This window comes from Equus caballus, chromosome X, assembly GCF_041296265.1.
Source record: "Equus caballus isolate H_3958 breed thoroughbred chromosome X, TB-T2T, whole genome shotgun sequence".
NCBI classification, from domain to species: Eukaryota; Metazoa; Chordata; class Mammalia; order Perissodactyla; family Equidae; genus Equus; species Equus caballus.
The window spans coordinates 137,080,773-137,224,319 of record NC_091715.1 but is presented as its reverse complement, the minus strand read 5'-3'; the positions used below and the strand labels follow the sequence as shown (position 1 = coordinate 137,224,319).

The 143,547-nt window shown below is 39.1% G+C and overlaps 1 long non-coding RNA gene and 29 other non-coding genes across 30 annotated transcripts; all 30 read left to right on the top strand.

Annotated features, from left to right (window-relative positions):
* Positions 1-43,353: 43,353 nt before the first annotated feature.
* Positions 43,354-43,474, top strand: MIR9142 (microRNA mir-9142). Its single transcript, NR_128177.1, has one exon. It is a non-coding gene; the product is annotated as a microRNA mir-9142 (primary transcript).
* A 5,940-nt stretch (positions 43,475-49,414) lies between these two features.
* On the top strand, positions 49,415-49,559 carry MIR8908H (microRNA mir-8908h). The gene has a single exon (NR_128198.1). It is a non-coding gene; the product is annotated as a microRNA mir-8908h (primary transcript).
* Positions 49,560-51,459: 1,900 nt separating this feature from the next.
* On the top strand, positions 51,460-51,550 carry MIR8908B-1 (microRNA mir-8908b-1). The gene has a single exon (NR_128179.1). It is a non-coding gene; the product is annotated as a microRNA mir-8908b-1 (primary transcript).
* Positions 51,551-52,442: 892 nt separating this feature from the next.
* Positions 52,443-52,587, top strand: MIR8908I (microRNA mir-8908i). Its single transcript, NR_128215.1, has one exon. It is a non-coding gene; the product is annotated as a microRNA mir-8908i (primary transcript).
* A 731-nt stretch (positions 52,588-53,318) lies between these two features.
* MIR8908B-2 (microRNA mir-8908b-2) lies at positions 53,319-53,410 on the top strand. Its single transcript, NR_128185.2, has one exon. It is a non-coding gene; the product is annotated as a microRNA mir-8908b-2 (primary transcript).
* A 915-nt stretch (positions 53,411-54,325) lies between these two features.
* Positions 54,326-54,470, top strand: MIR8908E (microRNA mir-8908e). Its single transcript, NR_128186.1, has one exon. It is a non-coding gene; the product is annotated as a microRNA mir-8908e (primary transcript).
* A 1,205-nt stretch (positions 54,471-55,675) lies between these two features.
* MIR8908C-3 (microRNA mir-8908c-3) lies at positions 55,676-55,820 on the top strand. The gene has a single exon (NR_128210.1). It is a non-coding gene; the product is annotated as a microRNA mir-8908c-3 (primary transcript).
* Positions 55,821-57,656: 1,836 nt separating this feature from the next.
* On the top strand, positions 57,657-57,801 carry MIR8908L-1 (microRNA mir-8908l-1). The gene has a single exon (NR_128201.2). It is a non-coding gene; the product is annotated as a microRNA mir-8908l-1 (primary transcript).
* On the top strand, positions 57,657-57,801 carry MIR8908L-2 (microRNA mir-8908l-2). Its single transcript, NR_128205.3, has one exon. It is a non-coding gene; the product is annotated as a microRNA mir-8908l-2 (primary transcript).
* A 368-nt stretch (positions 57,802-58,169) lies between these two features.
* Positions 58,170-58,310, top strand: MIR8908B-4 (microRNA mir-8908b-4). Its single transcript, NR_128199.1, has one exon. It is a non-coding gene; the product is annotated as a microRNA mir-8908b-4 (primary transcript).
* Positions 58,311-59,195: 885 nt separating this feature from the next.
* MIR8908G-2 (microRNA mir-8908g-2) lies at positions 59,196-59,338 on the top strand. The gene is given in 1 exon segment (NR_128196.1): positions 59,196-59,338. It is a non-coding gene; the product is annotated as a microRNA mir-8908g-2 (primary transcript).
* MIR8908G-1 (microRNA mir-8908g-1) lies at positions 59,226-59,307 on the top strand. The gene has a single exon (NR_128203.2). It is a non-coding gene; the product is annotated as a microRNA mir-8908g-1 (primary transcript).
* A 1,252-nt stretch (positions 59,339-60,590) lies between the features above and the next one.
* On the top strand, positions 60,591-60,689 carry MIR8908F-4 (microRNA mir-8908f-4). Its single transcript, NR_128212.1, is given in 1 exon segment — positions 60,591-60,689. It is a non-coding gene; the product is annotated as a microRNA mir-8908f-4 (primary transcript).
* Positions 60,690-61,095: 406 nt separating this feature from the next.
* On the top strand, positions 61,096-61,214 carry MIR8908D-1 (microRNA mir-8908d-1). Its single transcript, NR_128180.2, is given in 1 exon segment — positions 61,096-61,214. It is a non-coding gene; the product is annotated as a microRNA mir-8908d-1 (primary transcript).
* A 753-nt stretch (positions 61,215-61,967) lies between these two features.
* On the top strand, positions 61,968-62,062 carry MIR8908J (microRNA mir-8908j). Its single transcript, NR_128200.1, is given in 1 exon segment — positions 61,968-62,062. It is a non-coding gene; the product is annotated as a microRNA mir-8908j (primary transcript).
* A 392-nt stretch (positions 62,063-62,454) lies between these two features.
* Positions 62,455-62,595, top strand: MIR8908F-2 (microRNA mir-8908f-2). Its single transcript, NR_128184.3, is given in 1 exon segment — positions 62,455-62,595. It is a non-coding gene; the product is annotated as a microRNA mir-8908f-2 (primary transcript).
* Positions 62,596-62,971: 376 nt separating this feature from the next.
* Positions 62,972-63,108, top strand: MIR8908A-2 (microRNA mir-8908a-2). The gene has a single exon (NR_128211.1). It is a non-coding gene; the product is annotated as a microRNA mir-8908a-2 (primary transcript).
* Positions 63,109-63,815: 707 nt separating this feature from the next.
* Positions 63,816-63,950, top strand: MIR8908K-1 (microRNA mir-8908k-1). Its single transcript, NR_128176.2, has one exon. It is a non-coding gene; the product is annotated as a microRNA mir-8908k-1 (primary transcript).
* A 364-nt stretch (positions 63,951-64,314) lies between these two features.
* On the top strand, positions 64,315-64,459 carry MIR8908C-2 (microRNA mir-8908c-2). The gene has a single exon (NR_128213.1). It is a non-coding gene; the product is annotated as a microRNA mir-8908c-2 (primary transcript).
* A 1,839-nt stretch (positions 64,460-66,298) lies between these two features.
* MIR8908M (microRNA mir-8908m) lies at positions 66,299-66,443 on the top strand. Its single transcript, NR_128209.1, has one exon. It is a non-coding gene; the product is annotated as a microRNA mir-8908m (primary transcript).
* A 367-nt stretch (positions 66,444-66,810) lies between these two features.
* MIR8908B-5 (microRNA mir-8908b-5) lies at positions 66,811-66,951 on the top strand. Its single transcript, NR_128182.1, is given in 1 exon segment — positions 66,811-66,951. It is a non-coding gene; the product is annotated as a microRNA mir-8908b-5 (primary transcript).
* Positions 66,952-69,207: 2,256 nt separating this feature from the next.
* On the top strand, positions 69,208-69,348 carry MIR8908F-3 (microRNA mir-8908f-3). Its single transcript, NR_128188.3, is given in 1 exon segment — positions 69,208-69,348. It is a non-coding gene; the product is annotated as a microRNA mir-8908f-3 (primary transcript).
* Positions 69,349-69,724: 376 nt separating this feature from the next.
* Positions 69,725-69,861, top strand: MIR8908A-1 (microRNA mir-8908a-1). Its single transcript, NR_128202.1, has one exon. It is a non-coding gene; the product is annotated as a microRNA mir-8908a-1 (primary transcript).
* Positions 69,862-70,586: 725 nt separating this feature from the next.
* Positions 70,587-70,680, top strand: MIR8908K-2 (microRNA mir-8908k-2). The gene is given in 1 exon segment (NR_128194.2): positions 70,587-70,680. It is a non-coding gene; the product is annotated as a microRNA mir-8908k-2 (primary transcript).
* Positions 70,681-71,064: 384 nt separating this feature from the next.
* Positions 71,065-71,209, top strand: MIR8908C-1 (microRNA mir-8908c-1). Its single transcript, NR_128178.1, has one exon. It is a non-coding gene; the product is annotated as a microRNA mir-8908c-1 (primary transcript).
* A 2,423-nt stretch (positions 71,210-73,632) lies between these two features.
* Positions 73,633-73,773, top strand: MIR8908B-3 (microRNA mir-8908b-3). Its single transcript, NR_128187.1, has one exon. It is a non-coding gene; the product is annotated as a microRNA mir-8908b-3 (primary transcript).
* A 368-nt stretch (positions 73,774-74,141) lies between these two features.
* MIR8908F-1 (microRNA mir-8908f-1) lies at positions 74,142-74,281 on the top strand. The gene has a single exon (NR_128206.2). It is a non-coding gene; the product is annotated as a microRNA mir-8908f-1 (primary transcript).
* A 367-nt stretch (positions 74,282-74,648) lies between these two features.
* MIR8908D-2 (microRNA mir-8908d-2) lies at positions 74,649-74,787 on the top strand. Its single transcript, NR_128190.1, has one exon. It is a non-coding gene; the product is annotated as a microRNA mir-8908d-2 (primary transcript).
* Positions 74,788-74,935: 148 nt separating this feature from the next.
* LOC111771641 (uncharacterized) lies at positions 74,936-128,877 on the top strand. The gene is made up of 11 exons (XR_002805559.2): positions 74,936-75,149; positions 80,130-80,253; positions 81,180-81,290; positions 84,806-84,847; positions 85,777-85,862; positions 101,581-101,714; positions 104,972-105,186; positions 105,816-105,919; positions 112,477-112,609; positions 113,853-114,084; positions 128,705-128,877. It is a non-coding gene; the product is annotated as an uncharacterized lncRNA (long non-coding RNA).
* Positions 125,653-125,773, top strand: MIR9143 (microRNA mir-9143). The gene has a single exon (NR_128208.2). It is a non-coding gene; the product is annotated as a microRNA mir-9143 (primary transcript).
* Positions 128,878-143,547: the final 14,670 nt, after the last annotated feature.

Here is a 143,547-nt window from a genome sequence, read left to right as displayed (position 1 = left end):
GAGAGAGAGAAAGAAATCTAGCCATCTGGAAAAGAAGTGGGGATATGGCTATTGGCACATAGAACTGACTGGAATGCAGTTGATAAGAAGCCAACTAAAGATTTTGAAAAAAAAATTTGTGCTGCCAAAAAGACCATCAACCTGGACTAAACAGTTTGTGACTAAGGCTTAAAATGATATTTGGGACCTCAGCCTCTTTTGGATGAGAAGCAGTCTACAAAAGCTGCTGGATTTCCAAGGAAGGCAGTTTCCCCATGCCAACTTCATACAGGATCTAGAAGCATAATTGAAAAGGAAGAATCTCCTGGATGGTGGAGTCAAGAGCCATAGGCAAACAATGGACAGAGAAGCTACTTGAAGGAAGAGCAGCCAGAGCCTATTCCCAGGGTAATTCTCTAAGCCTAGGGCAAGGGTCCCTCCACGCATCTGCCCGATGAGATTTCATTGTTGCTGTCGGCCAGTGGCTGCCAGATGTTTCCCATTCTTTCTTTTTCTGAATGAGAGAGTTTAATGTAGTTATCCTATGCCTATTTCACTGTGGTATACTGGGCATGCAGATCTCTTATGTAGAGACTATCATATATCACCCTGTGCTTTGAGATTCTTAACTTTGAGCTCGAAGAAATGATTGGATGGTAGTTAAGGTTATTTCCCGTGGAGAAGGGGAAAATGGGAAGAGAGGGAATCAGTATTTGTTAACCAGAAGGTTAGCCTGCGTCAGGCCTTTATTATTCCCCAGTGTGAAGTTCGCCTTCTTCCTGGAGGATCATATTCCCCAGCCCTTTTGAATGGGACATGACCATGTGACCTGATTTAGCCAATGAAATGTGAGCAAAAGTAACATATATCCCTTCTGGGGAGAAGGATTATGAGTCAGTGCATACTTCACCAAATTCTATATTCCGTTGGCCATGATAGCCATCAGTGTTGTGGCTAGTAAATAGTGACGACTTCATCAGCTTGGGTCCTGGAGTGAAAATAAGGGGCCTCTGACCTGTGGTGAACATGTAGTGTAAGTGAGAAACTAACGTTTGTTTTTATAGGCTACTGAGATTTGTGAGGTGGTTGTATAGCAAAACCTAGCCTATCTTAACTGATAGCTATAAATAAGCAATTGGGATAAGATTTAAGTACAAATGACTAGTGAACATATGAAAACCTGAATAGCTGAGTAGTCGACATGCCCAGCAAAGCAGTACATATAACTTGGGACCTGTTCTAGAGTACATTTAAGAGACTCCCAGAATTTAATTTTGGAACTGGGGAGACTGTCAGGAGAGAGGAGTTTCTGTTTGATCAGATGGGAGCCACAGGGTTACAGTTAGGAAGCAATTGCTGATTATATGTAGGTCTCACTTGTGCAACTTCACCAAGTATGGCTGAATGATTGGATGAGTCATATTCACTCTGACATTTAGCATTGTCTTTGTGAGTCTTTCTTTTAGTCTTCAAACTGGTTCATTTATCTTTCTACTCATAGAAGGCATTCCCCCACTTCCTAAGGGATTCAGCCCTAAATTCTAGCTACTCACTGTCTCTAGCTCAAAGTCTAAACTCTCAGGCTGATATATAGTGTTCTCTATCTGGTTCAGATGTGGTCTCTTTTTGTCTGGAAACCTATGGGTTAAAAGATAGGTCACCTGCCCACACTCACTCATGCCCAATATACAAATAAGTGCAATAAACATTCTGGTGGTAGATTGTAATTGGTGTTCACATTTTCTCTTTCTTTCCAATTGTTAACAATAGTTCCCTATGGACAGAGAGTATTTCCCCATCCCGCTGATTTTGGTTTTAGCATATGCCTTGCTTTGGCTAGTGGAATGTGAGCAGATACAACTTATGCCATGTTGGACTGGAGGCTTTAAACATGCTTGTGAGCCTTAGCTTTCACTCTTGTGCTCTGTTCCTGCCCTATGATGAGGGCACGCTCCTTGTAACTGCTCCTTCTTCACCCTGGGTCCCAGAGTTAGACATGTTGAGTAGACCAGAATGTAACCCGGCCCCTGGAGCTGAACCCCACCGAGCCACAGCTGACCTGCAAGCCTATGAGTGAGAACGAAATGCTTGTTGTTTTAAACTACTAATATATACAGGTTTTTTAAACCACAGCAAAAGTCAGCACAATTCCCGTTTAGAAAGGGTAAGAATGGGAGGCACAGAGTAATCAGCAGGCTGTGATAATTTTGAAATTCCCCTGGGAAGATGCTGTGAAGGTCTCCTGCTCTCGGGGTAGGAAAGTTCCTTCATTAGACTCAGATTCTGCGTTCTGAGAGAACTGCCTTGTTCAGTGACCTCTACGGCTCTGAGACCTACCTTCTGGAGGGCTGTTTCTTGTTCAGTATTCTCCTTGGCCAGGTCATAAATGTGTTTTGGGGAAAAAGTTCTCTTTATGGACTGCAGAGCCTTTGAAGTCTGCCTCTTTATCATGGAAGGTTGGAGGACCCGGGTTTGTTTTATATCTAGATAAATAGTCCAGAGCACTTCAGCCTAGGCTTATGGTTTCTTTAACAGTACAATTACCTCCAAATTTTGTAATCTCTTTGGTATCTAGTTAGTTCTGTGTGCCAGAAACTATAATCAACGTATTTTTCTTGATATAATTCTCAAATATTCCTTATTTCTTTCCTTCTTTACCCCCAGACCTCTCTCAATTTATGGCTAATAATATTTAGAACAACACATGGAAAGGCTACTCCCTTAATTTGATCTCTGTCTGGGGTCACTTTGAGAAGTTTTACTGGGCATTTGAGTTTTTAAGCCAGTTTTGTACTGTCTCTTACTATTTGTGTTACACAAGCAACTGGCTCTTCCAACTCGTAAGCCCCCAGTTTTCCAGATCCTCCTTTATTCTCAGAAACCAACCACTTCTTTCTCATATAATATCTTGCCAGACAGAGTCAATAGAGCCTAATACGTGCTACTAACATTTTGTTTTTCATCTTCTTACATTACAATACCAATTATGTAACCTCACTATCTGTAATTAAGTTAATGTACTGACAGTACCAAGTGTTTTGCCACTGGATTAAATAGATCTCTAGTCATCCGGCCTGTTCGTGTCTCCTTGCCATCAAGCTGCCTGGACCACTAAGGTGATATTTTTGTTATGGTTTCATCCCACTTCTGGTACCAATTTCTATATTAGGTGAAGTTAGGCTTTAAAGAGAACACCTTAGCAGCTATGAGCACAAAAGTATTTGAAGAGACTGAAGTGAGAGGAACCATTTAGGAGAATAATACTTGTATCCAGGTGAAAGTTATCTAGGTCCTACTTAAGGATATGTTGAAAAAAACATAAAACAGATTTCCCAATCGTTTTCAGTCATTTCTATCCATAAAATAGTGAGCTCTTGATCTCAGCTGATAACTAAGATGAGCAAGAAACTGGATAATGAATCATACTGTTTGGACAGCCTGTTATTTCTGTCATCACAACAAACCAAATAGATTGTTTATGATTGACCAGAATATCAAGTGAAAATTTAATGAATCTACTGCAGCCTTGTCACTTCAATCAAATAGTGTAAAGGCAGTCAGTGGATTTATCATTCTTGCTTTGTTCCAGTGTAAGGAATTCAGCAGTCAGCATGAGCTTCTCTGGTTAGAAATGCAGACAGAGGACCCTTGGGGCAAAGGCTTGCTCACTTGCTGTCAGAATCCCCCTCAGGACCAATTTCAAGCCCAGTGAAGTATATGATTTGGAAATTAATAGAAAATATATATTAACAAACACTCAGGTCAAGGAGACCTATGAAATGCTACTTAATTTTGAGAACAGAAACATACAAATGTATTATGAAAAACGAATGTTTTCAATGACAAGGACTTTTTCTCAGTGTTTGTAAAGAGCCCAATAGGGGGACCATGCTTCCAAATAGTAGAATACAGTCTCTCAGGGCTATGACTCCAATTTAAGGCATTCAGTTGCAAATAAGGAATTCATCGTGTATCCAAAGAGAAAAATCACTCCAGATTTGTGTCATGTGGCTTTAATTCCAGGCACTACTGTTTGGAACAAGTTAATCCTTCTAAAATAATTTAGGAAACATTATTATTCCTTTAGCACAAAGAATGTGTTCAACTGTGTGTGTTTACTATGTGGTATTTTACTTAAAGGTAAAATACTCCTATATAAGTACGTGTGACCAAAAATAAAAGAAAAGAAAAGAAGCAGAAGGGAAAATGAAAGAATTGCCCCGAGCTTCCACAAAAAGGTCTAGTTGCTGTCCTAGTTTGGGTTCCCTGGAAGGTAAACTCTGAGGTGGAGAATAACATGCAGGAAGTTTATTGTTGAGTGTTCTCAGGATCAACACCTGTGGAGATGTGAAGACAGGAGGGTTGAGCAGAAGTTATACTTGGTGCAGTCAAAACAAAGGCCTCAACCCAACACCTCAGAGAATCCTGGAGCTGAAATATTCCTGCAAGACTGCCCCATACTGGGTTAAGAGTTTGGAGCATAACTCCCCCTCCCACAACTTCCTTCCAATCACGCCACTTACCTCCCCAAGTCCCTCCCCTAACCTGACCAGTTGTTGGACACAGGCTGCCCAAGAGAAGGAGATGTGATTTTTTGGGAGAGGTGTCTCTCCAGTTGTGAGAAGTCCCTGTAACTTGACTCAGCTGAGAAAAATCAGGCCCCAGACTCCCAACAGCTGAGGAAATGAGTGCTTCAGTCCTGGAAGTAGGTAAGCTGGGCGGTGCATCACAGTGTCCACTACAGTTCTCCATCTGGCGAATAAACTACTAACAGCAATATGATTTATTGTGAATGTGTCTGTGGGTGATTGAGGAGTGGGAAAGGTAATGAAGAGGGAGGCTGATGGGGAAGGATTGGGGTCAAATTAATGACTTTTTCCTCCTGTGGCATCAAATAATATCAGTCTCCTTATTGTTCAGCTTCTTTAGCAGCACATGAAACCATAAATGAGATTTGATTTAAAAATATCTAACAAGATTCCTTGGACTTCAAAGCTAGGAGGAACCTTGAAGATATTCCAGTAAAAAGTCCCAGAGGTTTTAAATGCCCCAAATCAGAAGTCAGACTCGGACTTCATGTGCGTTCTTGATGGCTAAGTCATGACAGATGCCATGTTACTGATACTGAAACATTGTCATCTCAGTAGCCATCTTCCCTTTCTTTTATTCTAAAAGAACTCCTGAGTTTGTTCAAATATTGGGAGGAGGCAGTATGCTGGGCAGGGCTGGGACTAGGTAAAGCAACTGAAGCACTTAGGGCACAAAACCTAAAGAGGTACTCATTCTCAAGGTCGTACAGGGTGCGCACAGTTTCAGAAGGCATTCAAAGGGTTGTTTCAAGTGCATGGCACTGAGAGTGAGTGCCTCCTTAAGTTTTGCACCCTAGGTTCCTCACTTGCCTCACCCTATTGCTGGCCCTTGGGCTGAGAGGATGAGCCTTTCTCCTTCTGAATGGTTGAATCCCATTCTCCTTAATCAGAGATTGGTTTGGGGCAAACAAAGCCTATAACCCAGTAGTGGTGAATGAGCTGTAAGAGGACATCAGCTGTAGAACTCCCAGGAAAGGTTTTCCTTCCTGATAAAAAGGAGAAACTGAAAGAGAAACTTCACTGTCTGTGTTTGGACAGAGTTATGTGAAGATGTGATGCCAAAGCTGTTGCAGCCATCTTGTAGCCGTGAGGGGATAAACCAACTGTGACTACCAGATGATGCAGAGGAAAGCCTAGTTCCTTTCTGTAATTCTGCTGTAGAACCGATCCTGGAACTGCCTGCCTCAGGACTTCTGGAAAGGTGAGATAATAAATTTCTACTGTTTAAGTCATTTTCAGTCAAATGTTCTGTTACTCAGTTGCCAAATTAACCAAAATATTATGGGGGGTCATTTTCTAGCCCTTAAACATGGAGCTTTGTCCCACCTCCTTGTAAGGACTTTGATCCCTATGACCACGATTCTCTTTCTCCATCAGAACTCTCCCTTATACTAACAAATACGTTAGCCTGGAAAGTGTTGGAATTTGGGGATATCCTGAGTTGGTATCCCTATTCCTCCACTTACTAGCTATGAGACCTGGGACTAGTGACTTCACTACTCTGGGCTTTATCTTTCTCATCTGTAAGATTTAGATAATACTAGCACTTAAACTTAGAGGCTGGTTGTGAGGCCAATTGAGATAATACGTGTAAGTGCTTAACATAGTGCCTGGTAAATGGTAAGGATTCAGTAGATGTTATGAATTGCTAGCCTTTAAAAGCTATTAATCCCCTCTCTGGGGATTATTTATTTATTAGAGACATATAGAGGACCTTTGTTATCTTTTGGCCACCAGGCATCCATTTATCTTATCAGGAAATAGCCATTTGAGACTCAATCCTTCCTCCATTCTTGGCCTCTTTGGCTCAAGTGGCACCCCACTCTACAACTCAGTTGAGAAAGCATGCAACCCACGACTAAACCATCAACCATACCTCATTTGACCCATATGACCATGGCCGTAGTGATTATTCAGATTCAGGCATGCAATGAAATAAAACCCAATGAGATATAATGCCTGGGACATCTTGGGAAGATAGACTCTTTCCAACTGGTCTTGAACCTAAGAAGATGAAGAATTTGGAGCACTTGCCATCATGTTGCTAACATGTTGCTCCAGTGGTTGAAACTAATAAAGCGGAAGGCAGAACCAAGAAGCTGGGTCCTGCTGATATCATTCAAACCCTGAATCCAGCCATGCTCTAAGCCTGCCCTGTTTCTGGACTCTGCAGGTATGTGAACTACTAAATTTTGCTTTTGTTTAACTCAGTTTGTTAGTTTTCTTTCATTTGTGATGAAAAGAACCCAAACTCATACAAAAGTGAAGTTTTGTCCTAACTTAAAATATCCGGGGCCGGCCCAGTGGCGCAGCGCTTAAGTTCGCACATTCCGCTTCTCAGCGGCCCGGGGTTCGCCGGTTCAGATCCCGGGTGCAGACATGGCACTGCTTGGCACGCCATGCTGTGGTAGGCGTCCCACATATAAAGTAGAGGAAGATGGGCACGATGTTAGCTCAGGGCCAGGCTTCCTCAGCAAAAAGAGGAGGACTGGCAGAAGTTAGCTCAGGGCTAATCTTCCTCAAAATAAATAAATAAATAAATAAAATAAAATAAAAATAAAATAAATTAAAAAATAAACTTAAAATATCCTAAATGTCACTTCTGAGTGGGTCCTGATAAAAAGACCATCTTGCATAAGTGTAAAAAGGTATCCTACCCTCTACTTCCTGCTCCCTACTTGCTGCAATGGCCAGTACACACTTGTACTATAAAGAAAGTGCTATAGAAGCTGGAGGGACTAACACATCTTGGAGGACTTCATCAAGTTTCTTAACCTGTGATTTACTTGTTTCATTTGTAGTATGTGGTATAACCTTCGTAGAGATGTTGTCAGTTTAAATGAAATCATACATGTAAAGTACTATATGTACCTTTGTCGTCTTTACTCCTGTATCTCAGGATGCTCCAAGGCATTCCAGGCCAGGGAGCGCAGATTTTATCCTTTGGAGCAGCCTAGTTTCAAGGGACGAGGTCCTCATTTATTTGAGGCTCTTGCTGTTGAGCACACCTGGCAGGAGGAGTGGGAACATGGTTTGTCTTCCAGGCAACTCTTCTAGAGCATAAAGAGCCAAACAGCAGGGGCACAGGTGTGGATGAATAAAAAGGTACCTGATCTAAACCTGGGAGGGTAAAGGGATGGTCTGGAGGGGCTGTGAGATAGAGGAGGCCGTGGGGTCAGGGGAAACTGAGAGCATGTGGTAGAATGGCAGAGGGAAGGAAGCAAGGAGGCCAACCTGAGAGGCAGAAGGTCAAGAGGACTGGAATGAGACAGGAAAGAAGAGTCTATATGAGGGAGAGAGCACAGAGCCGAGGGTACCACTCCCTTAGCTTGTTACAACAATGCGGTGATTTGCCGCAGTTACCAGTGACTTGAGGTTTGGTGGAAGAGGGAAGAAGGAACTGCCAGAGGGCACACAACTGGGCCTGATAAGAAATTAGTGTAAAAATTTTTAATATCATGATAAGTAGTAGTTCCTTTGTTTCTGTAACATTTTTCTGTTGATTATGCACTTTCACATAGATTGAATCATTGAGTCCTTACCACATCCCTGTGAAGGAAGGAGGATAGGGATTAAGATTTCTGTTTTGCAAGTAAGGGAAGAGAGGTTAACCTTTTCCAAGGTTAACATTTTCCAGGGTAACCCAGCTAGTATATGGTGCTTTTGAATCTTAGGTCATCTTTCCTTCAGGTTTAAGGAACAGCCCTTCATTAAACGTTGCCTTAGTTTCAGTTATTTCCTAAGTGGTGTACCTGACATCAGTCTCATCCTCTCTCCAGTGAATCCTCTTCCTGTGACCCAAGGTATCTTTCTAATCGTGCCATTCTTTTGCTCAAAAGTATCGATGGTTTCCCATTGCCTACAGAGTAAAGTCTAAACTGCAATACAGAACTCCGTCTTTACCATTTGCAGCCCATTGACCTTTCCAGGTGATTTCTTACAGACCTTGAAAGCTGTGTTGCCTCCCCTCCCCAGCCCTACACTCTAGCCATGAGGGAGTATTTGCCAGTTCTTGAACACACCATAGCCTTTGGAACTTACATACCTTGGATATGTTGTTCTCATTGCCAGAAACATCACTCACCCTCTTCTTTGTCTGGCAAAAACCCTACTCACCCAGAAACAAATGTTTGCCTCAACTGGAAATTTCCCAAATGTCACAGGCTAGTCACACAGGGTCGTCATGAAGAACAACTTGCCTCAGCCCTTATAGGGACCAGATCTAAGAGACTCTGGTATCCAAGGTTTATAAAACCAGGTGGCTTCCCCATTGAAAGAGATGGGGAAATATGACCCACCTATACCCACACACTACCAGAGTAATTATCTGAGGGAAAATCTGAGAAATTGCTGTGTGTGGGTAGAGGACATGAATTGGAGACCAGTTCCCCAAAACTCCTTAGAGTCCTTTTCTCAGGAATCACTGAAAGAAGAAAGAGCCCAGAGGGCAGAAGTTTGGTGCTTCCCTCAAGGCTGTGAAGAGGAAAGTGATATGGTCTCAGAGCCAGTGACATGATTTTACCCAGTAACTTTGTCAGCAATAAATCCAACACAGTTGAAGCTTTAATATGAAGATTGGCATGTTAGGCAGAAAGCCAGCTCCACCCGCCTTATTTCCCCTGCCAAGTTGGTTGGCAGCTTGGATGGGCTGCTACCCAAGGTAGGAGAAGGGGGAAAGCAGTGAGGCCATCCCACCCAGACTGGCAGTCACAGGATCTGGTCCAACTGGGAGGGGATTTGTACCTAAACCAGTCTAGCCAGGAGCACAACCTGAATCCTAGATGAAGAGGCACCAGGGAGACTGTGCCAGACATCTAGTCTGAAGTATAGTCAAAAGAGGGAGTGACAGCAAGAGAAGTTTGGAAATCATGTGAGTTAAAGCATGCCAAGTAGTTCAGAACTAAGGCTGTGGACAGTGAGGGAATGCTGGAGTTCCCTTTCCTGTAATGACTAGTGCTGTTATGAAGACCAGGAACAAACATCGTCATGCATCGTTTGCCAGTTTTGATGCTATAGCCTTTTTGTTAGAAAATGACACTTAGCCCCAAGACAAAGGGTCTGAAATTTCATTGCTTTGGCCATTTCTTCCATTTGAAAAATGTCTGCCTTCCAAGTATTGTTGGGTCCAGCTCAGCATGATTTTGACCAGTTTGTAGTTTAATTCAGAAATCACTGGTGATTACTTTGAACTTAGAGGATCCTGCCTCCTGGGCTGTGCTGGTCTTTGTGGTTGGTCAATCGGAAGGCAGAAGCATCCAGAATACCAGGCCAGTGATGTTCACTTTAATGTAATTGACAAAATTCATAACAAGAAATTAGAGTTTCATTATAATGTTTTTCAGAATAACTGACAATCCGCAGGAGCTTTCACACTTCTTTCATAACATGCAATCTTTGTCAGAAGAAGCAGGTGGCATGCAGTTTAATACAAGCAACTTAGCAAACATTCCTTCTTAGCAAACACTTTCCCCTCTGCTGGGAGTAATTCAGAGTTCAATTTAGCCTGACCACACCTGACACAAGCTGGCATGATGGTTTTTGATCAGAACATTTGTTTTTGCCCCCAGCACATAGGAAATTTGAGTTATATGCATTTTATTTTGCAGTCCTAAGTTATCTTCCTCTGCTTTTATTTATGTGTTCCTACTGCCATGTTCAGGTCTCAGAAAATCACAGTGTGGCAAGTTAAGAGAAAAAGAAGCCTTCAAATAAATCATAAAATATAATGATCAGCAGTACAGTTAAGATGATATTACCACATTCAGAGTGAGTTGTTTATCTCTGCTTTTACACTGAGGACTGTCTCCGCTGCATTTAAATTTTTTTTGTTTTCTGTGCTATTTTTGAATTTTCTTATTTTTTTTCCACTTAGATAAATTCAAAGAATTGAGGCATCAGTCTTATTTCCTTTGTCATTTTTATGTCGTCTTCGGAAAGGATGCTTCTCTCTGCAGGCTGATTGGCTGAGGGGCTCACTCTGGGCGTCTTTGGATTGAGATAGTTTTAATTTCAGTGTTCACTCATGGTCTTCACAGCAGCCGCTCTCCCTTTTCCTGGTACTCACAGACTTCTGCCATCCAGAACAGTCCTTTAAAGGGGGCATGGCATAGTTGAACCTCTCTGAATCTTAGTTTCCATATCTGAAAATAAGAGGATTAGATGGAAAAGCTCCAAGTTCCTGGGTCACTGACACCACCTCTGGTCCCTCTTAGCCAGACACCACCTTGTACTCCCTTTATGCATCACAGCGGTTTCCTTGCAGAAGTAATTGGAGATCTGTGGTACTTAATCACTGTATTTGTCAGAGTATTATGGCAAGTTACTTCCTAAAACAGCCAAGACCCCCTTTAAAAGCTCTGGCATCTAGGCTCGGGTGTATGTGTACCAACGTGCACAGCTTCCCTCTGCAGCTGCTCCAGGGAAACACGTTTTCTCCTCAACGATTGCTTGTTCTCTGTGCCTTTGTGTCTTTCCAAGCTGCATTTCACTTCTTACTTTGGCTTTTGCTGACCTGACTCCTTGAATCTATCGCTATGTCTTTGTTCTCTTCCTTGGGAATTTGCCCAGCGTTCACTTTGGGTTCTTTCCCCCTTTGATTACCAGGGCCTTATGCTGAGTTTGTTGTTACTGTTAGAGCTGGGGGGGAAAAGTAGGCGAGTTGCTGAGTGATACAGCTGCTGACTGTTGTTATTCCCAGAACAGTTTGTCTTTAATAATCTCCATTTATGACTAGTCCATGATGATGGCTCAGGTGCTGAGTAGTGGCCTGTGATGCGCTGCCAAATTCTCTTCATGTTAGCTCCATTATGTCGTTTTTAAGTCACTTTCTTGCTTTCTATTTATATGACCATAGATTTTTGTGTCCAGTACTCTCTACTGTACTGTATTTTTCTACCAAGAATTTTTTCCCATTCGCATTTTATTTCCACTTTGAACCATTCTGTGAGCTTCTCATAGAGACCTGGATTTGAGACCTGGCTGTTGTTCTCTTAACATTACGCAAGTCTCTTTACCTTCCTGAGCCTGTTTCTCTCTGCATGAAATGTAGATGATAATACTTTTGTTATATTGTTAATGTGAGGATTAAATGAGATGATATCTGTGCAAGTGCGTCGCACACTATGTGACACACAGTGGGGCTCAGTACATCTACATTCTTTCCCTCTCCCTTCCATCTCCTCCTCCTCTTTATTTTACACTGCATGAATGAGCACAATGTGTTATTTTGTGATTCCACAAAACAGCTCTCTCCATTGGGCCAGGAAGCTTTTCCTCAATGGGTTTTTCTGGCATATTTGGAAAGGCTTCTAAAGCCACTCAAGTGAAACTAGATTCCATTCCCAGAGTTCAGTTCATGTTGCTGGTTGCTGTGGATACCCATGGGTCACACTGTATTACCTGGTTCTCAGCAGCTTCCCTAAGCTTGATAAACTTCCATGAAATGATTATTTGCCTCCAATTCTTCTCAGATACTTTTAATTCTTCTTCTTTACTCCTTATATCGTGAAGTAAACAGTCATTGTTTCTCCTTCCTCTCACGCTTTCTCAAGCAAACACCATCTGTCATAGTGCTTGCACTGCCAACCACCCTCTCCAAATTTGGATGTGGGCACCTGGACCATTCATCAACTCTAGATCACAGTATTTCAGAGACATTGCAAAGTCTTGCATATTCATTTCTCCATTCCCTTTCCCTCCAGAGTCAGTTTCAGCTTCTGAGGAATCCTCTTTGCCTTCATCTGCTAGCCTTCCAAATCTTTGGCTCCAGTCGTCACTTACTGGGTTATTTTCAGCCATAACCACTTCTGCCAGGCATGTAGAATTGTCCACATTTCTCATTATCTTTGTGCACTCGGGGTGCCTCTTTTCTACCTAGTAAAAGCCAAAACTAATGCACTGTTGTGTTGTTTTTTTGTGTGTGAGAAAGATTGGCCCTGAGCTAACATTTGTGCCAATCTTCCCCTTTTTGCTGGAGGAAGATTGACCCTGAGCTAATGTCTGTGTCAGTCTTTCTCTATTTTGTATGTGGGATGCCACCACAACATGGTCCAATGAGTGGTGCATAGGTCCATGCTGGGGATCCGAACCCGTGAACCCTGGGCCGCTGAAGTGGAGTATGTGAACTAAACCACCATGCCACGGGGCCGGCCCTGTCTGTGTTCTGAATATAGGGAGTTCAACTCTTTATAATTCTCTGATTATCTTACCTATCCCTCATTCAAGAGACTCTATGTTTCTAAGGACACAATTGCTAAAATGATTCTAGCCCTATCTTTACGCTGCCCACTGTTTTTTGGTGTTTCATTTTCCATGCAGTTATATAAATTTTACATTATGAAAGTCCCCATACATCATAGAAGACAGTACTCAGACACCTACTATGCAGGTCTGATAGGAATACGAAGACTCAAAACCAGAAATTCCCTTTGAAATTTTCCAAGCCTTATCCTCTCTAAAATAATAATCTCATTTTTATAAAGTGGCTATCTGACCTCTAGAGATTTTGGTCATTATCTCATGAGGATACTTTTGGCTTGTTCTAACTAGTGTAGATTTTATGACTAATGGGCAAAAATGTACTTTCCTTACAATTTTCATCAGGTGAGCTAAGGTCCTGGTTTGTTCCTCTTGAACCACAAATTCTTTTCTGCATGATAGTCCTTCAGACAGTTGAAGACATTAATATTGCCCCTGCTAATTTATTTCTTTTCCAGACAACCTCAGTTCTTCCATTGTCAAGGCTTCCAGACTCTTTACCATCCTAACCATTCACCTCTAAATGTAATCTAGCATGTCAACATTATCTCAAAATGTGGAATTTAAAGACTAAGTCAGAACATTAGGTAAGGCCTGGTCCTCACAGAATACAGACTATCAACTCGCTTGTTGTACATGTTATGCTGCCTCTGGTATAACGTAAGATCATACTCACTACTCAGCAACTTTATCACATTGTTGACTCATTCTGAGCTTGCAGAAAATGTTAAACCCCTTTTTATAACACAGCTGTTGGTTAGTCATATCTCTTTAATCCTGTACTTAGGCATTGCTTCTGCTTGTTTTATTTCATTTTGGTCCAGATACTGAGTTCACATTCTAGCTGCATTAAATTTCACCTTGCAAAATTTACTGTTCTGTCATTTCAGCCCATTGAGATCATTTTCGATCCTGTCTCTGTCTTCTGCTTTTGTGTGAATTTAAAAAGAGGACCTTCAAAACTGTTTTTCATTTTCTGAAACAAATACTTTTTTCCTATTTTTTATTTACATCATTATATTCTGCTCGCAGTATGTTGCCATCTGTCATACTTTATTTAACTGGGGAAAGTCTGTTTAAAGACTGCTTACAGACCTATGGAGATTTGAGTTTGTTTTGAAAGCCCAATGCTTAATTCTGAAAGCAAAGTCAGTCCTCCACTTATAAACGACCTACCACTATACCCCAAACATATGAGAAGAGAGAGAGGAGATAGCATTCATAAAATCAGAATAAATTTCTTTTCACAAAGCAGATAAACATGTCACCCAAGGAGCTAAGGTACAAAGGAAGGATTTCAGATTTTGGCACCAGACCCAATTAGTTTGAATCCCAGCTTCCTCGCTCCCTTGATAGGTCACATTGGGCTATTTGATTATCCTCTTTGTGTCACCTCATCTAAAACGTGTGGCCTAACAGGTTTGTAGAGGGGATTCTGTGAGATAATAACTCTAGAAGAGCCTGGCCCCAGAATACCTAGCATATAGTTGGTACTCAGTGTGTGTTGTAGTGAAATGAACAGACTTTCTCTTTTCAAATTCATGATTTCACTATCACTTCCATCAAGCCTTGGATTCCGCTTTGTGTAGGTGATATTTAAATTCCATTACCACATTCCGATTATTTTCTTAAACACAATGATGAACACATTCCCTGAAAGTCTGTCTCATTTACTCCCTATGTCCTGGACTGCATAGTTTCATTTGAACTAAATAGAACAATACTCGATGAAAGCAGATGCTGGTGTAGAGTGCATTTCCAACCTACAGAGTTCTAGCATATGGAGAGCCGATGTGAAAGTGAAGGCTGATCTGATCTGAAGGGAAGGCGAGAGGGAATCCTGGTGGGCTTTGGCTTGAGACTCTCCTAATCCATTTCTCATCTCCCCAGTACACTTCACAAAGGTGCCTTTGGAAAGGAAGTGGGAAAAGGGTTTGCTCGGGTCAATGTCATTTGAAAAATGTTCCCATCCCTTGTGACTTACTTGTGAGTTTATCTGCTTTCAGCTGATAGCACCTGCTCTAAGCCTGGGCAATTACCCATGAACCTCACAGCATCTTGACTTCCTAGTTGAATGTACAGTCATCAAGCTGTGTGACCCCTGTGCTTCTTAACCACAGCACTTTAGTGGGAAATCAGTGTAGCGTGTAGGTAAGCCTTAAGGCCCTGAAATCAAAAACAAAGTGATCTGGATTTAAACATAGGTTGTCTTACCTCTGAGCTTCCATTTCTTCATCTGTAAAATGGGGAAAATCATTGTACCCACCTTTAAGGGTTATTGTGATAATAGAACTGATAATACAGTGTCTGGTACAAAATAAGTGCTCATTAAATGTAGGCTCTCATTGTTGTTTTACATAATAATCTTGTTCCAAACGACTTACAGTTTTACTCCTTAAATAAGATATATGAGCCACAGTGGGGAGATTGGTTAGCATGTTCTTCACTTATCTTTTGAAAACAATATTACTAATTCTTGCTCCCCCATGAAAAAAATGAGGTCCAAAAATAAATTAATGAATGTATTTAATTAAGGAAGACTAAATTGGCAACAGTGCATGAGGTAGAGAGGACTGGAGAGAGGCTGAAAATAGGGAGAGTATGAGAACAGTCTTGTTTTTGTTTCTGTTGATAGAGACAGTGGGGATGGAGAGAGAGGTGAGGATGAATATAAGAGTTATTGAGTAGGTGGGACTGGGATAACTGATTGAATTCAGGGGGTGATAGATCCCAAATGAATGCAAGTTTGAGCTCTGGTGGACATGCTAGTAAGAGATATGGTAAGCACCAGAAAAGTAGTCGTTTCAGAGTTGATGCATTTTGTGTTGAATTTGATGACCAGTACACACAGACTACCCAAAGCCTGAGCCTGAGCTGAGGCTGTGTGAGTGCAGAGACATCATCTAGGACAGTGTGGAGAAAGGAATGCAAAGTACGTAGGACTGAACCTTGGATGGGCTGAGGGTGCAGGTCTGGCTTGAGCTAGTAAATTTACCAAAGAAATGAGAGGGTCCCAGAGGGTTCTGTGTCATGGTATCTAAGGGACGTTCATGTAAAAGAAGAATGTCATATACTGCACAGATATCAAGGGACTTGTGGACTAGGAAAGGAAAAGATGATTAGATTTAGTTGGTGTGACGTCATTGGTGATGGCACAGAGAGAGGATTGAGAAACTGGCAATTGTCCAACCATGCACTGAATGAAAGGGGTACACATTTTGCTGTAAGGAGAACTTGGCTCAGAACCTGGCTGGGACCAGTACCTTCTTAGCCTCGAGTGCTATATCTATAAGAAGCAGATAATAATAGTACCTGTTCTACGTGATGGTTGTGTAGACTGAAGGAGATAGTCGTGTAAAGCACATAAAAAGGCCCTTTGTTTTCTGTAGGCTCTCAAATTGTTGGCATTATTTTTTTTGAAGAGATGGGGCATATATTTGAGTTGACTGGCTGTGGCTTTCAAATGTCAAGCTGTAAAATGGACACTAGTGATCCAGGAAAAGATCCTTTGTGGCATGTGACATGGGAAACCCTTTCTACACTAGGTGAGAAAGAATCCATGTAAGTGACACTGTCAAACAGATACCTGCGTGGCTATTTTCTAGACTCGCAGAACTTTCATAAGGTTCTGTTGACCCAGTCCAGTCACTTCTCCATTTGGTGACTGAAAAACTTAAATATCAGAATAAAATAATAAATTCTCCTTGTTCAGGCTGTTCAAGTAGATTTCCTCTGTTGGGGTTATGACAGAGAGGTATACCTATTTTTAATAAAACATTTATAATTCACATTCATCTCAGTGTTGCTCTTCCTTCTAGGATCAACTTTCCATTAAAGAAAAAAGCAAAGATTCAAATGGAACCTAAATTTTGAGGAAGTTGGTAAGTTTTGACTTAGTATTTGATTGTTGATGCAATAAACATTTAAAACGAAGGTGCATGCCGTATCCTACTCAGTATGGAATGCATCAGCAGCAATATGTATAGATTTATAATTTATAGAATCTTTTCGAACATGTTGCCTCATTTGTTGCTCCCAACAAATCCTTGAGATAATATAACAATGAACTCCTCATGACCCGTCATCACACACCTGGCAGTGTTCCCAGTGGCTCACGGATATCAACCTACTTAATCCTCACAACAGTTCTGTGAGGTAGGTGCAGGTACTTTATTGTAGTATTTTACAAATGAAGAAACTGAGGCACAGAGACGTCAGGCGTCTTGCCTAATGTCACTCAGCTAATGAGCGGTGGAGCCAGGATTTGGGGCTCAACTGTTTAGCTTCAGAGTCTGTGCTGCACCATTTTGCTATATGGCCTCCCTGAAGTAATGACACTGTGTCTTTGTAGGATTGCTGTCAGAATAAATGACATTGGCACTGGAGACAGCATCTTCCTCATGAACATGAACTTGATATATGTTTAATGTGAGTACGTTTTCTGTCATTACTGGTAAAAGCAGGTAGGGTCTCCTTTTTGCAAATGTGAGAACTTGAGGCTTGGGGAGGTTCATGCCTTATTTCAGTGGCCTGAATTATTTATCATTAAAAAAATCTCTATGGAAGGGCTGGCCCGGTGGTGCAGCGGTTAAATTTGCACGTTCTGCTTCAGCCGTCCGGGGTTCACCGGTTCGCATCCTGGGTGCAGACATGGCACCACTTGGCAAGCCACGCAGTGGCAGGGGTACCACATATAAAGTAGAGGAAGATGGGCACGGATGTTCGCTCAGGGCCAACCTTCCTCAGCACACGTCTTGCTGTACACTTCTTGTTCAAGCAAAATACTGATGCACAGTGAATGTGTAAACATCTGCAGGGTTGGAAGGAGGCTTGATGTCATTGACTGGAATGGCAAAGGGACCAGTAAATGTAGACTCCTCTTCAACTTGCTGGTCTAATTTAACAAAAGCTTATGGAAAATGTTTTGGGTCAATAGATGGTTCTGGTTACATATCTTAAAATGTGGTTCTTGAATTCCTTTTGAATGCATTGTGAGGTCTATGTGAAGACAAGCTTCCTGCCCGAATGAAACCCCACATAGCGTGGGAAACTTGTGGTCATGGTGAATGCCAGTACTGCCCGAAGCAGGCCTCAAATCACAAGTATCAGAGACAGGTCATTTCCTGCACTCACACACCAGAAGGTAAGTAGATTTTGGATAGCAAAGAAGCATGTTATCAGTAAAAATGAGCTGTAGAATTGGAATAATGTCTTGGTAATGTAACCCCATAGCATGTTGGTTGATGTGTAGTTTAGCAAAGTGTTTTCAAGTAGGTTCACTCTTGACCTGTGTGACCACTCTGCTAAGGAGATGTAATGATTACATCTGCCGCATGGACTGTGGTGAAGATCCCAGGAGAGAATCCTTGGATGTCAGGGCACAGTGCCTGACAGAAAGCACTCAATAAATCCTCGCTATTGCCACCCTTCTCTGTAGCAGATAGCATTTTCTTCCCGACTGTGTGAAAAACTGAAGTTGGGGATGTTAGGGGAGTAGAGCAAATAAGAGACACACACTTCCCTGCAGTTTTAGGATTAAATTACTTTGATTAGAGGAGTTACCCATGCTCACATACCTAGAGAAAGAGTACAGCTCAACCCATGTTGAGACACTTCCGTCTATACCAGCGCGCAGGTAGTCTACAAGAATTACTTCATTTTAAAAACAGGTATCATGCCCTGTACTTTTTTCTAGGTTTTTTAACTGAAAATATGCCATGAAAGTCCTTCCAGATCAGTAGATGTATCTTGTATTACATTTTAAAATTCAAACTTCCAACCAGGGAAAATGTATTGAGTGTAAATTGGGAAGTGCTGATTTAATAGTTTAATTTTTCCACAAATATCTAATTTTCCCAACAGCATTTGGTCTTAGTACTTTTTTCCAACTCTGTCAATTCTTGGTCCAAAACTGTACAGTTTTAATTTGGTAGTTTTATAATTCCATTTTAGTATCCAGTGTGAGAACTCTATCTCATTACTCTTTAATTTCATTTTTTGAATGAATTCTCCAAAGCTGAGCTAACACAGGTGACTGTTTAAATTTGAATTGCTTTTAAACCAAATAAAATCTCATTCCATCTCCAGTGCTTAAAAGCCACATCTGGTGAGTGGCTGTAGTATTGGGCAGCTTGGATATAGAACATTTCTATTGCAAAAGTTCTCTTGGACAGCGCTGCCCCCAGGGTCACTCACTTTGGGATTTTTAATGTAGTTACCGTCAGTTTCAAGTGAGATACAAATCAACATTTTATTTTATTTTATTTTGCTAAGGAAGATTTACCCTGAGCTAACATCCACTGCCAATCCTCCTCTTTTTGTATGTGAGCCACCACCACATCATGGCCCCTGACTGACCAGTGGTGTAGGTCTGTGCCCAGGAACCCAATCTGGGCCACCCCAGTGGAGTGCCCTGAACTTAACCACTAGGCCACCAGGGCTGGCCTGAGCTAGAAATCAACATTTTAAATACACAATCTTGCCGTATAGAAATGTGGCTATATCCATTGCTCCAAGGTTTTGTTAAATCTCTCAGTAACATTTATAGCTTTATTTATATAGCTTCTTGGTATTTTATTATTGTTATTCAAAGAGCCGGTGTTAGCTGATTTTCAGAGATGGGAGAATTTGAGACCTAGAGAAATGGAGAGACTTGGTAAGAACATGCAAATGAGTTCACATATATTTTGCTGTGTATTTTCATTGATATTTTACTTACAAAAGTATCGCTTGCTCATCCTAATGTGTGAAATGCTGCAAAGTACAAGCAGAAATCTAGTGATCTTCCCTGACCCAACCCTTCCTCCACCGCTGCCCCCTCACACCCCGACAAACCAAATTTGAGTTTTTGATGCTCTGGCCTGGCCTTCCCAGCTCCGCAGCTTCAGCGGCTCTGTACTCTCTGACCACACCCAGCTTCCCAGACAAATCCAAGACCTGATTTCTCCCCCTCTCCTTTGGGAGTCCTCGTCTGCAGGTTGTTCTAAACTTGTCTGATCAGTGAGGAGAACCCGATGGACATCCCTCCAGGGGGACGGTTTTATGCTTAATATTTTAAAGAGCAACTCCTGATCCTGTGCAGAACTTTTCAGAGTTTTATCAGAAAAACTTTTTGGATTTCTTTTTTGAGGCTTTTGGTGAGATATAAGGATTAACTTGCTTCCCCCTAGCATGAACAAACGTCCAGTTTGTCCGCTGTCGAATAAGCTCTTGATTCTGATCCACTGGTCCGTGTCACCATCCAGGTCTCCCTGGTAGCATTTTAGATACCTTGAATTTACAGCACAATTTGCTGTGGCAAGTGTCCCTCATTGTTCTGCTTTTGTGGGTAATTTCATGAATTTTCTCACCAATTTATTGTCGCGGGTTAGCTTTAATATTGTTTGGTGCAATGATTGGTTGAAATGTAATGACTCCAAGGGTAGATTTTCAGCTGAGTGCAGTGGACACCTTCCCACAGTGGACTGAAGCCAGGCAGGGCCACGTGCATTTGTTCACTCCTTTCAAGCCCTTGTGCAAGTTCTGAGGGTTTCTTCATTCGTGTTCTGGGCAAATCTTAACTGGTTTCTTACTAGAATGTTTACATTTTTTCTTTCTGTTGAGAAGGGCGATTTTCAATGCTCATTGCTCAGACAGTGCTCATCTGTGTCTTTTTTTTCCCGTCTGCCTGCCTTGCTGAACTGTCTTTTGAGTTCTCAGAGATTTTCAGTTGACATTCTTGAGTTTTCAGGGAGGTAATTTTATCCTCTATGTGGGATACATTGCAAGCCTTCAGCCTGGAGACAAGCCCTCTCTTCACAAACAGGAGGGGCTATACAGGGCCAACAGTGAGCCAGACAGCAGCCTTGCTCTGGGGGAGTCCCCAGCTCCCACCACTTCACCCCTCTCTATGGACTTGGGTTTGCAGCCCTGTGGTTGACGTGATAGAGACCTTCACCCACAGGATTGGCACTGGGAGGGGCTCTGCTGCTGGCAACCCCGGGGTTTTCCGGGTAGCGGTGTGAGACTCACAGGCACTAGTCACATGTTGGTAAAAAGAATTGTCATTAAACCCTGGGTGAAATCCAGCCTCTAAGAGGCTTATCCCTGGTGCTCACAGCCTGGTAGGTGAGTTCTTAGTAAGAAAATGTGCATGTTCGGTGTTTAGTAAGACCTAGAAACAAGGCCATAATCCTCTATCATCTTTTTATGCCAGTTCCCAATTTACAAAACTATTTTCACATTTGTTGGCTCACTTTGTCCACACAATGAATATAAAAGAAGTAATAATAGAATACAGTTATACATGTATACAGTATATTTATATCATGCATGGTATATAAATGTCTACAATAAGTAACCAATATATGAGATCATCCTTGTCTTAGCACTTAATGCAAGGTCTGGTAACTCAGCAAATAGTTGATAAATGCTTAATATTATTCTTATTTCTCCTCCCCTTCTCCGCAAGCCCCCCCCCCCCCCCCCCGCTCCTAACTCCTCCTCCTCCTCCCTTCTATCCTCTCCTCCTCTCCCCTTTTCTCCATCCCTCCTTCCCTTCCTCTCTTCCTTCTTTGCTCCTTCCTTCCTTCCTTCTTTCCTCCCTTCCTTCCCTCTCCTCTCCCCATCCCTTACCTCCCTTCTCTCCTCCCCTCGCTTTTCCTCTCCCTCTCTTCTCCTCCCTTCTCCCCTCGCCTCTCTTCTCTACTCCCCTCTCCTTTCCAGCTCCTCCACAGCTCCCTCCTTGCCATCTCTCCTGTTGCCTTTCCTCTCCTCACTCCCTTCCTTTCCCCTCTCCTCCCTTCATTTCTTCTCTCTCCTTTTCTCTCTCCTTTCCTCCCCTCCCTCCTGTCTGCTCTCCTAATCTCTCCACTCCTCTCCCCTTTTTTCCTTACCTTCTCCTCTCTCCTTCTCTTCTCCTCCCTCCCTCTCTCCTTTCCTTCTCTCTCCTCCTCTCATGCCTTCTCCCTTCCCCTCCTCTCCTCTCCCCTTCTATCAGACTCCCTTTCTTCTTCTTTTTGTTTCCTTTCTTTTTCTCTCCTCGCCTTTCCTCTCTTGCTCTCCCCTTCTTCCCCCACAACTCTCCTCCCCTCTTCTCTCTTTTTTCCTGTTCCTTCACCTTCCCCTCCCCTCTCCTCCCCACTTCTCTTCCCTCCTCTCCTCTCCTCTTTCTCTGTTCTTTCCCTTCTTTCCCTCCCCATCCCCATTCTCTCTCCCCTCTCTGCTTTCCTTTGCCCTCTCCTTCTTCCCTTGTGCCCCTCTTCCCTCAGCTCCGCCTCTCCTCCTCTTCTCCATGTCTTTCCTCTTCTCTTGTTCCCTCTTTCCCTTCCTCACTCCGTCCCTCCTTCCTTTCAAATCAACTAGCCTTGGTGTGTGTGTCACAAGTTAACTTGTATTAAAATATTTTTCGGTATTTGAAATATCTATGTAGCGCTTATTTATCCCAAATATAAGACAAACAAAGATATATGGGTATATATATATGGGGTAACAGTAATCCCTCCCACTTCTCTGCATCAATCCCCCTCTATATTGCATATGCAGTATTTATAGTTTTGTGCCTCTACTTCTGCATAACTCTTCACACTCCATGAAATATACACTATCAAATATACACTAGGCATACTTTTGGGTTGTTTTATGGAAAACATTTTATTCTTTACTTGAATTCAAGTTTTTTAGCTTATGAAGGATGCAGTTGTTTCGAGCAGAGAATCTGTGTGTGCTTTTTCCCTTCAAATATATAACTTTCCCCTTATCATCTGAAACCTCCATTTCCTTCCCGTGAACTCTCAATTCTTGAGCCCTTAACCACTCTCTAGTCTATTCTTTATTGTAGTTTCCAGTGCCATTTCACATGACAAATATCCCTTCTTAGTCTTTATTTTTGTGATTTCAAAAAGCATGTCCAGTGCTCCATACTTTCAGATAAACTTTAACTTCACTTAGTCAATTTCCCTCTCGAATCACATTGAGATTTTTAGTACAATAACTGTAAATGATGAATTAATTGGAGAAAATTTATTTACAATGTTGACTCTCCCCGTCCAGCTTCAGGTGTATATATCGATTCAATTAATCCATCTTTTAGAACCTTTGTAAAATAGTTCTGGTTGTCTTCATATAGGTCCTCAACAGTCCGTGTTAAGATTCTAACCAAGGAATTTATTTTATACATTCTTTTCTTTACCCTAGTGTATGGTTCTATTAGCACATTGTTTCTTCTAATTATCATTGCTGTGTAGAGAACTCACTATTAATTCTTAAATATTTGTGTGTGTATGTGTTTGCCCACTTTACTGAAATATCTTCTCAGTTCTTAAAACTTTGCAGTTGACTCTCTTGGTATTTGTGGTTTGCTAGTAATAGATTTATGGAGTGTGATCAACTGCAAAATCAAAACCAGACAAACAGTGTTTCATAATATTGGTAGGACTGTAGAGTGGCATGCTGGCAAAGCCAGGCAGAATTCTTGCTTTCTGGAGGAGGATCACCTCTAGATCCTCTGCACAGAGACAGCACGTGGACTTTCAGGGAAACAATTCATGGAACTTGGATGCTGCGGATCAAACACTGTTCTGGTAGCCACGTGAAACACAAATTCTCTAGGGCTCTTTAGGTAAGAAGAATAGCAATTAACATTTGCAGTTGAACTCAGCTGGTAAGCCTCACACTTACTTCCTGCCAGAAAGGCATGTAGGCTGTCACTAGGAAAGAGACATGGTATATGAAGATGTTTAGTGTTACATTAAAAAAATCAAATGTGATGATGATTAACCTCAAAGTTTCTGTGCTGTCTTGCAATTAAGATTATTTTCAAGTATTGCATCTCTTTTGTTCCTCATTTCGAATCTGTGTGATAGGAGTAACAATTTTATATATGACAGTGTTTGTTGGGGGGGGTTAAGATTTAATAATCAGTATAAAGCGCTCAGCACTCTGACATCTACATAAGCATTCCCTAAGTGTTAATTGCTAATTAGTGTATGCCTTAATGTCTCCTTTTTTAGAAATAGGGAATTTAGAGGATTGCAGAGGATAAGGGGTGTGTTTAAAGTCATATAATGAGTTTCTTGGTTTGCTTTCAATTTTTTCTTGATTTTTTTCCTGTAAATATTTGCTTATCAAGTGTAGGATGCAAGACACATCAGGGAAAAAGTTGCCTCTCACCCCTGTCCTTACTGAATTCTAACATACCCTATATAAACAGGGTAACCACTCAGGAACCTTTCTGCAACTTTTCCCAGGCTGAAGCAAATGGTTGCCCAAAGACATGCAGGTGTATCACTTCCTCTATATCTAGTTCTGTTTCTTTATATATGTATTGTTGCCCATTCTTCCTACATAAATGTGATTATGCTGCATATATTATTCTGCAGCAATGATGTCCTCAGTAATAATACATCATTGCCATACCTTTTAATCAAGTTTTAATAGAATTATATTATAAAATTCAACTTCTGAATTCATTTTGAATGGATTTTGGTACATGGAATATGAAGATTTAACTATATTCATAATCTGTAAAAATCCAGTTTATCCAACATCATTGGATTTTTCAAATCTCTAGTGAGCTGTCATTTAACCCTTTAATGGTAGGACATTATTACCTTTTGCTAGTTAAATCAACAAATATTTTTAAGCACCTGTGTGCCAGGCCCTGACTTTGGGGAATAAAGAAAAAGAGGAGCCTTGCAACAGTTGTTAGCTTGGGGCCAATCTTCCTCACCACAAAAGAAAAGTCTATTGATATTTCACAAACAAGAGCAGTAGCATGATCTCAGCCTAACAGGTGACACTGGGTAAAGATAGTTAACAAAAATTAGTCATCTCCATATATTTTTCAGTCTACCCTTTTTTGCCTGGACCATAACATTCAAGAATATTCTCATGCTCAAACGTGCATACATTAATGCATATACAAATATATTGAGGACTTCTATTTTGGCGACTTGGTATGAGGTTGTATATATTGTTTATGTTGATTTCTCACTTAATACTACGCCTTGGTTACTCCCCTTGGACAATAGATTTTCATATTTTAAAATACAACTTATTAACCTGTGTAGAATGTGTTTGAGTATGTGAAAACATGTATTTAATTGTACTTTTTCCCTCAGCAAATCTAGAATTTGCCCTATTTTGTTGCAACTACCAGCTCTATTCCACAATGATAGGTCTGAATTCTTGAGCCAGTACCCAAACAAACTTAAGTAGCTTGATAAGGAATTTCATGCCTGGTAATGAAGATGCCCATCTATTGATTCAAGACTTCTTTTATATTTTTTGTAAATTTTTAAAATTTCCTCAATATGGGTATTGAAATTTTAATGAAGATTTCTGTTGTGGGCTTTCCCCTCGTATATTCTATTTCATTATTGCTGGTTTATAAGGAAACTATTGTTATCAGTGTATATTACTCATATTTCTGCTCCGTTTTCTCCTGTGAAAATGATATATGAGCTATTTTTCAGTTTTTTATGAATACTTTTGAATATTTTATGCCTATAGTATTATCTGCATATTGTTTACATTCCAATAGTATAGCCATGCAAAGTAGCTTCAGGATACCACATCCACTTAAGTAAATGCTATCTCTAAATTATCAAACAAAACACATTTTGAAGGCTCCTTGCTTTTTGTTCTATGTCCCATTTCCCTTCCCCAAACATTTACTTTAGTCTAGATTTTTTCTCCTCTTTTTTTTTTTTTCTCCTTTTCTTCTGAAAAGGGCCCTCAGGTAAATGTTTTGCGGGGACTGGGATTCCAGCTGATCAAGGGATGCCCTAGCAGCCACATGAGAACCAAACTCACTGGAAGCAGTTTGATATAAAGCATTACTGTCTAATAGAAACAGAATGTGAGCTATGTATGTAACTTTAAATTTCCTAATAGTCACATTAAAGCAGTAAAAAGAAACAGAATTAATGTGAATAATATATTTAATTTTGATATATCCCAAATTTTATCATTTCATTATGTAATCAATATAGAAAAAATTAGATAATTTACATTCTTTTTTCTGCTAAGTTTGAAATATGGTATATATTTTACTCTTTTAATGCAACGTAATTTAAGCAGCCACATTTCATCTGCTCAATAACTCCATGTGGCTAGTTGTTAATGGCGATCATATTGGACAATGCAAATCTAAATAGTTAGAAAAGAGAATTAAAAAAAGGAACTCCATGATTTTTACCAAGATAACTGGAAGGATGGAATTGCCATCACCTGAGATGGGGAAGTCTCTGTTTTGTAAGGCCTGTGAGCTAAAACTGGTTTTTGCAGATGATCATTTGCAATCAAATGGATAGAGACCACTAATTTTGAACATCAATTAAGCAAAGTTGTATCCCCCCAAAATAGTGCCATTTTTCTCATTAGTCAATGTGTATTACAAAGAAATTTACTCAATTATTATTATGCTTTGAATTTCATTAATTAAAATTGTGGGGAGAAAAAGAAGGCTGGAGGGGGCTGGTTAGGAGATCAGTTAAATTTGAGTTGACTGTTAGCGTGCAAATGAAGATGTTAGGTAGACTCTTGTGTTCTTTACAGGTCAAGAGGGAAGCCTCGGCTGGAAATATAAAATTGAATATCAAAAGCAGACAGATGGTACTTAAAGTCATGGGACCAGAAGGTTCATCTAGGGAGTGAGTGTAGATACAGGAAAGAGAAGGAGTTCCGGGATGGAACACAGGAGCACTCCAACATTCAGAAGATGGAGAAGAGAGGAATCCAGCTAAGAAGACTGAGGAGGAACAGTATGTGATAGAGGAGGAAAAACAGTTGTAAATAGGAAGTGAACATGTCATAAGCAATTTGGGTGGGAAGATGGAATATTATGTTGTGATAATATAATAGCTTTGCTTCTTTGTTGCTTTTCAAGTTGTGGTGAGGGTCAAATGAGAAAATCTACATAAAAGCCCCAAGTACATTGCCTGCTGTGCAAGTAAGGATTGAGAAAGTGTAACTTCTTCCCATTATTCTTTTTCTATTGCTTCCTCTTTTGGTTCTTATTTATAGTGTTATAATTAGTAATATTAATACCAAATCCAACTACCATTCCTGCTAGTAATTTTACTCTGACTCATTTCATTTTTCAGCCTGGGAGCAGGTTAATAATTACCTTGTAGCATAAGCGATCCCTGGACACGTAGAGGTTAAATCTCTTGCTTTTTAATGATCTAATTTTCTGAGGTAATTCTCATTGATTCTACTGGGGAAAGGGAATGTATGAGGGGAGAATTCAAAATTGAGGAGAAGAAATTAATTTGCCCTACTTGGGTGATTTTGCTGCCATTTGATGGGGTAGAACTTGGCAGCCACCTGGACAACAGACAGTGTGTTGAGACTTTTAAGCTCCAAATATGGGCAGCGGGCAAATATGGGTTAATCCCAACTAATAGGAAAGGGGTTTAAAAAAGAGATTGCTCTCACTGTGGTGTAGTAAGCAATAGATTATGAAATTCAGCTTTTGTATTATTCTCCAAGGAAAGTATGCAGCCTTCCTCATAGATGTCTGGAAAGTATGCGATGAATTTATGTTTTGTTATTTTTACTTTTTTTTTACTGTTTCATTCTGTTCTATTTTTTTTTTCTGGGAAAGATCTGTTGCCAGTATTCCTCTCCCCAAAGCCCTAGTACATAGTTGCATATTATAATTGTAAGTCCTTCTAGTTCTTCTATGTGAGCCAACATCACTACATGGTTACTGACAGATGAGTGGTGTGCTTCCATGCCCGGGAACCGAACCTGGGCCACCAAAGCAGAGCACGCTGAACTTTATCCACTAGACCATGAGGGCTGGCTCTCGTTTCGTTCTTATTTTTATTGTCATGACTGACTGATTATTGCTTGTGGACAAGAAACATACAGATTTAGGCATATTTACTTTTTGCCATACCACCTTATCTCTTGACCTTTCTCATTTTTAAGAGCATTCAGAATGTGTGATGATACCTACAGGTTTCTGAAACAATTTTCTTTTTTTTTTTAATACGTTTAGGTGAGGATGATTAACCCTGTGCTAACATCTGTTGCCAATCTTCTTCTTCTTTTTTTCCTCCCCAAAGCTCCAGTACATAGCTGTATATCCTAGTTGTAAGTCGTTCTAGTTCTTCTATGTGGGATGCCACCACAGTATGGTTTGATGAGCAGTGTGTAGGTCCGCGCCCAGGATCTGAACCAGGGAACCCTGGGCTGCTGAAGCGGAGCACCCAAACTTAACCACTAGCCATGAGGCTGGCTCCCTGAAGCAGTTTTCAATAGATTGACATACTGTGTAATCCCTCTATTAAGTGCTTTAAATTGTAATACAAAAAATAATTTTATGGATTGTACCTTATCAGGCTTCAACTCTTTCTCAGGGGTTCATTTTATTCAGAGAACTGGATAGTCTGATACACACACACACATATATATCCATCGAATAAACCACAGGGAATGCATTGGAGATTTCCTGGTTGCAACTGAGAGTCTTTTGAGGATTGTATATCCAGTGTTGGAATTTACATAACAGTTTTTTTTATCTTGTGTTTGTTCCCTTGAACTTGTCATTCCTGTCTTAAACAGCATCATACACTAATACTTTTATTATAGAATGATCACATATTTTAATGCATTGTATTGCCAGTGCTTCTTATTTGTCACTTTTGTTGAGGACAAACTAGATTGGTATCTCTAGGTTGGCACTGCATGCACGTATTAATCTAAGGTGTCAGGTAACAAAACATTGGTTTGCGGTGACCACAATCACTTTGTTTCCAGTTGATGGAGTTGGGTCTTGGCAGTCACCCATACACAGTAAAATTGGAGAGCCCCAATTTCTAAACATGGACGGCATCATCATCGTCTGTAAGCAGCAAGGGGACACTTCTAATCTGAGAAGAGTGCTGTCCTGCCATGAATTTGGAGGGATTGATTTCTGGTCGATAGTTAAGTGGAATATAAATAGGAGATGAACATGTCATAAGTACCTTTTTCCTTTCTACGTATGCCAAATTATGTTGTGGTAATATGATGCCTTTGCTTTTATCTGTTGCTTTTCAGATTCTGAAGATGTCTTCATATTTTCTTATTAATCCTCACGAAAAATCTGTGTTAGTGAAAGATTCAGTGACATGTGTTTGTCGTGAGGTTAAATGAGAAAATCTACATAGACGCCCCAAGTGCATTGCCTACTGTCTTAATAAGGAGCAAGGAAATGTTACTTCTTTCTGTTGTTCTTTTTCTAGTACTTCGTTTTCTCTTCCTCTCTTCCTGCTCTTTATTTCTCTTTACTTTCCCTTACCCCTCCTCCTATGCCTCCGCTAATTCCTCTTCATCTTCCTCTGGCTAGTCTTCCTTTTCTATTTCTTTTTCTTCTTTTCAGTATTCAGACTACTAAGTCCTACTACTATCACTTTGAGTGGATTTATGACTCCTAATAACAGGAGTAGAAGCAAATAATTAACATTTTGTGTTGATATCCTGAGATGTTCAAGGATAAATGGCTTCCTTATTATTAATCTGCTTTTTTGAGTAATTTATGTTGATTCTAATGAAGATTGGATGTATAAGAGGTTTAATTAAATATTATCAAAAAGAAATCCATTTTTAATACAGAGGCAGTGTAACTGCCACTAGAATTGTGATAGTCTCATTGACCTGTGACCTCAGTTGTCCTTGAGACCTTTAGACCCTAACTATGACCTATAGGACAGTGAGAGTTAATCCCAACAATTAGGAAGACTCCTCAAAATAGATCTAGCTCATCCCTTGATATAGGCTCCTAATAGGTTATGCAGTCCAGCCTTTGGGTTCTGCTGGAAAGATTTGCTATTTTCTTCATAAATGTCTAGAAAGAATATGATATGTTTATGCCTAGCAATTTTATACACGGTTTTCTGTTTTGCTTCTGTTCTTATTTTCATTGTCTTTTCTGACTGATTATTGTTTGTGGACAAGAAAACTACTGATGTTTGAATATTTCCTTTTTTCCCCATTACGTTACCTTTTGACACTACTCTCTTTTCAGACTATGCTAGTTTTATAGTTACACCTATGGAGTTCTGAAATAATTTTCAATAAAGCATCATGCAACTTAACACATTGGTTAAGTGCTTTAAGTCGTTAACAGTTTTCAACTCTCCTCTTGTAAGTGTTCATATTATTCAGAGAACTGAGCCCTAAAATCATAGCTCGGAAGGGCTTTTCCTCCTTCTCATCCAAACTTGCTGAGTATCTTCCTAAAACCCTAACATATAAAGAACTTCGGGTGTGGAAAAACCCAAACATTTTAGCTCCCATTAAAAGAGAACAGATTAGTGGTTACCAGAGTGGAAGGGGGTTGGGGGTGAGTGAAAGGGGTAAAGGGGCACATATGTATGGTGAAGCATAAAAATTAAGACTATTGGTGGCGAGCACGATGCAGTCTTTACAGAAACAGGTAAATAATAATGTACATCTGAAATTACACAATGATATAAACCATTATGACCTCAATAAAATAATTGAAAAAAATTGAGTGAACTTACTTCTTGATAGGGAAGAAAGTTAAAAGTGATTTACCCTTCGTTTTTAAGTGGTGTTTGGTCAGTATGGAAGTTTATTTTTCACAGGTGATTGCTTTCGCATTTTTGTGAATGTTCCCTTTCCCAGTGTTCTTCCTGAATGTTTTCTCAATCATTTGTGTCAAGATAAACTTGTTTGGTCTTCCTAGGTTACACAGCCTGCAGGTATTAACTCAAGGCATCAAGGTAGCAAAACATTGGTTTTCAGGTAGTGGAGCCACTTTGCTTCCAGTTGAAGAAGTGGAGTCTTGGCAGTCACCTGCACACAGACAAAACTGGAGAACTTGAATGCCTAAACCTGGACATTGTCATAGTAGGTAAGTAGCAAAGGAACAACTTCTGTTCTCAGGATTCAGTCACACAGTCAATTTGGAAGGAATTTGCTGGCAGCCGTGTTGGGTTGTCCTATAATGTATCTGAAACAGCAAAATACTGAGACTATTTGGTTTAGAAAAATACAATTGAGTAGCGATTGTGAATTATAACTAATAGAATTACTGAAAATATTACATCTGGTAGATAGGTAAATAAATTATAAATAAGAAATGTGTCAAGTACTTTTTCATTTTTAGATAGGCTAAATTGTGTTGTGGTAATATGATACTTTTGCTTATCTGTTGCTTTTTAGGTTCTAAAATTGTCTTCACATGTTTCCCCCTTAATCCCCACGACAAATCTACGTCAGCGAGTTAGTAGAAGATTCAGTGACATGGGTTTGTCAATGATAGGGGTTCATAGTGAGGATAAATAGGAAAATCTACGTAGAAGCACCAAGTCCATTTCCTGCTGTGTAAGTAAGAAGTAAGGAATGTAACTTTTTCTTGCTATTTTTCTATTCTTTTTTTCCCATTTTTCCCTTCTTTCTGTTCTGCATCCTCCTCCTTCTCTGGGTAGTTTTATGACTCCCTGTAATATATTTCTTGGCAGTCTACTTTTTGGAGATTATTTTTGTCAACTCTAACGAAAATAGGAATGCATCTGGGCTTAATTAAATATTGTCAACAAGAAAGCCATTTGCAAACCTGAGGCGATATTGCTGCCATTTGAACCTTGGTATCGACATGAACCTCAGTCCTTCTGGCCCTAACTATGACCAATGGGACAATGGGGGCTAATCTCAACCATTAGAAAGGGCTGCTCAAAGAAACTCTAACTCACCCTTGATACAGCTTCTCAATAGGTTATGCAATTCAGATTTCTGTGCTTTGATTTGATACTTCAAAATTCCTCTTTGTAGTAATGCACGGTAGAGGTTTTTGGATTTGTATCTTTAGGTGAGATTTTAAATTGATTTTTTCCTCAGGAAATAGAAAAATTTCATAAGCCATTTCAGCTTCCAATTTTGTTGTATGAAGTTTTCTTTGGCTTTGTAAACCAGGATCATTTTGTGTTAACTACTCTATCCTTTGGTAATGCCATTTTGAATCTGATGTGGCCAATTCCCCACACTTCTATTCCTATCTGTGCTTTTCTTGATTAATATCATCCATTTATATTAAGAGGTAAACATTTCAGGTACTTTCTCAAATTTTATTTAAAATAATATCGACATTGTTGATTACAGATGGGTAATGAGTAAATTAAAAAAAAGTCAGTAATGTTACAATGTAAGTGTTCCTCATACCTGTCACAGTTAAATTAGCAGCTGCACAATAGTGTTTTTATTTGTTATTTTCTAGAATTTTTTTACTGTGCAGATGACAGAAAAACACAAGGTAAGTTTATTTTTTAAGAATTTTAAACTTCTTAAATGTTTTGCATGCATTCTCATTTCAGTAGTCTTTGGTCAGTAATTCTTGACTTCATTGGGGGCAGTACTTTTTTTTTAATAAGAATTCATCATATTATGTAAATAATGTTTGATAAATTTTTGTTGTGCTAATATCATTGCTTTTAATTTTCTGTTGATTTTTCAATTTCCGAATGTATTTTCTCTGTTTCCTTGAATACTCATGATATATCTGTTATAGTATTATTAAGAATTTCATTAATACATATTTGTTTTAACTGTTAAATGATAAAATCCATGTAGACGTGCCCAGCATAGTTTGTGTCAGGTAAGTAATCATTCAGCAAATGTTACCTAGTACTGCTGTTGTTACTATTACTACTTCTACAAGTACTACTACTGCTAGAATGTTTACTAGTAACACAAAGAGCACTTTTACTTACCACTTTCTCAGTCATTTCTCAGTCAATTCTAACAGCAGTTCTAGAATAGAATGCTAATAACAATTTCCTGTGATGAGAAATGTGAGTGAATTCGAACACGCTGGAATTTAATCTAAGAACCCATAATGGCAAGTAAGTATCATTAAGTCATTGTTCATAATCAGTATTAATGGTTAATAATTGTAATTTTTACTAACATCAAAAATTTTTATTGTTTTCGTGCACATAGAAACTTTTTGTTAAAGTGGCTTTTTTAGGATGCCAGGAAAGAGAGTGTTGTAAATTCATTTTCTTTTTTTTCTGTTGGTTTTTAATGATATGTACACTTACCTCACAGTAACTAGTGAATCTAAGATACACATGCACACACACACACACACACTCTTACATAACTTTTGCATACCTATTTTCTTTTATTTTTATTTTTTCATTTTTTTCAAGGAATGATTTGCCCTGAGCTAACATCTGTTGCCTATCTTCATCTTTTTTTTTTCCTTCCCAAAGCCCCAGTTCGTGGTTGTATATCCTAGTTGTAAGTCGTTCTAGTTCTTCTAAATGAGCTGCTCCCACAGCATGGCAAGTGACAGGTGGGTGGTGTGGTTACACAACTGGGAACTGAACCCGAAGCGGTAAACACTGAACTTTGACCACTAGGCCATCAGAACTGGCTCCCTATTTCCTTTTAAGAATGTAAACTCCATGGTAACTTAATGTTGAAATGCGTTTTCTGTGTTTAAACAAACATACACTCTGTCCCTATAATGGACACCAGCGTCTGCATTTCTTTGAGTGTGTCTTGTGCCTGTCATTTTGCAAAACATTTCATCACACTCTGAGTTTTGTGTAATATAGTCAATCTGTGAATGTGAAAAAGATTTTTACCCTTCTAGATCAAAAGCATTTTCTGTTTTAAAATTCAGCTCTGGAATTAAAGTGGTATACGTTTGGGTTACTGATACAAACTGAGGGTGTAAGAAATTTTCCAACATATACATGTTTTCCTACATACCACAACATCTTGCCTTCTCTTCTAGCAAAGTCTCTGAATTATTTGGGCAATAACCCCATGTGTTAAATATTTAACTTTTGACAATACCATTGAGGATCTGATGTGGAAAATGTAAGAAGTCTTTCTGAGGATTTTTTGAATAATGTTAATATTCATATTTAGATGTTAAAAATATTATCACTTTGTAAAGTTTTCCTGAACATCTGTATTTTCAGTGTGCTTTGCTACTGATGGATTTGGGCAAAATCAATATCATTGCAAAGTAAACTTTGCTCACCTGCTGATTTTGGTAGATTCTATACAGTTTTGTTTTCCTCAGGAAAGCCATGCAGTACTCTTCATGAATATCTAGAAAAGGTACGCTAAAAGCATTCTTAGCAATTTTTTTAGACTGATTATATTCTTATCCCCATTGTCTTTACTGACTCTTACTATTGGACAGATATGTGACTAGTTTTTCCAACCCAACTTACTTCTCTGTGAATTTTCCTTATATTTTAGATCATTCTAGTTAGATTATTACAGTTTTACTTTTTATGAATTAATTGAAATAAAGCCTTATATAATCAATTATTATCTGGTTTAGAATGAAATGCTAAACAAGTTTTGGAAGACAAGGGATCTAATCTTGTGGTGAGAAAATTGCTTTTTCTTCTGTGTTTCTTTTCAGGTTCCAAATGTACTTTGTGCTCTCGGTATGTAATCATTCACTGACTGACGCCTATTACTATCACAACTACTAATATGAACCATAACTACTACTATGATGACTAATTTTACAAGTATTTCTAAGACAAAACTCAATTTTTATCTTTTAAAGTGTGGGAAGTCCTTGGATATTTAAAGGCTAAACAACTTGCTAATGTGCCACTCTAAGTAGACTTTTAAAAAATACATGTTCTAGTGATTTTTAATGAAAATTTCCAATTCTCAGTGTAACACAGTGGGAACATGTCGTTTAATGATTAATGTATTACTTTTTATAAATATCCTACATATCTCTTTTTATCCATGCGTAACTACCTGGAGCTTAACAAAGAACAGTGTTTGTCACGTGCCACCTGGACCCCCGGCAACTGTGAAGACTTTAGTTATTAAAGACAAGCAATAGGATAGTGAAGGGAAGTCCTCACTAACAAGAAGGACTTTGCCTAGGTTCACATCATGTGGGTTTGTATGGTAAGTCTGAGGAGGAAATAACTATGTCATTGACATATGTGCCTTTGATGGAAATGGATGCTGTGATGATTTGACAGTTATGGATCGCTGTCACATTTTAGATTATAAGTTTATTTTACACCTTTCTTCATTCAAAACTCAAAACAATCCTATGATGTAAATAAAAAAAGTTTGATAATTAAATTCAATAGTCCAAAAATTTGATCTAAATACTCCATATGAAAGGTAAATAAAATCAAGTCAATGTAAATATTAGGTACTGTTTTTATTATTACTCTTTTAATATCAAAATTTTAATCATTATTTTAATGATGAGAAATACTGATGAATGTGGAATCTAGTGAATTGTTCATGGCCCCTAATATAATGAGTGATATAAATTCACATTTATTGTTTGAAAGAATGAAATGTCTTTAGTGATTTTTTTCTAATAATCGATGTAGTGTGATTTCAGTAAGTAGTAAACCTGAGCAGAAACTTTTTATATTTCTTAGAAGTGTTTTAACTGATATGAACTTTATGGTATATTAGTATTCAAAAGCTTTACATGTTTGAATGAGAATGTAGTACTCTGGTATGAAAAGAACTATAATGTATGTGGGGGTGCCCACGATTTTACTAGAATGGGATCCTGTATGTGCATTCTGTTATCTGATTGATTAATCCGTGAACATAAGACTATGGATATCGATCCACATTGTAAATCATATATCGTATTTGTATTTTAAAATTCAACTCTTTAATCCATGTGGGATATGTTTGGTTTTGTAATATCACACGACTATGTAAATTTTAAAAATATTTGTTGAATCACATACAGGTTCTCAATTCCATTCAAATCCCATCTGTATGAGTTGTTAAGCCATTCCTGAAATTTAGTAATCACTGTAACCTTTGATGGTCCTATTTAGGAAAAGGGGAAGCAAATTACATGCCTTACTCATTTTATCTGTCTAATTCTTGAACAGTCACAACTATTTATATTCGGTAGTTATTATTAACATCATTTTTTTAAGTTCCCTTTAGTAAGCGACCTTGAGTTTTGATTATAGGATGCAAATTTAGGAATTTGTGGAACATAAACATCTTTAAAAAGTTCTGTTCATTCATCCTCTGGTATGAGAACATGATCAGTTACACAACCCAGCCATTTTCAACTCAAGAAAATTATGCTGCTTCCTTCATGAAAGTCTGCACATTATGTGATAGGTTTATTCTTAGCAGATGTATATTTTCCTTCTGTTTTGAATGAAATCTTATTTCCAAGATCTTTATGGACTTTATGGTCCTTTTGGTGGTACGTGGTACCCAAGAAAGTTACTAACTTCATTTTACAAGGATTCATTTGTATGCTGAGAACCAGTTCCTACCAAGTTCAGAAGGATTTTGCTTTCACCTCATCCATGTTTGCCCTGGCTTACTTTCCTTGTTTTTTTTTTTTTGAGGAAGATTAGCCCTGAGTCAACATCCACCGCCAATCCTTCTCATTTTGCTGAGGAAGACTGGCCCTGAGCTAACATCTGTGCCCGTCTTCGTCTACTTTATATGTGGGAGGCCTGCGACAGCATGGCTTGACAAGCAGTGCGTAGGTCTACACCCGGGATCTAAACCAGCGAACCCCAGGCTGCTGAAGCAGAGCTCTCAAACCTAACCACTGCACCACCAGATCAGCTCTCTGGCTTTCTTTTTTATGGAAAAAATTTTGAGAGAGATTAAATTTGATAAGTAGAATTCCTGCATAATTTATTTCTCCACAAGTGTCAAATGGAAGTATCAGCCTGGAGTCCCAAGTACATTGTTTGCTGATACTTAAATTATTACTAGTACTATTGTTAGTGCTTCTGTTACTATCACTGCTGCTACTGCTTCTGTTACTACTAATACTATGACTACTTCTGTATTCTTTGGTAGCATTAACAGCAGGTTCCATTATCACCTTTTATCAGGTAAGAAATTCACGATTTGTAGAGGATTATAGCTCTGCTAATGTCTCAAAAATGAGTCGACAAAATTGTTTTATTAATTTGTTAGGATCTAGTAATTTTTACATGACTGTTTTACATGAGTAAGGAAACAATTGATAATGAGATGTGTAATAATCTCCCATGAAAAATTACTTCCCCACCACATCTCACTTTTAACCAGTAATATACTTGGTGGATATCTTTCAATAATATTTTCCATGTTAAATCGTAATGCCAGTGGTGTAGGGGTTGGTTTATATTTCATATAAAACTGTAGAACATTCATGGCCTATAATTATGTTTTTGTTTACTTTCCAAAAAATTCCATGGATACCCACACCAAAAGAAATACATTTTTATTTATATTCAAACTTGAAATTGCAAAGAATGCATTGGCATGTGGATTAATGGGTACAATTGACAACCTTGCTAAATTGTTTCATTGAATTCTTCACAGTTCTAGCCAAAACCACCGTGTTTTAATAGTATTACAGATTGTGTGTGTGTGTGTGTGTTGTGTGCTATTGCCAATGTTCCTTATGACTTACCTCTTTTGAGTTTGTTCTAGGTATTGGTTTAGGCCCACATGTGAGTCTCAAATCAAAATTATTCAGGTAGAAAAAAGATGATTGCAGTAACCAGAGCAACATTGCTGCTTGTTGATACCATGGGGCCTTGGCAACCCACTTAGACCCCAGAAAATGGAGAAACCCATAGAACCTAAACATCGGCAGTGGAATAGTGGGATTTTACCTTCAGTAATAATAGCAGCATTTCCAAGGTTAAGATCTTGTGTGTTTATAACTAGTCTCTAAATTGGGACTGGCTGTCACGTTAAGACTGAGTCTTGATAGCTGCAGCAAGGAACATTGTGACATACTACTCAGTGATTTACCTTTGTCATATTTTAGGTTACTGAAGTGTTTTATACAGGTTGCCCCATTCAAACCTGACAGCAAACCTGTGATATAAAATGAATAATGGTTTTAGTATGACGCGAGTGTTACCTCAAGCAAATTAAATGATCTCCAAATATATATTAAGCACTCTACTTGGCTGGTGAGTAAGCATTGAGCAAATGTTAATTATATTTATTATTGTATTTGTTAATAAAATTGAGCAATTATCATAATTCATTTACAGAAGGAAATTATTGGTGACTGGAAAGATTGTACAAGGTGCCACAGGAAAGAAATGGTATAAATTTACTTTTTTACAAAATGAATTTGTCTTAATTTTTCATATTAATGTATTGCTTCACCATGATTAGGGAACCTGGGCAAACATACTCAATATTGAAATAAACGAATTCTCTACTTCTTTCTTCACTACTGGTAACTTCCTGTCCTTAAGAAAAGTACTTTTCTTAGCCAAACAAAATTATGGTGTATCCAATAAAAGGAACTAAATAATTTTGTATGTCTGCACGTATGAAAATTTGTTCCTCCTAATAATTTACATTTTATTTTTCTTTTGAATGTATTCTTATTTTCCTTATTGTTGTTTTTTGCTTACTGCTGGAAAAAAAAGACAATAATTGATTTTTGTGTCTTTCCGTATTGCCTCATTTGCTTAGCTGTCAACCACCTTTCTATTTTTTAGACAATTCCAGAAGGGTAACAACCTTCCTCTGTACAATGAATTGCAGTACTCAATAAATCCATGTCCCACTTCGTCAGAGTCGCTTAGTCACCAAGGATCACATCTGTTCTTAGAACTGACCTCTCATGTCATGAGTTTGGATGAACTGTCAGTTCCTTCCGGTTTGTTCAATCATCAGCTTCATTTAACATGTTATATCTGTTAGCAGTTTTTTCTGGGAATCTCTCTTTGACTTTTGTAAGCCATGATTTCCTTGCTGCGATTACTCTAACCATTAATAACACCGTTTAGGATCTCATGTGGGAGATTTCCGCACATTTCTCTTCTCTGTAGAACTGTTTATTAGTATCTTCCATTTATATTTGGAGGTAAACGTTAGAAGAGCTTATTCAAAATTATTTTTAAAGAATATGAAGACTGTTAATTATGGACAGGCAATGAATGAATTTGAGAGAAATGAACAACATAGGATTTGCTCATAACTAATGTGGTTAAATCCCAAGTTACAGGATCCCTTCAGTTTTGCCTGTATGTGTATTTTAGGAACATTATCCTGTTAACTTCATAGATGTCTACAAATATTTGTATATTTTTAGAGAATTTCACCTTATCTTTCTTTTCTGTTGAATTCTTATTTCCTACTTTTTTCTAAGTGATTGTTACTGATTGTTTGGGGGGTGGTTCTCATTTTTTAAACTTGTCTTTTTTTTCCTTCTAGCTTTAACTATCTACAGGTTGTAATATTCTACATGTTTCTGGGTGGAGAATAATACCCTATATATTTAGAATTGTTTTTAGTAAATGTAGACCCATTCTACATCATATCAGTGATTTGCAAAATCCATTAAATTCTGAAATGTCCACATTCCCATAATGGGTTGGTAGAGCTTTGCTGCCAGCCTGTTCAAGGTTTTCCAATGCTCCAACTGAAGAACCTATACATAGAGACCTTTTGCTTTAAAGAATAGTAATTTAATGGTGACAGTGAATTATCATTAATAGAACTGGAAAAGAAAATATAGTTTTTCTTTTTGATAGTTAAGTAGATTGTGAATAGGAAATTAGCATGTCATAATTTGTTTTTGGTATGACATGTTGCATAGTTAAGATTACTTTGTTTTCTCTGTTGCTTTGCAGGTTCCAGAAATATCTACCCATGTTTCTTCATCCATCCTCACAACCAACCCATGTCAGTGAGGTAGTAAAAGGTTCAGTGACACAAATTGGATGTGGGGATCAAATGAGATAATCTACCTAAAAGCTTCATGGACATTGCATGCCAGGTAAGTCACAGTTATGAAATAGAACTCCTCCTCCTCCTGTTTTTAATAGTGTTTGTAGTAGTAGTAGTATAAAATGGATTAGTACTACTACTTTGGTAAAAATAAGAGCATGTTTAATAATCACTTGTTATTGGGTCAAGGATCCGGGAACATGTAGAGGCAAAATGACTTCCTCCTTAGTGTTCTCATTTTCTCAAATTAATCTGGATGGGTTCCGCAAGGTTAATGCTGCATGTGGTTCTTAACTCACTGTTGTCCAGGCAGCAAACCATCGATTATCAGCAACTGAACAACTTAGCTTCTAGTTGATACAGTGGGCCTTGTCAGCCACCTGGACCCCAGACCAATCAGAGATATGAGGCACTGAACATGGGTGATAGAAGAGTGAGTGTTAATCTCCACTAGTAAGAAGTTTTCAAAGACTAACACATTGTGTGTTGTTATGTACTTTCGGAAGAGAACATCACTGTCACTAACGCATTTGAGTTGAGGGTACAAATGGATGTGGCAATAATATAAACACTTATGTGTCTCTGTCACATTTTAGCTCACAAATATATATATATGTGTGTTTTTTTTTGAGGAAGATTAGCCCTGAGATAACGTCTGCCACCAATACTCCTGTTTTTGTTGAGGAAGATTGGCCTTGAGCTAACATCTGTGCCCATCTTCCTCTACTTTATATGTAGGATGCTTGCCACAGCGTGGTTTGATAAGCGGTGCATAAGTCTGCACCCGGGACCTGAACCCACAACCCCTAGGCTGCCGAAGTGGAGCATGCAAACTTAACCGCTATGCCACCAGGCTGGCCCCTCATAAATATATTTTAAACATATCACTTCATTCAAACAGAAAACAACCCTGTGTTGAAAAATGCTTAATTTTACATGAGAATGGCCTATGAGGATTTAATCAATCTACAAATCTGTATTAAGGCCCCAGCCTCATAAATCTTGCTCGTTCCCTGATATAGGTACATAATAAGTTAGATAATCTAGCTTTTCTGTTCTTTAGGAAAACCATGCTGCCTTTGCATAGATGTGTGGAAAGGATATGATGAGGATATGTGTAGCAGTTGTCTGTTTTTTTCTATTTTTATAGTCTTCTTATTTTCATCATAAATACTAGCTAGTTTTTGAGTCTGGACAAGATACATACTGATTTTTGTATATTACCTTTTGCCCCACCACCTTGCCTTTTCATTACTTTTCAGATGATGCTATTTAGATGAGCAAACTTAACAGGGTTCCTGAAGTGGACTTTAAAAAATCATCTTATCATGTAATCCCGCCAGTAAATGCTATCAGTTGTGATATTAAAAGGCAAAGCAGCACCTTCCTTTTTGAGCCGTGCCGTTCTTAGCATCCTCAATTCTTGCCTTGCAAGAGTTCATTTTATTCTGAGACTGAGCTCTAAAATCATGATTTTGGAGGACTTTGTATACTTTCAATAGGTTTGTCATAGGGTCTCCCTGAAGCACTACTACCTATAGAACTTTGGGTATGAGTACATAAAGGCGACTTTTAGCTCATATTCAGAATTTCTGAATGAATTTAATTCTTGACAGTTAAGTATGTAGGTTGCAAATAGGAATTCTGTCTCTCATATTTAAATGGTATTTAGAATTTGTTATTGTGATACAATGATTACTTTGCGTTTCTGTGGCTTTTGAGGTTCTGCATTTATATTCTACACATTTCTTAATTAATCCTCATGACAAATCAAAGCTTCAAAATTATTAACTGTTCCTCTGGTACAGATTTGTTGTGGGCGTCAACTGTGGAAAAACATATGAAAGTCTAAAGTTCATATCTGCCAAGTATGTAATCGTTTTGCAAATTTTTGTTTTTATAACTATTACTGTTATAAAAAGGCTATCAGTCATGTTAACCCTATTACTTTTATTAGTAATAAGAGTATCATCAGTTATCACTCATAGAGTGTAGTGGGTGGTTTGTTCTTTATATACATATTGGAATTTATTCTGATTACTATTCAATTTACATACTTTCTGGAACACTCTGGTGATCCATGCTGATAGAGATCATTTATTTACAATGCAAACACATATGGGGGGAAGTTAATAGTTGCAAATGACAAACTGTCTTGATTTTGTCCATCTAAGATTTCAAGTTATAAAAGTTTTATCACCTTATTTCATTACCTTGAACTCAGTATTATTGTTGCATAGAAATGGTGAGTGCGGACATCTTTGCCCCATTCCTCATCTCAGGAGTCAAGCATTAAATTTTTCACAGTTAAGTCTTATATTAACTGCAGACTTTTGTAGATGCTCTTCAACAGATTGAGGATATACTCTGCTTTGCCTAATTCGCTGATACTGTTTTTCAGATAATGATGAAATATTTAGTCAAATATTTGTCTGCATCTGTTGAGATGATCATTTTTTCCATTTCAGTCTGTTAATGTGGGAAATCACTAGGCTTTGCCAGGGTCCCTCCCACCCCTTCCAGCACTAGAGTCTTGATTCTCTTTCTGAGCAGTTGGCTTGGTCAAGGGATGAGCTGTCTTCATTTGTTTCTCTCTCACACAGATTGCTGCTGTGAGTTGGCCAATATATAGTGTCTGAAAATTTTTTTTTCTCCTATATATTTCTTACAGTTTTTGACAGCAGATAAATTTGGTCCCTGTTCCTCTATCTAATCTGGAAACAGTAATCTCAAGTTACCAAATGTTAGGAGACTGGAAATGCTGAGATATGTAAAGGCTAAAATATTCTGTAATGTCTCATTGCAAGTGAATGTTTAAAATAAAATACATTGCTGTATTGATTATTAGTAAAATTAGTAGTTATTCAATTGTAAAATAAGGCAGTGATCTATAATGAGGTATTTAATAGTCTCTCACTACATATTAACTGTTATCTTCCTAGTTTCATTTTAAATATATACACATCCAGCATATTATGTGATGTGCCTGGAACCATGTAGATCTTTGTTCAGGTTCTAGTAATTTTGGTTATGTACCTTTTTTTCGATTATTGGAATTCTTTCTGCCCATTATTGTACTACTTGTATATTTTTCAGAATATTTCATGGATATCCATGCTGAGATGTGTGTGTGTGTGTGTACGTGTCCATACGTATCCATATACCCATACACAGGAAATGTGTTGGAGGCTTCCTGGTTGCAAACAATAAACTCTCCAGATTTTATACTTCTCATTTGTGTCTTAAACAGTATCACACACTATTACTTTTATTATAGAATGATCACATATTTTAATGCATTATATTGCCAGTGCTTCCTATTTGTCACTTTTGTTGAGGATAAACTAGATCGGTATCTCTGGGTTGGCACTGCATGCACTTATTAATGCAAGGTGTCAAGTAGCAAAACATTGGTATGCGGTAACTGCAGCCACTTTGTTTCCAGTTGATGGAGTTGGGTCTTGGCAGTCACCCACACACAGTAAAATTGAAGAGCGCCAATCTCTAAACATGGATGGCATCGTCATCTGTAAGTGGCAAGGGGACACTTCTCTTCTGAGAAGAGTGCTGTCCTACCATGAATTTGGAAGGATTTTCCTGTTAGCCCCTGGGTTGTCCTTTCATATATCTAAAACAGCAGAATCTTGGGAGCATTTGGTTTAAATAAATATAATTGAATAGTGGTGGTGAATTATAACTAATAGAATTATTAAAAATCTCATATCTGGTAGATAGAGTATAATTAGGAAATGAAGATGCTGTAAATAATTTTTTTCAGATGTGCCATATTACGTTATGATAATATAATACCTTTGCTTCTCTGTTGCTTTTCAGGATCCAAAGTATCTTCATTTGTCTTCTTGCTGATCCTCAGGACAAATCTATGTTGATGAATTAGTAAGGGATTCAGTAACACGGATTTGTCATGAGGGTAAATGAGAAAATCTACATAGAAGCCCCCAGTAAAATATATGCTATATAAATAAGGAGCAGAGTATCGTGTCGTATTTAAATGATACTTGGTAAGTATGGGATTTTTTGTTTTGATACAGGGGCCCCTAAGGCCACGCTCAGGCATGCTGCTTCACTAAAAAGATTCACAAAGGCTCAGAGGTGGTTATACTCATGGTTATGGTTTATCACTATGAAAAGATACAGATTAAAATTGGTAAAGGGGAAAGAGACATTGCTTAATTCCAGGAGAAACCAGGCATAAGCTTCCAGTTGCCCCTTCCAGTGGAGTCACAAGGAATGTGCTTAATTCTCCCAGGGATAACGTGTGAAGTGTTGCCAACCAAAGACGGTTACCGAAGCCTGGGTATCCAGGATTTTTATTGGGAGTCAGTCACCTAGACTTGCAGCACTTGTATGACTGACCTCAGCTATTCAGACTCCCAGAGCGAAAACAGGTGTTTCCCGTAAATCACAGTGTTAGCATAAACTATCTGGTCATACTGGTGCAGTGTTTCCAAAGACATGGCAGAGGCATTCTTATCAGACAGAACATTCCAAGGGCTCAGAGCTAAACTTCTAGGCATCTGCCAAGGGCCAGTACAGAAAATGGACCTTACTTGGGAATGTGCAGGGCTTGAGCAACTCAGGCCTGCTGAGTTAACCCTTTCTTGCACAGATTCTGATAGTTTCTGCATTACTTTAATTTTCATTTCCTAAATATACTTCCTACATATTTCTTCAATTAATTCTCATGACAAATAATGAACTGTAGAATTGTGATTTTTTGGTATATATTTATTGTGGTTAAGTATGGAAATCCACATGAAAGTCCAAACTGCCTTATCTGCTAGGTACATAATCATTCTGCAAAGTTTCCTTTTCATTGTTGGCATCACTACTCCTTTTCTGCTACATGCCTTAATATCTCTACCAGTACTTTTACTAGTAATAGGAAGAGCATGTTCAGTTATCACTCTCAGAGTGTGGTGGTGTTTGTTTTTCATATGCATGTTGGAATATATTCTGCCTAATTTTATTCAGTGTTTATTTACTAGAACATACTATGGATATCTATTCCAAGATAGATGATTTCTCTAGAATTCAAGCCTCAAAGCAACTGCGACATGTGTAAGGGGTAAGTTAATAGTATGCTAGTGATAAAATTGATTTTGTCCATCCAACATTCAAAATACACGCAGAATGAATGAATGATGACAAATCAGTACAGCTATAGGTGACATTGTTTTTGGTGTAATCTAGTATAAATTTATATATTGTATATACATACACATGCATATATCAGAACAAAATAAGGCATATCAAAGTTTTATATTCTATTATTAGTAATATTAATTGTAACTGATTTCACAAGTCTGACTCGCCCAAGCTCTGTACTCTATTACATGGAAAAACGAATAAGGCCTGTGGCTCTATCCTCCAGGTGCTTACGATCCAGTGAGGGAAGCAGTCCAAGACATCGATACTCGCGCTGATAGAAGCTAGAATGTGTTCAGGGCTACAGTAGACCTACAGACAGAGCCTGGTTGGAGAACAAGAGGTGGATCCCGACTCTGTGCATCTGTGAAAGTCTCTTGGAGGAGGTAAGGTTTTAACTTGGACTTGGTGAATGAATAGGACCTCCTTGAAAGGAAGCCACAGAGTGTGTTCTGCTTCCCTGAAGGCGTGCCTTGCTCTCTAGATTGGGCTAAAAGAACCTCTGAATTTGAGGTACATGGACACATCGCTGTAGGAGTGAGCACTGTGCTGGGGGCTGAGGCAGGGTTGGTTTAGAAAGATTGGAAGTGAGATTGTCAGGTTTCTGTGGAGGTTTTCTCACTCACTTCTCCTTTGGATTGAATGGGAGCTGGGGATTAGCAGAGGAATGCTTTCAGGGATAAATACCACACAGGTGGGTGGCATTTCACTTGCCAGCTGGTTATTCGAGTCTGAGCCTAACAGATAGGGTGCTGGAGGGCAAGTGACTCCTCAAGAGTTTACATACATGTCTTTCTGTTGAAAGACATTGAATCTTAAGGTTTTTTTTTTTTAATAAGTAACAGAGTCAAATGATGATAGTGGAATGGAATAGTAAAAGTATGCTCCCCTGTGGGTATGGATCATGACAGCTTTGGAATTTCTGAAGATAAGTCTGTGAAAAGATTACATTCTAGGCCAAATAACTACAATTCTTAATACTCTAACTCTATGTAAATATAACTTTATAACTAACTACACTTATAACTAATTATATCTGAAACTATACTCATAATAATAAACCATAACTGCTCACAAGTACATCTAGCCAAAACTACAAGCAATCATAATTACAAACAACCATAACCAGTAATCACAACTAGTTAGCAGTCACAACACTAACCAGTCAGCCACTACCAGGCACTGACTTGTTAGTAGTTGCGACTAGTTACCACAGCTAGCTAGGTGGTCATAGCTTTAGTAAGCAAAGATAGTTATCAAGTATAACTAAAGTATGACTAACCATAAACACAACTATTACCTATAATTATTATTACTAACTAAATTACCACAACTAATGAACTAAAGATAGTTAACAATAATTATATCTGTAGCTCTAAAATAAGTAATTGTAACTAACAATAACTATAGCTACTGTAAACTGTATTTGAAGCATAAAAACTGTGACACGAGTTTGTCATGAGGGTAAATGAGAAAATCTACATAGAAGCCCCAAGTCAATTACCTGTCATGTAAGTAACCATTTTGGAAATAATAAACTCTTGTTGCTCTTACACTTTGATTTCTGCTTATTTCTCTTTTTCACATAACTTATGTTATAAAGCAATTAAATACTTAATAGTATCTCACCATAAGTCAACTGGTATCTTCAGAATTGTTTCCTGCATGGTAAACAGCCTATCCTCTTCTGCATGAGCTAAGTAAACAACCTAAGGACCCATGACAGATTTAAATAATGGGAGAACGGGGTCAAAAGAGGGATTATTTTCCAGATATTGCTCTCACGCTTTTACAGACTAGCAAAATCCCAGGGAATGGGCATATTTCTTCCTGCTCTGAACCAAGTATTATTTCTGCCTTGGTAAATCAAGGAAGTGAGTCTTTGCCCATATTTGTGTCAAGCTTTGTAGAGGGGTGTCGGGTGAAGTGAGATGCAAGTATTGATAATTTCAGGTAGAAGAGAGTTAGGATGCAATCATGACAAGGAGAAGTGATTCAAGGTCAGGTATTTCCTCACATACTCTTACAGCGTCCATCAAGTTCAGATGGGTTGAGGGAAAGTGAAAGTACAAGACGCCTCTGTCTCAGAATGTAAACAGAAACAAATAGTTTCAACAACTAGAACTCCAAAGGAGGGCACAGGAAATCCAGAGCTGAGAAGAAGAAAAGACAGCCATTGGATCTAAATTTATTTCCTTCCTAGAATACAGCAGAGATAAAAGTTTAGTTTCCCCTCAAAGGATTTGGGAGGAAATTAAATTTCTGCCTTCTCAATCTTTGATGCATCTCTACTCTCATTATAGAATTTCGGGTATCTTTTCACTTTTATTGTGCACCTGCCTTTAAGGATGTGTGGGGAAAAGAAAGATGTGGTGGATGTATTCAACTGTTTTTTTCTTCAACCTTAGGGAGAAGCAAACCATTTTCAAAGTCGCAATCCTGCCACGTGAAGACCTACCTGCATGTAAGAGAAGATAAAGATAATTCCCATTAGAAGAACAAGAACAAGCTTGTTCTCTCTGGGTCCTCTAATCGTCCAGGAAAGCTTAGAGCAGGTGAGGGAATCACCACTGAGGGAAGGATGAAAGCTGGAGGGAGAGGGGAGGCTTTACCTAGGGTTATGGAAAATCTTAAGTACAGTCCTCATGATGTGGAGGAAAAGAGAAGAAAACTACATTTGAGAGTGCAAGGGGGACTGTGCAGGTCCTCCACCTTGAAGCCATGCTGTGTGCAGTGCCCTGCCCAGGATGGTGCTCATCACTTAAACCATGTGTAATTAATGCTCATCTAGTTAGAGTTATGCTCAACAAGAATGATTGTGGTGGCCTTCAGACTGGTAATGAGGATGGAGATGCTTGTGTCCTTGAGCTGCCTGCTTTGCACTCATCTAAGCCATTGTAGCTACCTGATCTCAGGCATCTTCAAAATGATTTCAGTGGTCTATTACTACCAATGTGAACACCTATAGGTTAGAGTGGATGAACATACATCTTAATAAAAAAGGAGAAAACAAGAACAAGCTTGTTCTCTCCGGGTCCTCATAACCATCCAGGTAAGCAGAGGGCTGTGGGGGATCCAGTGGTGCTGATCACTTAGATTACTTTTAATTAGTGCCTATCTGGGTAGAGTAACGCTCTAGAACAACATTTCTGGAGTCCTCCAGACCAATGATGAGGATGGAGTATATGTCTACTTTTGCTGCCTGCCTTGAACTCAGGAGGACCCTAGCAGCCAGCTGGATCTCACACATCCTCAAGAAGATTTCAGTGGTCTGTTATTATGAATGTAAACATCTACAGGTTAGAAAAGATAAAGATTCTTCTTAACAGAAGAAGAGAAAACAAGAACAGGTTTGTTCTTTATGGGATCTCATAATCATCTAGGTAAACGTAGAGCAGGTGAGGGCATCCTGAGTGAAAGGGGGAATCAAGTTGGAGTGCAGTGGAGTGCAGTCCTAACAATGCCAACACCTATGAGTTAGAGTAGATGAAGATAGTTCCTAAAGGAAGAAGAGAAAATAGGAGCAAACATGTTCTCTCTGGGACCTCAAAATCATCCAAGGAGTAGGTGAAGTGATCCACACTAAGGGAGAGTTGCAATTGGAGGGCAGTGGGTCAGCATTGTGTATGGTTATGGAAAAATCTTGGGTCCAGTCATCATGATGTGGTAGAGAGACTCATGGAAGCTAAATTTGAGAAGGTGAGGGAGACTAGACAGTTCCTCCTCCATGAGCCATCCTGTGTGCAAGGCCCTGCCCAGAATGGTGCCGATTATGCAGACTATGTGTATTCAGTGACTTCTAAGTAGAGTGATGCTCAAGAAGAACAATGTTTTTGGTGTCCTTAGGACCAGTGATTGGAGTGGAGCTTCAGGTGTTGTTGAGCTTCCTGCCTTGACCTCAAGAGGGCCCTGGCATCCACCTGAATCTCAGGCACTCTCAAAAGGGTTACTGTTGTCCATTTCTAAGTATGTGAACACTTACAGGATAGAGAAGATGAAGATTCTTCCTAATAGGAAAGAGGAGTAAGCTTGTTGTCTCTGGGTCTTCATAATTATCCAGGTAAACATTGAGCAGGTGGGGTGATCCCGAGTGAGGAAGGGATGAAATCTGGAGGGTGGTGACTGGGCACTGTCTAGGGTTAGGAAAACGTCTTCTGTACGGTCATGATAATGTGGGGAGAGAGATGAAGGCTACGTTGGAGAGTACTTGGAGGAGTGGGCCAGTTCTCCCCCTTTAGCCATGCCGTGTGCTGTGTCCTACCCAGAAAGGTACTGATAACTTAGACTACATGTAGTCAGTGTCTTTCTGGGTAGAGTAATGCTCAGCAAGAACAACATTGGTGGTGGCCTGTAGCAGTGACAGGAGTGGAGCTGCAGGTGTCCTTGAGCTGGCCTGCATTGCATTCAGGAAGGCCTGATAGCCATCTGGATCTCAGGCATCCTCAAGATGATTTCAGTGGGCCATTCCTACCAATGTGATCTCCTACAGGTTAGAGAAGATGAAGACACTTCCTAAGAGAAGAAACGTAAAAAGGGATAAGCTTGTTCTCACTGCATCTTCAGAATCATCTCGTAAACATAGAGCAGGTGAGGGGATTTTCACTGAGGGAAGGTTGGAATTGGAGGGCAGTGGGTTTTCTTCTCTATGGTTATAGCAAAACTTGGGTACAGTCATCGTGACATGATCAGGACAGAGAATGAAGCTACTTTTGAGAATGTGAGGGCAACTGGGCAGATTCTCCACTTTGATCCATTCTGTGTGCAGTGCCCTATCCAGTAAGGTACTGATCACTTAGACTATATGGGATCAGTGCCTGTCTGGGTGGAGTAATGCTTGACAGGAACAACATTTGGGAGGGTCTTCAGACTGGTGCTGGGGATGAAATGCATGTTTCCTTGAGCTGCTAAACTTGAGCTCTAGACGTCCCTTGGAAGGAACTGGGTCTGATCTGGGTCACCCTTAAAATGATTTCCGTGGTCCATTCCTAACAATGCCAACAACTATGAATTAGAGTACATGAAGATATTTCCTAATAGAAAGAGAGAAAGGAGGAGCAAGCTGCTTCACCACATACAGCAGGTGAGGTGATCCCCATTAAGGGATGTTTGCAAATTGGAGGGCAGTTGGTCAGCATTGTCTAGAGTGACATAAAAATCTTGAGTACCACCACCATGAATTGTGAGGAGAGTCATGAAAGCTACATTAGAGAGTGCGAAGGCGACTGGACAGGTCCTGTGCCTTGAGCCATGCTATGTGTAGGGCCCTGTGAAGAATGCTGCTGATTAATTAGATTATGTTTACTTGGTGCCTTCTGGGTAGTGATGCTCAACAAGAAAAAGATTTGTGGTGGATTTAGGACCAGCAGTTGGAGTGAAGCTCAGGTGTTGTTGAGCTTCCTGTCGACTTCAGGAGGGCCCTGGAATCCACCTGGATCTCAGGCATCCTCAAGAAGATAGCTGTGGTCCGTTCCTAACATTGTGAACACGTACAGGCTACAGAAGATGAAGATTATTCCTAATAGAAGAATAGAAAACAGAGGAAGCATGTCAACTCGGGTCGTTAGAGTCATCCAGGTAAATCAAGAGCAGGGAAGCAGGTCCCCACTGAGGTAGAGAGTTAAGACGGATGGCAGAGGGTCAGTGTTTTCTAGGGTTATGGAAAAATCTTGTGTACAGTCATTATCACGTGGTGGGGAGAGAATGAAAGCTTCATCTGAGATTAGGAGAACGACTGGGCAGATCCTTCACCTTGAGCCATGCTGTGTGCAGTGCCCTACCCACAAGGTACTGATCTCGTAGACTATGTGTAATTAGTACCTTTCCGGCAACTGTAATGCTCCACCAGAATATGTGTGGAAGCCTTCAGACCAGTGCTGGGGATGGAGATGCATGTGTACTTGAGTTGTGGACTTTGCCCTCAGGAGGGCCCTGACAGCCACCTGTGCTTGATCTCAGGCATCCTACAGAGGATTCCTGTTGTCCATTCCTAACTATGTGAACACCTGGAGGTTAAGGAAGACAAAGATTGTTCCTAATAAGAAAGAGGAGCAAGCCTTTTCTCTCTGGGTCCTTGTAATTATCTAGGTAACCGTAGAACAGGAGAGGTGATCCCAAGTGTGAGACGGTTGCAAGTTGGATGGCAATGGGTCAGAATTGTCTAAAGTTATGGAAAAATCTTGGGGAAAGTCATCATAATGTGGTGGAGAGTCATGATACCTACATTTGAGAGTGCGAAGGAGTCTGGACAGGTCATCCACCTTGAGCCATATGGCGTGCAGTGACCTGCCCAGGATGTTGCTGTTTACTTAGACTACGTGCATTCAGTGCCTTGTGGGAAGAGTGATGTTCAACAAGAAGAATGTTTTGGTGGACTTAGGAGGAATGATGGGAATGGAGCCTCAGCTGTTCTTGAACATCCTGCCTTGCCCTCAGAGGGGTCTGGCAACAGCCTGGAACTCAGGCATCCTCAAGGATGTTGCTGTGGTCCATTCTTAGATTGTGAAGAGCTAAAGGTTAGAGAAGATTAAGATTATTCCTAATAGCAGAATAGAAACCTGAAGGAAGATTGTGGTCTCTGGAGCAACATCATCATCCAGGTGAAAAGAGAGTAGGTGGCCGATCCCCACTAAGTAAGAGAATCAAGTTGAATGGCATTGAGTATGTATTTTATAGGGTAATGGGAAAATCTTGTGTACAGTCATCAAGACATGATGGGGAGAGAACAAAAGCTTCATCTGAGAGTGCAAGGATAATTAACTAGTTCCTTCAACTTGAGCCATGCTGTGTGCAGTGCCCTACCCGGTAGGTACTGATCACTTAGCCTACGTGTAATTAGTACCTGTCTGGGTAGAGTAAGGCCAACAAGAACAACATTTGAGGAGGCATTCAGACCAGTGAATAAGATGGAGATGCATTGGGCCTTGAGTTGTGTGCTTTGCACTCAGGAGGGTCCTGACAGCCACGTTGGTTTGATCTCAGGCATCCTAGAGAGGATTGCTGTCACTGGGTCCTAAGTATGTGAACACCTGCAGGTTATAGAAGAAGATTCTTCCAAAAAGGAAAGAGGAGCAAGCTTGTTCTCTCTCTAGGTCCTCATAATTACCCAAGTAAGCATAGAAGAGGAGAGGTGATCCCCAGTGAGAGAGGAGTGCAAGTTAGAGGCAGTGAATGGGCACTGTCCAAGGTTATTGAAACATCTTGTATACAGTCATCTTGATGTGGGGAGAGAGATGAGGGCTCCATTGGAGAGGGCGAGTGGATTGGGCAGGTTCTCTCAATTTAGCCATGCTGTGTGCAGTGTCCTACTCAGAAAGCTGGTGATCGCTTAGACTACGTGTAGTTGCTACCTTCCTGGGTGGAGTGATGCTTGACAGGAACAAGCTGGGTGGTGGCTAGTAGCAGTGATGGAAGTGGAGCTGCAGGTATCCTTGAGCTGGTCTGCCTTGCACTCAGGAGGGCCCTGACAACAACCTGGATCTCAGGCATCCTCAAGATGATTTCAGTGGGCCATTCCTACCAGCGTGATCTCTTCCAGGTTAGAGAAGATGAAAAGAGTTCCTAATAGAAGATGGGAAAATAGGGGCAAGCTTGTTCTCTGTGGATCCTCAGGATCATCTGGTAGAGATAGAACAGGTGAGGGGATTCTCACTGAGAGAGGGTTGCGTTTGGAGGGCACCGGGTCTCTCTTGTCTAGGGTTGTAGAAAAACTTGGGTACAGTCCTTGTGACACTCTTGGGACAGAGATGAAAGGTACTTTTGGGCAGATCCTCCACTTTGAGCCATTCTGTGTGCAGTGCCCTACCCGGTAAGGTAGTGATCACTTAGATGAGGTGTGATCACTGCCTGTCTGGGTGGAGTAACGCACAACAGGAACAATGTTTGGGAGGGTCTTCAGACTGGTGCTTGGGATGGAGATGGATGTGTCCGCGAGGTGATGCCTCCAACTCTGGGGGGCTGTGCAGTCATCATGGTTGAATCTCAGGTATTCACATGATGATTTCCATTTTCCGTTCCTAACAAAATCCACTCCTGTATCATTGAGAGGATGAAGGCACCAGCTTAGAGAAATGTAAATTTCGTATGACTGTGCAAGGGTCATTGCGAGGGTCATCCACCTTGAAGCCATGCTTCAGGAACTGTCCAGACAAGAATGGTGCTCGTCATTAAGACTACATGTAATTAGTGCATGTCTGGGATGGGTGATGCTCAACACCACAATGTTTGTGGTGGCCTTTGTATGAGTGATGGGGGTGGAGATGGGTCCTTGAGCTGCCTAATTTGAACTCACTAGGGACATGGCTGCCAACTGAATGCCATGTATGCATCATATGGTTTGATTGGTCCATTCGTAATAATGATAATGTTTAGGGGTTAGATTAGATAAAGATATTTCCTATGAGAGGAAGAGAGAATTAGGAGCCAGCTTGTTCTCTCTGAAACCTCTTACTCATCCAAGTAAACACAGAGGAGGGGAGGTGATCCCAACATCGGGAGCATTGGAAGTTGGAGTGCAGTGGGCCAGCATTGTTTGAGATTATGGAAAAATCTTGGGTACAGTCATCATGACATGGTGGGGAGACAACAAATGCTTCCACTGAGAGTGTGAGGAAGACTGGGCAGATGCACCACCTTGAGCCATGCTGTGTGCGGTGCAGTATCCAGAAGGTACTGATCACTCAGCCTGCGTGTAATTAGTACCTGTCTGGGTAGAGTAACGCTCAACAAGAACAACATTTGTGGAGGCCTTCATACTGGTGAATAGGATAGAGATGTATTTCTTCTTCAGGTGTGTGCTTTGCCATCAGGTGGGCCCTGACAGCTACATGGGTTCGATCTCAGGCATCCTACAAAGAATGGCTATTATCCTTTCCTAAATATGTGAACACTGATAGGTTAGAGAAGACTAAGATTATTTCTGATAAGAAAGATGAGCAAGCCTGTAGTGTCTGGGTCCTTGTAATTGTCCTGGTAAACGTAGAAGAGGTGAGGTGATCCCCAGTGAGAGAGGAGTGCAGTTTGGAGGGCAGTGGGTGGGCAGTGTCCAGGGTTATGGAAACGTCTCATGTACGGTCATCATGATGTGGGGAGAGAGATGAGGGCTACATTGGAGAGGGTAAGTGGGATGGGGCAGGATCTCCCACTTCAGCCATGTTGTGTGCAGTGTCCTACTCGGAAAACTACTGATCACTTAGAGGACATGTAGCAACAGCCTTTCTGGGTAGAATGATGTTCAACAAGAACAACATTGCTGGTGGCCGGTAGCAGTGACAGGAGTGGAGCTTCAGGTATCCTTGAGCTGGCCTGCCTTGTTATCAGGGGATTCCTGATAGCCACCTGGATCTCAGGCATCCTCAAGATGATTTCAGTGGGCCATTCCTACCAGCGTGCTCTCGTACAGGTTAGAGAAGATGAAAAGACTTCTTAATAGAAGAAGAGAAAATAGGAACAAGCTTGCTCTGTGTGGCTCCTCTTAGTCATCCGCTAAACATAGAGCAGGTGAGGGGATTCTCACTGTGGAAAGGTTGCTGTTGGAGGGCACTGGGTCTTCATTGTCTAGGGTTATAGAAAACCTTGGCTGCAGTCACTGTGACATGCTTGGGACACAGAAGTGAAAGGTACTTTTGAGGATGTGAGGAGAACTGGGCAGATTCTCCACTTTGATCCGTTCTGTGTGCAGTGCCCTACCCAGCAAGGTACTGATCGCTTAGACGAGGTATGATCAGTGCCTGTCTGGGTGGAGTAATGCTCAACAAGAACAACATTTGGGAGGTTAGTCAGACTGGTGCTGGGGATGGAAATGGATGTGTCCGTAAGGTGCCTGCCTCCAACTCTGGGGGGTCGTGCAGCCTCCCTGGTTGGATCTCAGGTATCCACATGATGATTTCTGCCTTCGTTTGCTAACAATATGAACCCCTGTGAATGTTTGAGAGAATGAAGATATTGGCTTATAGAAATGTAAATTTCGTATGACAGTGCGAGTGGCATTGTGTCGATCCTCCAGCTTGAAGCCATATTTCAGGCTCTGTGCAGCTCAGAGTGACACTCATCATTTCGACTACATGAAATTGGTACCAGTCTGAGAAGAGTGATGCTCAGCCAAATGACATTTGTGGCGGCCTTTGCATGAGTGCTAGGGTTGGAGGTGGGTCCTTGAGCTGCCTAACTTGAACTCACTAGGGCCATGGCTGCCAACTGAATCCCCTGCATCCACCATATGATTTCATTGCTCCATTCGTAATAATGTGAATGTTTAGAGGTCAGAGTAGATGAAGTTATTTCCTAGGAGAAGAAGAGAAAATAGGAGCAAGCTTGTTCTCTCTGGGATCTCACAGTCGTCAAAGTACAGGCAGAGGTGACGTGATCCCCATGTCAGAAGCGTTGGAAGTTGCAGGGCTGTGGGTCAGCATTGTCTAAGGTTATGGAATAATCTTAGCTACAGTCATCATGATGTGGTGGGGAGAGTCACAAAACCCACACCGGACAGCATGAAGGGGACTGGGCTGTTCCTCCACCTTGAGCCATGCGGTGTGCAGTGCCCTGGCCAGAATGGTGTCGAATGCTCAGCCTACATGTATTCGGTGCCTTCTGGGTAGCATAGTGCTCAACATGACCGACGTTCTTGATAGCCTTATGACCAGTGTTTAGAGTGGAGCTTCAGGTGTTGTTGAGCTTTCTGCCTTGACCTTAGAAGGCCGTGCATCCACCTGCATCACAGCCTTCCTCATGATGATGTAGTCTGTTCCTAACGTGGTGAAACCTACAGGTTAGAAAAAGTGAAGATTATTCCACATACAAGGATAGAAAAGCGGATGAAGCTTGTCCTCTCTCGATCCACATCTTCCATATAAATATTAGCAGGTGAGCTGATCCCCACGGAGGAAGATAGTTCAGTTAGATGGCAGTGAATATTTGCTAGGGTTCTGGAAATACTTTATGTACAGTCAACATGTTATGCTGGGAGAGTATGAAAGCTTCATCTGAGAGTGCAAGAAGGACTGGGCAGATCCTCCACCCTGAGCCATGTCATGTGCAGTGCCCTGCCGGGAAGGTACTGATCACTTAGCATATGTGTAATTAGTACCTGTCCGGGTAGAGTAATGCTCAAGAAGACCATCATTTTTGGAGACCTTCTGCCTGGTATTGGAGATGGAGATGCATGTGTGCTTGAGTCATTGCCTTGAACTCAGGAGGGCCCTGCCTGACAGGCACGTGGGTTTGATCTCAGGTGTCCTGAAAATGATTGGTTTCATTCGTTCCTATGTTAACTCCTAAACATTGCAGAAAATTAAGATTTTTCCCAATAGAAAATAGGCATATGCTTGTTCTCTCTGTGTCCTCATTATTATTCAGGGAGACCTAAAGCGGGTGTGGTGACGCCCACTCAGAAGGGGAAGTATGTTGGAGGGCATTGGGTCAACGTTTTCTAGGCTTATGGTGAATTCTTGGGAACAGTCATGATGTGGTGGGGATGAAGAGGAAATGAACCTTTGAGAGTGCGAGGGGCATTGGGTTTGACCTGCACCTTGAGCTATGCTGTATTCAATGCATTGCCCAGAATGGTGCCGACTATTTTGAATACGTGTAGTCAGTGCCTTCTAGGTAGGGTGATGCTTGTCCAAACAATGTTTTGCTGACATCCATGTGGATCTAAGGCATCCTCAAGATGATTGCTGTGGTCAGTTCCTAACAACGTGTACTCCCACAAGTTAGAGAAGATGAAGATGATTTCTAATGGAAGAATAGAGAACTGGAGGAAGGTTTTTCTCTCTGCGTCCTCATAGTCATGCGGGTAAATAGAGAGCATTGAGCCTACCCCAAGGAGGAAAAGAATCAAATTGGATGGCAATGTGTCAGTGTTTTCCAGGATTATGAAAAATCTTGTGTATGGTCAACATGTTGTGAGGAGAGAGATCAAAGCACCATTTGAGAGTATGAGGTGGAATGTTCAGGTTCTATGTATTTAGCCGTGATGTGTGCAGTGTCCTACCCAGAAATGTACTGATCACTTAGACTACATGTATTTGGTGCCTTTCTGGGTAGAGTGATGCTCAACAGGAACAACATTGGTGGCAGCCAGTAACAGTGATAGGAGTGGAGCTGTGGGTATCCTTGAGGTGGCCTGCCTTGCACTCAGGAGTGCCCTGACAGCCACTTAGATTTCAGGCATCCTCATGATGATTTCAGTGGACGATTCATACCAACGTGATCTCGTGCAGGTTAGAGAAGATGAAAAGACATCCTAAGAGAAGAAGAGAAAATAGGGACAAGCTTGTTCATTGTGGATCCTCATAATTGTCTTGTACACATAGAACAGGCAAGGAGATTCTCAGTGTGGGAGGGTTGCAGTTGGAGGGCAGTGGGTTGTCACTGTCTAGGGTTAGAGAACCACATGAACATAGTCATCGTGACCTGGTGGGGACAGCAGTGAGAGCGGTGAGAGAATCTGTGGGGAATGGGTCAGGTCTTCCACTGGAGCCATTCTTTGTGTAGTGCCCTACCCATAAAGGTACGGATCACTGAGGCTATTTGTAAACGTGCCTGTCTGGGTAGATTAAGACTCAACAGGAAAAAGGTCTGAGATTGCCTTCAGTCTGGTGATAGGGATGAAATGTATGTTTCTTTGAGCTGCTGATCCAGAGTACAAGAGGTCCCTTTCAGCTAACTGGGTCTGAACTCAGTCATCTTGTATATGATGTCAGAGCTCCGTTCATAACAATGCACACACTAATGAGTTAGAGTAGAAGAAGATACCTTCTAACAGAAAGAGACAAAACATGAGCAAGCTTGTTCTCCCTGGGAATTCATAATTGTCCATGTAAACAGGGAGGAGGTGAGGTGATTCCCACTAGGGAGGTTTGCAAGGTGGAGGGCAGTGGGTTAGTATTATCTAGGGTCATGGAAGAATCTAGACTACAATCATAAGGATTTGATGGGGAGAGTTATGAAATATACATTTGCGAGTGCAAGGCGGACTGTGCCCGTCCTCCACCTTGAGCCATTTTGTGTGCAGCGCCCTGCCCAGAATGGTTCCGATTACGTAGATTAAGTGTAGTCGGTGCCATCTGGGTAGAGCGATGCTCAACATGAACAACGTTTGGGGTGTCTTTCAGAGCAGGTGTGGGAGTGGAGATTGAGGTGTTGTGGAGCTTCCTGCCTTGACCTCAGGAGGGCCCTGGCATCCACCTAGGACTCAGGCATCCTCAAGATGATTGCTGTGGTCTCTTCCTTATCCTGTGAACACCTACAGGTTAGAGAAGATGAAGATTATTCCTAATAGCATCATAGGAAACTAGAGGAAACGAGTCCTCTCTGCATCCATATGTTCATCCAGGTAAGCATAGAGCAGGTGAGCAGATCCCCACTAAGGAAGAGAATCAAATTGGATGGCAGTCAATCAGTACTTTCTAGGGTTATGGAAAAATCTTGTGTACAGTCGTCATGACATGGTGGGGAGACAACGAATGCTTCATCTGAGAGTGTGTGGAGGACTGGGCAGATCCTCCACCTTGAGCCATGCTGTGTGCAGTGCCCTACCCGGAAGGTACTGATCACTTAGCCTACATGTAATTAGTACCTGTCTGGGTAGAGTAATGCTCAACAAGAACAACATTTGTGGAGGCCTTCAGACTGGTGAATGGAGGGAGATGCATTTGTCCTTGAGTTTGTGCCTTGAACTCAGCAGGGCCCAGACAGCCACCTGGGTTGATCTCAGGCATGCTAGAGAGGATTGTTGTTGTCCTTTCTTAACTCTGTGAACACCTACAGGTTAGAGAGAGGAAGATTCTTCCTAATAGGAAAGAGGAGCAAGCTTGTTCTCTCCGTGTGTCCTCATAATTACCCAAGTACACGTAGAAGAGGTGAGGGGATCCCCAGTGAGAGAGGAGTGCAACTTGGAGGCAGTGGATGGGCACTATCCAGGGCTATTGAAACGTCTTGTGTAAAGTCATCTTGATGTGGGGAGAGAGATGGAGCTCCATTGGAGAGGGCGAGTGGATTGGGCAGGTTCTCTCAATTTAGCCATGCTGTGTGCAGTGTCCTACTCAGAAAGGTGGTGATCGCTTAGACTGCATGTAGTTGGTACCTTCCTGGGTGGACTGATGCTCAACAGGAAGAACCTGGGTGGTGGCTAGTAGCAGTGATGGAAGTAGAGCTGCAGGTATCCTTGAGCTGGCCTGTCTTGCAGTCAGCACGGCCCTGGGAAGCCACCTGGATCTCAGGCATCCTCAAGGTGATTTCAGTGGGTCATTCCTACCATCATGATCTCGTCCAGGTTAGAGAAGATGAAAAGAGTTCCTAATAGAAGATGAGAAAATAAGGGCAAGCTTCTTCTCTGTGGCTCCTCATGATTGTCTGGTAGATATAGAGCAGGTGAGGGGATTCTCACTGAGGGAGGGTTGCATTTGGAGGGCACTGGGTCTTTCTTGTATAGGGTTGTAGAGAAACTTGGGTACAGTCCTTGTGACAGTCTTGGGACAGAGATGAAAGGTACTTTTGACAATGTGAGGAGAACTGGGCAGATTCTCTACTTTGAGCCATTCTGTGTGCAGTGCCCTACCCAGTAAGGTACTGATCACTTACTTAGACTACATGTGATCAGTGCCTGTCTGGGTGGAGTAATGCTCTAAAAGAGCAACGTTTGGGAGGGTCTTCAGACTCCTCCTGGGAATGGAGATGGATGGGTCTGTAAGGTGCCTGCCTCCAACTCTCGGGGGCCGTGCAGCCACCATGGTTGGATCTCAGGTATCCACAAGAGGATTTCCGTTTTCCATTCCCAGCAATGCAACGCCTGTGTGCTTGAGAGGATGAAGATGTCGGCTTAGATAAATGTAAATTTCGTATGTCTGTGCAAGGGTCATTGTGAGGGTCCTCCAGCTTGAAGCCATGCTTCAAGCGCTGTCTGGCACAGCATGGTGCTCGTCATTCAGACTACATTTCATTAGTACCTGTCTGGGACGAGTGATGCTCAACCACACAGTGTTGCTGGTGGCCTTTGTATGAGTGACGGTGGTGCAGGTGGGTCCTTGAGCTGCCTAACTTGAACTCACTAGGGCAGTGGCTGCCAAATCAATCCCCTGAATCCAGGTTATGACTTCATTGGTCCTTTCATAATAATGGGAATGTTTAGGGCTTATGGTGGATAAAGGTATTTCCTACGAGAAGAAGAGAGAATTAGTAGCAAGCTTGTTCCATCTGGGACCTGGTAATCATCCAAGTAAACACAGAGGAGGGGAGGTGATCCCCACATCAGGAGCATAGGAAGTTGGACGGCAGTGGGTCATCATTGTTTGAGGTTATGGAAAAATGTTGGGTACAGTCATCATGACATGGTGGGGAGACCACAAAAGCTTCATCTGAGAGTGTGAAGAAGAGACTGGGCAGATCCTCCACCTTGAGCCATGCTGTGTGTGGTGCCCTACCTGGAAGGTACTGATCACTTAGCCTATGTGTCATTAGTACCTGTCTGGGTAGAGTAACTCTCAACAAGAACAACATTTGTGGAGGCCTTCAGACTGCTGAATGGGATAGTGATGCATTTGTCCTTGAGTTGTGTGCTTTGCCCTCAGGAAGGACCTGACAGCCACCTGGGTTTGATCTCAGGCATCCTACAGAGGATGGCTGTCGTCATTTCCTAAATATGTGAACACTTTCAGGTTAGAGAAGACTAAGATTCTTTCTGATAGGAAAGAGGAGCAAGCCTGTTGTCTCTGGGTCCTTGTAATTGTCCCGGTAAATGTGGAGGAGGTGAGGTGATCCCCAGTGAGAGAGGAGTGCAGTTTGGAGGGCAGTGGGTGGGCACTGTCCCGGGTTATGGAAATATCTTGTGTGCAGTCATCATGATGTGAGGAGAGCATTGCGGGCTACATTGGAGAGGGTAAGTGGGATGGGGCAGGATCTACCACTTTAGCCGTGCTGTGTGCAGTGTCCTACTCAGAAAGGTACTGATCACTTAGAGGACAAGTAGTCACTGCCTTTCTGGGTGGACTGATGCTCAACAGGAAGAACCTGGGTGGTGGCTAGTAGCAGTGATGGAAGTGGAGCTGCAGGTATCCTTGAGCTGGCCTGTCTTGCAGTCAGCAGGGCCCTGGGAAGCCACCTGGATCTCAGGCATCCTCAAGATGATTTCAGTGGGTCATTCCTACCATCATGATCTCGTCCAGTTTAGAGAAGATGAAAAGAGTTCCTAATAGAAGATGAGAAAATAAGGGCAAGCTTGTTCTCTGTGGCTCCTCATGATTGTCTGGTAGATATAGAGCAGGTGAGGGGATTCTCACTGAGGAAGGGTTGCATTTGGAGGGCACTGGGTCTTTCTTGTATAGGGTTGTAGAGAAACTTGGGTACAGTCCTTGTGACAGTCTTGGGACAGGGATGAAAGGTACTTTTGAAAATGTGAGGAGAACTGGGCAGATTCTCTACTTTGAGCCATTCTGTGTGCAGTGCCCTACCCGGTAAGGTACTGATCACTTACTTAGACTACATGTGATCAGTGCCTGTCTGGGTGGAGTAATGCTCTACAAGAGCAACGTTTGGGAGGGTCTTCAGACTCCTCCTGGGAATGGAGATGGATGTGTCTGTAAGGTGCCTGCCTCCAACTCTCGGGGGCCGTGCAGCCACCATGGTTGGATCTCAGGTATCCACAAGAGGATTTCCGTTTTCCATTCCCAGCAATGCAACGCCTGTGTGCTTGAGAGGATGAAGATGTCGGCTTAGATAAATGTAAATTTCGTATGTCTGTGCTAGGGTCATTGTGAGGGTCCTCCAGCTTGAAGCCATACTTCAAGCGCTGTCTGGCACAGCATGGTGCTCGTCATTCAGACTACATTTCGTTAGTACCTGTCTGGGACGAGTGATGCTCAACCACACAGTGTTGCTGGTGGCCTTTGTATGAGTGACGGTGGTAGAGATGGGTCCTTGAGCTGCCTAACTTGAACTCACTAGGGCAGTGGCTGCCAAATCAATCCCCTGAATCCAGGTTATGACTTCATTGGTCCTTTCATAATAATGGGAATGTTTAGGGCTTATGGTGGATAAAGGTATTTCCTACGAGAAGAAGAGAAAATTAGTAGCAAGCTTGTTCCATCTGGGACCAGGTAATCATCCAAGTAAACACAGAGGAGGGGAGGTGATCCCCACATCAGGAGCATAGGAAGTTGGACGGCAGTGGGTCATCATTGTTTGAGGTTATGGAAAAATGTTGGGTACAGTCATCATGACATGGTGGGGAGGCAACGAAAGCTTCATCTGAGAGTGCGAAGAGGACTGGGCAGATCCTCCACCTTGAGCCATGCTGTGTGTGGTGCCCTACCCGGAAGGTACTGATCACCTATCCTATGTGTCATTAGTACCTGTCTGGGTAGAGTAACTCTCAACAAGAACAACATTTGTGGAGGCCTTCAGACTGCTGAATGGGATAGAGATGCATTTGTCCTTGAGTTGTGTGCTTTGCCCTCAGGAAGGACCTGACAGCCACCTGGGTTTGATCTCAGGCATCCTACAGAGGATGGCTGTCGTCATTTCCTAAATATGTGAACACTTTCAGGTTAGAGAAGACTAAGATTCTTTCTGATAGGAAAGAGGAGCAAGCCTGTTGTCTCTGGGTCCTTGTAATTGTCCCGGTAAATGTGGAGGAGGTGAGGTGATCCCCAGTGAGAGAGGAGTGCAGCTTGGAGGGCAGTGGGTGGGCACTGTCCCGGGTTATGGAAATATCTTGTGTGCAGTCATCATGATGTGAGGAGAGCATTGCGGGCTACATTGGAGAGGGTAAGTGGGATGGGGCAGGATCTACCACTTTAGCCGTGCTGTGTGCAGTGTCCTACTCGGAAAGGTACTGATCACTTAGAGGACAAGTAGTCACTGCCTTTCTGGGTAGAATGATGCTCAACAAGAACAACATTGATGGTGGCCTGTAGCAGTGACAGCAGTGGAGCTTCAGGTGTCCTTCAGCTAGCCTGCCTTGTAATCAGGGGAGTCCTGACAGCCACCTGGATCTCAGGCATCCTCAAGATGATTTCAGTGGGCCATTCCTACTAGTGTGCTCTCATAGAGGTTAGAGAAGATGGAAAAACCTTCCTAATGCAAGATGAGGAAGTAGGGACAAGCTTGCTCTGTTTGGATCCTCTTAGTCATCCGCTAAACATAGAGCAGGTGAGGGCATTCTCACTGTGGGAAGGTTGCTGTTGGAGGGCACTGGCTCTTCATTGTCTAGGGTTATAGAAAACCTTGGCTGCAGCTGCTGTGACATGCTTGGGACAGAGAGATGATAGGTACTTTTGAGGATGTGAGGAGAACTGGGCAGATACTCCACTTTGATCCATTCTGTGTGCAGTGCCCTACCCAGCAAGGTACTGATCGCTTAGACGAGGTATGATCAGTGCCTGTCTAGGTGGAGTAATGCTCAACAAGAACAACGTTTGGAAGCGTCATCAGAGTGGTGCTGGGGATGGAGATGAATTTGTCCATAAGATGCCTGCCTCCAACTACGGGGAGCCGTGCAGCCACGATGGAGCTCAGCTCTCCACGTGATGATTTCTGCGTTCCAGTGCTTACAATATCAACCCCTGTGTATGTTCAAGAGAATGAAGATATTGGCTTATAGAAATGTAAATTTCATATGACAGTGCGAGGGGCATTGTTTCAATCCTCCAGCTTGAATGCACGCTTCAGGCTCTGTCCAGCTCAGAGTGGCGCTCATCATTTTGACTATATGTAAGTGGTACCAGTCTGAGACGAGTGATACTCAGCCAAATGACCTTTGTGGTGGCCTTTGTATGAGTGCTGGGTGAGCTGCCTAACTTGAACTCCCTAGGGCCATGGCTGCCAACTGAATCCCCTGCATCCACCATATGATTTCATTGCTCCATTTGTAATAATGTGAATGTTTAGACGTCAGAGTAGATGAAGATATTTCCTAGGAGAAGAAGAGAAAATAGGAGCAAGCTTGTTCTCTCTTGGATCTCTTAATCATCCAAGTAGACTCAGAAAAGATAGGGTGATCCCCACGGAAGAAGCGTTGGAAGTTGCAGGGCTGTGGGTCAGCATTGTCTAAGGTTATGGAATAATCTTGGCCACAGTCACCATGATGTGGTTGGGAGAGGCACGAAACCTACATCGGACAGTGTGAAGGGGACTGGGCTGTTCCTCCACCTTGAGCCATGCAGTGTGCAGTGCCCTGCCCAGAATGGTGCCGAATACTTAGTCTACATGTATTCGGCACCTTCTGGGTAGCGTAATGCTCAACACGAACGCTGTTCTTGTTGGCCTTATGACCGGTGTTTAGAGTGGAGCTTCAGGTGTTGTTGAGCTTCCTGCCTTGACCTCAGAAGGGCCTTGCATCCACCTGCATCACAGCCTTCCTCAGGATGATTGCTGTTTTCCGTTCCTAACGTTTTGAACACCTACAGGTTAGAAAAGATGAAGATTATTCCTCATAGCAGAATAGAAAAGTGGAGGAAGCTTGTCCTCTCTCGATCCACATCTTCTTCCAGGTAAACATATAGCAGGTGGTCCGATCCCCACTGAGGAAGAGAATCAAGTTAAATGGCAGTGAAGATTTGCTAGGGTTGGGGAAATATTTTGTGTACAGTCAACATGTTGTGCTGGGAGAGAATGAAAGCTTCATCTGAGAGTGTGAGAAGGACTGGGCAGATCCTCCACCCTGAGCCATGCTGTATGCAGTGCCCTGCCCAGAAGGTACTTATCACTTAGCCTACGTGTAATTAGTACCTGTCCGGGTAGAGTAATGCTCAAGCAGACCATCATTTTTGGAGGCCTTCTGACCGGTGATGGAGATGGAGAAGCAGATGCACGTGTCCTTGAGTTGTGTGCCTTGAATTAAGGAATGCCCTGACAGCCACGTGGGTTTGATCTCAGGTGTCCTCAAAATGATTGGTTTCATCCATTCCTAACTATGTTAACTCATAGACATTGGAGGAAATTAAGTGTCTTCCCAATAGAAAGTAGGCACAAGCTTGTTCTCTCTGGGTCCTCATTATTATTCAAGGAAACCTAAAGTGGATGCGGTGACGACCCCTGAGAAAGGGAAGTAAGTTGGAGGGCATTGGGTCAACGTTTTGTAGGCTTATGGTGAATTCTTGGGAACAGTCATGAGGTGGTGGGGACGAAGAGGAAATCAACCTTTGAGAGTGCGAGGGGCATTGGGTTTGACCTGCACCTTGAGCTATGCTGTATTCAGTGCATTGCCCAGAATGGTGCTGATTATTTTGAATATGTGTAGTCGGTGCCTTCTAGGTAAAGTGATACTTGTCAAAAGCAATGTTTTGCTGACATCCATGTGGATCTAAGGCATCCTCAAGATGATTGCTGTGGTCCGTTCCTAACAACGTTTACTCCCATAAGTTAGAGAAGATGAAGATGATTTCTAATGGAAGAATAGAGAACTGGAGGAAGGTTTTTCTCTCTGCGTCCTCATAGTCATGCGGGTAAATAGAGAGTATTGAGTCTACCCCAAGGAGGAAAAGAATCAAATTGGATGGCAATGTGTCAGTGTTTTCCAGGATTATGGAAAGTCTTGTGTACAGTCAAAGTGATCTGAGGAGAGAGATAAAGCACCATTTGAGAGCGTGAGGTGGAATATTCAGGTCCTATCTATTTAGCCGTGATGTGTGTAGTGTCCTGCTGAGAAATGTACTGATCACTTAGACTACATGTATTTGGTGCCTTTCTGGGTAGAGTGGTGCTCAACAGGAACAACATTGGTGGCAGCCTGTACTAGTGATGGGAGTGGAGCTGTGGGTATCCTTGAGGTGGCCTGCCTTGCACTCAGGAGTGCCCTGACAGCCACCTGATCTCAGGCATCCTCAACATGATTTCAGTGGGCCATTTCTACCAGTGTGCTGTCACACAGGGTAGAGAAGATGAAAAGACTTCCTAAGAGAAGAAGAGGAAATAGGGACAAGCTTGTTCTTGGTGGATCCTCATGGTCATCTCGTACACTTAGAGCAGGTGAAGCGAATCTCATGACGCGAGGGTTGCAGTTGGAGGGCAGTGGGTTGTTGTTGTCTAGGGTTAGAGAAGCACATGGACGTAGTCATCGAGACCTGGTGGGGACAGAGGTGAGAGCCATATTTCAAAATCTGTGGGGAACGGGGCAGTTCCTCCACCTGAGCCATCCTTTGTGCAGGGCCTTACACATAAAGGTACGGATCACTAAGACTATTTGTGATTGTGCCTGTCTGGGTAGACTAACACTCAACGAGAACATCGTCTGAGGTTGCCTTCAGTCTGATGATAGGGATGAAATGCATGTTTCCTTGAGCTGCTGACCCACAATGCAAGAGGTTCCTTTCAGCTAACAGGATCTGATCTCAGTCATCTTCAATGATGTTTCAGTGGTCCTTTCATACGAGTGCACACACCAATGAGTTAGAGTAGAAGAAGGTACCTCCTAATAGAGACACAAGAGGAGGAAGCTTGTTCTCTCTGGGAACTCATAATTATCCATGTAAACAGAGAGGAGGTGAGGTGATCCCCACTAGGGAGGTTTCTAAGTTGGAGGCCAGTGGGTCATCATTGTCTGGGGTCACGGAAAAATCATGACTATAATCATGAGGATTTGATGGGGAAGGTTATGAAATGTAAATTTGCAAGTACAGGGAGATTTGGCCTCTTCTCCACCTTGAGACATTTGTGTGCAGGGCCCTGCCCAGAATGGTGCTGACTACGTAGATTAAGTGTAGTCAGTGCCATCTGGGTAGAGCGATGCTCAACATGAACAACGTTCGGGGTGTCTTTCAGAGCAGGTGTGGGAGTGGAGATTGAGGTGTTGTGGAGCTTCCTGCCTTGACCTCAGGAGGGCCCTGGCATCCACCTAGGACTCAGGCATCCTCAAGATGATTGCTGTGGTCTCTTCCTTATCCTGTGAACACCTACAGGTTAGAGAAGATGAAGATTATTCCTAATGGCATCATAGGAAACTAGAGGAAACGAGTCCTCTCTGCATCCATATGTTCATCCAGGTAAGCATAGAGCAGGTGAGCAGATCCCCACTAAGGAAGAGAATCAAATTGGATGGCAGTCAATCAGTATTTTCTAGGGTTATGGAAAAATGTTGTGTACAGTCGTCATGACATGGTGGGGAGACAACGAATGCTTCATCTGAGAGTGTGTGGAGGACTGGGCAGATCCTCCACCTTGAGCCATGCTGTGTGCAGTGCCCTACCCGGAAGGTACTGATCACTTAGCCTACATGTAATTAGTACCTGTCTGGGTAGAGTAATGCTCAACAAGAACAACATTTGTGGAGGCCTTCAGACTGGTGAATGGAGGGAGATGCATTTGTCCTTGAGTTTGTGCCTTGAACTCAGCAGGGCCCAGACAGCCACCTGGGTTGATCTCAGGCATGCTAGAGAGGATTGTTGTTGTCCTTTCTTAACTCTGTGAACACCTACAGGTTAGAGAGAGGAAGATTCTTCCTAATAGGAAAGAGGAGCAAGCTTGTTCTCTCCGTGTGTCCTCATAATTACCCAAGTACACGTAGAAGAGGTGAGGGGATCCCAAGTGAGAGAGGAGTGCAACTTGGAGGCAGTGGATGGGCACTGTCCAGGGCTATTGAAACGTCTTGTGTAAAGTCATCTTGATGTGGGGAGAGAGATGGAGCTCCATTGGAGAGGGCGAGTGGATTGGGCAGGTTCTCTCAATTTAGCCATGCTGTGTGCAGTGTCCTACTCAGAAAGGTGGTGATCGCTTAGACTACATGTAGTTGGTACCTTCCTGGGTGGACTGATGCTCAACAGGAAGAACCTGGGTGGTGGCTAGTAGCAGTGATGGAAGTGGAGCTGCAGGTATCCTTGAGCTGGCCTGTCTTGCAGTCAGCAGGGCCCTGGGAAGCCACCTGGATCTCAGGCATCCTCAAGATGATTTCAGTGGGTCATTCCTACCATCATGATCTCGTCCAGGTTAGAGAAGATGAAAAGAGTTCCTAATAGAAGATGAGAAAATAAGGGCAAGCTTCTTCTCTGTGGCTCCTCATGATTGTCTGGTAGATATAGAGCAGGTGAGGGGATTCTCACTGAGGGAGGGTTGCATTTGGAGGGCACTGGGTCTTTCTTGTATAGGGTTGTAGAGAAACTTGGGTACAGTCCTTGTGACAGTCTTGGGACAGAGATGAAAGGTACTTTTGACAATGTGAGGAGAACTGGGCAGATTCTCTACTTTGAGCCATTCTGTGTGCAGTGCCCTACCCAGTAAGGTACTGATCACTTACTTAGACTACATGTGATCAGTGCCTGTCTGGGTGGAGTAATGCTCTACAAGAACAACGTTTGGGAGGGTCTTCAGACTCCTCCTGGGAATGGAGATGGATGTGTCTGTAAGGTGCCTGCCTCCAACTCTCGGGGGCCGTGCAGCCACCATGGTTGGATCTCAGGTATCCGCAAGAGGATTTCCGTTTTCCATTCCCAGCAATGCAACGCCTGTGTGCTTGAGAGGATGAAGATGTCGGCTTAGATAAATGTAAATTTCGTATGTCTGTGCAAGGGTCCTTGTGAGGGTCCTCCAGCTTGAAGCCATGCTTCAAGCGCTGTCTGGCACAGCATGGTGCTCGTCATTCAGACTGCATTTCATTAGTACCTGTCTGGGACGAGTGATGCTCAACCACACAGTGTTGCTGGTGGCCTTTGTATTAGTAACGGTGGTGGAGATGGGTCCTTGAGCTGCCTAACTTGAACTCACTAGGGCAGTGGCTGCCAAATCAATCCCCTGAATCCAGGTTATGACTTCATTGGTCCTTTCATAATAATGGGAATGTTTAGGGCTTATGGTGGATACAGGTATTTCCTACGAGAAGAAGAGAGAATTAGTAGCAAGCTTGTTCCATCTGGGACCTGGTAATCATCCAAGTAAACACAGAGGAGGGGAGGTGATCCCCACATCAGGAGCATAGGAAGTTGGACGGCAGTGGGTCATCATTGTTTGAGGTTATGGAAAAATGTTGGGTACAGTCATCATGACATGGTGGGGAGACCACGAAAGCTTCATCTGAGAGTGTGAAGAGGACTGGGCAGATCCTCCACCTTGAGCCATGCTGTGTGTGGTGCCCTACCTGGAAGGTACTGATCACTTAGCCTATGTGTCATTAGTACCTGTCTGGGTAGAGTAACTCTCAACAAGAACAACATTTGTGGAGGCCTTCAGACTGCTGAATGGGATAGAGATGCATTTGTCCTTGAGTTGTGTGCTTTGCCCTCAGGAAGGACCTGACAGCCACCTGGGTTTGATCTCAGGCATCCTACAGAGGATGGCTGTCGTCATTTCCTAAATATGTGAACACTTTCAGGTTAGAGAAGACTAAGATTCTTTCTGATAGGAAAGAGGAGCAAGCCTGTTGTCTCTGGGTCCTTGTAATTGTCCCGGTAAATGTGGAGGAGGTGAGGTGATCCCCAGTGAGAGAGGAGTGCAGTTTGGAGGGCAGTGGGTGGGCACTGTCCCGGGTTATGGAAATATCTTGTGTGCAGTCATCATGATGTGAGGAGAGCATTGCGGGCTACATTGGAGAGGGTAAGTGGGATGGGGCAGGATCTACCACTTTAGCCGTGCTGTGTGCAGTGTCCTACTCAGAAAGGTACTGATCACTTAGAGGACAAGTAGTCACTGCCTTTCTGGGTAGAATGATGCTCAACAAGAACAACATTGATGGTGGCCTGTAGCAGTGACAGCAGTGGAGCTTCAGGTGTCCTTCAGCTAGCCTGCCTTGTAATCAGGGGAGTCCTGACAGCCACCTGGATCTCAGGCATCCTCAAGATGATTTCAGTGGGCCATTCCTACTAGTGTGCTCTCATAGAGGTTAGAGAAGATGGAAAAACCTTCCTAATGCAAGATGAGGAAGTAGGGACAAGCTTGCTCTGTTTGGATCCTCTTAGTCATCCGCTAAACATAGAGCAGGTGAGGGCATTCTCACTGTGGGAAGGTTGCTGTTGGAGGGCACTGGCTCTTCATTGTCTAGGGTTATAGAAAACCTTGGCTGCAGCTGCTGTGACATGCTTGGGACAGAGAGATGATAGGTACTTTTGAGGATGTGAGGAGAACTGGGCAGATACTCCACTTTGATCCATTCTGTGTGCAGTGCCCTACCCAGCAAGGTACTGATCGCTTAGACGAGGTATGATCAGTGCCTGTCTAGGTGGAGTAATGCTCAACAAGAACAACGTTTGGAAGCGTCATCAGAGTGGTGCTGGGGATGGAGATGGATGTGTCCGTAGGGTGCCTGCCTCCACCTCTGGGGGTCGTGCAGACGCCCTGGTTGGATCTCGGGTATCCACATGATGACTTCTGTGGTCCGTTCCTAACAATTTCAAACCCTGTATGATGGAGCAAATGAAGATACTGGCTTAGAGAAATGTAAGTTTCATATGACAGCACGAGTGGCATTGTGTCGATCCTCCACCTTGATGCCATACTTCAGGCTCTGTCCAGCCCAGAGTGGCGCTCCTCATTTCGACTATATGTAATTGGTACCAGTCTGGGATGGATGATGCTCAGCCAAATGACCTTTGTGGTGGCCTTTGTATGAGTGCTGGGTGAGCTGCCTAACTTGAACTCCCTAGGGCCATGGCTGCCAACTGAATCCCCTGCATCCACCATATGATTTCATTGCTCCATTAGTAATAATGTGAATTTTTAGAGGTCAGAGTAGATGAAGTTATTTCCTAGGAGAAGAAGAGAAAATAGGAGCAAGCTTGTTCTCTCTGGGATCTCGTAGTCGTCAAAGTACAGGCAGAGGTGACGTGATCCCCACGGAAGAAGCGTTGGAAGTTGCAGGGCTGTGGGTCAGCATTGTCTAAGGTTATGGAATAATCTTGGTTACAGTCACCATGATGTGGTTGGGAGAGGCACGAAACCTGCATCGGACAGCGCGAAGGGGACTGGGCTGTTCCTCCACCTTGAGCCATGCAGCGTGCAGTGCCCTACCCAGAATGGTGCCGAATACTAGTGTACATGTATTCGGCACCTTCTGGGTAGCGTAATGCTCAACACGAACGACGTTCCTATTGGCCTTATGACCAGTGTTTAGAGTGGAGCTTCAGGTGTTGTTGAGCTTCCTGCCTTGACCTCAGAAGGGCCTTGCATCCACCTGCATCACAGCCTTCCTCAGGATGATTGCTGTTTTCCGTTCCTAACGTTTTGAACACCTACAGGTTAGAAAAGATGAAGATTATTCCTCATAGCAGAATAGAAAAGTGGAGGAAGCTTGTCCTCTCTCGATCCACATCTTCTTCCAGGTAAACATGTAGCAGGTGGTCCGATCCCCACTGAGGAAGAGAATCAAGTTAAATGGCAGTGAAGATTTGCTAGGGTTGGGGAAATATTTTGTGTACAGTCAACATGTTGTGCTGGGAGAGAATGAAAGCTTCACCTGAGAGTGTGAGAAGGACTGGGCAGATCCTCCACCCTGAGCCATGCTGTATGCAGTGCCCTGCCCAGAAGGTACTTATCACTTAGCCTACGTGTAATTAGTACCTGTCCGGGTAGAGTAATGCTCAAGCAGACCATCAATTTTGGAGGCCTTCTGACCGGTGATGGAGATGGAGAAGCAGATGCACGTGTCCTTCAGTTGTGTGCCTTGAACTCAGGATGGCCCTGACAGCCACGTGGGTTTGATCACAGGTGTCCTCAAAATGATTGCTTTCATTCATTCCTAACAATGTTAACACCTAGAGGTGGGAGCAAATTAAGTGTCTTCCCAATAGAAAGTAGGCACAAGCTTGTTCTCTCTGGGTCCTCATTGTTATTCAGGGAAACCTAAAGCAGGTGTGGTGATGCCCACTCAGAACTGGAAGTAAGTTGGAGGGCATTGGGTCGACGCTTTCTAGGCTTATGGTAAATTCTTGGGAACAGTCATGATGTGGTGGGGACGAAGAGGAAATCAACCTTTGAGAGTGCGAGGGGCATTGGGTTTGACCTGCACCTTGAGCTATGCTGTATTCAATGCATTGCCCAGAATGGTGCTGATTATTTTGAATATGTGTAGTCGGTGCCTTCTAGATAGGGTGATGCTTGTTACAAGCAATGTTTTGCTGACTTGTATAGGTGATGGGAATAGAGCTTCAAGTGTTGTTGAGCCTCCTGCGTTGGCTTCAGGAAGGTCTTGGCATCAATGTAGATCTCAGGCATCCCCAAGATGATTGCTGTGGTCGATTGCTAAAAATGTGTACACCTGCAAGTTAGAGAAGATGAAGATGATTTCTAATAGAAGAATGGAGAACTGGAGGAAGGTTTTTCTTTCTGGGTCCTCATAGTCATTTGGGTAGAGAGCACTGAGCAGACCCCAAGCAGGAAGAGAATCAAATTGGAAGGCAGTGTGTCAGTGTTTTCCAGGATTATGAAAAGTCATGTGTACAGTCATCATGTTGTGATGAGAGAGACCAAGGCCACATTTGAATGTGTGAGGTGGATTATTCAGGTCCCAGCTATTTAGCCACGATGTGTGCAGTGTCCTACCCAGAAATGTACTGATCACCTAGACTACGTGTATTTGGTGCCTTTCTGGGTAGAGTGATGCTCAACAGGAACAACATTGGTGGCAGCCAGTACCAGTGATAGGAGTGGAGCTGTGGGTATCGTTGAGCTGGCCTGCCTTGCACTCAGGAGGGCCCTGACAGCCACCTGGATCTCAGGCATCCTCAAGATGATTTCAGTGGGCCATTCCTACCAGCGTGCTCTCGTACAGGTTAGAGAAGATGAAAAGACCTCCTACCAGAAGAAGAGAAAATAGGGGCAAGCTTGTTCTTTGTGGATCCTCATAATCCTCTTGTACATGTATAGCAGGTGAGGGGATTCTCACTGCGGGAGGGTTGCAGTTGGATGGCAGTGGGTCGTCATTGTCTAGGGTTAGAGACCCACGTGGACATAGTCATTGTGACCTGGTAGAGACAGAGGTGAGATCTATATTTCATAATGTGTGCGGAACGGGGCAGTTCCTCCACCTGAGCCATCCTTTGTGCAGGGCCTTACACATAAAGGTACGGATCACTAAGACTATTTGTGATTGTGCCTGTCTGGGTAGACTAACACTCAACCAGAACAACGTCTGAGGTTTCCTTCAGTCTGGTGATAGGGATGAAATGCATGTTTTCTTGAGCTGCTGACCCAGAGTACAAGAGGTCACTTTCAGCTAACTGGGTCTGATCTCGGTCATCTTCTAGATGATTTCCTGGCTCTGTTTATAACAGTGCACACACCTATGAGTTAGAGTAGAAGATGCCTCCTAATAGAAAGAGACAAAAGAGGAGCAAGCTTGTTCTCCCTGGGAATTCATAATTATCCATGTAAACAGAGAAGAGGTGAAGTGATCTCCACTAGGGAGGTTTGCAAGTTGGAGTGCAGTGGGTCAGTATTATCTAGGTTCATGGAAAAATCTGGACTACAATCACAAGGATTTCATGGGGAGGGTTATGAAATGTACATTTGCAACTGCAAGGGGGACTGTGCCCGTCCTCCACCTTGAGCCATTTTGTGTGCAGCGCCCTGCCCAGAATGGTTCCGATTACGTAGATTAAGTGTAGTCGGTGCCATCTGGGTAGAGCGATGCTCAACATGAACAACGTTCGGGGTGTCTTTCAGAGCAGGTGTGGGAGTGGAGATTGAGGTGTTGTGGAGCTTCCTGCCTTAACCCCAGGAGGGCGCTGGCATCCACCTAGGACTCAGGCATCCTCAAGATGATTGCTGTGGTATGTTCCTAATGTTGTGAACACCTACAGGTTAGAGAAGGTGAAGATTATTCCTAATAGCATCATAGGAAACTAGAGGAAACAAGTCCTCTCTGCATCCATATGTTCATCCAGGTAAGCATAGAGCAGGTGAGCAGATCCCCACTAAGGAAGAGAATCAAATTGGATGGCAGTCAATCAGTATTTTCTAGGGTTATGGAAAAATGTTGTGTACAGTCGTCATGACATGGTGGGGAGACAACGAATGCTTCATCTGAGAGTGTGTGGAGGACTGGGCAGATCCTCCACCTTGAGCCATGCTGTGTGCAGTGCCCTACCCGGAAGGTACTGATCACTTAGCCTACATGTAATTAGTACCTGTCTGGGTAGAGTAATGCTCAACAAGAACAACATTTGTGGAGGCCTTCAGACTGGTGAATGGAGGGAGATGCATTTGTCCTTGAGTTTGTGCCTTGAACTCAGCAGGGCCCAGACAGCCACCTGGGTTGATCTCAGGCATGCTAGAGAGGATTGTTGTCCTTTCTTAACTCTGTGAACACCTACAGGTTAAAGAGACGAAGATTCTTTCTACTAGGAAAGAGGAGCAGGCCTGTTGTCTTGGGTCCTTGTAATTGTCCCGGTAAACGTGGAAGAGGTGAGGTGATCCCCAGTGAGAGAAGAGTGCAGTTTGGAGGGCTGTGGGTGGGCACTGTCCAGGGTTATGGAAACATCTCATGTACAGTCATCATGATGTGGGGAGAGAGCTGCGGGCTACATTGGAGAGGGTAAGTGGGATGGGGCAGGATCTACCACTTTAGCCATGCTGTGTGCAGTGTCCTACTCAGAAAGGTACTGATCACTTAGAGGACATGTAGTCACTGCCTTTCTGGGTAGAATGATGCCCAACAAGAACAACATTGATGGTGGCCGGTAGCAGTGACAGGAGTGGAGCTTCAGGTATCCTTGAGCTGGCCTGCCTTGCAATCAGGGGAGTCCTGACAGCCACCTGGATCTCAGGCATCCTCAAGATGATTTCAGTGGGCCATTCCTACCAGCGTGCTCTCGTACAGGTTAGAGGAGATGGAAAGACTTTGTAATAGAAGAAGTAGGGACAAGCTTGCTCTGTGTGGCTCCTCTTAGTCATCTGCTAAACATAGAGCAGTTGAGGGGATTCTCACTATGGGAAGGTTGCTGTTGGAGGGCAATGGGTCTTCACTGTCTAGGGTTATAGAAAACCTTGGCTGCAGTCACTGTGACATGCTTGGGACACAGAGGTGAAAGGTACTTTTGAAGATGTGAGGAGAACTGGGCAGATACTCCATTTTGATCCATTCTGTGTGCAGTGCCCTACCCAGCAAGGTACTGATCACTTAGACGAGGTATGATCAGTGCCTGTCTGGGTGGAGTAATGCTCAACAAGAACAACATTTGGGAGGGTCTTCAGACTGGTGCTGGGGAAGGAGATGGATGTGTCTGTAAGGTGCCTGCCTCCAACTCTGGGGGGTCGTGCAGCCTCCCTGGTTGGATCTCAGGTATCGAAATGATGATTTCTCTGGTCAATTTCTAATAATATCAACCCTGTGTTTGTCCAAGCTGATGAAGATACTGGCTTAGAGAAACGTAAATTTCATATGACAGCACGAAGGGCATTGTGGCGATCCTCCGGCTTGAAGCCATGCTTCATGCAATCTCCAGCCCACAGTGGCGCTCCTCATTACGACTACATGGAATTGTTACCAGTCTGGGACGAGTGATGCTAAGCCAAACGACGTTTGTGGCGGGCTTTGTATGAGTGCTGAGGTTGGAGGTGGGTCCTTGAGCTGCCTAACTTGAACTCACTAGGGCCATGGCTGCCAACTGAATCCCCTGCATCCACCATATCATTTCATTGCTACACTCGTAATAATGTGAATGTTTAGATGTCAGAGTAGATGAAGTTATTTCCTAGGAGAAGAAGAGAAAATAGGAGCAAGCTTGTTCCCTCTTGGATCTCGTGATCATCCAGTAACCCTGGATATGGTGAGAGGATTCTCACTAATGGAGGGTTGCGAGTCAGAAGGTAGTGAGTTGTCATTTTCTATGGTTATCTAAACATCTTGGGTACAATCATCATGATGTGGAGAGGAGAGAGATGGAATCTACATTTGAGAATGCATGTAGGACTGGGCAGCTTGTCCACCTTGATCCATGCTGTGCGTTGTGCCCTGCCTGAAGGATGCCGATTACTTAGACTAGGTTTAATTGGTGTCTTCTTGGTTGAGTGATGATCATTAAGAAAAACTGTTGTCGTAGCCCTAGGACCAGTAATTGCGGTGGAGGTGCAACAGTCCTTGAGCTTCCCTTCTTGAACCCACCTGGATCTCACTCATCCTCAAGACCTTTAGGGTCTAACTATGCCATGGGCCAATGAGGGTTATCCCAATTGATATCAGAATGCATTCTCATAATGTATCTTGCTCAGCCTCTAAATACCGAGTAAAGGAAACAATCTTGGTTTTGGGTTTTGTGGGAGAAATTTGCAAGTTTCTTCATTGATACCTGGAAAAGATGTGATAGGTTTATATGTAACCATCATATTTTTAGATTTTATTGATATGTTTTATAATTTTGTATATTTATCGTTTTTTCTGATAAGTGGTTTTCTTGTGAACATGCCTTCTAATTTTTTTCTATTTTTCACCCGTCCATTTTACTCTTGACACTAATTGCTGTTCTAGTTGTATGTGGTTCTGAAATTGTTTTCAGTGAAATTTTATTTCACGTAATCTCTCTCTGAATGCTTTAAGTAATTAGCAATCTTGAAGTTTTCTCTTGCAAAGGTTTATTTTATTCAGAGATCTAAGCTCTAAAATAATGATTTGAAATGGCTTTGTGTCCTCATCCAGGTTTGCTATGAGCTCTTCGTAAAACAGTAATTTCTAGAGAAATTTAGGTATGAGTAATCGATAGTTTAACTAATGTTAATAATCAGATATATGTTTTTTATTAAGAGAAATGTTTTCGTTATGGTCAAATAAGAAAATATATATGAGAAAAATCTGCATGAAATTCTGAATTCTATTACCTCATTGCTGAATATGCGTGTTCCCTTTATAGCCACCGTCTTGAGGGTGTCTTGGTTGCTTGCTTATGTCCAAACTTATCAAGCTGTATGCACTAACCGGGTGCAGTTTTTGGTATATCAATTATACCTCAATAAAGCTGTTAAAAAAAGAAAGAAAAACAAAGTATATTACCTCCTAAATAAGCATTCCTTCAGCAAGTGAATTATGATTACTACTGCCATCACCCCTGCTGCTGCTCCTCTGAGTTTAACTAGTACTGATCCTACTCCTGCTCTGTTTATTTGGAGCACAGACAACACTTTACGTGGTCACCTTTTAACAGGGTGGTATCCCTGGCAATATTCATGGCTATAGGACCTGGCTATATCACATATGACATAACTTTTTTAAGAAATAATGTTGTTCTGTTGATACATATGGATATTTTAAAATTCTCAGCAAGTTGAGTAAAATGAGGAAATGATTTTGATAATTTAATAATACCGTGTAAGGATCATGCTCTTCTAGAACACATATTTCGCCAATTCCGTATGCTTGGTGTTCATCACACAGCTATATTTTTCATGTTACACGAAAGATGTAGATACCCATGTTTAACTGTAATTTCCAGGGCATAATGGTTCATTTCTGTTTCATATATTTATTGATATATATATATATATTTAATTTGCTTATTCTTTAGAACACTTCATTTATATTCATGCCTGGATAGATTCATTTTCATTCAATTCAAGCCTTGAAGACTGAGGGAACACATTGTGGAGGGTATAGGTTAATGGCTACAAATGACAAAAAATTTTGATTTTTTCAGCCACAATTTCAAATTATACAGTAGGGCTTTATCCATGCCTCTGTTGCTTTGAACTCAGCTTCTCTTCTTCATCCATGTTGACACTCTTCAGATGATTGCATTTTATATTGATATGCATTTTGGTTCCTGCTATTGTTATCACTCAATTATTATCTTCTTTGTTTAGGTCACTCTTGAGTTTCACCAGGTTAGACCTGATTGCACTGCTGATTTTAAAGTTGTAAAAGAAGCAACATTTTGTTTGTACTACCTGGAGTAAGGTTGCTTCCAGTTGATGCAGTTCCTTTTCCTTGCCACTGGGACCCAAGACACCTGGAGAACTCTAGCATGAATGATGGGCAGGGGCAGAGTAAAATTGCTTTTCACTTAAATGCAGGATTTCTTTGTTTACGTGTGAGGAATTTGCTTTGATAGTGGTGGAAATTAATGATATGAGAATATAGTCATTGATGTGTCTTTCACTAGGTTACAGAAACATTTAGAATATATCTCCTCACCTTTAACACCAATTCTATAATTAATAACAATTTTTATGATGAAGTGTGTTGAGGATGAATTTAACATGTGAATGAAATCTAAGCACCCGGATTGGCAGGTAAGTTAGCATTAAGCCAGTGTTAAAGATGGTCGTTATTAGTGTTTAATAATTATGGCTGTCTTAACATTAAAATTTATGACCGTTTTCTTACAGATAGGAAGCACTGGTGAGAGTAAAGTTAAGAGACTTGGTTATTTCCCCCATAGAAAGAGAGTTGAATATTCATGTTGGAGTTTTTTGTATTATTTTTTCATGATAAAAATATTTTTGTCTCACAGTGACCAGAGAATCAAAGAGATATATGTGGATAGATCTGCATATTCCACATTTACATTTTAATAGTGTTTACTTTGTTAAACCTTAATGTTCAAATCCATTTTCTCCTTTTGAACAAACATATACTGTGGTGTTTAACTTTGTGTGTCATCTTGGCCAGGCTGTGGTACCCAAATTTGGTCAAACACGAGTATAGATGTTGCTGTGAATTAGGATTCAAATCAGTAGACTTTAAGTAAGGCAGATTACCCTCTATAGTGTGGGTGAGCCACATCCAAACAGTTGAAGGCCAGGTCCCCCAAGGGAGAGGAGATTCTGCCTCCAGACTGCCACAGGGACTCGAGATGCAACATCAGCTCTTCCCTGGGTCTCCACTCTGCCAGGCTGCTCTGCAGATTTCAGACTTACCAGCCCAAACAATCACGTGAGCCAATTCCTTCAAATAAATCTCTTTTTCTCTCACTCTCCTCTTTATGTTTGTGTGTGTAAATCTGATTGGTCCTGTTTCTCTGGAGAACCCTAATACATATTCCATGTCATCTTAAAAGAAGCTGACAAGGGGCCAGCCCATTGGTGTAGTGGTTAAGTTCACACACACTGCTTCGGTGGCCAGGGGTTCGTGGGTTTGGATCCCAGGCCAAGCCTACACACCACTTGTCAAGCCATGCTATGGTGGTGTCCCATATACAAAATAGAGGAAGATTGACACAGCTGATAGTTCAGGGAAAATCTTCCTCAAGCAAAAAGAGGAAGATTGGCAACAGATATTAGCTCAGGGCCAGTCTTCCTCACCCCCTCCCAAAACAAGAAAGAAAAAGAAAAGAAACTGACATGTATTTCTGTGAGTATGTGTAATGTGGCTTCATTTTTCAACAGATGGGATTATGCCCTGAGCTTTGTGTAATATGGTGAAACCATGAGTGTGAAAAAGACTGATATCCTACTACATCAAATGCTTTTTCTGGTTAAAGTTTAAAATGTAACTATTTCATGGTATCAACTTTAAGGTTAGTGATAGAAACTAAGGATGCAATTTTTTTAACCTTTTACATGTTTTCCCTTATGCTGCAACAACACACAATTCTTTTATAGCAAAGTCTCTGTGAGTTATTTGGGCAATAACTCCATATGTTGATTACTTTCTTTAATTTTGATATTACCATGTAGGATCTGGTTTGTGAAATGATCCTCCTCATTCTTCATTTTTGAGGATTTCTGGGATAATCTGATTCATTTATATATAGGCATTAAAAAATAGCATTACTTTGTCAAATTTCCCTGAATGTAACATTTAACTTTCTGACATTGCTTTTGCAATGAGGGACTTTGGGCAAAATGAAAATCTTTACAAAGTAGAACTTGCTCATCTGATGTGAGTATGTGCTATACAGATTTTGTTTTCTTCAGGAAAGTCATGCTGTGGTCTTCATAGATAGGTAGAATGAATGTTATAGGTTTATTCCTAGCATTTCTATTTCTATTTCTTTTTGTGTTGATTATATTCTTATCCCCATCATTTGTGCTGACTGATTATTGGTGGTGGACAGTTAACATGCCTACTTTTGCCAACTCAACTTACATCTCTATCATTTTGTATCATTTTTAGCCCACTTTAGTTGGAGAATTGCATTTAAAGGTTTTATGAAGTAGAATTAAATAAACCTTCTAAACACGTAGACCTTTTATCAACTGCTTTACCATAGAGTAGCAAAATAGGTGGATAGCACCTTAATTGTTAACTTTTTAAATCACATCTTCCTAAGTCTTTCTCAGACTTTCTTTTATACTGATTCATTTTTACTCTGAGAACTTGGTGGTAACATCTGGATTTTTGAAGGACTTGGCTTCCAGTACATCCTGTGTCATCACTGTGTCCTCCTGAGTCACTGCCCTCTGGAGACTTTTTGGTATGAAAAACAGGACACTGTAGTGTATGGGTTACTTTTATCTCGTCAGAGGAATTCCTGAAAGAAGCTCTTTTTTGGTAGTCTGGTAAGTTTGCAAATAGAAAAGCAATACATCCTAATTAAATGGGTTTTGGCACATATGGATCTAATCTTTTGATGATATTGTTTTTGCTTCTGTGTTTCTTTTCAGGTTCCAAAAGTATTTTCAGATGTTGCCTCATGACAAATCAGGGCTGTAGAGTTACTAAAAGTTTATTCAGTTCTGGGTTGTGAGTGTCTAACCACAGAAATGTTTCATGTACCTTGTCTCCCAGGTATGTAATCATTCATCAAATGATCATTATTACAATTACAACTACTCTACTAATATAACCATACCTAGTACTAGTATGACTGACTTTACATGTATTGCTAAGATGAAGTTCAATTTTTACCTTCAAACTGATAGGAAATCTACCTGTTAAATAAATAAATATAGATATATTTGAAAGTATATGCTTACAAGAATGGGATCCTGCTATACACCTTCTATTGAGTACACCATGGATATCTCCACAGCTGAACAGAAGTTTTAAAGTTGGTTTTAGATTCCTACTCTTGAACCAATGCAGAATGTGTGATGGTAAGGGCAATGAAGTGAGGATTTTATTTAATTATTTTCCTTCTCAAATAAGGAATTAACTAAGCAGTATTTCTACCAGTGAGTTATGATTCTTAGAACCTATTCCATACCTTTTCAATTATTGTAGCTTTAACATAGGCAATGAATTTCTTTCTTCCCTTTTTTTAGGTAAACACTCTTCAAAGCTTTTTACTCATTCATTCCAGTTCTCAGGGCCAACTCTATTAGCACACACTAGTATCTCTGCACATCATAGATGAGACCTGAGACTTAGGTTACTTGTGCAAGGCCAGGCAGCCAGTGCAAGGTGAAGCCTTAACAGTCCTCAATATTGTTGCTCCATTGCTATCATTACCTCACTGGAGTTCTGATGAGTGCCCTTGGCGAGGGGGGCCTGTTGCTGACATGTGCAGCCCCACCTCCAGGTCACTGAGCATCCTCTGAGGCCAGGGCCTCACGTGGGGTTTTGGGGGCTGAGAAGACCATGAGGCCCCGCCAGCCGGGATGGAAGGATGGAGGGAAGGGTCCTTCAGGCAGAGCAGAAGGGGAGGTCCCTTGGGCATCCAGAAACCTTGTCAAAACCTTTCTTTGAGTTAAATCTTAATTCTTTTCTTCCAGAAGTGTTGGAAATAGGATCTAGAAGCCTGAAGTGAGACATATGGCCATCTGGCCAGTGCTGCCACCATTAAGAAGCCAAACAGCCTCTCAGATAATGAATTGCAATATCTTGTATATTTGTTTTTTATCTATTTACAATTTTCTGAACTACTTTATCATTTTTCAAAAATTTTCAATTGATTCTCTGGGTTGATTACGATAATATTGTCTGTGGGTTTTATGTATTGATTTTCTACATTGACTTTTTAAACAATGTTTTCTCAGCCTAACTAGACAAAATCAGTAAAACTGAACACTGAAAACATAGTAACATCCCCAAGCAACCTCCCTCTTCTGAACTTTTTCTTTAGGCATTTTTTAGAACTTCAGATCATTTGCATCATTCTCCATGCTGAAACACACATATGTATACACATGTATATGCATGTATGTAAAATACATTTTGTGTGTGTGACAGAAAATCTGACAGTCACTGCTCAAGCTCAAAACACACAAGCAGCTCTCTCGCTTGATTTCATATGACATTCATTGGGATTTATTATTGTTAAAAACAATTTATCAGGGGCTGGCCAGGCCACGTAGTGGTTAAGTTTGCACACTCTGCTTTGGCTGCCCAGGATTTGCAGGTTTGGATCCTAGGCGCGGGCCTAGCACCACTCATTAACCCATGCTGTGGCGGCATCCCACGTAAAATAGATGAAGATTGGCACAAATGTTAGCTCAGTGACAATCTTCCTCAAGCAGAAAGAAGATTGGCAACAGATGCTAGCTCAAGGCCAATATTCCTCACGCCCCCCAAAGAACCTTTATTTTTTCACCTAAATATGAATTTATGATACAGCATTTTAGCTGTCATTTTTAACTAGTGTTTCATATTTGTTGACATTTCTTTCAAGGTAAAATCTACATACAGTGAAATTTGCAATTCTTAAGTGTACTTTCAATGAGAATTTACTAATTCATATGCCCATGTAACCCAAGCCCCTACCAAGTTATAAAATATTCCATTCCCCCAAAATTTCCTCATGCCGTTTCCCACTCCAACCTGAGGGAATCACTATTTTAATTTTTTTCTACCGCAGATTAATTCTACATGTTCTAGAACTTCATGCATGTGGGATGATGTGGTGTGTATTCCTCTGTGCATGACGTTTTTCTTTCATAAGCAAACTGTTTTTTAGATCTACCCATTTGGTGTATCAGTGTTTCACTACTTCTTATTGCTGAGGAGTATTACATTATATGAATATATCACAGTTTGTTTACCCATTCTCCTACAGATGGACACCTGGATTATTTCTAGTTTTGGGTTATTATAAATCTGCTATTAACATCCATGTACAAGTCTGTGGACATACATTTTCATTTCTCTTGGATAAATACTTAAGAATGCAAATACTGGTTTATAGGGAGGGGTATTTTTAGTTTTATGAAAAATTGACAGACCTTTGCCCAAAGTCTTATAAACCTTTATGCTGCCACCAACCATTATATAACAGTTCTGATTGTTCAGCAACTTCACCAATATTTGCAATTGTCAGCCCTTTTTTACTTTTAGCCATCTTGGTGGAGTGTATTGGTATCTCATTGTGGTTTTAGTTTGCATTTTTCCTGACACCTAATGATATTTACGTATCAACTTTTCCTTCTTTATTGTTTATTAATGTATAATTTTATATAGAATAAAATTCACCAATTTTAAGTGTAAATTTTGATAGATTTCAGTAATAGTATACAACTATGTATACATTGTCAAGATACAGAACAGTTCTATCATCCTAAATAATACCCTCATGCTCCCTTGCATTCAATCTTCTATCCCAGCCCTGGACTCAGGCAACCATTAGAATGCTTTCTCATAAAATAGGTCTGCCTTTCATAGCATTTCATATAAGTGAAATCTTTTTCATTTTATTTCTTTCACTTAGCATAAGGAATTTGAGATACATGTATGTTATTGAATATATAAATTGTTTATTCCTTTCTCTTGCTGGATTGCATTCCATGGTATCATGTACCATAATTTGTTTATTCATTTACCAGTTTTTGGATGTTTGATTTGCTTCCGTTTGGGGGCTATTATGAATGATGTTGCTGTGACTGTTCTTGTTCACATTTTTGCATAGAAATATATTTTCATTTCTCTTGGCTAAACATCTAGGAGCAGAACACCTGGGTTGTTTAGTACAAATATATTTAACTTAGAGTATTGCCATGCTGTTTTTCCAAAATGGCTAAACAATTTTGCCTTCACACCAGCAGTGGATAAGAGTTTTACTTTCCCCAAAAACTCAACAACAGTTGGGAGTGTCAGTCTTATTTTATTTTATCCATTCTAGTGTGTATGCAGTGGTATCACATTTTGGTTTTAATCTACATTTATCTGATGACTATTGATGTTGAACATCTTTTGTACAAGTTTATTGATCACATGTCTATCCTCTTTTCTGAAGTGTCTGCAGATTTGCTTATTTATTTATGGCATTGTTTGTCTCCTTACTATTGAATTGTATAAGTTCTTTATATATTCTAGATGCAGTCTCTTGGTTGGATCTGTGTTTTGGAACAATTTTCTCCCAGTTTGTGGCTTGTATTTTGTTTTCTTAGCTATGTCTTTCTAATAGCATATTTATTATCTTGAAGTCCGTTTTATTAAATTTTTCTTATATCTTTTGTGCTTTTGGTGTTCTATTTAACAAATATTTGACCTGATGTCACAGAGATTTTATTCTATATTTTTTATAGAAGTTTAATAATGTTCCTTCTTAGCGTTAGCTCTATGATCCATTTTGAGTTAACTTTTGTGTATGATGTGAGGTAAAGGTAGAGGTTCATTTTTTTTCATACAGATATCTAATTTTTGCTGTATCATTTGTTGAAGAGACTATCTTACCTCAGTTGAATTTCACTGGCAAGTTTATCAAAGATAAATTGATCTAATTTTTTTGAGTCTATTTCTGGACTCTTATCTCCATTCCATTGAGCTGTGTGTTTAACCATAAAACAATACCACATTGTCTTGAATCCTGTAGCTTTATAGTAGTTATTGATATCAGATAATATAAATCATCCAACTTTGTTCATTTTTGGAAGTTGTTTAGATATTCTAAGTCCTTTGCCTTTCTACGTAACTTATAAATTGAAATTGCCAATTTATTCAAAAAAGCGTCTTAGGATTTTGATTGAGATTGCATTGAATCTACATATTAATTGAGGTGAGTTAACATCTTTAAAATACCTGAGTCTCTTTCAATCCAAGAATATGACACATCCATCCATGTATTTAGTACAGTACTTAAATTTCCTTTGTGATGTTTCATAGTGTTTCTCATACAAGTTTTTCACATTTTTAATTTATTCTGAAATACTTGTATTTGTTTTGCCATTGTGAATGAAGTTTATTTAATTTCATGTTATAATTACTAGTTCCTATTAAGTAGAAATACAATGGTTTTTGTATATGGTGAACTTGTATCCTGCAACCTAGTTAATTTATTAGTTCTAGTAGCTTTTATGTAGATTCCTTAGAATTTCTAAATTCATGATTATGTCATCTGCAAATAAAAACAGTTTTATTTTTTCTTCCAAATATATATTCCTTTTATTTTTTTCTTCCGATATTGTAGTAGCTAGGACCTCCAGTACGATGATAAATAAATGCACTGAAAGTGAGTATCTTAAACTTCTTCTCAATCTTGGGTAAAAATAATTGAGCCTTTCACCATTGGATATGTTGTTAGCTGTATGTTTATCATAAATGTCTTTAATTAGTTTTCCCTTCTATTTATAGTTTGTTAAGAGTTTATTTTTAAAATGAAAGGATGTGTAATTTTGCCAACTGCTTTTTCATCATCTATTGAAATACTAATTTTTCTTTTCCTTTAATCTCTTAATATGATATATTACATTGATTTTTAGAATGTTAAACCAATCTTGTGAGATGCAGAAATATTACTCCTATTACCTCTATTCCCTCTTCCTCCTTTTTGTACCATAATAGTTATGCATATTACATCTGTATATATCAGAAACCCAACAATACATTGCTATGATTACTTTATATAACTTTTATGTCTACAAAAGAAGCTTAGAAAAGAAAGGAGAGCAAATATGTGTTTACAGAAATATTAACATTCTTACTATTTCTAGCTCCCTTTGTTTCTGTGGATTTGAGTTACCATATGGTATGATTGACTTACTCTAATACAGCTTTACTCCCACTAACACCTTTTTTGATGTTTTTTTTCCAATATATTACTATTCAACCTTTTATATGCCCTAAAATACTATACACACTGTTTTTATACAGTTGTTTTTAAATCACTTAAGAGAAAGAGGGAGAAGAAATATGTATTTATACTTTTATAATTGCATAATTACTTTTATCAGTGCTCTTTGTTTTTTCCTGTGGATTTAAATTAGCATTTGGAGTCACTTCCTTTCAGTTTGAAAGCTTCCTTTAGTATTTCTTGTAAGGCAGGTTCACTAGCAACAAAATCACTTTGTCTGAGAATGTCTCTATTTTGCCTTCATTTTTTTTGAAATATAGTTTTGCTGGATATAAGATTGTTGGTAGACAGTTATTTTTTTCTTTCAGTGCTTTGAATGTCATCCCAGTGCCTTCTGGCTTCCATTGTTTTTGATGAGAAGTCAACTTTAAGTCTTAGAGGGGTTCTTTTACACGTAAGTTATTTTTCTCTTGCTGTTTTCATGATTTTCTCTTTGTAATTGTATTTCAGCATTTTTACTATGACGACTGGATATGAATCTCTTTGCACATATATTATTTAGAGTTAATTTAGTTTTTTTGATGTTTAAATTTATCATTTACGTCAAATTTGGAAATATGTTAGCTGTTATTTCTTTGAATCGCTTTTCTATTCTTTACTTTCTCTCTTCTTCTCACAGTCCCATTACACATATGTTGATGTTGTTAATGGTGTCCCACATTTCTCTAAGGCTCAGTTCAATTTTCTTCATTTTTTTGTTTTTAATATTGCGTAATCTCTGTCCATCTTTCTTCATGTTTGCTGATTCTTTTTTCTGCCAGTTCAAATCTACTTTTAATCCCCTCTGGTGAAATTTTTACTTCAATTAGTGTAATTTTCAGTTCCAGAATTTCTATTTGGTTCTTTTAAACAATTTCTCTCTCTCTATTGGTTTGCTCTATTTGATGAGACATTGCCATCCTAGCTTCCTTTACTTAGTTAAGTATGATTTCTTTTAGGTTCTTTGAACATACTTATAATAGCTGCTTACAGTCCTTGTCTTTTAAATCCAATATATGGGCCCTCTCACGGTTTCTGTCGTCAGGTTTTATTCTTGTATATATATCATGCTTTCCTGTTTCTTTGTGTGTCTTGTAATTTTTGGTTAAAAACGCAACATTTTAGGTAATATATCGACGTCGGATTTGCACCCTCATGTCCTGTTTTTCTTGTTTGCTTTTTCATTTGTTTAGTGACTTGGCTGACCTCTCTCAGTGAATTATATTTCTCCCTCAATGTGAAACCTGTGATGTTTCTTCTCAGAGGGTGAAGACTTGGGAGTGTGCAAAGTTACCATGGGATGACAGTGATTTTAGCAAGGCTGTCTTTGATTTTCTCTTTCCCTGATTTCTCTAAGCTGTCTGCCTCATTTGGTATCACATCCAGTTGTTAGGCTTCACTAATTTCCAGATGATTGCTCTATTATTTTTCACAATGTCCTGGGGCATGAGATCCTCTAAAGTCTGATCCAATTAAATTTGTGCAGAGATAGTTTTGGAGACCATTCTTTGAGGTTTGTTCTGACCCAAGGAGAGCTTTCTTACATAACCTTTTCCTTTGTTCTCTCTATTGAACTAGCTGGCCTGTGGTTTAGTTTGTTGATCTTAATTAAGATGAGCTTCTTATCTCCTCCTGTTTTCTTACCACCACAATAGCTATTGTTTTCAAGAGCACTTTTAGTCTTGAACTTCCCCACACTCTGTTTTTAAATAAAACCAGTTCTTATGGGAAGAGCTTTGGATCTGTCTTTTCTTATAGACTGCCTCTCTCCCTGCGCAGTGTCTGAGCCACTTATCCGAGTGCTGGGCAGGATGGTAGACTCTGGTTTTCTCAGCTTACCTCTCCCATGTGGAACATCCTCCTAATAAGCAAGCTAGGGCAAGGGTGATCGGGGCCCCAGTAGCTCAACAGCTGCAGCTGGGATAGAACCTACATCATGTAAGTGTGGGATGGATGTAGGAAGGGAGCCTCCATCCTCTGACTGTACCCACAAGGAATATAACCTTTCAACTTGGATTGGGAGAGTCTGGGAAATGCTGGTGGCTTGGCCCTCCCACTTAGATACCATATTATTTGATTGAGAGCTAAGAGGAGAGAGAACCAATCTTCTTGGCTACAGTCATGGGGAATTGAGGTTCCTCCCACCTGAGCTGGGGGAGAGACTAGAGGAAGTGGGTCATGGCTCAAGTGCCACAGATGGTTGCTGTTATTACCAAGTTTCAGTAAATTTTGCCTGAATAAGTGTTTCTTCATTTAATTATGCACTTAGGACATTTTCCAGAGACTTTTTTTAAATAGTTTTCACCACTGAGACTTCTTTCTCTGGCGAGTGACTTTGTGAAGCTCCTCGTGCTGGTATCTCAGAATTGAAACTCTCATTACTTTTGATTTTCCAGGATTCTAGTTATTAACCTTAGCTTGTATTCCTAAAGTTGAACATCAGCCTAACTTTCCTCCAATTCTCTAGGTTTTTATACAGTTTTAAACTATCTGTTTGATGTATTATGCTATTTAGAAATGTCAGATCCCAATTTATCTTAGGCTTTTTTTGCCATATTATGGAAGTCAAACAGCAATGTTTTTTTTAATATTGTCTCTGAGATCTGGCATGTAAATGAACGTTTTGAGGTTCACTTGGGGTCACCTTTTCACTGTTGTGCTTATAGTCGATCGAAAGTATAGACTTTTAGCGGTCTTATTGTGTTAAAGAAAATTTATAGTCATATGTAAAGATTATTAGTTGTTTATTAGGGTGAATCCTAATGTTTAATTCCTGCTCAGTGAGCATTTAGATTCTAAGTAGGAACCAAACTTATCAATTAATGTGTATTCTTAGACTTTAAGCTGTTATCTTAAAATTCATTTATTTGTCTATTATTATTCATTGTAAGTATTTGTAATACCAGCTGCCTCATCTTATCTTTGCATGAACTCTGATATGGGAGCAGTGGTTTCTATTTTATATCACTTTTATGGATACAAAACACATGTCAATATACAGAGCACAGTGCTTGAACTTCTGGAAGCAATGTGTGATTGTAATCTGCTGCTGCTGTTCTTATTAGTAAATATTGTTTGTTCCCATCTCTGTAAGAGTTGAACTTGAAATTGGTTTGATTAAATACCATTTAGTATGTCACAAAAAGGACTTACCCAATTTTTTTCACATTTTTGAATATATCTTCTCATTTAAATGTTTTGTTTGAAAAAGGAAAACATAATTATTGTTGCTAAAATAGATGCAGAGAAAGTAATGATTTTAGTCACCATTCTCCTTGGATCGTACTTCCAGCCTCACCCCAAGTACCCATTACGGGCAGCTTCCACATCTTCGTATTTGCTCAAGCTAATACGGACCCTTTGTTAACCTGCATTTTCATATATTCTGCTCTCATGTAGCCTTACAGGGAAGTGGTTGTCATTTTTACTCACTTTAGAAGAAGAAGATTATAGTATATATATATTACTCAGTAAATAGTTTTCCTTCTCAAAAACATTTCTCATGTATATCCTTCCAAGTCAATTTTTATGTCTATAATATGAACTAATATTTAACTTTATCATTTCCTCAAATACAAAGTTTTCCCAACACAATTTTTCTCATGTATTTGGTCCTTTAATCTATCTTTTTAAATTATTTTTGACATTATGACAAAGTTGCTTTATCCTTTAGTGATGGTGTAGAAATTTTTACATTTTATTCCAGTTTTGAGGTCAGCTTGGTTAATCTGACCATCTTATGTTTGCTTATAACCTGTAATAAGCACTTTGTCAAATGCCAGTAGAGTTGAATTGACATTTTTTCCCCTTTCTCTATATTTTTTACCTAAAATTGTAAAATATTTTTAGGAAACTGAACGTTTTTGGCATTATTGAATCTTCCCATACTTTTAAGATTGCTATATATTCATTGATCTATTATTTTATATTATACTATAATGTTTTTAACTTACTTATAGAGCCTGAAGTATTTTTCCATAATCTTATTGCTTGGTAACTTACTTTTGAAATTTTCTTTTGTGCTTGATTCTTTGTTTGCCATTGTATATTCCAGTTGATAATTGCAATACATGGAGGCTATTGTTTGTTCATCAGTGATATTGACCTGTAATTTTCTTTTTTTGTGTTGTCCTTGCCTGATCACCCCTTTTGCACTCTTCCTCTCTCCTTCCCCACTGGTAAGCAACAATCCAATCTCTGTTTATATGTGTGTGTTTGTCATTGTTATCTTCTAGTTATGAGTGAGATCTTATGGTATTTGATTTTCTCCCTGTGTCTTATTTCACTTAAAATAATACCCTCAGGGTCCATCCATGTTGTTGCAAATGGCTAGAGTTCATCATTTCTTATGGCTGAGTGGTATTCCATTGTGTATATAAAACACATCTTCTTTATCCATTCGTCCCTTGATGAGCACCTAGGTTGCTTCCAAGTCTTGAGTATTCTATGAATAATGTTGCAATGAACATAAGGTGCATATATCTTTATGCGTTCGTGTTTTCATGTTCTTTGGATAAATACCCAGCTGTGGAATAGCTGGATCATATGGTAGATCTGTTCTTAATTTTTTGAGGATACTTCATACTGTTTTCCATAGTGGCTGTACCAGTTTGCACTCCCACCAGCAGTGTATGATGGTTCCCTTCTCTCCACATCCTCCCCAACACTTGGCGTTTCCTGTCTTGTTAATTACAGCCATTCTGACAGGAGTGAGGTCATATGTCATTGTAGTTTTGATTTGCGTTTCCCTGATAGTTAATGATGTTGAACATCTTTTCATGTGCGTGTGGGCCATCTGTATATCTTCTTTGGAGAAATGTCTGTTCAGATCTTTTGCCCATTTTTTAATTGAGTTATATTTTTTGTTGTTCAGATCTATGAGTTCTTTGTATATGTTGGATGTTAACCCCTTATCAGATATATGGTTTGCAAATATCTTCTCCCAAATGTTGGGTTGTATTTTCGTGTTGTTGATGGTTTCCTTTGCTGTGCAGAAGGTTTTAAGTTTGATTTAGTCCCATTTGTTTGTTTTTGTATTGTTTCACTTGCCTGGTTAGACATGGTACTTGAAAATATGCTGCTAAGACCAGTGTTGAAGAGCATAGCACCTATGTTTTCCTGTAGAAGTTTTATGGTTTCAGGTCTTATGTTCATGTCTTTAATCCATTTTGAGTTAATTTTTGTGTATGGTGTAAGATCATGGTCTACTTTCATTCTTTTGCATGTGGTTGTCCAATTTTCCGAAGGCCATTTATGGAAGAGACATTCCTTTCTCCATTTTGTGTTCTTGGCTCCTGTGTTGAAAATTAGCTGTCCATAGATGTGTGGGTTATTTCTGGACTCTAGATTCTGTTCCATTGATCTGTGTGTGTGTGTGTGTTTGTGCCAGTAACAGGCTGTTTTGTTTACTATAGCTTTGTAGTATGTTTTGAAATCAGCAAGTGTGATACCTCGAGCTTTGTTCTTTTTTCTCAGGAGTCTTTTGGCTATTCATGGTCTTTTGTTGTTCCATATAAATTTTAGGATTCTTTGTTTTCTGTCTGTGAAAAATGTTGTTGGAACTTTGATAGGGATTGCATTGAATTTGAAGATTGATTTAAGAAGTATAGACATTTTAACTATGTTAATTCTTCCAGTCCAAGAGCACGGAATATCTTTCCATTTCTTTGCGTCTTCTTCAGTTTCTTTCAACAGTGTTTTATAGTTTTCAGTGTGCAGATCTTTCACCTCTTCGATTAGGTTTATTCCTAGATATTTTCTTCTTTGTGTTGCAATTGTAAATAGGATTGTAGTATTAATTTCTCTTTCTGCTATGTCATTGTTAGTATATAGAAATGCAACTCATTTTTGTGTGTTGATTTTGTATCCTGCAACTTGACCTTATTCATTTATTATTATTAAAAGTTTTTAGTGGATTCCTTAGGGTTTTCTATATATAAAATCATGTCATCAGCAAATAGTGACAGTTTCACTTCTTTCTTTCCAATTTGGACCCTTTTATTTCGTTTTCTTGACTGATTGCTCTGGCTAAGACTTCCAGTGCTATCTCAAGAGTGGTGAAAGTGGGCATCCATGTCTGGTTCCTGTTCTTAGAGACTGACCTTTCAGTTGTTCTCCATTGAGAATGATATTAGCTGTGGGTTTGTCATATATGGCCTTTATTATGTTGAGGTATTTTCCCTCTAAACCCATTTTATTAGGTTTTTATCATAAATGGATGCTGTATCTTGTCAAATGCTTTCTCTGCATCTATTGAGATGATCATGTGATTTTTATTCTTCTTTTTTTTAATGTGGTGCATCACATTGATTGATTTTCAGATGTTGAACCATCCCTGCATCCCTGGAATAAATCCCACTTGATCATGGTGGATGATCTTTACAATGTATTGTTGTATTCGATTTGCTAGCATTTTGTTGAGGATTTTTGCTTCTGGGTTCATAGTGATATTGGCCTGTAGTTTTCTTTTTTGTGTTATCCTTGTCTGGTTTTGGTATAAGGGTAATTTTAGCTTCATAGAATGAGATAGGAAGCTTCCACTCCTCTTCCATATTTTGGAACAGTTTGAGAAGGATAGGTATTAAGTCTTTGTTAAATGTTTGGTAGAGTTCACCAGGGAAGCCGTTGGGTCCTGGGCTTTTATTTTTTGGGAGGCTTTTGATTACCATATTGATCTCCTTACTGGTGATTGGCTTATTCAGATTCTCTATTCCTTATTGATTCAGTTTTGGAAGGTCAGATGATTCTAAGAATTTATCCATTTCTTCTAGATTATTCAATTTATTGGCATATAGTTTTTCATAGTATTCTCTTATAATCTTTTGTATTTCTGAGGTATCTGTTGTAATTTCTCCTCTTTCATTTCTGATTTTATTTATTTGAGTCTTCTCTTTTTTTTTCTTTGTGAGTCTAGCTAAAGGTTTGTCAATTTTATTTATCTTTTCAAAGAACTAGCTCTTGGTTTCATTGATTATTTTCTATTGTTATTTTAGTCTCTATTTCATTTATTTCTGCTCTGATTTTTATTATTTCCTTCCTTCTCCTGATTCTGGGCTTTGTTTGTTCTTCTTTTTCCAGTTCCTTTAGGTGCACTAACAGTCTAATAATCGTTAGATTGTTTATTTGAGATTCATCTTGTTTGTTGAGGTAGGCCTGTGTTGCTATAAACTTCCCTCTTAGAACCACTTTTGCTGTATCCTATACATTTTGGCATGTTGTATTTTCACTTTCATTTGTGTCTAGGTTTTTTTTATATCTTCTTTTATTTCTTCATTGACACAATCATTCTTCAGTAGCATTTTGTGCCTTTTCTGATTTTCTTCATGTAGTTGATTTCTGGTTTCATAATTTTGTGGCCAGAAAAGCTGCTTGGTATTTTTTCAGTCTTCTTAAATTTATTGAGACTTGTTTAGTGGCCTAATATGTGATCAATCCTGGAGAATGTTCCATGTGCATTTGAAAAGAATGTGTATTCTGTGGGTTTTGGATGGAATGTTCTGTATGTATCTACTAAGTCCATCTGGTCTAATGTGTGGTTTAAGGCCAGTGTTTCCTTATTGTTCTTCTGTTTGGATGATCTATCCATTGGGGTAATTGGAGTATTAAAGTCCGCTACTCTTATTGTGTTACTATCTATTTCTCCTTTTATGTCTGTTAATAATTGCTTTATATATTTAGGTGCTCCTATGTTGGGTGCATAGATACTTACGAGTGTTATATCCTCTTGGATTGTTCTCTGTATCATTATGTAGTATGTAGGGCCTTTCTTTGTTTCTTGTTACAGTTTTTATTTTAAAGTCTATTTTGTCTCATATAATTATTGCTACCCCAACTTTCTTTCCATTGCTATTTGCATGTAGCATCTTTTTCAATCCCTTCACTTTCAGTTTGTGAATGTCTTTAGGTCTGAAGTCTGTCTCTTGTATTCAGCATATAAATGAGTCTTGTTTTTTTATCCAATCAGCCACCCTATGCATTTTAATTGGAGCATTTAGTCCATTGACACTTAAAGTAGCTATTGGTAAATATGTACTTATTGCCATTTTTTTATCCTTTTTCGGAGTCTTTTAGTAGTTCTTCTCTGTTCCTTTCTTCCTCTCCTGCTCCCTTCTCTTGTGGTTTCATGGCTTTCTACAGTATTATGTTTGGGTTCCTTTCTCTTAATTTTTTGTGTATTTATTATAGGTTTCTGGTTTGTGATTAATATGAGGTTCATGTATAATAATCTACGTATATAGCAGTTTATATTGAGTTGATGGTCTCTTTAGTTTGACCTCTTTCTAAAAGCTCTATTCTTTTGCTTCCCTCCTCCCACATTTTATGTTTTTGATATCATACTTAACCTCTTAATTTGTGTGTATGTATCCATTACCCTCTTATCATTGAATTAGATAATTTTAGTACTTTTGTCTTCTGACCTTCAAATATGAAGGTCTTCATAGGTGGTTGATCTGCTGCCTTTACTGTATTTTTGCCTTTACCAATGATTTTATTTCTTTTTTTGATAAATTTTTTATTCCTGTTTGGGGTCTTCTCTTTCCCACTTAAATAAGTGCCTTTAGCAATTCTTGTAATGCTGGTTTCTTGGTGATAAATTCCTTAGTTTTTGTTTGTCTGGGAAGCTCTTTATCTCTTCTTCCATTCTGAATGATAGCCTTGCCTGGGCGAGTATTCTTGGCTGTAGTTTGTTTTTCCTTTCAGCACTTTAAATATATTGTACCACTCCCTTCTATCCTGTTAGGTTTTGGCTGAGAAGTATGCTGATAGGCTTTGTATGTCACTTGTTGCCTTTCTCTTGAAGCTTTTAGGATTCTCTCTTTATCTTTAATTTTGGACATTTTAATTATAATGTATCTTGGTGTGGGCCTGTTGGTGTTCATCTTTTTTGGTGCTCTTTGTGCTTCCTGTACTTGGATGTCTGTTTCCTTCCTTAGGTTAGGAAACTTGGTTTTTTTTTTTCTGCTTTATTTCCCAAACCCCCCCACCCCCGGTACATAGTTGTATATCTTAGTTGCAGGTCCTTCTAGTTGTGGGATGTGGGACGCCACCTCAACATGGCCTGTCGAGCAGTGCCATGTCCGCACCCAGGATCCAAACCCTGGGCCGCCACAGCAGAGCACGCGAACTTAACCACTCGGCCATGGAGCCGGCCCCTGGTTAGGAAAGTTTTTAGCAATTGTTTCTTTAGATAGATTCTCTGCCCCTTTGTCTTTCTCTTATCCTTCTGGGACACCTATAATGCAAATGTTAGTGCACTTGATGTTGTCCCAGAGTTCCCTTAGACTGTTCTCATTCTTTTTAATCCTTTTTTCCTTTATCTGTTCAGCTTGGGTGATTTCCCATAGTCTTTTGCCCAGCTTGCTGATCCGTTCATCTGTATCATCTACCTTGCTATTGAGTAACTCTAGTGAATTTTTCATTTCCAATATTGTGTTATTCATCTCTGATTGGTTCTTTTTTATATTTTCCAGTTCTTTGTTGGAGTTCTCACTGAGATCATCCATTCTTCTCCCAAGATCAGTGAACATCCTTATAACTTTTTGCTTGAACTCTTTGTCAGTTAGATTATTTATTTCTGTTTCATTTAATTCATTTTCTGGGGTTTTGTCCTGTTCCCTTACTTGGAATGTATTCCTTTGTCTCCTCATTTTGCTTCTTTCTCTGTGCTTATATCCATGTATTAGGTTGGTCAGCTGCATCTCCTGATCTTGGAGAGGTGGTTTATATAAGAGATGCTTTTTGTGGTTGAGCAGTTTGCTGCCCTGTCAAATGTTCCAGGAGTGACCCCTGTGTGGACTATGTGTGTCTTGTTGTGGCAGGGTTTCTTTTGCTGAAGATGCCCAGGGAGACTAGGCTGTCCCCCGGCCAGCTGGTTGTAATCCTCAGCTGCGTGTGCCTGCTATGGATCCTTCAGTCACTTTATCACGTTTGAGGAGCCCCAGCATAGTTGGCTATGAGGTCTAATAGTACATTCCTTTTCTAGTTTTTTCTGTTAAATGAGTAGGCCTGCAGTGTGGCTGGTTGCTAGGCTCAGGGGCTTACAATTGCTGTAGGCCTCTGGCCTGCAAGGCTGTTGTTAGTGCTCTCAGGATTGCATCTGGGTGGGGCTTGCCCCAGGCACAGGAGCACCCAATTGTTTCAGACTTTGAAAGTGGAGGCCAATCCCTTATGTGGCTGTTTGAGAAGCACAGGTCTTCTGCTGCTGGTAAGCCCCAAGGCCCACAGGTCCACACATGCTATCAACACATTCCTGGCCCATGCACAGGTCCTGACCCCCTGGGGTGTACCCAGTCGCCCCACTGCAGAGGTCCCCACACACTTCAACAACGCCCCATCCACTCCACCCGCTTCTCATACACGCTCTGCCTAGCAGAGGGGCACCCACTTGCCTGCTTGTAGAGGATCCAGGCACCCAGTCTTTGCAGGTCAAAAAGTTGCCTGAGGGCTTGGTGTTGGGTGGGACCAGTCCCTAGGGTGGGCTGCCTGCCCTGGCTGAGCTGGATTAATTTGATGCTGTGGTGGGCAGGGCAGACCCTGGGCTAACATGCCATGGGAAGAACGCCAATGGTGTCTGCCAGAGTCTGTCAACACACCTGTACCAGGTCATGAGAATGGCTGCCACTAATGTCTCAGTCTCTGGAGAGGTCTCACCTCTCACTGAGATGCACCCATAGCCTGTCAAGTGAGTCTCTTTTCACCAAAGGACTATGTACCTTTCTGGTGATTTTATGTTGCTTTCTGAAACAGGTGAATTTGTCTGTGGGCCCTTTAAGAGCTGGCTTTTTTTCTGCTTATATCCAGTAGGTTTTCTAGGGGTATTCCCTATTGTAGTTAATAGCCAGCAAAGCCAGATATTATGACACTCGTCTCAGATGTATTGAGTCCAAAGGATGCTTATAGCGGTAATGTTCCCCTGCTCAGATCCCCTACTCCTCCTGGGAACGCTATGTACCTTAGGATTGCTCCTGGCCAGCTGTGAAGTGCCACAGCTTGTGAAGCTTTTTCTCTCCAGAAAGGAATTTCTGCCTCAGTTAAGACTGTCTCTTGTTGCAGGGCTTCTTTTTATCCCATTTTCAGTTCTCTCTCAGGGGTAATTGTTCCAAGAATAGTTGTAACTTGGTTGTGTTCATGGGGGGAGGTGAGTTCCAAGTCCACCTATGCCACCATCTTGACATCAATTCTAAAGTGATTTATCTCTTAAAAATACCCCCAAAGCATTTCATATGGATGTCTGTGTTTGTGTGTACGTCTCTCTCCCTCTCACTCACTTCTCCCCCTCTCTGCCTCCTTTCCTCCCTTCCTTCCCCTTCCAGATAGTTTAACTTTCAAGATTAGGTTCTGCTGTTCTTCACCTCACATTGTCTCAACAAGTAGCCATTAAAAATAAGGCAGATTATAGCACTGCCTTGTATCTAGGCTCCCCACTTCACTCCTCACATTCTGGCTGCTAGAACTCTGCTGTGGATTCTAGACCATTAAACTGTGTAAAGCAGGATTTTTGCCAGCTTCTCCAGATTTGGATAGTCAGACATGTGAAATGAAACCTCATGAGAGATATTTGGATCTCCTGCCACTCTGGACTCTTTGCTGTTCCTGAGACACCCCCAGTGAAGTCCCACCCCAGTCCTTTGCACTGGCTATTCCCTCTGCCTGAATTCTCTTCCTCCCAGGTCTAAGTTGGGTTAGCTACTTAAACTGCAAATCTTTTCTCAAGTGTCTTCTACTCAACCATGCCTATGGTGACCTCTTATTTAATTCACTATCCTCATCCCTGTACTCAACTCTCCCATGCCCCTTACCCCGCTCTACATTTTCTAATTTATTTCATATCACTTGTCACATTTTAGCATGGTTTATCATTTACTCATTGTGTCTTCTCCGGAGGGAACAACCATCCCGGTTTCCTCTGGGACTGACAGGCTTCCCAGGGTATGGGACTTTTCAGTTTTAAGACCATGAAAGTCCCAGGCAAACTGAGATGAATTGGCCACCTTGTTTCCTTGTCTTTCTCCTCTCAGCAGAATGAAACCTTCACAACTGTGGAGATCTCTGTTTTGTTCAGTGATTTATCCCACACATCAACAACAGTGCCTCACACATAGTAGGCAGTTAATAAATCTTTGCTGAATGAAGGAAGGAAAGACTAAAGAATAAGAATTACAGTGCTTACATCCTGGTAGCTAGGCATGTAGATTCTAAATGAACCTGCTATATGTTATTTGGGAGGACAGAATCAAATTTACTGATAATTACTTAGGTTTCTAAGTCACATTTTAGTTCACAAAAGTGTTATTTCCCTATATCCTGCCTCATTAAATCTTAATGGCAGTCCTACAGCATACAATGAATAATAATATCTATGGCATCAGATGTTTGTGAGGGTAAAAAGAGGTCATTCCCATAAAGGCATTTCCCCACTCCCTGACACTCAGCAAACACTCAGTGGATTTTCCTAATTTCATTACTATTGCTATCATCATTAATTGTGTTATTACTGAGATAGTCATTGGCCTCTTTTTCACAATGGGAAATTTGAGTATGAGAGAAGATTGGTGACTTGTTTAAAGCAAGTGAGTGCCTGATGCTAATGTTTTTAAAGATTTTCTTTTGCAATTTGTTTGATACAAATGTAATTCTCTCTTAGTTAAAACAAGGAAAGGTTTCCTTTTTTCTCACTTTATTGAGGTATACTTATTATACAAAAAATTGCACACATTTAATGTATACATTTTGATGAGTTTGAGCATATCCAGTCACCTGTGATACTATCACCACAATCAAAATAATAAAAATCTTCATCACCTCTAAAATATTTCTCTTGTCCCCTTGCTTTGTTCTTTCTTTTGTGATTTTGGCAAAATGAAAATATGTACAACTTAACCCACCCCTGACACTTCACATCAGTTTCGTTCAATATGCTTTTCATAATCAATGTTAATAGCCTGGTGCATTTCCCTTTTCTGTCTAGGCAGGTAGGTTACTCTTTTAATTTGTTTGTACAAGTATTGGGACCATAATCGATACATTACTTGCAGCTTTCTTTCACTTCCTAACAGTGCATCAAGGCCTTCCATCTAGGGTAATAGGACTCTATTTTGTTATATTTTTAAATTCAGCTTTACAGCCCATGCAGCGTTCATCTGGGTGCATTGTATGAAGTGAAATTTTCATTCATCTCCCCAGCCCGCTCCACTCCTCAGAAGTGCCAAATTGGCCCAGCACCATTTATCAATCAATTTTGCTTTGGTGTTATCTTTTTAAATTAATCTTCCAATACTGCAGTTTTAATTAATGAACCATTTAATATCTACTATCACAAATATTCCTCATTTCCTTTCTTTTTTGAGGTTTTCCTTGTATAATCTCACTTACTGAAGATTTACAGCTAAAATTTAACCTCACTTTTCAAATTTCTATAACACCACATTTGGCTTTCTAACTTATTTGCAGTAACATGAGAATATTTTTTGAGAAAATGAACAATTAATATTGACTTACTGTCTCAGATCGTGTGTGTGTGTGTGTGTGGTGGGTCTTCTTCCAAAGCGGCCCTTTAAATTCCTTAGAAAAATTCTATAATTTTCTTTATGTAGGCTGAATAATTCTTCATGAGTGTATAGCTGAGTAATTTTTTTCTCGCTATTGTGAATTAGTTATAAATTGGATTATGTTCATAAAATGTTGGTGTAGAGTGAAAGCAGTGATTTTTATTTGCTTATTTCTTAGTGCCCAGCTTACTACAATGTTTACCACTTTTCAGAGTTCTGGAGGCTTGATTTTCACATGTTATTTAGGAACGTAAAAGATATCCATGTATTTGTATTCCAAAATCAAAATTAAGCTTCATTTCATATTGTGTAAGTAGGCAAATTTTACACATGATGCACAAATGTCAGAGTTCATGGATGGGCATTAGTAGATTTGGGAACCCTCTAAAATAAGAAAAATAAATTTAGGAATATGATCATAAATATGTTTTTCAGAGTGGATGGAAGATAGATTTCATCAGATCCTCAAGTGTATCTATGTCAAAAAATATAAGAATACATACACAATATATTACGTGCTTTTAAAATATGTACATATGTAGATCATCTTTTAAAATATAGCTCTCTAACCCATTCATTAGAGTTTATTTTTTCAAATGAAATCAAACGTGATATTTTCCTCTCAAGTAGCTAATATACATCACAAACTTTTAGGAATCCATTTTGTGTCATTGATCACTTCGTTACTTTCTTTAAGTCTTTCCTCAAATATAACCATCTTGATGGAGCCTAAGGGGAGCAACCTACCCACCATCTTGACACCAATTCTATTCTCTCTATTCTGATCGACTCGTTAGTTTTTGCACAACATTGATTATCTTCTAACCTAATTTTGTTGTTTTATTAATTATTATTATTTTAATTTTCTCACCTCAGCTGAAAAATAGAGCATAGGTTCAACAGAGAGGTATTCTTTTCTATTTTGTTCACAGAGAATACCTTGTGTGCCAACAGTAGCACATGGCACATAGGATGTGCTCGTTAAATAATTGCTGAATAAAAATATAAAGAATATTCTAACAATAGAGGCAAACTTACCTAGTAAGAAAGATAATGCAGAGTACTCACATGTTGGTTAGTGGGCACAGATTCTAAATAATACTGTTACATGTTAATTTTTAATTGTCTTTGTAGGCATGGAATCACTTTTCATGATAATATAATCTCTTATGTTTCTAAGTAGCTTTTTAACTTACAGATGTGTTTTCCATAAGTTTAATGAAGATTCAATCCTATGTCATGGAATTCCTGCTGGTATCTGACTGAGGTCTTTTATGCGAGCATACATACAAAGGCATTTCCACACTTCCTGACCTGGGAGTAATCCTTCAGTGAATGTTAATGATTTCATTAGCATTCTTAGTGTTACTGCTATCATTATTATTAAAAGCAGTTACTTCATTTTTTATTCTGGATAGCAAGTGTGTGTGTAGAGAGGATGAATGATGTGTTTAAGCACACAAAACCGAGTGAGTGGCTGATGTTTTCATTCATTTTTAAAAAGTGAATATTCTTGGTCACTACTGTTAATATTAAAAGTAGTATTTTCAGAGTTTATCTAAGGAAAGAATTTAGAGATACAAATTGACAAATTTAATAACCTACACCAAAACTAATTCATTCCACACCTTTTCCATTATCTTTATTAAACTTGTGCTCCATCCCCCTCTCTGCATAAAAACAGACAAGAACATACGGACACATAGAAAACTCCATATATTTCCTTGTTTTTTATTCATTTTATAAGAAGAGGATTATTTTATGAAAACTGAGTATTATCCCACACATTTCTCTGAAAATTGCTTTCCTTCTTGGGCATTTTTCCGTAGACAGCCCTCTATATCACAGTATACTTTACTGTTTTATGTGTTAAAATTCACCTCAAACCAAATGGAATTCATTAGATGATATGAGTTCCAAAAAGGAATCAAATTATATCTTCCTGAAAAGAGCCAATGTATACAATAGAATTTTAGGAAAGTCATTTATTTCCTTGATTATTTAGTTTTTAAAACAATACCACACTGTTTGAATTTTTATAACTTGATGTTATCTTCTAGTTACTTTTGTCCTCACTAGCTGTTGTGGGTTAGATTGTGTCCCCAAAAAAGATATGTGGAAGCCCCAATACCCCAGTATCTCAGAATGTGACCTTATTTGGAAATAGGATCATTCTAATTGTAATTAGTTAAAATGAGGTCATACTAGAGTAGGGTGTTCCTTTATTCAATTTCACTGATATCCTTATAAGAGCAGGGAAATTTTGACACAGACACAGATGGAGAGAAGATGGTCATGTGAAGATGGAAGCATAGATTAGAGTCATGCTGCCAAAAGCCAGGGAATTCCTGGACCACCAGAAGCAGAAAGAGGCACGGAGAGACCTTCTCCTAGAAGCTTCGGAGGGAGCATGGCCCTGCCAATGCCTTGATTTTGGGCTTGTCGCATCCAGAACTGTGAAACAAATTTATATTGTTTAAAGCCACCCAAGTTTGTGCTACTTTCTTATGGCAGCACTAGGAAACTAATACACTGGCCTTCAGTATTTTTCGTAAGTTATTAATTCCCACTAATATATTCTTACAGGTGGAGTTTATCAGCTATTTGTCAAGTTACCAAAAAGTTCCCACAGAGATTTTAATCTGATTATCTTAAAAACATAGATGAAATTGAGAAAATTCCACATTTCTACAGTGTCAACTTCATGTTTGGGAGCATGGGTATGTATCGATCATTTAAACTCTTGTTTTATGTAATGCAGCTTTGCATTTTAATTATAGGTCCTGAAATCTTCTTAATACATACTCGTAGTAGTTTACATTTTGTGTTTCTGTTGTATTTTTGTTTCTTTTTCACTTTCTACATGTTGGATTCTATAATGTAAAGACAATGATATTTTTCAATTTATGCTTTTGGTTCATTTTTAAAAGAATATATTCTGCATTCTCGTTTCCTCATTTGAGTATTTTACTTTCTTTTTCTCCACTTTTATTGGGATATAATTGACAGATAAAATTATGTATATTTAAGGTGCACAGCATGATGTTTTGATATGCATATACATTGTAAAATGATTACCACAATCAAGCAAATTAACATATCATTATCTCATATAGTTACCATGTTTTTGTAAGTAGTGAGAACACTTGAAATCTACTCTCTTAGCAAATTTCAATTGTGCAATAATATTATTAACCAAATTCACCATGCTGTACATTTGATCTCTAGAACTTATTCATCTTATAACTGAAAGTTTGTACCCTTTGACCAACATCTCCCCATTTCCCTCATCCCCCAGCCCCTAATAACCACTGATCTACTCTCTGCTTCTATGAGTTTGACTTTTAAGATTCCACATATAAGTGAGATCATGCAGTATTTTCACTTTTTTACTTTCTATGTAGATAATTATTTTTTATAATTTGGATACATTATATCATCATAACAAAGATACACACCACATCTGGAAATTCCCTGACCTGTCAAGTGCACAGATCAGTCAGTAGCCTTTCACTTGGGGACCCAGGAAACTGATTCTCTTTCTGAAACCCAGTCTCAGGAAATGTGGTTTGAGGAACTTTAATACCAGCCTGTCCAGGGCTGTCCAGGCGGTCACGTGAAAGCCCAACTCACTAGAAAACTTTGGATTTGAAGAAAGATGATTTATGAGTGAAATTTCAGCCTAGCTATTAAGCCAGCTTCCTCACTATAGGCACAGCCTTGGATGTGCACACATGACATGTGTGTTGACGTGTTCACAGTGTAATTTAAAAATACCAAAATAATAATTCTTAATTCTGCATTGTTATGTAAAAAAATACTGTATATTGTCATACATTATGCCTATACAAACATGTTGATTCCTTTGATCCTTGAGATAAGCTTCTAAATTAGGAATACTGGGAGAATCTCCTCCATAGGAGTGACGTGATGATTAAAAGGCAAGTCCTGCATACAAGCACTGAGCACATCATCTGACTCATTCTCAGCCCTCCGTCAATCCTAAATGTATTGATTTTATTAAAATTACTACCACTGCTCCTGACATTTTTGAGAACAGATATTTTTTTTTTTTTTTGCTTAGAAAATTGAAGCTAGGAGAAGTATACTGACTTCATTAACTTTGCAGATGACGTATTTGACTTTTTTATGTTTTAAAAGTATGTACACATCGACATATACTTACATAGTGTTTGGGGTTGTATTTTACAAAATTGAATCTTATAATAAACATTCTACAATTTGCTTTTCTCACATAACAATACATCATAGATATCTATAGAATTCTATTCATATCCTGGTTTATATTCATATTTCCTGAAATCCACCATTTTAAACCATAAGGGATGAATTTTATAATGTGTTGAGTTCTGTATTTTTATATTTTCCCTCTGCCTAAAAATGAAATTTTGGCACTATTAGTTCTGTTCCTTAGATCTATGAAAACTCATCAGAGATCTTTCCATGATTTTTGTTTTTAAAGAGTTTCTTTTTTAGAGCAGGTTTAGGTTCACAGCAAAATTCAGCAGAGGGTCCAGAGATTTCCTGCTTACCCCCTGCCCCCACACATGCATAGCCTCCTCCATTATCAACATCCCCCACCAGAGTGGGACATTAGTTACAATTGATGACCCTCCATTGAGATGATCACCAAAAGTTGATACTTTACATTAGAGTTCGATCTTTGTGTTGTACATTCTGTGAATTTGGGCAAAAGCATAATGACATGTATCCATCGTTAGAGTATCATACAGAGTATTTTCACTGCCATAAAAATCGCCTGTGCTCTGCCTAGTCTGCCCTCCCCTCACAACCCTTAGCAAAACCTGCTCTTTTTACCGTCTCCATAGTTTTCTCTTTCCAGAATGTCATACAGTTGGAATCATACAGTAAGGAGCCTTTTCAGATTGGCTTCTTTACTCAGTAATATGTATTTAAGGTTCCTCCATGTGTTTTCATGGTTTGAGAGCTCCTTTCTTTTTATCACTGATTAATACTCTATTGTCTGTATGTACCGCAGTTTATTTATCCATTTGCCCAATGAAGGACATTTTGGTTGATCCAGGTTTTGGCAATTATGAATAAAGTGGCTAATACATTCATGTGCAGGTTTTTCTGTGGACATAAGTTTTCAACTCCTTTGGGTAAATACCAAGGAATGTGATCGCTGGATCATATTGAAAGAGTATGTTTAGTTTCGTAAGAAACTGCCAGACTGTCTTCTAAAGTGGCTATACAGTTTGCATTCCCACCGGTGATGAATGAGACTTCCCGTTGCTTCACATGCTCAACAGATTCGGTGTTAGTGTTCCCAATATTGGCTATTCTAATATGTGTATAGTGGTATCTCGTGGTTTTAACTTGCATTTCACTGATGACATATGATGTGGAGTGTTTTTTAATATGCTTATTTGCCAGTGTCTGTTAAGGTCTTTGGCCCACTTTTTTGATTGGGTTGTTTACTTTCTTATTGTTGAGTTTTAAGAGTTCTTTGTATGTTTGGTATTTTAATTATTATATCTTGAAAATACAATTTAGGCACTTTTCTTGCAGATGTCTTTTATTTCTTGCATACTCTCACCTCATTATTCTTTGAGATCAATATTAATACTAGTTTCTCAGATTTAACTAACTATCCCATTGGGATGTCTATCTTGTCAATACTACAAAGATGAGTAAAATCATCATTTTTGCAATAGGACCTTCTCTTCCACCACCATATGTACAACTCCCCAGTTTTGTAAGCTGTTTTATAACACTCAGAACAGTTTTGTAGCTTTCTTCGTTTCTGTACTGAACATTACTTGATCAATTTGTGTATGAGTTGTATACGTTTTCTCTTTCTATTGTAAATGGGATCATTTTAAAATTGATTTTTTACCTATTGCTAGCCTATCAAAAATTTATTAATTTTTGTATATATATTTTCTGTCTGCCTAAATTACTGACCCCTTTTCTAACTCTCATCATTTTCCAGATGATTTTTCAGTTTTCTTGAAATGAACAATATCTAATTTCAATATATTGAGATAGAAAAATGAAGTCACATGTCATTTCGTTATAATCAATAAGTTCTTTTCATTGCAAACTCAAACCAGCCAATCAGCACTACTGCAGGCTGTGCGGGGACTGTGCCCTTCTAATCCCATTGACAGTTGATCCTTTGCACCTATGATGTTCTTGTGTGTTCAGGTATGTGGATACCACATAAGGAGGTTAGATGGCCTGTGCCGCCAGCTTAGCCATGGGTTTTCCTAGCATCCACCACAAGTCCAAACATATCTCTTGAAATTAAAAATTGTAATTTAATACTGTGGGTTAATCTTGTGTGTTAAGAATGCTTATCCTAATCTTTATATACTGTTTGGTAAGTTGTTTTTCAATAGGAAACCGGCGTGTTACAATGTTTTGTTAAACTTGAAATTGAATCTTATGATATGAACTGTTACTTAGGATTTTATGTTTCTTGACATTTGTCAAGATATTTTCATGTATTTATCTCAATCAAGAATAAATTTTAACAAGACAGCTGACTTCTCCAAGTCAAGAGGCTCCTAGTCTGTCTTGTTTGAGGTCAAATAGCAGTTAAATAGCTGTTTGGTTTTTCCCTACAGAAACTTTATAATGTGTGTGTCTGTGTGTGAGAGACTTTTTTTTTTAATATTTCTTCTAAATTTATCACTAGGTATTTTATAGTACTTCATTTTTGGTTAATTTGCTTCTATGTAATATCATGCTGTGATAGTACCTTGTCATGTCTATAAATAGTTTTACATTTTACTTGGTATGTTATCTCATATTGAGCAATTTTATTTTTGAAGTAAATCTGATGTCATTGGGGAAAAAAAAGACTAACACACGTTTTGCCTGAGAATCTAATGAGAACTTCCATATAAAAGTCTCATATCACAGGGTCTACCATGAGGTAAGTATATAGTAGCTATTTACAATAAGCTTTGTTGTTATTGTTATATTTTACTAGGTGCTGTGACCTCTGCTGCACATGAGATAAATTGAACTTGGAGAGGTTAATGTCACATAGGAAGTAAAAGGTCCCCGTTTCCTTTCCCTTTTTTTGGTATGAAATATGTTGCATTTTTTCCGTTTTGTAACCAATAGGTGTTCATTATCTCTAATTTAATAAAGTATAAAAATAACATTAGAAGTTAAAGGTCACTTTAAATCCCATCCTTTTGAGATGCTTCCATTGCTATAATGGAAGACTTTATACACTTTCATATATCTTTTTATACCTATATTATATATAAGTTTATAATTTATACATTGTATGTGTGTTACTTAATTGGCCTCATCCGCCGCATGCTGTTTTTACTGTGGGTATCTTCATCTTCCCCTCCCAGCATCCGTGCTTCTTCATCCTTTCCTTTTGTTGGTTTAATGATATAGTAGGTATTTCGGCAGACATTTCTTCATGTGCATAATATCCTCCACAGTCCTATTTTTTCAGGTAAGTGTATGTTTTCATATGTAAAAGTGTTAGATTTTTGTTACTGATTTATAAACTATCATCATCCTATAATTACTTTTTATGCCTCTTGCTTTATCACTTAAGAATACCTCATGAGGGGCCAGCCCGGTGGTGCAGCGGTTAAGTGTGCATGTTCCGCTTCGGCGGCCGAGGGTTCGCCAGTTCGGATCCTGGGTGTGGACATGGCACCACTTGTCAAGCCATGCTGTGGTAGGCGTCCCACATAGAAAGTAGAGGAAGATGGACACAGATGTTAGCTCAGGGCCAATCTTCCTCAAAAAGAAAAAATAAGAATACCTCATGAATAATCTTTCCTAGTCATCTGGTATAGCTCCCGTTCATTCTTTCAGTGAATGGGTACTAGTCCATGGTAAGAATATACCACATTTCAGTCATCCGTGTCCCTAGGTATACACATTTCCTTTTGTTCCCCCGTTTCTTCATCCTGGGAACAGTGTTATAATGAAATTTTTTATGCATATACCTTTAAGAAGTTTTACTTCTATTTCAGTGCAATAATTACCAGGAATATCATTGATATGTCAAAATGTATATGTATTTCTAATTTTTGTATATATGATAGGCTACCTTTAAAAATGTAGACCACTTTACATTTCCACCAGCAGTGTTTAAGAGGGCACTTTTCCCTTCATGCCCAACAGCAATTGGTGTTATGCTTCTTGTTGCTGGTGCCATTCAAATGAGTGGAAAGTGATATCAGCTTGTTACTTAATATAAATTTCCCCAACTCCTAAAGAATCTGAATATTTTTTCAGTTGTTTATTGGACATTTGTGTTTGCTCTTCTGTGAGTCTTCTTCTCAAAGAATCAGCGCCGGCCTGGTGGCGCAGCAGTTAAGTTCACACGTTCCACTTCTCAGCGACCCGGAGTCCGCTGGTTTGGATCCCGGGTGCGGACATGGCACCGCTTGGCAAAAGCCATGTTGTGGTAGGGGCCCCACATATAAAGTAGAGGAAGATGGGCATGGATGTTAGCTCAGGGCCAGGCTTCCTCAGGAAAAAGTGGAGGATTGGCAGCAGTTAGCTCAGGGCTAATCCTCCTCAAAAAAAAAAAAAAAGAATCAGTGACATATTTTCCATTTTGAGGGGTGGTCTTTTTCTTATCATTTGCTGAGAACTTTTTTCATTAATGGATATTGGATTTTATCAGATGCATCAATTGATATGATCATGTCATTTTTTTTCCTCTTAAGCCTATCCGTATGGTACATTTTATAATTCTTTAAGATTATTTTTTAGAGCATTTTTAGGTTCACAGCAAAATTAAGAGGAATGTACAGAGATTTCCCATATACCCTTGGCCCACACACAAACTTAATCTCCTCCATTATCAACACTCCCCACAAAGTGGTACATTTTTTTAAATTGATGAACCTCCATTGACACATCATGATCACCCAAAGTCCATACTATACATTAGGGTTCACTCTGGGTGTTGCACATCCTGTGGATTTGGACAGATGTATAATGACATGTATCCATCACTATAGTCTCATACAGAATAGTTTCACTGCCGACAGATCCTCTGTGCTCTGCCTGTTCATCTCTCTCTCACACCAAGCCCTGGAAACCACTGATCTTGTTACTTTCTTCATAGTTTTACCTTTTCCAAAATGTCATATAGCCAGAATCAGACACTATGTAGTCTTTTCAGATAGGATTCTTTCTCTTAGTTGTATGTTTTTAAGGTTCCTCCATGTCCTTTTGTGGCTCAATAGCCCATTTCTTTTTAGTACTGAATAATATTCCATTGTCTGGATGTATCACTTTTTTTTTTCCTTTTGAGGAAGATGAGCCCTGAGCTAACTACCGCCAATCCTCCTCTTTTTGCTGAGGAAGCCTAGCCCTGAGCTAATATCCGTGCCCATCTTCCTCTGCTTTCTATGTGGGATGCCTACCACAGCATGGCGTGCCAAGCAGTGCCATGTCTACACCCGGTATCTGAACCAGCGAACCCCGGGCCACCGAGAAGCGGAACATGCGAACTTAACCACTGCGCCACCGGGCTGGCCCCTGGATGTATCACCTTTTATTCATTCACCTGCTGAAGGACGTCTTGGTTGCTTCCAGATTTTGACAGTTATGAATAAAGTTTCTTAAATATTCATGTGCAGAATGTTACGTGGGCATACATTTTCAAGTGCTTTTGGTAAATAGCAAAGGGCACGATTGCTGGATCACATGGTAAAAGTGGGTTTAGTTTTGTAAGAAACTGCCAAACTGTCCTCCAAAATGACTGTACCATTGTACATTCATACCAGCAATGAATAAGAGTTCCTGTTGCCCAACATCCTCACCAGCATTTGGTGTTGTGAGTTGTTTCGAATTTTGTTCATTCTAATAGGTGTGTCGTGGTATCTCGTTGTTTTAATTTGCAATTCCCTAATGATGTATGATGTTGACCATCTTTCCATATGTTTATTTGTCATTTGTATATCTTCTTTGATGAGGTGTCCGGATCTGTTGCCCATGGTCTTCTTTTTTAATATGTATTCTGACAGTCTCCGTCTTTTGTTATGTTTAGACCTTTCACATTTATAGTGATTATTGATATTGTTGGATTAATATCTGTAACTGTTTTCTACTCATTACACTAGTTCATTTCTTTTTTAGCTTTCCTCCTTTTTCTTCTTTGTTTTAATAGAGCATTTTATATGATTCTATTTCCTCTCTCTTACTATACGAAGTATATTGCTTTAAAATCTTTTTTGTGTGTTTGCCCTAGAATTTCCACTATTCATTTATAGTTAATCTAAATCCACTTTCCAATATACATTATCACTTCCTGGATATGCAGGTGCCCTATACCAGAACATTCTGATTACGTCCTTCTGTTTTTTATTCCTTCATTCATTTCCCTTATCCATACACCATAGTTACTGAATACATTGTTGCTGTGATTTCTTTGAACAAACAGTTACCTGTCTGACCAATTAAGAACTACAAAAATAAAATATTTTGTATTACTTTTATTTATTCTTCTCTTATTCTCTTCCCATCTTTATGGTGATCTGAATTTCTGATCTGTATCATTTTCCTTCTGTCTGATTAACTTTTAGTATTTCTTGCAAAGCATGTCTACTGGCATGAAATTCCTTTAATATCTGTTTGTCTTTCGAGAAAGGCTTTATTTCTACTTTACTTTAGTTTGTTGTTAAATAAAACTGTACATGTTTAAGGGTACATGATGATTTGATATACATATCCATAGTGAAATGATTAGTCAAGCTATTAACATATCTATCTCCTCATAGGGTTATCATTTTTTGTGTGTTGTAAGAGCATCTGAAATCTACTCTTTTAGCAAATTTACAGTATAGAATACAGTATTATTAAGTATAATCATGATGTACGTTACATCTCTAGACTTATTCATCCCCTAGGACTGCTACTTTGTGCCCTTTGACCACCATCTCCCCATTTCTGCTATCTCCTTACCCCTCATAACCACCATTCTACTCTTTGCTTCAATGTATTTGGCTTTTTTGATTCCACATATAAGTGAGATGAAGCATATTTTTCTTTCTGCCATCTGCATTATTTCACTTAGCATATTCTTCTCAAAGTTCATCCATGTCACAAAAGGCAGGATCTCGTTTTTTAAGGGTGAATACTATTCCATTGTATATATATCTATATATATTCCATAGTTTCTTTGTCCATTTATCTGTTGATGGACACTTCAGTTGTTTGCACATCTTGACTATTGTGAATAATCCATTCAATGAACATGGGAGTGCAGATATCTCTTCTAGGTATTGATTTCATTTGTTTTGTGTATATACTCAGAAGTGGAATTACCAGATCATATGGTAGTTCTATTTTTTATTTTTTGAGGAACCTCCATACTGTTTTCCATAGTGGCTGCACCAGTTTACATTCCCACCAATAGTGCACAAGGGTTCCCTTTTCTCCACATCCTCGCCAGCATTTGTTACCTCATATCTTTTTGATATAGTCATCTTATCAGTTGTGAGGTGATATTTCATTGTAGTTTTGATTTGCATTTCCCTAATGACTAGTGATGTCGAGCACCTTTTTATTTACCTGTTGGCCATTTGTATGGTTCTTTTTGGAAAAATATATATTCAGGTCCTTTGCCCATTTTTTAATTGAGTTGTTTGTTTGCTATAAGTTGTGTAAGTTCCTTATGTACTTCAGATATTAACCCCTTATCAGATATATGGTTTGCAAGTATTTTCTCCTAATCTGTAGGTTGCTTTTTCATTTTATTGACTGCTTCTTTTACTGTGCAGAAGCTTTTTAGTTTGATGTAGTCCCACTTGTTTATTTTTGCTTTTGTTGCCTGAACATTTGGTGTCATATCCAAAAAGTCATTGCCAAGGACAATGTCAAGGAAGTTTTTCCCTATGTTTTCTTCTAGGAGTTTTACTGTTTCAGGTCTTACATTTAAGTCTTCAATCCCTTTTAAATTCATTTTTGAAGTGTATTTTTTCTATCATACAGAATGCTAGGTTGGTGGGGATTTTTCTTTAAACACTTTAACTATTTCAATCCGCTCTCTTCTTACTTACGTGGTTTCTGATGATAAGTCCAATGTAATTCTTATTCTTGTTTCTCTATAAATTAGGCAGTTTCCCATCTAATTGTTTTTAACTACAAAATTAATATATGATAATTGATTCTAGAGAAATAGTGCAAGGATGTTTAAAGATAAAGATCTTCATTGATTTCCCCTTCCAGGTCCATATGTTGGTACATGTCCTTCCACTGGTTTTTCAACCTTAAACACACATAAACATGTATCCTTTTGCTAAAAACTGGAATGTCTGATAGGCACCATTCTACTAATTGCTTTTATTTTCCCCTCAACAATATTGAGTAATGAATACCTATTCCTATATTGGTTATTTTAAAAATCATTTTCTTAAATAATTCTACATTTAATAATATGTTGTACCTTGATAATACTTTGTGAAGAGAATAAGTTGAAAAACTTCCCTGGGAATATCCCATTCAACCAATAGTTTATATTTGTAATTATTGTGCTTTTACCAAACTATACATTTTGTAGCTGAAGAGATTGTATGAAGTTAAATGATTCACCTACACGTCCCCTCTGTCTGGTCCCACAACCAACCCCCTTAAGAAAACTATAGCCTCATGAGTGTCCTTTCACATAACAGTATACTCATATATACATTTAGATGTGTTGTTAATTATCTTGGCAAAAATTAGTAAGTGTTATACACATTACCCTGCAGATTACTTTTCTCTCTCACAATAGAGAATGTCAAAAATTTTATTTTTACATTACCATGTTTTAAAATTTAACCCTTGATCCACCATGAAATATATATTTTGGGTAGTGTGAATATCTCACTTGATTTTATATTCTCCTCTTTCTCATCTTTCCCAATAGAATTTTATCAATTAATTTTGTCCTGTAGATCTCTTTCAGTTACTGATGTAATAGCTATTGTTTTAATGATTGTAGCTGTATTCTACCATTTACACTTTGTAATTAAATATGCTGCTCATAATCCTTCCCGCCCACGACATTGTGTCTTTTTAAAAAATATTTATACCCCTTGGCCAATCTCCCTTATTTATTATGGTAAATTAATTTTAATAAGAATATGGTTTAGTATAAAATCTTACAATTGCATTTTAATTGTATTATAACTATAATAAATCTTGAAATGTTAGCAGCTATTCCGTATTGATTCTTCTCATTCAAGACCATGAGCGTATTTGTAGTCAATGAAGCCTGTTATTTGCTGCTTGGGGGACTTCATGTTTGTCTTATATCGATCAAAAAAAAGCTCATAATACCTTTGTTGCTTGGTATTAGAATTTTCTCCTTTATTGTACATAGATTACTTTTCATGTATCTTTTCTGATTATTACTAGTGTGTAGGAAATCTATTAATTTTATCGTATATATTTTTTCCCTCTACTTACCTTTTGAGCAGTCTTACCAGTTCCTATCATTCCTTTTTTCTTCTCTAGGATTTTCCAAATCATTATATACGTAACATGTTTTTTAAGTGTTGCAATATTAAAATCATCTTACGACTTCAAGGTGTCACTGGGAATACTTCCTGGACCTCACAACACAGACTAATTCAAACAGACCCCTGCTGTGAGTGCTTTGCTCTTCTCCAGCCATGTCTAGGCTGGTCTCTCAGACGTAGATTCTTCCTCTGCACTGGGACCTGGGCAGGCCCTTCTGTGGATTTGACTCTAGAATCCTCCAGAGCTGTCCCTGCAGGAACCTGAGACATAATCTCACTGCAAACTAGAAACTGTTTGATATGAATAATGACAAGTATAAAGGGTGTGTTGATATTTTTATTAGAACAAATTATTTGAGGTATTTATGTCTGATGATTGGGTTCTAAACAGGAATTATTATGATTTATATAGATGGATTTATCATACATGGACTCAGGTTGTCTTTACCTAAACATTAATGTCCCTATGTGGCTTTGTGGTTGACAAAACTGTTTTTACATGTTTTGTTTCACTTGACACTCTTCGCATAACAGTATAGTTCCTGGGTTTGCTATGAGGATTTCAGAAGATAATCCACACTTAGCACAGTTTTTGGAAAGTAAGTTAGCACTCTGTAAACGTTTATCTTTTAGTTGTTACTGTTATTGCTATTATTATTGTTAATAACGCCCGTTATATCCTTTCTATAGACAGAAAATTGATGTTTGATGACACTTAAGTGACTTGCTTAGGGCTGCACAGCATTTGCTTTTCTTTCTTAAAATTTTACTGTGTTTAATTTTATTTCATGAGAAATGATGCCAACTTGTTGAAGTGAAACAGTACAAAGATGCATGAAGAAAAATGACATAGTTCAGTTCACGTTAGATTCACTTCATCCCTCTGCCGTAAGCAGTGCTCAGTGTGCGGGGCATATACTTCTTCACCACCTTGCACGATCAATTACTTACAGATTAACTGGGCCCACATATTAAGGTATTTTTGGTCACTGCTTATAAAAAAAGAAAAAAATGGGGGCAGGGCAGAATTTTCTTTATGAATTTTTCAACGTCTTATTTTTCTTCCTGGAGGGAAACAGCTGAGGGAGCATTCCCAATTGCCAATGAGACTTTATGGATTTACGTGTTGATATTCAAATTAGCAGCCCGGGTTGTCAGCATTTGGGTGTAATAGTATGTGCTGAATATCTCTGACATTATTTAAGAATTTATTCTTTTTTCTACTGTTCTCTCATCAATTCGTAAGTCAATATCACATTGTTTTAATTAGTGTACTTTTTACATTTAATAATTAATATGAAATATGTCTCTCACTGCTTTTCTTTTTTGAGGTTTCTCTTACATATTCTAACATACAAAATTTCCCTACAGCTAAACCCTAGCCTCAGTTCTTGAAATACTGTTGGAGGAAGTCATCAAGAGTACGTGACTGCCAGTTGACCTGAGAGCTGGACCCAGGCAATTGGAGGCTCCTTAACTTTCCCCTGCCTTGGGAATGGACGTTCCACCCACTATTCCCACTCTTGGAGGCATTTCAGGGATGCAGCTTGAGATAATAATGTGTTGTTGAGACCATCCGGACAGTATACGCAACTGAACCCAGGTAAGGCCCCTATACGGCACACCTTGGGGATATTGCAGGTTTAGTTCCAGACCACTGCAATAAAGCGAATATCACAATAAAACAAGTCACATGAATTTTTGGTTTCCTAGTGCATATAAAGTTATGTTTACACTATCCTGTAGTCTAAAAAGTGTGCAACAGCATTATGTCTAAAAAATACCAATGTATGTGCCTTAATTAGGGGCTGGCCCAGTGGTGCAGTGGTTAATTGTGCATTTCTGCTTCTCGGCAGCCTGGGGTTTACCGGTCCGGATCCCGAGTGCGGACATGGCACTGCTTGGCAAAAGCCATGCTATGTTAGGTATCCCACATATAAAGTAGAGGAAGATGGGCATGGATGTTAGCTCAGGGCCAGTCTTCCTCAGCAAAAAGAGGAGGATTGGCAGTAGTTAGCTCAGGGATAATCTTCCTCAAAAAAAAAATTATATATATAATTTATTGCTAAAAAATGCTAACCATCATCTGAACCTTTTGTGAGCCATAACCTTTTGGTGGTGGAGGATCTTGTAAAAAACGCAACATCTGTGAAGCACAATAAAGCAGAGAGCAATAACATGAGGTATGCGTGTGTAAACTTTAAGATTCTGACAGGCAGATTCAGAGATCTACTCTTCTTGCGACTGCCCAAGACAAGCCCCTTATGTAAGTTCCCTTACTTATTAAAACTGCCACCTACCAATCTGGAGTGGCCTACTTCAGTCTTCAGTCTCTCCTTGCCCACCATGTACGGGGGCCAATTTCATACTTCTCCCAGGGAACTCCCAAGTTTGCATACCAACAAATACCTAGCCAAAAAAGGCACATGGGAAGTTTTCACCGAATTACCTTAATATTAAGAATATATTTGAGAGATGGCCAACCCTGTGGCCAAATCATTAGCTTCGTGCACTCCACTTTGGTTACCCGGGGTTTGGCCAGTTTGGATCCTGGGGCCAGACCTAGCATGGCTCATCAAGCCATGCTGAGGGGCGTCCCACATAGCAGAGCCAGAAGGACCTACAACTACAATATACAACTATGTACTGAGGGGCTCTGGGGAGAAAAAGGAAAAAAAGTTTGGCAGCAGATGTTCGCTCAGCACCAGTCTTTAAAAAGATAAAAAGAATGCATTTGAGAAAAATCTCTCTATTTGATATTGAATCTTTCTGTATTAGATCATGTGTGCATATATTTTCTTTATTCAAATCACCTGGAATAGGTCTCAGAAAGTTTTCTAATATTTTTTAAAATAGGTCCTAAACAATTCTTAGTAAGATTATTTCTAGATAATTCTCATCTACTTATTTTTGAGTGGATACTGAATTCAAATACCTCTTTTAATATCGAAATACTTTTATTTGACACACAGATGTCAATCTCATATGTATATAGAAAATACTTTGCATAAAGATAATTTATTCAAAATTATTTGTAATGATTTATATTCAAAATTAGATGCTAGTTCAAAGGATCCCCTTTTCATTCTGTGCTGTACAATCTGAGCCTCATGTTGCTAAATGCCTTTTTGAATGAATTATAGCTCATATGCAGTAAAATTATCTGTTTTTATGTTTCTTTTCTGTCTACCCAAATTACTAAACTGTCCTTTCAATTCTCATTAGGTTGCATTTGGCCCTTTTTGATTTCTCTATATTATAAGTAACATCGGTGATCAGAAAATGCTCTAAACAACCACATCGCGTATTTGTTTCTTTTTTATAAAATACAACACAGGATCATATACACAGAATTTTACTTTGCAGCTTTATTTCTCACCTAACAATAGTAAGCGGCATGCACTGGGACAAGATGTTCCGTGGATTCGAGTTCCTGATTTCAACACTCTTGCCAATGGGGAATGTACTTGGGTACATTGGGTGACGTAGGACTTGAAATTTTTTCTCAAATACCAAGTTACCTTCACACCTTTTCATCACATTTGTTCCAGGAATAACTCTGAATTCTGGATCCCACATATATTGTAATTGTGGCTGCAGAATACAGTCTCTGGGACAGACATTCACCGTTTCTATTTCTAGACCTTCTCTTGAAATTCTCCTCTAATCAATAATCTTATAAACGTAATTTGTCATCCCCTTCTCAAATTACCCTAAAATGCTCATTAAGAGAAAAAGTCATTACTATAAAAACTTAAATGAATTGTAGGAATTTAACACACAGTCAAATTTGAGCCTTCGCATCAGGATCAGATCACGTGTTTAAAACCTTGTATTCAAGCTGGTTTTCTACATGAAGGCCCTTAACAATTATAAAGCTTATTTCAAGGACCTTATATTTGTTCTGTTTATTGAATATTCAGAATAGAGTTGTCATTTTTGTTGCTGTTGTTGTTTTGATAATCCTCCTTGCCATTATGTATGTTTTCAGAATTCCGCTGGCTCTGCTTGCTCATAGCATCTTTTCTTTTTAAATGTATTTTTTTAATTTGTTAATGATAACTAGTAAAATATGAGTAGCTGATATGTCATTTGCTTTTTCAAATTAATTATTCATTCTAAAAGTCAGGTATTATTTGATACACCTCTCTTCTGTCTGTCCAGCGAATTAAGTATATTACAGTTATCATCTTTTTGAGGTAATTTTCTCAAATTATCTACGTTAGTAAAAGCAATGGTATATTTTGTGCGTTGTATAATTCAAACCAGGGCCCATGAAATATCATCATCATCATCATCACAATCAGTGTGCTACACAACCTTGTGGGCCAAATCAGACTACCTCTTGCTTTTGGCTCTCGGCTCAGTTCCCTGTTCCCTCTTTCTCTTTGACCTCAGCTCTGGAATTTGAGCCCTAAGGTTCACTTCTCAGATGGATTTTGCTGCCAGCTCCTGCGGGGGTGCCCATGCAGCCTTTTGAAACCTCAATTCCCTAGAGACCTTTTAGTATCAAGAGTAGTGATTTAACAACAGGGATTAAAGTAAACTCATTACAAGGATTAGTCAAACTCATATCCTGCTAGGTAAGAATGTAGTTTTTAAATAGGAAGGCAACGTGTTACCTAAAAGTGTGTTTTGTTGGAGAAGTTACTGAATGTTCCATAAAGATATCCATATATGATTCTATGCTGATTTTCATTTTAAAAAATATATTTTCACACACTACCTCATTCAAAAGACAAATCAAGGGCCAGCCTGGTCCCTCTTTGGCGACCCAGGGTTTACCAGTTCCGATCCCGGGTGCGGACATGGCACCACTTGTCAAGCCATGCTGTGGTAGGTGTCCCACATACAAAGCAGAGGAAGATGGGCATGGATGTTAGCTCAGGGCCAGTCTTCCTCAGCAAAAAGAGGAGGACTGGCAGCAGCTGTTAGCTCAGGGCTAATCTTCCTCCAAAAAAAAAAAAAAAACAATCAAGGAAGCAATTATTTTTAAGGAAAAGGAAGTTCAGATATTCACTTGCTGCATGGTCTTTAAACAGCCCACGTAACATTTCCCGGCTTCTAATTTCCCGTTCATTAATACTCATACTTACTAATAACAGTAATAATTGTGCTTTTTTATATTTATGAACCACTTGCTTCTTCAGTAGAGTTTTAAGAACTTCTAAGTGAATTATTCTGATTTAATCGTAACAGACCTGAGACATTGCATTGGCATTAGTGTTATTTCTGTCTCGCTCATTTGGTCTTTTGAGTGAGGCAGTTTGTTTTGATTATAGTGATGCAAACGTTGTTCAGAGCCCAATCAGGTCGTATACTGTGATGATGCTTCCTTTTTATAGGACTTGTACTTCCTTTCTCCCCAAAAGTTAATTGTTTTTTTATAATTTTTCAGGTGTCTGTCGCTAGTTTATCTCCATACTCTCAGTAGAGATATAAATCTCCTCTCAATACTTTCAAACACAACAAGCAACCTCTCATTTTCAACTTCTTTTGGAGACATCCTTCTGGAGTTCTCAGTCACTCTGCTCCAACCTTATCTGCTGTTCTCTAGGCCTATTGCTCACGGGAGAATAGGAGGTTGAGTGGTTCCAGGTTCTAACTGCTTTACGTATAGACGTTCAGCCAATATTCCTGTTTTCAGCCCCACCTTTACTCTCATTATCACAAGTACCTTGTGTTTCCAATTCCCGGGGATTTTTTAGATTTGGAGATTTGCAGATCAGGCTGCTTCTGGGCTTCCCTACTCCCCAGGTTTTGTTGGGGCTTTCTCTTTCTGCTAAATCATTTTCCACTTACCTATCTGCATCTTTAATGCATTGCAAAATTATCAGGTGTAGTATCAAACAGTTGAGTTCCCCTCAGCTCTTATCTTTTAGACCTGAGAGATTCACTGTTTTCCTAGGATCTGGTCTTTCAGCCGAACTACTGACTTTGCGGCCAGTTCCTGCTTAGTTATCCATGTAGCCACATGAAACCCAAACAGACCAAGGTCTTTTTGGTATAAGGAATGAAAACTTATTAAGAGAGAGTTCATCTTAGCTCATTAGAAGAATTGCTTAAAGTACTCATAATCTAACATATATGTTCTAGATTGTAAAGTGGTGTATTATCCAAAAATGAGTTTCATGAGAGGCAGGACGGAAAGTTGCAAGTATATGATCGCCTGTGTTTTGTTACACTTTTCAGTTCGCAAAAGTGCTTTTACATAGGTTGCTTTATTAAATCCTCATTACAAATCTGTTGTGTAGAATTAACGTCATGTACATCAGACATTTATTGCGGGGATTAAAAGAGCTAATCTCTATAAAAGCAGTTAACACATTGACGTTTAAATAAGAATTCATTAAATGTTAATAATATTTATTTTATTATTTTTTAAAGATTTTATTTTTCCCTTTTTTCCCCAAAACCTCCTGGTGCATAGTTGTATATTTTTAGTTGTGAATGCTTCTAGTTATGGCATGTGGGACACTGCCTCAGCATGGCTTGATGAGCAGTGCCATGTCTGCGCCCAGGATCTGAACCGGTGAAACCCTGGGCCACCGAAGTGGAGCACGCAAACATAACCACTCGGCCACGGGGCTATCCCCAATATTTATTTTATTTTAAATAAAAAGTAATAGTGTTAATTGTACCTGAGGTACAAAGAATTAAATTGGTCATGTTCTTCATGCATGGCATGCCATCACTAGAAGTCCTGCTTGTCCTGCTTTTATTTAGTTACTTAATTAGTAATTAATTAATAATGTAAGAAACACAAACCTATCACTGAGAATAAAAGCTGGGACATTGATAATAACCTCCCTCTTGCTATATACCCACCCCTGCCAACTCATACCCTGGCCTCCTTCCACTAGAAGTAACCATCATCCCGATTCCCATTTGGCATTCCCTTACTTCCTTTTCTCTTTCTGTATGTAATCTTCTTTGGGGCTTAATTTTTTTCACTTTGTTATGAAGTTTTAACCTTATTTTTGTGTGCTACTGAAATGTATTACATTTGACTACTACTGAACATTCCATAGTGTGTATTTACCTTGGGTTTTCATCTATGCTCCTGTTCATGGACATTTGGACTGTTTCCAGGTTTTGGTATTGTGAGAAGTGCTGCTATGAATAGTCTTAAACATATTGCCTGTTGTAATGGAGAAGAATTTCTCTAGGGCCTTTCCTAGGAATGAAATCAATGGGCCACAGGTTAGGTAAACATTCAACTTTATGAGTTAATGCTAAACCATTTCCCAAACTAATTCCAGTAAGTTACACTCCCGCCAGCCTTGTGTGAGATGCGGTGAATTGACATCCTGACCAACACTAGGTGTCGTCAGTCCTTTAAATTTTTACCAGTAAAATGGAGGTAGATGGTATCCTCTTGTGGTCTTGATTTGCATTTCTCTGATTACTAATGATGTGGAATATCTCTTCATAATTTTCTTGTTGTTAATACTAAGAATGACTACTTCACCATTAAAAATATATTTGCTGTAGTTTTTTGGCAGATATACTATTAAGTAAGTTTTTCTATTCCAAGTTTATAAGAATATTATTAGGAATGAATCTTTAATTTATTAGATGCCTTTATTGTGAGAGTTACAATCTAATTTCCTACCTTGCTAGGGTTCATAACCATGCCCCTGTCCTGCTCACTACTATAAAAACCCAAGGCTTTAAGTTACTGAGCCTGGTATGAGCCCTCCCACCATCCACCTCTTCATCTCCATTAACCTTTCTGATTATATCTCCTTCCTGGGTTTGGACCCCAACTCTATTATGTGCTCAGCTCTACATTTGAAAAGAATTTTGTTATGTTTTATCCCATATTCTAAGTTTATAAGAGAAGAGTATATCTTTAGGTCATTTATACCACTGATTCTTAAACTTTAATGTGAGTAGGAACCACTGGGGATCTTGTTAAAAATGCAGATTCTAACTAAGTATACTGTAGGAGAGCCCAGGACTGTAGATTTCCAACAAGTTCTCAGGGGATACCTTGCTGCTAATCCCTGAACCACACTTTGAGCAGCAAGTTCTTACCTCGACCAGCCTAGCACTGGAAACAAGATTCCAAAATCAGTCTTCACATCTGGGCCCTGAAGAAAGAAGTGTGTAGGGATTTTGTGGCCAGCTCCTCCGGGGTTGCCTTGAAGCCAACATGACACTCGAATTCACTGAATAAATTTTGGTGTAAAAAAATGGCAGCTTAATAATAGGAGTTTAATCTTAGCCAACAAGAAGATTTACTTAAAGCTCTTACATCCTGACATATTGGCGAATAGTTTTCAAATAGGAAATTAACATTGTGAGTAAATATGTATCATTGGACATGAGATTGAATTTTTTGCCATATAAATGGCCTACATTACTCCGATATCTAGATTTGCCAAACTATTTTGGTACAGGTTGGCTCACTTGATCCCCACAACAAATCTGGTAGGTACATTGTGGTGACATCCTCTCTCTGCCAAGGGTTTTTTGTTAGGGTTAAATAGGATGATGCTCATAAAAGCACTTAGTCACTGCCTGACGTGTAAGTAATCACTCAGGAAAGGTTATTTCTGTTTCTGTTATTGTTATTACTTACACTATTTGCACGTGTTATTTTTTTTTTCAAATCATAAAACTTGAACATTGTCAGAGGTAAAGTGACATGTGTGACATGATATGTGTGATCTTAATCACTGCACAAGAGTGGCCCAGGTTTGCTTTTCTTTTGAAAATGTGTTCCTCTATAATTTTTCATTACAAAAGTGATGCTTCCTCATCCTAATTAGCAAAACAGTTCAAAAATAGATGAAGGATAATTGAATAATCTCCCCTCATAATACGTTATTCCTGATCCATTGACAGGCTTCCCAAAAATGCTAATAACATTTATATAAACATCTGAGCATTTTTTTTGGCTTAAGCAAATACTTATCAACACTTATTTGTATCAGGACCATTTCCTGGGTTGTTGCTTTGAAAAAAATGGGATCTACTGAAATAAATTGTTTTGCAACTTCCTGTTGTCACAGAACAATATATCATGGGCATTTCATAGGTCAATAGATTTTCTTTGTTTTATGTTTTAATATTCCTATTTCATTCCCATGGAAGGCATTTGGTTGTATGTTATGAAGTGAGAGTTCTATCTTTTTAAAATGTGCAAATCTCCAATCTTTCTAGTTACAATTTTGTTTCAGTGAAATTTCTGTCAATTTTGGAGGCAATAACAGTCTTATTAAAATAATGTATGGTTACGGTGCCATTTAGAATCTGACGTGACAGATGTTCCTTATTACTTTTCTATTGTGTTATATTTCTTAAATAAACCCTTTTATTTTGAAAATAAATGTAATAACATTTTCTCAAATTATCAAGCAAAAAAGGTCACATATGACATATGATATGATAGAATTGATTTGCTTTACAGTAATGTAATGGATAGCAGGAGCAGGCCAGTCAATGGAGTACAAAGGAAATGTTTAGCCATACATTGATAGGCACCACAGATGCGTGATAGGTAAACTATTACCTCTATTTTCATTGATGTGTGAAATCGTCCATATCAACAAATTGAAACATGTATATTTGGCTTCCATGTTCCACTTTTTAAACAATGCTACTCTGGAATTTTTGAGGAACAAAAATGTAAATAATTTGAAAAAACTTACAATTTTATAATATCCAGTCTTCCATCCAGAGTGAAGCATATACATGCCGATATTCAAGCCTTCTTTGATACCATTCAGAGAAGGTTTATAGAGCCCTTCATATACTACTAGAATAACTCTTGACCCTTTGATCTCGAGATGTTTTATGCTTATCCTTGCTGTCATCAATGGATTATTTTCCAATTGATTGTTACTTGTATAATGGGAAACTAATGAATTTTGTTTACTTTTTTTCTGACTACTGATCGTACTTTCACTAGCTTAATACTTATCAGGTACTTTTGGGTATATAATCCTATTAACTGTGTATTTGATGCAACCTTAAACCACGGTTAAAAATGCTTCTCCATTTGGGGCTGGCTCTGTGGCTGAGTGGTTAAGTTCATGCGCTCTGCTGCAGGTGGCCCAGTGTTTCGCTGGTTCAAATCCTGGGCGTGGACATGGTACTGCTCATCAAACCACGCTGAGGCAGCATCCCACATGCCACAACTAGAAGGACCCACAACGAAGAATATACAACTATGTACCAGAGGGCTTTGGGGAGAAAAAGGAAAAAAAATAAAATCTTTAAAAAGAAAAATGCTTCTCCATTCTAATTGATTAGTGGCAATGCACTCCCAAATAAAACAAATCAGATAGAACAATTGCTTTTTTTGGTCTAGGTCTGGACCTGGCTGCTACATGGCCACTCCATCTTTTAGATATGGGACATTTACCTGTAGTATGGGATCTGGGCCCTCAGGTAGAGAATTTAAAGAGATAGGCTCAACCAGAGGTGAAATAACAGCCACATGAAACTCAAATTCAGTACTGACCTTTGAATACAATTGTAATGACTTAGGATTGGAGGATGTGAACGGTAGGCAAACTTAGCTATCGAGTAATATCAAGCAGAATTACTCACTGAGTCAAAATCCTGGCTGTAGGCTTCTATATTCTAAATAGGATGCCAATATCTTCTCTCTGAGTGTCTTTTCTTGAACATAGTGCCCTTGTCATATATGCTTACGTTGAATTCTGGGCTCTCTATTCTGTTCCACTGATGTTTGTGTCTTTTTTATGCTGGTACAATACTGTTTTGATTACTATATATTTGTAATATAATTTGAAAACAGAAAATGTGATGCTGATGCCTCAAATTTTCTCTTCTTGCTCAAGATTGCTTTGGCCAATTGACGTCTTTTGTGGTTCCACACAAATTTTAGGATTGTTTTTCCTATTTCTGTGAAAAATACCATTAGAATTTTGATAGGGATTACATTGCATCTGTAGATCACTTGGGTAGTATGGACATTTTAGCAATATTACTTCCTCCAATACATGAACATGAAATATCTTTCCATTTATTTGTGTCTTCTTTGATTTCTTTCTTCATTGTCTTATAGATTTCAGTGTACAGATCTTTCACCTTCTTGGTTAAAATTATTCTTAAGCATTTTATTCTTTTTGATGCTATTCAAAATGGGATTGTGTTCTTGATTTCCTTTTCTGATAGATCATTGCTGATGTAAAGAAATACAATTGAATTTTTGTATATTGATTTTGTATCTTGTAACTTTGTTGAATTTGTTTATTATGTTTGTGTGTGTGTATAGACTTTAGGATTTTCAACATATAGAATCATGTCATCTGCAAACAGTTCATTTTACTTCTTCTTTTCGAATGTGGATTCCTTTTATTTCTTTTTCTTGTCTAATTGTTGTTGTTTGTACTTCCAGTACTATGTTAAATAGAAGTGGCTAGTGGCCATTTGTGCCTTGTGCCAGATTTTAGAGGAAAGCTTTCAGTTTTCCCCCATTGATTCTGATGTTAGCTGTGGGCTTCATAAACGGCCGTTATTGTGTTGAGGAAATTTCCTTTTACACCTATTTGGTTAAGAGTTCTTATCATAAGTGGATGTTGAACTTTGTCAAATAATTTTTCCGCATCTATTGAGATGATCATGTGATTTTTATCTTTCATTCTGTTCTGTGGTATACCACATTGATTGATTTTCATATGTTAAACCAGCCTTGCATTCCAGCTATAAATTCCACTTAGCCATGGTGTATAGTCTTTTTGATGTGTTGTTCAATTTGGTTTGCTAGTATTTTATTGAGAATTTTTTCATCTATGTTCTTCAGAGATATTGGCCTATGGTTTTCTTTTCTTATGTTTCCTAAAGCTTTTCTTAAAAACTCTCAGCAGTTTACTTATGCAGAACAACTTTAACATAACCTATTTGATTATGTTAAAAATTCCCACACCCAGGAGTTTCTAATGTAATTTATAATATAAGATATTCCCACTTGGGGTCCTAGGAATATAGTTATTTATTTAAGTTACTTTTTATACCCCTCATGAAGTATTCATATTTTTCTTCAAAGGTCCTCAAAAATTCTTTCTAAGCTTTTCTCAGAGATATCTAAATTTTGTTTCCATTATGAATGGATTCATTACCTAATTTCCTTTTAAATAAATACTGTTAAATATATGGAAGTTTTAATATTTCTGTTTATCCTGTCGGGTATCTTTTTTTAATTTATCAATTGATTTCAGGGTTACGATAATATACATACATCGGATGCCTTATGGATAGAAATTGAAGTCACATAACACACTCATTATTATCCCCATGTACTGCACATGCCCATACACAAGAAGTCACCCAATACCCTTACTGTGGGGACTGTGTCACCCCTCAGTATTTGTTATTTAGTGAGAAATGTTTACATTTGCTTTAACATCTGTGAAATTTGTCTTCAGTTTCATGGTTATGTAGATTTTGCTGTCTGCTTTTCCAGGGTTCCCTGGGCAGCTTCCTGAAACTCAGCTCACTAGAGATGTTTTGTTGTAACAAACCCCAACCTAGTAGTGGAAGTTAATCTTAGTGCATTAGTCAGGATTCTCCAGAGAAACGGAACCAATAGGAGAGAGAGATAGAAATAGAGAGACAGATTTTAAGACATTAGCTCATGCAATTGTGGGAGTTAGCAGGTCCAACTCTAAAATCTCTAGAGCAAGCTGGCAAGCTAGAGAGCCAGAGAAGAGTTGTTGCAGTCTTGAGTCCAAAATCTGCAGGACGGGCCAAGCAGGCTGGAAATTCAGGCAAGATTTCTATGTTACACTCTTAAAGCAGAATTGCCTCTTCTTCAGGAAACCTCAGTCTTTTCTCTTAAGGCCCTCACCTGATTGGATGAGGCCCACCAAAATTATGGAAGGTAATCTGCTTTACTCAAAGTCTACTATTTAAATATTAATCACATCTAAAAAGTACTGTTTACAGCAACACGTAGGTTGGTATTTGACTAACAACTTGGCACCATAAGGTAGCTTAGTTGATACATAAAATTAATCATCGCCCTTAACAAGGAAGGATTACTCAAGGCAGTTAAACCCTAGTTAAGTAGGTAAGGAGCTGTTAAATAGAAATGCAACATGCATGTTCCAAGGAACCGTGTTTTGTTACACATGGAACAGAATTTTGTCATAATAAGATGGATTATGTTTTCTGACCAATTTTAGATCACCAAACTATTTCCTCTTTGGTTGGTACATTTGACCCTGAAGACAAATCTATGATGCAGATGTAATCATATTCTCTGCACCGTAGGTTTGTTGTCAGGGTTAAATGGGCTACTTTACATGGAAGCAACTAGCAAGTTGCTAGCTGGACGTGCAAATAAGCACACAGTGAAAGTTAATGATATTCACAAAAAGGAAATTTTGAAGCTATGATCATTATGTAAGTGATAAGGCAAAGTTAGAAAATAATCAATTGTCTATATTTGTGTCAAATAAAAAAGCTTCAATATTTTTAACTACAAAAGTAATACTTATACTAAATAGCAAAAAGGAGCAGATAGGTAAAGAAAATTTATTAATCTCCCCCCACAATGTGAATACCAAATTCACTAATGTTTTGTTTTGGGAAACTGCAACTTAACAGTGGAAGTTATCTTAACGATTAAAGAGTATTCGCAGAACCTAAACCCTGGCTGGTCTGTAAGTAGATTTTTTCAAAAGGAATACACTATATTATAAAATATTCAAGTATTTCCCAAATATAAAATGAAGTTTCTTTGTAGTATTATGTACTTTCTCTGTAGAATTTCATTTTCACAAATATGCTCACACATATTGGCTCGTTTGATTGCAGATGTGATAATACATAATACATGCCATAAGTTAATTCTGAAGATTAAATAAACTAATCCATGTTTAGGCATTCACTATGTGGATGCAACTTCTCAGTGAAAATTTATTATCATTTTCTTTATTAGTCTTTTTTATTCTAAAAGCACATATTTTTACCTCCTTTATATGGAGGATACCTCCGACCTGGAAAATTTGCATGAGTCACAAGATAATCAAGTGACCTGTTTTGCTTTAATATTTTTTAAATGTTTTCTTTACTTTTTAATTACAAACGTAATACTTGGTCATAAAAATTAAAAATCTTATCCTCCTCCAACTCCCTGTTTCCACTGTCCTGCCTTAATGATAAATGTGCCAACAGCATACTTATACAATTTTCTATGCTCAAACAAATGCATAATCAACCTGCTGAAAATCAGAGAAGAGAGTGTTTGATTGTTGCTTGTTTCTAGAAAAGTAATATCATACTATGTGGATTTCTCTATAACTTGCTTTTCTTACCTAATAGCTCTGTCACTCTGTTTTTTTAAGGGTTTTATGCTCTAAAATTCAGCATTTCCACAATGCAGAATACATTTGTGAAGTATAAATTTAAATTCGTATAAATCCATGAATACTGAATTTTCCCAAGAACATCCGATGTTTCAGTTTATGTCTAGGGTTTCGAATCAATACTAAATCATTTCCTTATTATATCTGTACAGTAACTCTTAGTATCTGTTATGAAACATATCCCTTATCACTCTTCCTAATTGGGATCTTTATGGAAAGGTCATTTTTCTTTCAAATGAAATTTAATATCTTCATTTTGAATGTTTAAAAAATGTCGCATTGTTTAATTAACAGAAAAACATAAATGAATTTGAGGGAAACTACCTACCTACCTAATTCAATGTTCTTATATTACTCATTGATTGTTTTCTTGAGTTTGAGGTTTCTATGCATCGCAACGATAAAGCAGTTATATATCACCCACCCACTCCTCCCCTCCACTTCCCTGCAGCCTCAGGTTAACCAATATAAAGAGCTTGGTTACACCTTTCCATATATATAATATATGGTATTTAGTATTAGAATGTAATTATATTCGATATATTGTCCAAAGGGTTCTGCGTCATACTCTTCTTAGCTCACAACACATATTGGACATTCTTGTAGGTCTTTAGATTAAGGTTTTATGTTTTAAAATTCAACTCTATAGCACATGTGGAAAGTATTTGCAGGTATGCTGTGGATGAGGTTTTAACATTATTCCCTGCGACTATAAAAGTTTCCCACAAAATTTGAATTGTTGATTCTGTAACATTGTTCTCTCTCACAATTCTTGAGCTGATGCCATGATTGTTTTAATTGGTAGAGCTTTACAATACAATTTGAAGGCAAGTAGCCTCCAATCTTTGGATTTTCTCCTTTAACTCTTTTACCAGTTTTGGTTGTGGTTCAGGTGAAACCGAATGTCATTTTTTTAATTAAAAAAATAAAGTCACTTTGGAACATTTAATATAATTAACTTTCTAATATTGGATCTCCCAGGCTCATAAATATTTATTAGCTGGTTTTTATATTCAGAACAATTTCGAAGTTTTTTAAAAGGAATTTTGACTAATCCTTGCTAATTTGATTTCTAGTTATTTTCATTTTAAAAAATATTTTCTGCTGTGAATTGATTTTTGTCTAATTTTTTAAAAAAATATTGTTGCTATATAGAAAAAGTACTATTGTATTATTTTTGTTTTCTGTCTGCTCACTAAGATGTGAGCTTTCATCATTCTTCGCTGGATTCTTGTGGATTATCCACATAAATCATACTATCTCATAGGACTTGCCCTGCAGCATTACGTACCATCACAGTCGCTGAGGGCTACATGTTACTGTGCAGAGCAGGTCAGATATTACGTTTGCTTTTGGGTCTTCCTCCTTCCACTTCTTCCATCTCTATCTCTTAAAACTTGGCAGTAGGTGCATGCCCTCAAGTAAACTTCTGGGATGGATTTGCTGCCGTCACAAGAGGCCTTTACATATAAAATAACAATTTGACAATAGAGTTTAAAATCAGCTAGAAGTAAAGTGTATTCAAAGGACTTATATCCATGGCAGGTAACAATAAAGATTCTAAGTAGGAAAGCAAACTTCTACCATGTGTTTTGCCTTACAAGGAGTCAAATGTTTGAATAATATATTTGCTTATATTTCCATGTTGATTTTCACTTCAAAAAGTATTTTCCTACTTGTTACTTCATTGAATCCTGAAACCATAAATAGAGTCTACGGTATAAATTTTTGTAAAGATTGAGATAATCCATGTAAATTCACTCAGTACTGGCTGAGAAATAAGTAAGTTATTCTTATTAAGTAAGTAAATGTTAATAATGATCAATATGAGTAGTAGTGGTACTAAGAACCTGTTTTATTTTCTCCTTTTTACAGAATAGAGAACAAGATTGGAGAGGCTCTTGTTTCAATCATCAAAAGGCCCAAGTTACTTAATAATAAAAATTGTTTTTTCAGTCTAACCTGTGAAAAATCGCAAAGATATAAACTGAAGAAGTTAATAATCTTCTTGCACATCCTTTCTCTTCCACAGTGCAGATATTGAAAAGGTACATACTTGTGATCCTGGATAGCAAAACCCAATGTTATATTGATGTTATCTTCTCTCAAATACATCTACATTGTTTTGGCAATTTCAATTTAACACTCTATTATGCCTCTGGAAATTCGTCAAAGTGATATTAAAGTTCATCTGTAAGACTAAATGGGTGACGATGTTTAAAAATACAAAATACAAGAAGAGCAATGAGGTATATTTAAAGTATCAAATAAATTGTATTCTAAAGCTATAATGAATACAGGAATGCAGCACTGGCACAGAAATCGACAGATAGCTGAACTGATCTTATTGTTCAGAGTTAAGCAAATTCACTAATGTTTTTCCATAGTCCCTAAAATATTGTTGATAACTTTGCTTCTAGCTATCTTACAAATTTTCTTTCTATTGCAAATGAACATATTTTTCCATCATACTATTTAATTTCTTATTGCTGTTATATAGGAAAGCTGTTGATTTCAGTATATTTAATTTTGCTTATGCACCTAACTGAACTATCTTAGTAGTGCTCATCATTTTCAGTTCATGCTAGGATGATGGTCATGTTATCTATGTCACAGATCCAGTGTAACATTAAAACCAAGCCACAGCCTCATTGTCATAGTCAGTAAGTGGTATCTATTGTCCAATCACACTCTGTCCTAACTACCCACTATAGTCTTTTTGACATGGTTTACTAACCCTAGTATTTACCATCATATCCCAGAAGACGTGGTTAACGTCTATAATCAGTTGACTGTAGGGAAAGTAAATTACCCTCCATAATGTGGATGGACGTCATCCAAGCTGTTGAAGGCCTTAAGAACAAGAACTGAAGCTTCTTGGAGGAGAAATTTTGCCTCAAGACTGCAACCTCAGCTACTAGCCAAGTCTGCTGACCTGCTTTAGACTTCAAATATGCCTGCCTCACAATCTGGTAAGCCAATTCTTTAAAATAAATCTCTCCTATACACTATATATCTTCTTTCTCTCTATTTATATATACCTATATCTATCTATCCATCTATCCTGATTCTGTTTCCCTGGAGAACCTTAACTGATACACCACACTTAAAACTGTCTTTGGAGTTGTCTTAGCTAACCTGATCAATACAATGACTCTCTGCAGAGACCTCACAATCTAAAATGCAGCCCGAAGTCCTCTTGGTCTAGATAGAACTTTGTAAATTACAAGCTTTGCTGTTAATATCTTTTGGAAGATTGGAACAGTGGTTAGTATTTTACATAGTTTTGTGTGAGAAATTTAATAATTAGCAGTATCAGTATAGTTTAGAAGGAAAATGGTAACAGGGAAGAAAGAAATGAAAACAGGTAGACAGGTAGATAAACAGTCACAAATGGCCTTCCTTCTATACAGGTAAAAATGTTAGAAAAACTTTTAAAGATGGGAGAATGTTGATTGAAAACCTTACTCAGATGGGAAATCAATTCTGTGGAAGAGAAAAAAGCATCTGGAGTGGGCCCAAAAATAAGACAGTAGCATCTCCACCCAGTTCCCTGTGGTGTAAGAGGACACAGAAGACCACCACCATGGTGCCTGTGACTCCATCCGGGTGGAGGGCTGGAGTAGAAGATGAGTAGCCATAAGCTTAAAAGCAAATCTTTTGCTAACAGAGAGAGGCAGCATAGCCCGACGCCTGGATTTAGATCCCATCCCAGTGTTGCCACTTCCTAGCTGTGTGGCCTTGCAAATTGCTTAACTCTCTGTGCCTAAGTTTGCTTATCTATAAAATGGGGATAATCATCATCTATCTATATAATAATAATCTATGAAATAATCCATGAAGTGGGGATAATAATAGTAATGGGGATTAAGTGAGTTAATAGATGTAAACCACTTAGAACAGCGCCTACCACGTAGAATGTACTAAATACATATTAATGATATTAATCATAACTATTAAGAATGCAGTCTAGGGGCCGGCCCTATGGCCAAGTGCGTGCTCCGCTTCAGCAGCCCAGGGTTTCGCCAGGTCGGATCCTGGGTGAGGACCTAGCACCACTCGTCTGGCCATGATGAGGCAGCGTCCCACGTGGCAGACACAGAAGGACCTACAACTAGAGTATACAACTATGTACTGGGGGGCTTTGGGGAGAAGAAGAAGAAATAAACATTGGCAACAGATGTTAGCTTAGGGCCAATCTTCAAAAAAAAAAAAACAGTCTAATAGTGTTGAAGTTGTCTACTATCCAGATTATACACATTATTCACATCTTGGTAGTTAAGTGCGTATATTATAAATAGGAAGCCAACTTTTTGGTAATAAATGTGCTTTGTTAAATACATAATGTGCTACAGAAATTATATCATTTGCATCCGTGTTGGTTTTCACCAAAAGTATTTTTCCAAATCTTTTCAATTGAGCCTCATGAGAAATTTCTGAGTTTGATGTAATAAAAGCATTCTCATGAGGATTAAATGATATAATTCTTATAAAAGTCTCCTAACAATTACCTGAATGGTTTTATTATCTATTTTTATGGATATAATAATTTGAAGCTTTGAAACTTTTAGTGGTTTCTTTCAGTTGGCATAACACTTGAGTGCCCAGGGTTCTTTTTTGTTTTTAAATTACAAAATTATTTTTCTTCCTTAAATTGTGTTTATTCACAACTGTAATATGTGCACATTGTAACTAGTGGAATAAGGCAGATAAATTTAAAGAAGTTGCTAATCCTTCTTCTTACCCTCTCTATTTTCATCCCCCTGAGATGGTGGAATGCCAACATCTTGGTGCATATTGTGCTGGTTTCGTTCTTTATCCAGTTCAAACAAACAAGTAGGAACTTATACATACATATGTAAGATGTTCATTATTATTTTCTTTCAAAAACATTTTTAATCATAAATATATTCCTTTGCCACTTGTTTGTCTCATGCCAAAATATTTCAGAGTATTCCTTCTAGGTCAGTGGTTTTCAACAGGGAGAGGTCTCGCTCCCCCTCACCCACCCCCACTAACCCCAGGGGAATAGATGGCAGTGTCTGGGGTCATTTTTGGTTGCAGTAACTGGAGGGAGGATGCTACTAGCATTTAGTGGGTAGATGTCAGGGATGCTATTTAATATCCCCTAATGCACAGGGCAGCCATCCCCCATCCCAACAAAAAATTATCCCACCCAAAATATCAATAGTGCCAAGGTTGAGAAATCCTGCTGTAGGTCAGTAGAGCTACAGCTAACTCTTGATTTAAATAGTTGTACAATATTTCATAATAGTGACAAACTGCAGTGTACTCAATTCTACTAATGATGAATTGATTTAGCAGTTTCCAGTTGTTGCTAACACAGACTGTGCTACGATAAACATTTTTGTTCATAGACCGTCGCATGCTGATGCTCTTCTTTCTCTTGGATAGATTCCCCAGTGTGAGAGTGCTGGGTCTATTTTTTAGATTTTAATAGATTTCTGTATCACTTTTCAAATTATTTACAGTAATTCACACTCTACCATTAGAAAATAAGAGTGCCATTTACCCAGCATTCTCTCTAGGAATTGGATGTTATTAATCTTCTATAATTTTAGCCAGTCATTTGGGTAAAAACTGCCTCGTTGTTATCTTAATTTGCATTTGCCTAATTATCACTAGCATTGAGCAGCATTTCATATTTATTAGCTATTTGAGTATTTCTTCTTTTTTTTTTTTTTGAGCAAGCTTAGCCCTGAGCTAACTGCTGCCAATCCTCTTTTTGCTGAGGAAGGCTGGCCCTGAGCTAACATCGGTGCCCATCCTCCTCTACTTTATATGTGGGACGTCTACCACAGCATGGCTTGCCAAACGGTGCCATGTCCGCACCCGGGATCCAAACCGATGAACCCCGGGCTGCTGAAGCAGAATGTGGGCACTTAACCGCTGTGCCACCGGGTCGGCCCCTGAATATTTCTTATTAATCCCTGTTGATAACTTTTGCTGAATTTTTCTGTTGTCTTTTTAAAAACAATTTTTCAAAACACTTTGTATACTGTGGTTATTTTTACCTGTCATATGTGATGCAAATATTTTTCTCTTCTATAATTTGTCTTTCTGATGTTGTATCTCTTTCTATTTAACACATTTTAGTTTCTGTATATGTTATTTTAACTTTTAATGTATTCTTATATTTTTGCCTTGCTTAGGACAGTATATCCTACTCCAGATTCATAAAAATACTATTCTAAATTTTGCTGATACTTTATTATTTTACTTTTTGTATTTAGCTCCTTAATCCATATGGAATTCGTTTTTTTTTTTGGTGGAAGAGTCTAAATTAGTCTACCTCATTAGAACTGCTTTTGCACTGTTAATTAATAAATCATCCTTTCCTAACTGAAGGAAAACTTGTTCTTAAGGTTTCTTGAACCTTTTGTTTTGGACTTTGAATTCTCTGTTAGTCATCTATTTGTCATTTCTATGTCAGTACCATAGTAATATAGTTTTATTCTAAGTTTTCATATCTGGTTAGGCAAATCTCTCTTCACTATTCTTGTTCATAAAGGTCTTAGCTATTCTTGAACAAATATTCTTTTTTGTAAACATTAAAATCATTTTATCAAGTTTCAAAAATAAATTTGTATTAAAGTCCTGGCACGAAACAAATGACACGTTCACCTAGATAAAGAGGGAGAGTTTAATAAAGGGACATGTGTGAATGAGATAAGGGGTCCTTAAAAGGATGGTGAAGCACCGCACCTTCAAGCTAGCTACAGCAAGGAGCCACTTCCACCTCTGGGTCTGAAGGTTAAGGGAAGGCAGAGATTACTGGAGTCCTGACAGAACGTCTCCATTGGAGAGGGTTTACAACAGGAGTTGTAGAAGGCACAGCCAGCCCATGGCACCTGGCTGGGAGGAAGCCAAGGAGAGAAATGTCCTGACCTTAACTCTCCTCCTACCTCCAGAACTCCTGCCAGTGATTCCTGTTGTCCAAACCCACCCAGGAACCAGAGGGCAAGAGAGGGGTTGATGCAGTCTATACAGGTCAGCCTCCTGGGGTACAGATCAGGATGGAGAAGGGTAGAGGGTGCGTCTAGAGAAGCAGACAGTATGTCCAGCCCATAATCCATTGGCATGCTGATACACAATTTCATTTAACTTATGCATTAATTTTGTGAGGACTGAGATTTTTCTATCAGTCTTTTCTGTCTGGGAACCTAGTATATATCTCGATTTTTTCATATCTTGTTTTATGCTCTTCATTAAAATTTTGCAGTTTTGCATTTCTCCATGAGTTTATTCCTACGTATTTGTGATTTTCATTGTCTCTTGGATAAGATTAATTTTCCATCCTGTTAATAAGTAGCTCTCAGTGATATGAAGGAGAGTTTTTAACTTATGTATATTTATTTTGTATAAAACCACCTTATCACAATCTTATACAAATTCTAGTTGGAATTTTTTTTGCCCTCTGATGCTTTCTAGATATAGAGCCATATCATGAGCAAATAAAGAGAATTTTTTTCTTCTTTTCCAATATCTATTCTGATTATTTAGTTTTCTTTTGTAATTGTTTAAATGACGATATCCAAGCAATGTGGAAGAATAATGGTGGTAGTGGACAATACTTTGCTACTTACGATTTAATTTTTTTAAATTCTAGAGGCAGTACATGATTCTATTTTTATTTTTTAGTTGTAGCATACCAGATCAAGCTAAAATCCCCTTTGAACAGTATTCCCAACTATTGTCCTCTCCTTCCATTCTTCTACCTTAGTTCCTTAATCTATAAAATGGAAAGAAGAATAATACCTACCTCATAAGGTTATTGTGAGAATTAGGTGATGTTATATATGCAAAATAGCTAGAATAGAGCCTGGCACATAGTAAACTTCCGATAATTATTATCTACTATTGTTATTATTATTATTATCACCACCCATTAGAAACATATAGCATTATTTTGTTGTAACTCCTTCCAAAAGTGACTTAATTGTTCTGTATCTACTGATTTATAGGCATTCTTAATATACTCTGGATCTTAATCCTTGTAATTGTTACAAAATAGTTTCTTTCTAAGCCAGCCCTGATAGCCTAGTGGTCAAAGTTTGGTGCACTCCACTTTGATGGCCTAGGTTTGGTTCCCAGGAGTGGAATCATGCCACTCATCTGTCAGTAGCCATGCTGTGGTGGCGGCTCACATAGACGAACTAAAATGTGTTGTGATTAATTTATTTATTATTTTCCTCTTTTTAAATTTTTGTGTCTCATAGAGAATTTACCTACTCTCAAATGATAAGCGTATCTTCATTAATGTTTTTCAAATGTGTTTATGGCATCTTTTTAAGTTTATCAAGATTTTGATGTCACACTTTTTGTTAAGGTGATTTCTGGGTAATTATGTTATTTCCTGCTGCTTTAAATTATTTCTCCCTTGTTCATTCACCAACCATTTATTGAATTGCTACAGTGTGTTGCATACTTTGCTGGATGCTTTGAACACTACAGTAAACAAGTTTGTCAAAAACATGTTTTCATGGAGTGCATTACTATATAGGTATGGGGCGGAGAGCAAGGGAATTGAACAAGTAAACAAATTAAGACAAGTTTGTCTGTCTATAAACAGTGTGAAGAAATTAAATAAGTGCTGTCTTAGAAAGTAGGTGGGATGGGGGAAGGGAGCACTACCTTAGATAGGGTGATCAAGGCTACCTCTTTGGGGAGGCGCTATCTGAATTGAGACCTGAGTGACAAGAAGAAGCCAGCCATGCAACACTCTGGAAACAGTGTTTCATGCAAAGGGGGACATCAGCATAAAGACTCTGAGGTGAGATGAATCTTGGAAACCTGAAAAACAAAGAAGGTTGGTGAACTGGAGCATAGTGGGTAAAGCCAAGAGTGGGAGAGGTTGAGTAAGGCAGGAGCAGGTCATCTAGAGCCTCATGTAACATGGTTAGGAGATTGGGTTTTATTGTAGGTACACTGGTGTGCCATAGGAGGATGTTTAGCTGGAAAATGACATAAGTTTACCTACATTTTTACTAAAATGGGTTATAGTTAATGAGCTAAATGCTTGTCTCGTAACATGTATGTCCAAGTTGCTGTCCAATTGTACCAACGTATACTCACTTTAAAGAGTCTCTGGTTCTGTCTTTCAAAAGCCTAGAGTATATTATTTTAAAATTGTTGCTAATTGTTGGTTAAATAAATAAATAAAGGTATCTTGCTGTCTTGATTTTCATGTCTAAGTAATGGTGATATTGCCACTTGTTTTTTAGTTGTTATTGGTCATATGAATTTAATTTGGAGGGATTAATTTATTCCTATCCTTTGTCCATTTTCCCATTGGAATATGTAGTGGATGCCATGGTGTGCCACCCAGATCCCCCTTTCAGGACAAAGGCACTTTTTCTTCCACCTGGCAAGGATGTTGATGTCTGATGACTCAACTAAATCCCTTGCCAAAGTCACAAGGTCACCACCTCCTCTGGGGGTTAGCCCTCATCCAATGACTGTTCAATGCAGGGGAAAAGGCTTGGCTCCCTACCCTAAAGACGTACATCTCTGAAGGTCTCTCTCAGGTTTAGAGCTCTCATGCGAGGAGAAGGAGGCAGTGGAACTCCTCACTCTGTCTATTCATGCTTTCTTCACACCTTACAGGTGTTGATCTCAGCAGCACTTCCCAATAAACTTATTGCATGAAAATTCCCACCTCAGAATCTGGTTCCTGGGGAACCCAAATTGGGACAAGATGATAGTAATTTATCACTTAATCAGTGATAGGTCTTTATATTTACCACTCTATCTAGCATGTTTGAGAACCATTTTCCTGCTCTGCTGTCATTTTTGCTCATAGTGGTTTAAATTTTTTTATTTAAAAGAAAACTATCTTAAGCAAATTAATAATCTCTCCCATTTGTATATTTTTCACATACATAAGGCTTATTCTATTTTTTCCCACAGAAAATATTAGCTTCTCAATGCAGTGCTTCTTTATTTATGGAAGATGTAAATTTTTATTTAGTCAAGTATAATGATTTTTTATAAAATATTTTCAGACTTAGTAAGCCTCTGACATCAGATTTTTAAAATATTAATATTGTCTCCTAGTTCTTTCCTGGTGATCCCATGTTTTAAAGTTTGCTTCTTTAACTCATGTAGAATTCATTTGGGATTGTGGGATGAAGTGAAAATCGAATGCTATGCCTCCAAAATATATTCATCGTAACCAACAAGATTCCAGCTGTCAGTCAGGCTCCATTGTTCTGTCTCTCCTTAAGCCAATACCACAATATTTGTATTATTCCAGCTTCATACCGCCCCGTTAATATCTGTATGGCAAATGAGCCCTCATTTCTGTTTATTTTTTTACGTTTGTCCTGAATACTTTTACCTGTTTATTCTTACAGATGAACTGTAACATCATTTTGTTAAAAAGAAAATGTACAAGTCACATTGGGATTTTAATGTAATTATCTTAATTCGAAATTAGTTAGAAAAAAATTAGCATCTCTATAATATTGAGTCATTCTACCCAGAAACAGAGACTCAATTATATATTTTTTTCATCCCTCAGGAAAGATTTCTAGATTTATTCATACAAGTCCTGAACAGATCTTGGTAATTTATTCTGCGTCTCATGTTTCTTTGGTTTGTGAGTGGCAAGGCCACTTGCTAGGCTGTGTAATATTAGGCAGTTGCTGAATCTTACTCACACCGCTTTCCGCGTCTGTAACGTGGGGATAACAATAGCCCTTCCCTCATGGGTTATTTAGTGTGAAATGAAAGTACACATAAGGCCCATAACATGTCCTTGGCACATTTTAAGTGCATGATACACAGACATTATTATCCATAAAACATGCTTCCCCCAGAAAATTCTCTTAGCTGTTCTGTTCTCTTGGTGCCCATTAGTATTAGCCATCAGTAATCACTTGACAAATATTTGACACCATTCTCCTGACCCCTGGAAACCTGCTTTTATTAAGTGCCAGCCACTGTGCTGGGTGCTGGGGTAAAACGTAGTGAATGAAACAGATGTGGTCCCTGTCCTCATGGAGCTTCCAGTATTCTACAGATAATTACATGGTACACACTTAGATATCTGATTGTAAGTTGTTAAATTATATGTAGGGGAAGAAAGGCATGTGTTTAACACTTCTGGGGACCCAATTTAGCCAGGTGGTAGGGCCGAGCAGTAATCTCATTTTAGCTAAGATTCGACACGCAAAGAGCTGGTACCAGGCAGAGTATTCAAGACACAGTAAATGGTATGCCTGAAACCTCTAAAGCAAGAAAAAGCTTGTGTTTCTAGGTACACTGGGTCATGGAGAGACTGTATTGTGTAATAAAGTAAGCATAGGTTCTCAGATCACGCAGACTTGCAATTGAATCCCAACTCCCTACCACTTAGTATGGACTCTGGGCAAGTTAGCCTCTCTGTAGCTAGGTTTCTTTATTGTAAAATGAGGACACTAACCACCAGTCTTCCTGGTGGTTGGGAGGATTACCTGAGATAGTGCATGCAGTGCATTCTTAGCACAATGCTTGCATAAAAGAAGCACCAAATAAATGTTATCTTTTGTTAGTGGTAAACCTTGTTCCACTCTCTAAGGATTGTGCTCAGCTTTCATGTTGCTTTGTTGGTGCCTCTTTACATCTAGGACTCTGTTAGTGCAAAGTTGCTTACAAGAGAAAAAAATATTTGCCTTTGCTTTCATTCTGGAAAGCTTACTATAATCATAACATCAACTGTTTATTGAATGTCTATTATGTGCTTACATTAAGGTAGTTATTTTTACACATTGACTCCTTAAAACCCATCTGGAAGGTAAGCATCAACATCCACATTTTAAAGATGGGAAAGCCAATGTGCAAAGGAGTTATTGATATAAACCCAAAGCTGCACTATTAGTAGTGGTTGAGCCATGATTTTGAAAGAGGTCATGCAGCTTCCTTCTTCATCAAGTTTGTATTACAACTGAAATGTACCCATTATTCACACTTGAACCTGCTTCTAACCTTCCCCTCCAGGTTACCTACTCTCGCACTGGTCTCCTGTTTTTGTCTTTCCTTCTCCTTTCAGGTTAATAATTTGCACCATTTTCTTGTCTTCTACCTTGGCTTCTCATAACCAGGATTCTGGTTTTCCACCTAAACTAGACAGTCTCAAGTTGAGTTGGGTAAAACATTCCTTCAGGCTTGACTCAGTGAAGAATCCTCCTACCTTAAGATCAACTCTGTGAGCGGTGTTCCAATAGGACTTGCCCAACCCAGTGGGCAGGAACCAGACAGTGTCTGCTTTGACTTTCCTTTACTCTTAAATGAACAAAGAGCATATTTGGATCGAGGGATTAATCTAATTTCCAGCTCCAAATACTCTTCAATACATTCCTTTTTGAAAACTATTTAAAAATTAAGAGCAAAAGACCTTGTTTTTTAACAAACTAACTTCAAGGCAAATTAAATAGCTCATGTAGATTATCAATAGGCCTAGCACATGGTCAGACTTGCCAGCTTTGGAATTAAATAGCAGATTATTCAAGACACACATCTTCATTCAACTGTCTGGTAGTTTTATTGGTAGAGGAAACCCAGGTGATATTTTATATCCAAAATTTCTTTTGAGGCACTCCAGTCATTTAGAAATGCCTTCCCAGAATTTAAAGAAGAGGCTTTTCAGACAGATTATGCAGAATGCCAAAAGCGAAAACTTCAGTCTGAATTCAAGTCTCATCTTTGCAAAAAGCAATAGCTTCTTTGTAGAGCGGGCATCCTAATTATGTCCACTAATTTCCACACAGCCCATAATGAGAACAAATGATTCACAACTAAAAGAAGTTTGAGTAAATTAAAATCATGAGTTCTAGCAGGAGAAGTCATTCAGTGAGATGGTTTCCCTGTTCTTAGTAATAGACTTCATTGACCTATTGTAGAGAAGATCACGATGTAAAAAGAATAGAAAGCTGCTCTGGGGGGCTAAGGAAGAGATTGGCCCCATTCGCCAGGGCCCCTCTCCTCTGAAGTGGCCAATGAGTGCTTTTGCTGAGCACAGTTTAAAAACTATTGGCTTAGATGTCTTCAAAATACGTTTTCACAATTAAAAAGGAAAAGAAAGCAAACTTATCCTCCAAATAAATTGTTCCTGGAAGTACAAGCCAACTTTCCTCTTTCACCTGAGGTGCTATTTTCATCTGAGGTAGTGTTTTCATTTGGATAGCTTGGAGCCTCCTCTTCAATCATTTATCTCATTTAGACAAACTCTTATCGCCAGTGGCAATTAAGCACACTAGTTCGTAGTAACAGCCTAAGTGGAGTTGGACAAATAAAACTAGCTCATGTCTTATTCATTCCCACATATTAACCTTAGAATTTTTAACTGGCATTCTTCATAGTGAAGCAGACAACGACTGACCTTGTGCAAAGCTTCACAATTTCTTTTGAAAGAGGAAGCACCCCCACTAGGCAGGCAGTTCAGGATCCAGAGCAAAACTTTGCCATTTTGCTTGTTCATCCATTGTATTTACAAACCTTTTAGACAAAAGTCAATAGTGCTGATTCAGAAGTAATTCTGCAGCTGAATGTTTTTAATGGCTAGAAGGGCCATTTGAATGTTACTCTAGACTTGGGAATAATTGAGGCTGAATAATAGATGCTCACATTTTGTCTGACAAACAACTTAGGAAAAAAACTTGGTGCAAATACTGAAAGAAATGCATTGCTAGTGGTTGCTGTATTTTAATAGTTTATTTTACTTGAATTCAGCTAAATTTACATCATCTGTACCCATTACACTGAGGCCAGCTGAATGAATATCCTTATAACAAATACAACAACGTCTAAGCAGCTGAATTTTCTAGAGATTTCGGTATTCTCTAAGAAATCACTGTGTATATTTGTCCCTATCGTTGGGAACTCATTAAAGAACTGTGCTTGAAAAATTCAGTAGCTGATTTTTTTTTTCAAATAACTGATTTTTTTTTGGCAATGGACTGAGAAGTTTTGTTAAAGACAGGAAAGTTGATATATTTTCTTAACCAACAAGAAATTACTTAGGCACTAGGGAGATCCTACTCAGAGAGCCAGTTCTTTAAGTACATGTATTTTTGACTTGACAGATCTTTTTATGGATATATAAAAAGCACACATTATCTTACAACAGTGCAACTGAAGAATGTTTTAATTGAAGATAGTAAAAAGGACAGTTATTGGCCTGCTCTCTAAATTTATTTCAAGGAGAAAAAAGTTATGCTTGAAATAAGACTCTGAGTACACACACACAGAGATGTACTTCACCTACTATCCATCGAGGGACAAATAAAAAAATATGAGCCATTAGGTTCTAAAGATGACTAACTCTTGGTTAGTCATTGGAAAACAATGATATGGGATTTGTTTGCTCATAAGAAACACATTTGTAAGAGCTGGGGATTTTATCCACTTGTCCAAAAATTATATATATATAATTAATTATATATATAGTTATATACGTATAATTATCCATACTTTGTTTTCACAGTTCACACTCAGTAAGTTAATTGTATAAATATATTTCATGACTCTCTTTCTCTATTAATAGACATTCTGTATATCTGTCAGTGTGTGTGTGTGTGTGTGTGTGTGCTTTTCTCCAAATAATCGTCAACAAATTCACATAGCTCTAATAATTAGACACAGTTAAGAGAAAAGTAATTTCACTAACTCTTAGAAGTAACTAAGGTCACATAAGTTGCTTCTCATAATGTGCAAAATTATTTATATTTTACTTGCCCCAGGCTTATTACATTTTCTCCCTCTTGCAAAGCTAGAACTAGTGTCAGTAGCATTTTCTGTCTGCGGCTTTTGGCTTTTGGAACATTAAGCTAAGGTGGTAGCCAAGTTGAGAGTGCAGAGGCCTGAATGAGTTCTGTAAAGTGAAGGAACTGCATGCTGTGGGTTGGTAAATTGAGGAAATCTCAAAATGGGTTTAGGAGAGTACAGCATAAAGCCGAGGGCTTGGAGTCCTGAGAAGATCAAGGGAAATGTTAACAATAAGTCAAATGGGGGAGTATGAGGGCATAACAGTCTGAAAGAATACCAGTAATTAGGTGACTTTAACCTAGGAAGAGCTTTTCCTTTCCCCTCAGGCAGTGGGGTGTGTGGTAAATTCTAACAGTGCCTTACTCAACCCTATCTCAATTGTGGATAATTGAAAGCTATCTGCATTGGGGTTCTTTACTTGTCCATTATAACCAAAGAATCTATGCCAAAAATGCCTAGCTGTAGAAGAGAATCAAATTATTCAGCATTTATTTGGTGAGATCTCCCAGGATTTTCTCTGAATAATCACATCAGGTGGTCCAGAGTAGAGCCCTTAGTAAACGTTTTCTGAAAATCCCCAAAGTCTCATTATATTGAAATTACAACTCTCTGCCCAGCGTTATTTTGGAAAGACCATATCCCAAGTATCAAAGCTTTAAAAAATACCTCCCCAATGAATTGTCAAGGTCCAAGGGACAGAACCAGGGTATCCACAACTAGGGTACAGAAATTGCTAAAGATCTTTGATAAAAACTCACTTAACGGGTCATGCAATTGAACTTTTAGTTCTGAGAAATTAAGCATATTGCAGAAAATGCTTTCATATAAAGATGTCAAATCCATTGCCCTGTAAAAGGCCTTTAGTAGTTATATGTCAGTCCTAAGAAAATCAATTCTACCAATTTTGACAAGATTCTTTTTCAGTAATGATTCTCATTATTACAAGATTCTTCATTATTGAAACTTCAGTCCTTCAAGTCACACCTTAAGCCCTATATTTTTTCAATCCTAACATGTCCTCTCAATTTCTTTGTGGCTTTTCAAAAATGGCAGCTAATGTCAATCATATCTAAGATTTGTAAAACATTCATACATTTATTACCTTATTAAATCCTAACAACTCTGTGATGCAGGTATTGTTATTATCCCCGTTTTACAAACATGCACCTGATGATGATGGGCTTTATTCAAAAACACTCATCTGTTATGCGGTGGAGCCAATTGCTCAAATATTCCAGTATATACACTGGTCTAAGCACTTAATATGTATATTAACTCATTTGATCCTCACAGAAACCTAAATGTAGGTGTTATTAGTGTCCCATTTTACAGATGAAGAAACTGAGATCCATCAGTGAAGTCCCTTTTCAAGGTCACACAGGTTAAACAGGCAAAGTCAGGACTCCAACCCAGGTAATCAGGCTCCAGAGTCTGTACTCTATCATGGCTTCATATCCTCAGCCAGTAGAACTGAGGGAGAATCCTTGGGTCATACCTGGATTAGCAATCTAATTTCTGCAATCATGGCCTTCACTTTGGTTAACTAATCTGATTAGTTATTGAGCTTTATTGAACATCCTACATGTGTACATGGCATACGATTCAAAGATTCAGTTAGGCATTCCTTCAATGTCAAAGAAGACAAAAGTGAAGAAGTCATGTTCATACTCACCCGGATTTACTCTTTAAAATATTCGGAGGACTTAACCAAGGGCTTCTTCATTTCATGGGTATAGGGAAAAGCATGTGTTGTTGAGCAGTTACAGCTGTTAATCAACTAGAGTAACAAAGCTAAACCCCAGAAATAGCTGAAGTTGTTCCACTTTAGCAAAACAATACTTGGAGTGACACAAATCAACTAGGGAAGAGGCTAGAACTAATTTGTGAGGCCTACCACTTAGATTTGCTGATTCTGCCTGTCTTCCCTGTTCAGATCATAAGAGCTAAAGAAT